The sequence below is a fragment of the Nuphar pumila genome, chromosome 13 (genome assembly GCF_984573655.1).
Source record: "Nuphar pumila chromosome 13, dmNupPumi1.hap1.1, whole genome shotgun sequence".
NCBI classification, from domain to species: domain Eukaryota; kingdom Viridiplantae; phylum Streptophyta; class Magnoliopsida; order Nymphaeales; family Nymphaeaceae; genus Nuphar; species Nuphar pumila.
This window is the reverse complement of record NC_143261.1, coordinates 81,327,609-81,471,787: the sequence shown is the minus strand read 5'-3', so window position 1 is coordinate 81,471,787 and position 144,179 is coordinate 81,327,609. Positions and strand designations below refer to the sequence as shown.

Here is a 144,179-nt window from a genome sequence, read left to right as displayed (position 1 = left end):
GTTGGTTCCCTTTTGTTCAGAAATGCCTGCAAAGAGTTGGCAATGTGCACCGTGGCACCAGAATCAATCCACCAACTATGCAATGGAACATGAATTAAATTGCACTCATGAGAAACGAATGACTTATTACCTTTATTTTCGAGCCACTTCTTGAACTTCAAACAGTCCACCTTCTTATGCCCTTTCTTTTTGCAGAAGAAACACTTTATAGAAGGGCCACCAAACTGGGATTTGGCTTTCGCCTGAGAGTTTGAACTCTCCCCAGTGGCTCTCTTCTGATTCTTCTTTTTGAAGGAGCTTTTCTTTGGCCTCGACCTCTGTTTATCCTTATGAGAGGCCATATGTGCACTTGGCACCCTCTCACCCTTCAACCTCTCCTCTTCCTCAACACACTTACTCAAGAGATCATTAAAAGACCACTCATCATTATGTGTGTTGTAGGAGATTTTAAAGGGTCCATACTCAGTAGGTAACGAGGTTAAGATCAAATGGACTAAAAATGAGTCAGAGATGACGAACTTCATGTCATTCAGTTGAGTTGCAATATTCTTCATTTCCAAAATGTGCTGTCGGATGTGACTATCACCAGCATATTTCATAGATACTAATTTGGACATGAGGGTACTGGCCCTTGCCTTATTAGAAGTGACAAACTGAGCCTCAATGGCTCCCAGAAATTCCTTCACAGTCCTACATTGAGGAATTGCGCCTCGAATGTTCTTAGCCACCCGAGATTGCAAAAGCAACAGGCTAAGTCTGTTCGAGCGCTCCCACTTCTCAGAGGCAGCCTTCTGATCAGTTGTACTTTGCTCTGTAAGAGTGGGAGGTTCGTCAATTCTAAGGGCCAGATCTAAATCCATATAGCCCAAAGTGAATAACACAATTTCTTTCCAATCAGAAAAATTCGATCCGTCTAAGATAGGGATACTACTAGAACCGTCGATATGGAAGGAACCTGATAAAAGGAACGAAAAAACGGAAAGATGTTACTATTATTGCTCAAACGAGACTCGTGTTGAAAAGGTAAAAGTGAGACCCTTTATTTTTACCTTTTTCTGAGACAAGCATAGTTGAGCCATTATCGTTTCACTTTGGTGAAAATGATAATACTCATAATTGCTCCGTCTCTTCAATTCTCAAGAAATTGACTTCAGTTGGTGAAACTAGTAGATCATGAATCCAGAGGCAATTCAGCACTGTACCTTTGGGTACGAACATGCTTCATGGGCTGGAATTCATATCTACTATCACACCCTGTGTAAATTTGGAACACAACGACCTACCTTTGGGTAGAATCGATGTTTCATAAATTCACACACAATCATAATTACGAATACAGTTCAAAGAATCCTCAATTAACACGACTCAAATCACTTTGGTGATTGATGAATCGGTTAATCAAAATCTTTTACCGAAAAATTTATTCGTATTATGGAGCACACCCATGCACACATTGTAATGCATGTATATTCATGACCTAATATCAGTTTATACTACAACAAAAATGCATAAACTAATTGTCATAAATTTAGTCATAATTCATGCTTAAAATCATCATGCATAACTTAACCAACGCTAAATACATGAATTAACATGCATAAGTCATGCATTATTCAAAATAAATACTTTATAAAGCATGAAAAATAACAAAAGCATGCTCATATGGGTAAAACCCAGGGTCCTCATGTAGGAACCGGTCTTAAAACACTCTGAACCGGTCTAAAACCGCCCCGAACCGGTCATCTAAGGGTCCGAACCGGTTCTGAATCTTATAAACCGATACATAATATGAACAAAAGTTCATAAAACCCTATAACCGTATGCCAAAATCCCTGTATTTCTTTATATTTATGAAAACAGGGTCTCAGCATCTCGGAACCGGTGAAAAACTGGAAAGAACCGGTCAAAATGGCTCTGAACCGGTTCCGGAAGGGGTCGGATCAGGTTCCTGATCCGATTCAGTCTCAATAGTGTTTGGATCCTGTTTTTATGGATCCAACCCAGTTTCAAATGGGATCCGGGTCTGACCCGACCCATACTTAATACGGGTCGGACTCGGCCCGAACCAAAACCCAGTTAGACCCGGTCTGAAACAGGCCCGGGTCGGACCCGGTCCAAAACATATACCGGGTTCGACCCGGTCCAAAATGGATACCGGATTCGACCCGGTCCAACATGAACCCGGGTACGACCCGGTTCAGACCGGATACCGGGTTCGACCCGGTCCAACATGGACCCGGGTACGACCCGGTTCAAACCGAATACCGGGTTCGACCCGGTCCAACATGGACCCGGGTATGACCCGGTCCAACATGGACCCGGGTATGACCCGGTCCTAACCGGACCCCGGGTACGACCCGGTCCCTTATGGACCCGGGGTCGACCCGGTTCTTAATGGGTCCGGATCGGACCCGATCCAAAATGGGTCCGGATTGGACCCGATCCTTTCCGGATCAGACCCAGACCCGGTACCTTTATGGGTCCGGGTCAGATCCAAAAGAAAAGAGCAGACCCCGATCCACCCAAAAGGGTTTGGATCGGGTCTGTCATCGGGTTTCCTCGCCGGACCCGATCCGGTCCAATTTTAAAACCTAAACAGAAACCCGATGGTTTGTGTTTCAGTTTTTAGGGAAACCGAAAAGGGGGTTTTCGGTTTCCCCCTTTTTCGGTTTCACGGCGACCCACGTCGCCGTCACGGCGACCGACGCAGCTGCCGGCGACCTGCGTCACCCCACGGTGACGCCGGTCCGGCGACAGCCCCATGCCCCGGCTCCAAAAGTTCCAGACGGCGGCAGCCATATCCGGATGCCCTAAAATCCGCCGGCGTCATCCCAGCGGCGCCAGCAAGTTCACCGGCGACTGACGGCGCCATACGGCGACGTCCTACTGCCGGCACCGGCTGGAATCGCCGGCAGACGCCCCGGCGACTGCATTTCCATGGCGGCCTGAAGGAACTCTGAGCAAAAAAAAAGGGGGGGGGGGGGGGGGTTCAAACCCCAAACGTCGGTCATCCGACGTTTAACTCCGGCAACACCTCCACCGTATGCCGACCACCCTGCAACCCGACGGTGCAGGGGATTTCTGGTGACGGCTCCGGCGATACTCCCGGTGACGGCAAAACTGGCCACAGGTATAAAAACTTACATTTTTTTTATGATTTTTGCCTGAAACCGTGAATACGGGAAAGTAATGTCGCCCTTTATGGTGACAATTTGCCGGTGAAGACTGTCGCCCCATGGCGACAGTCTGATGCTAATCGGTGATTGTCACCCCACGGCGACTCCACCGACGCCAAAACACCGAAATGGCCTACACGACCACGCGCAGCGGAAATGCGTGGTCGTGGGCCCATAACCCAATGTTGGCGATCACCCTGTGTAAAAAACAAATAGACAGGGAGCGTACCTGGATTCACCATTGTCAGTGTAGGCAGTTCGGCGTTCTCCTCAGCCGGTCGACGCCCACAATGAGCCCAGGCCTTATGTCGACGGTGAGCAGGACCCTTTCCGCAGCGTCCGAATGCGGCCCAGAATTTGGGCAGGGAAACAGCTACAAGTCACTCATCATCCCAGTAGCCCCTAACCCCTTATTTGTAATGGGAGATTAGGCAGTTACGTGAATGTGGTCTCTCCACATTCACGTAACTCCCACCCACTATCTCCATTACTTGGCCAGTTACGTGACCCACTAATGGCTGTGTCAAACTGGGTCACACTGTGGGTTGGACCCTTAAACCCAAAATGTCCAACAGGACCATGATAATCAAGACTGGGTTTAGCTACAGTATGTGATCCACATACTTATCAACTTCTATAGCCAGGTAGTCCATATCCGACCATACCTCATATGGACAACATTAGGCTCCAAAACCTTGAAAATGGATATAGTTCAGTCAGGTATTTGATCCATGTTCTGCCTATTCCCTTTCCTGTTTGACTAGAAACCTTGCATATAGACCAGGTACCAGATATCGGGGGCTTTTTTAGAGGAAGTATTTGCTACAATCGTGGGTAAGGAGCCCCAAATTGAAACTCTTTTGACCAAATCTAAACTCATGGATGTGTTTAGCATGGGCAAAAAAAGCAAGAATTGACCCCTTTTTTTCGGTTGAAAATTTGGTAAGCCGTTGATTTTTCAACCACAAAAATCTTACATTAGCATTGAAATAGCATGATCCCAGCACTCCCAAACATGTAGATTACATCTGAAGGGACAGATGTAAAAAAAATATTACATTTTTTTACTAAAGAGTTCCTTACCACCACGAAAGTAGTAAACAGTAACCTTTTGTTTCATATCATTTCCTATCAATGAGGTCATCTTTCTTATGAAAACGGGTATCTTTCTCGAGGGGAGAAACACATATTTGCATGAGAAATATGTTATGGGACCAACATAATAAATGCAAAAAAGCATCTTTCATATGAGAATGGGTTCACCTGGACGCACTGCCTTTCTTGGGTATCCCTTTGAAGGGAAAATGGCTTTCCTTGGGTGGAGGTACAACAGCCTTCTTATTGTCAACTTAATTAAAAAAGAACTGATAAAGAATGCCTGAAACAGATCCAATGGCATGGTCAGTGTCGATCCTGAAGATCCAGATCCAATAAGCTCATCGGACCAAACTAAGTGTGACGGCCCAGTCCCATTAGGTTTATATCCAACCTTTTGATGACTTAAGGGTCTACGATAATTAACTCAAACATTAATCAGTTGTTACTTTCACTACCAATCCGGCTAAGCAGATATGATTATGGTCGGATATCCAACCCCAATCCAAATGGTCGACATCCCTAGTGAGATTCAACGGTTGATTTTTGTTTGTCAAATATCGGCAATATAATGTTTAAGGGTGCAAGTGGGTCTGATCTTCATCTGAATCAGACCGGATTCGATGTAATTTGATCAGCTATAGTCCATAAAAGTAAATATTAGTTTTATAAACGAGCTTGATTTAAAATAAATAATGTTAGGTTTAGTTGGTATGGGTTGGAATCAGACAAAAAAGATGAAAAATGATCATATTGTATGTAAAAAAAATGGCACGTTTTTCAAAATGTCTTACATTTTTTGAAAAACCGCCCAATGTCCAAATTTTACAAATCTTTAACTTTAAAAGGACTATTTTAACCTAAATATGAGTGAATTTTCTAAAGTTCACGCGATATATTGGTACACTCTCTGTCTATCGCAAACTCTCACTAAAATGTAGATACACACAAATTTTTGTGTGAACCTCAAGAAGTTCGCATAACCATTTCTGAGAACTTCTTGCAATTGAAACCTAGAAACTTTATAAATATTTCAGTAAATTTGCATATATACTACGAAGTTCACGAATATAACTTGGTAACCTCCTTTAGTTAAATAGAATGCATATACAGTACGACCTTCGCAATTACGATAAATATAACCTGTGAACCTCTCTTAAGTAAATACTCCTCGAGGAGATCCACAAATGTATGCTTACATTCGTAAATATATGTATATGCAAAACTTTTGCTTTATTTTTAGACTTTTCAAATATTCACACATCAGACATGAGATTCACAAATTTGTTGAAGACTTAGATGTGAACCTCCTCATTTTTTTTAATAGAACTAAAAAACTGATAGAGAAAATGAGGATAGAGAGGTGTGTAAAGAATTAAATGATATGTTGGATCATTGACATAGCATCTATTATCAATTGGTTTTAAAGTGTTATGAGAGTATTCCGAATCAATACATAGAATATCCAAGTCAATAATTTCATGAAATATGTTAACCCCGGTGGCTTGGACAAGGTTGGCACCAAGCTCATAGAATTGGTGTCCAACAGTGCAATGCAATTTCACACTATGCACCATCCATCATCCAAATTATTTCAAGAAATTGAATTTTTGCATGACTATTGCGTTAGGAAACGCTCAAGCAAGAAAACGAAGAAACAAGAACAATCAAATCACAAAGAAGAGGGACACAGATTTACGTGAAAAAATCTCCCCTCAAACTAGAGAGAGAGTAAAAAACCACAACCGCCTAGAGAGAAATCTTATTGCTCTTTTCCGACTATTATTACAAGAAAGAAAGAAAAGAAAGTATTTAAATAAGGCAAGGGCGACAACCCTAAACCTAAACAAAACGGGTCTGATTCATAAGAAACCGGGTCTCAAACATAAGCCCCCAAAAAAAATTTCTTCTGGGAGGCACTGTCCCCCACGACCCCCTGCCAGGGGTGGCCCCCCGCCCGCTGACCGCACGGCGGGACCCACGCCGGGGGAGCCCCCGGATCCCCCTTCCTTTAAGGGCAAAAACTTTGAATCATGCTCCACAACTCATCATATTGGAGCACTAAAACATGTTTTTACTTTCAAATATTGCATGAAAAAAATCATTCACTGCATCAATTTTCTGTGCTCTTCCTACCGTTGGTGTTATTTGAATTTTTATTTTTGTTATCTTCAGGTTACTAAACAGGACATGGATGATACATATCAGCCTCCATTCAAAAGTTGTGTGATTGACGGGCAAGTTGCCAGTGTAATGTGCTCTTATAATAAAGTCAATGGGATTCCAACCTGTGTTGATCCAGACCTTCTAGCTGGAATTGTGAGAGGAAAATGGAAATTTAACGGGTCTCTCCATTCAACAAATTACACTTTTCTCTTGCATCTTTTGGCAGACTAATCATTTTCATACAACTGATTCAAAACTTTCTGGTTCTCTTTGTGATTGTAGATACATTGTTTCTGATTGTGATTTAGTTGATGTGTTATATAATTCTCAACACTACACCAAAAGTCCAGAAGAAACCGCTGCCAAAAGCATAATCGCAGGTTAGCTCTGCTAAAGATGGTCATGTGACATAACAAACTTTTATTCTGGTTATTTATCTTACAATAACCACAGGATCTTCTGTGAAAGACAGTTGCAACACAGCTACCATCAATTTCAAACTTTGAGTTTCACATTTTTCACTATGTAGCATATCCAATGTAAGATTTCAACGTCTTTGATGGAGCTATATAATATGGAATGTCACTGGTTTCATGGAAATCATTAAGATGGTGTATACAGACCATACAATGGAACATCAGTTTTCACATTGCCTCTTCCCATAAATATAGACTTATTGAAGTGAAATGAACTCCATATTTCACTAGTCCACAAACATGTAAGAAAAATAAACATGAAAAATAGAAGAGGATAATGCACAACCTAAGGTTTTGGGGGTATGTGCACAAATCTTTACCTTTATCAAGAAAACATGAGCATCATTCTCATCATTTGTTTTTATCACATAAAATAGAAGGATACAAATAGTAAATGAGAAGAATGACAAACAAGCAACATGACTTAAATAAAAGAACCACGATAATCCCAGGAAACTAGGAGAAAAAAGAACCTCTGAATCATGAGAAGAAGGACAAACAAGCAACATGACTTAAATAGAAGAACCATGATAATCCCAGGGAACTAATAGAAAAAGACCCTCTGAATTTATAATTGGCTGAAGCAAGGAAAGTAGTAATATTAATAGCAAATGCTTTATAACAATTGTTTCATAATCTTGGGCATATCATCCAATAAGTGCAGAAAAGAAATCTCACACATGTTTATGAAGAAGAAACATGTGCCAAAGTACCAACAGGATACTGTTATTTTCTAGAAAACAATGTGAAAAACAGATTAGAGAACCTTTTCAAGATACCTGAGCATTGAATGTGTTGAGCCAAATCACGTTTTGTGCCCACATATATTTTTTATTTTTCTTTGAAACCAGACTTATGTAGTTTAAGAAAACGCGGACCATTCGCCTAGTACTAAACCCATTTTTTTTCTGGAATCAACAAAAAAAAAATGTCTAAACGATATAAACATAACCTTTTTTTCTTCCTTTCACATTCACATAGATGTGGGTGACTCATAACAACATCTTTTCGGCCAGACAGACTATGCTGCCGCCCAAATCTGATTAAGTGCATCTTTCATCCATTACAAATCAATTTAACAATCTTACTAAAGAAGCATTTTGAATCCTAATCATAACACGTTCAGACCATACATACAAATCATACTTAACAGAGATCAATGATATCAACTTATAGGGCTGATCAAACTTGATTATCAGAATCTCATAATAAAAAGAAAAATTGATTAACACAAATCATATTTTGATGTCAAATAATACTGTAGCTAAAATGAACATTTTCATAAATCAAAAATATGGAAAATTGAATCATGCAGCCATACTTTTACACTCATATACTTGAATCAAAGTACCTACCTTAAATGAGAAGCTTCAAATCGACATAACGTTGGTTGGACACTAGCGGTTGGCTACGAACCCGGCTAACAATCTTCACAACTGCCACAATCTAGCTATAGCACAAGAGAGAGAGACACATATGAAAAAACATGTAGGCTCTCTTAGCATTTTATAGGGAGGAAAAATAGTAGTTACAAAATTAATTAGTGGGGGTTTCAATTCTCAAAGGTCACCTTAGGGCATGTTTGATGGCTTGTCCAGGTTTGGACAAAATGAACAAAAAGAACAGAACATAACATTGGTTATGTTCGTTCTGTAACAATTGTTCTAAGTCCAATGTTTGTTTGGATCGTACACAAATGTTATGTTCTAAATGTCCATTGTTTGATGACAATGTGCGGACAACTTGGACAATCATGGATAATGGGTCAAATTACTTCATTTTGAATCATATGACCCGATCCGTTCACCATTTTACATATTTTAAAGAGTTTATTATGGTTTTTTGCCCGAATATGGATCCAATTACGCAATTATATCTAAAATCATTAATTTTTATCTTGAATATGGATTTAGAATTGAATTTTTGCCCAAAATATGGATATTTAATGAAATTTTTGCCCTGAATATGGATTTTTGCTCTGAATATGGATCTCAAATTAAATTTTTGCCCCAAATATAGATCTCGAATGAGATTTTTGTTCCGAATATGGATTTTTGTTTTGGATATGAATCTCAAATATGGATCTTGAATTGGATTTTTGCCCCGAATATGGATTTTGAATTTGATATTTGCCGCAAATATAGATATCTAATTGGATTTTGCCCCAAATATAGATTTTTTACCAGAATATGGATTATCAACCAATATATTCAAGTCAAAGTGGATCATGGTTATGGTTGGCAGAGTGCATGCTACACAAGTTCTAAGAGTGGTTTATCATATGGTTTCAAAAGATGGACTTAAGATTCCCGTCACTCTACCTGGATTGGGGGTTTCAAAAAACATATAGATTTCATTGTTAGTTATGCTTTCATTATCAAAATATGTGTTAGTCAACTCCTTTTCCAACCAGACCATTTTAAATGTTTTAACAAGTTTATTATGGATTTTTGCCTTGAATATCAAATTGGATCCAAATACATAACATAAAAAAAAGTTTAAAATCTCGGATTGGATCTAAAAACTAAAGAATGTTTCATTCATGACAGATAACAACAAAAACATTATTTTAGTTTATTATGCATTATTTGGGACTACAAGTCGCAACTTTGATGCAGAATCCACATCATCACCATCTTTGACATGTAACTGAATAACATAAATTTATCAAGAAAAATGTACAAATTTCATATTGAATTCACATTTGTTGTGCAACCATGCCAGCAATAATAATAATAAAAAAACTTGTATTAGAATGGTACCCTCACTCTGCAGTTTTAAAAGTATAATTTTTATTTCACTAAGTATCTCACTAACACTTCCAATTATCATAATGATTCTATCTGTTCTTGAAAAATATTCAATGTTACGGGACAACTGAACACGAGTTCCAGATTGTAAAGCCAACTGAAAGATTGTTAAACCACCTTTGCCAATGACAAATCCAGTTGTTGTATTTGACACAAACGATGTAATTTCACGGGCATCCATAAACCTACCATTTTTGTGTTTTACAGCCTTGCAGTAAGTTGAATGATGTGCTCCTCTCAAGCAATATCCCATCATGCAGTCCATCGACTAGAATGGCACCCACATCACTTCCAACACCAATGATTAGATCATCTCTGCAGAAACAAAAATTTAGTCAAAGAGGATAAAACATTTTGAACACCTGAAATGGATAAACTCCATGGGATTCAGAGGCCACCAACCTGTAAATTCCTGCTGGGAATTGTAGATGGTGAATTACAGGGAATTGCATTATAATGTTAAATTCTTCATTAGTTTGACATATCAATGAACATTCATCTCAATTATGCAAAAACATCATTATTCACAAAATACTTCTACAAAGACACTGAATCATTAAAATTCGCACCCCTAACTCGATTAGTTTCCTCAGTGAGTTTCCCTGAAAGCTCGAACAACAGCTTTTGCTGCATTTCAAAAAACTAACCAGTATGATGTATAATAAGATGATGTTCATATCATTAATCAATACAAGATGCCTTCAGCAAAAAACCTGAATTTATATTAAATTCACAATCCGACAATACCTTTTGTTTGGCCTCTAAAGCCTCCTCAGCATCCTTCATGTTAGTTACTGAATCATGATCACCATCCTTGCTAAACTAAGCAACATGTGTCAACATCAGAAAAATTACAATAAGTGGATGCTTTGTCTAGAGAATATAGTGTTGGTGTATGGAATATTATCCACCTTATAGTGGGAACAAAAAGGGTATTTGTAACACCAACTTATTTCGACAATATGAAAAATAATAGATATTTTTATATTGAAATTAATGAAAAATAAGGTAGATAAGAGCATTTTTGAAATTCGAATAGTAGCATTGACAAGGATATTTGTAGTCCAAAAGATTTTTTAGAGGTCAAAAGTAAATAAAGTTATTGTTGATATGATGATGGCAATGTTGCAATATTGTGATTGAAGTATTTTTCATTAATTTTTTATTAGCAACACTCTTTCCAGTTTTTTTTCTTTCATAACTATAAGTAATCATCAGGCTCTAAATGAGAAAGCTGCATGGCTAACACACCAAGGGGGCACAGATTCAGGGCTTATCAGGCTATCCCTACCTCAGCTATCAGGAAAAGAAAACAAGTGCATCCATAAGAGTTGGCTTCACATTTTTTTCCTTTCTATATAAACAAATGCAAAATCGTAAATCATGGTCAGAACCTACACAATTATTTGCAAGTAATAGCAACAATTCAAACAAAATCACAAAATAGGAAATGGCAGCGCCTCACCTTGTTGGTGCCGAACCTTTAGCAATTGACACCTAAATGGAAAAACCAAAAGGACAATAATTAGATCTTGCAATGTATACATAATATTACAAATAGCAAGTAGAAAACATTATAAAGGCATAACTTAAAAGTGGTTTCTCAACAAATTTGTGATTTTGCTTTCAAATTTAAATTGGAATCAGGATTCCAAATCAAAATTCTAAATAAAAGCCTTCACAAAAAATGCCTCATATGAAGAGAAACAACTTCAGACAAAAGGGAGAAAATAAACACGAAAGAGTGTGATGGGCTGGATATCACCAGACACCTCATCACGAAAGAGATGCAGTAAATATTCTATGCTCACCTAGCCTTAGAATCAATCCTTTAATTAAATCTCCCTGCAACATAATTCATGGAAACACCCTTGCTTTTTTCAGGCATTGTTACATATACTCTCACTAAAGAAGTCACCCGTCGCTCCAGTGGAGCCCTTGCATAGAGAGAGAGAGACGCATCAACGGACTTGTCAGGAAAATTCTAACTAAGGCTTCTCAGGTTTGAACACGAATAGAGACATCTCCCTACTCGCTTGTCAGGAAAATTCTAAAACACATGGTAGTTGTTGCCATTTACACTAAATATGTTTATGTAGTTGACTTTTTGAATCCCTTTAGTATGGCACCTTCATTAAACATGGATCAATTGCATTTTCTGTAAGGGCCACCAATGACACTTGCAGTCCTTATACCAAAACCTCATTCAATAACATGTTTGGTAAAAAATGCTCCCTTCAGAAACCAATCAAGCAGGTAATCCATTTAAGAGAGGACCATGTTAAGCAGGTAAAACAATCAATCAAGCAGGTAATATTGTGCATAGTGTACCAATCTCAGCAGCTTCTCATCCTTTGAATCAGGTAGAGCACTATGGCCAAAGATTTGATATGATGAATGTAGTGTACACCCACCAATTGCAGCCTCCTTAGGAACATCAGGGACCTTCAAAGTCAATTCTACAACCTCATTTATCTTGGTAGAGAGTGACAAAGAAAGATTAGTATTTGTCAGAGGAGAAGCCAATGGACCATTCAAGTTATTTTGGAGGAATCCTCCATTGGCAGACACTCCAGAACTTGCAAAAAAGTTCAAATTTTCTGTGCTAAGGCTTGATTGTGATGTACCAAAACCAACCAAGTGTATGCCTGCGGAGGACCTTTTATAGTTGTGAAATTGGAACTATATTTAGGATTCCATTTTCTATCCAAGATTGCACCACCAGATTTACTGCTCCTGCCTAATTTTGAAGAAGCCTTAGCAACATTGCCTCGATGGCTATTTTCAGCTTGATCAAACTTCAGTCTAAAATGTACTCTTTTGAAATTATTTAAATGGTGTTTTCTATGGGAATCTGGCCTAAATGCTTTTGATGAATATTTTGTCTGTGGTATACTTACAACTTGTTCCTTGCTAATAGCTAACGACTCCTTGGGAAGACAAAAAAAAAGAAATTCTGGAATCCTTAATGGCATCTTCATCTTTTGACCTTACAGAAATAGGACGGCAAGGGAAACTCATTGCCTCATTTGAACTCACTATCTCATTTGGCAACTGTTCTAAAGAATGCAAATTTTCAGTGTTTTGAATAGTGGAAGATGCATTGCAGGTGGTAAATTGGGGAATCTACTCACAACAGGCCCAGAGAGAGGAGTTTTATGGGATTGGATTCTATTCCACACAATTCCTTGAATGCAAACACCTCAGAGAGAGAGAGAGAGAGAGAGAGAGATGGTTTTCACCATCTTTCTTTTACGTCATTGGAATTCGATTCCACCCAATTCGATGAATCCAAATACACCCAAGTGGCGTCAAGTGGTTACCTCGCCGAACTCTCCAATTTCTCTCCCTCCTGGGAGACTTTGAACTACTGAACCATAACCCAAGCCATTTTCCTCCCACAACAGAGACTATATATATATATAGAGAGAGAGAGAGAGAGAGAGAGAGCAAAGCCATGCCCCCACTGAATCTATGGCGCTACCACCTCCACTCCCTCCCCACCAAATGCTTCTTCCTCGCACCCCCTCCCTCTCTCATCCACACCCCCTCCGTCGATCAAATCAACCGCGTACCTGTATGAATCAGACGATCAAGGAGGAGGGGATCGAGAACTAGGGCTCCTAAATGCAGGAATCAGACGACGAAGAGGATTAGACGGAGAGTCCGAGAAAACTAGGGCTTGCAGTCGAGAGAGGGAAAACACTCTCAGACCTCCTGCGAAACTCCGGAGGAGAAGAATGGGAGAGGGTGTGTGTTCTCCCGAAACACAAATTCTCGTGTAACTGTGTGTTCGGAAGAATATCGTGGGACCCGCGATAATTCATATGCCAATGTTGTCTGCTATGACTTTATAATAAAATAACATATAAAAAAGGTAGATATGTTTTTTAATGAAAATGTTCTTCTGTAAGATATATATGCGTTGAACGAAAATGTTCTCCTACTCCCTGTAAATAGATTTGCACGTTTCACTTTTATTTTTACAGTATGTTACAACACATGTCTGCGTTCTCGTTCTTGCCTTATGAGTTGTGGAGCCTGATTCAAAGTTTTTGCCCTTTAGGAAGGAGGTTCGGGGGCTCACACTTGTGCAGTCAGCAAGAGGGGTTGGGGGGCGCCTTTGGCGGGGGGTCGTAGGGGGGTACCCCTGGCAGGAGGTCGTGGGGGGTAGCGCCCCTCGAAAGAACTTTTTTGGGGCTTATGTTTGAGACTCGGTTTCTTATGGATCAGACCCAACTTGTTTAGGTTTAGAGTTGTCGCCCTTGTCTTGTAAAAAAAAAAAATCTCTCTTGTAACTGTTGAAAAGAGCAATAAGATTTCTCGCTGAGCGGTCATAGTTTTTTTTATTCTCTCTCTGTTGAAAAGAACGATTTACAGTAGAAATCAGATAAGAGGGTAGCAATTTACAGTAAAAATCAAATCTGAGAGTAGCGATTTACAATAGAAATCAAATCAGAGAATAATATTGACAGTAGAAATCAGATCATAGAGTAGCGATTTACAATAGAAATCAAATCAGAGAGTAGCGATTTACAGTACAAATTAGATTTCTATTGTAAATCGCTACTCTCTGATTTGATTTTTACTGTAAATCGCTACTCTATGATCTGATTTCTATTATAAATCGTTACTCTCTGATCTGATTTCTACTATAAATCGCTACTCTCTAATCTGATTTCTATTATAAATCGCTACTCTTTAATTTGATTTCTATTGTAAATCGCTACACTCTGATTTGATTTCTATTATAAATCGCAACTTTCTGATCTGATTTTTACTATAAATCGCTACTTTCCGATCTAATTGTTACTATAAATCGCTACTTTCTGATCTGATTGCTATTGTAAATCGCTACTCTCTTATTTGATTTTTATTGTAAATCACTACTCTCTGATTTGATTTCTACTGTAAATCACTAGTCTCTTATCTGATTTCTACTATAAATCACTACTCTCTGATTTGATTTCTACTATAAATCACTACTCTCTGGTCTGATTTCTACTATAAAACGTTACTCTCTGATTTGATTTCTACTGTAAATCGCTACTCTATTATCTAATTTCTACTGTAAATCGTTATTCTCCGATTAGATTTTCACTGTAAATCAGTACTCTTTGATCTGATTTTTACTATAAATCGCTACTCTCTGGTTTGATTTCTACTGTAAATCGCTACTCTCTTATCTGATTTCTATTATAAAACGTCACTCTACTCAGTTTGACGTTGCCATCATTATCTCTACTGTAAATTATTGTTCTCTGTCTACTAAGTTCGACGTTTGCACCCTCGTATCATGATGAACAATATACAAAATGCTGATTTTTTGGGTAGTTCAACTATTTCTCATGAACAAACGACGACAAAGTGTGCTTCGGCGATAATAGACGACATCGATGTCAAAGGGTTTTCTTGCGGCAACAGACAATGGCAAAGGGTGCTATGACTACAACAGACGACAATAAAGGGTGCTTCGGCGATAATAGACGACGATAAAGGGTGCGTCATCAATCGGAGCTCCTGTTACAGCAGATGGTGCAACGCAAATGGTGATCCAGAATGTTTAGGGTGACATATTGTGAGGAGCTCCTGTTAAAGCAAAGGAGTTTACTCCTTTGAGCAAAAATGATGATGATTTTAACCCTTTTTGGTGAGAGAATATTTTTGTCGTTTACTAAAAACATCATTTTATGGCGCTAATGACGGGAAATGGTACTTAAGTCTTTGCAAACGCACCAAACTCTGATACTAAGTGATGCTGACACACACGGGGAAATGAGCCCCATGTGCTTACATACGTGGCACTTATTCAGACCCGAGAACACACACCTGCATGTTCTGGGGGGGAAACATATAACCTGCTTCGGAAGAATAGGGCTCAACGAGGGCTTTCGTTTCAGTGCAAACGATGGCACGCCCATCGATGCATGATTTTTTTTTATCGATTCCCTTCGTTCCTGTTCTTTTTGTAACAGAGGAAAGTGGATCGACAATTACACTGTATATTGGAGGCGGCGGGCGCGCAGAACGTCGTATAATGTTTGTTAAAAAAGATGTTCTAAACATCTAATTCATCTTGTGCGACCTTGTAACGCCCCAAACTATTAACTTGAAAATTTTGGAATAAATTTTTTTTTCTAAACACCAACGAAAAAGCTTTATTAAATCCTTAGTCAAATTATTTGAGCAGGTTACAAGTAATTGCATAGACTCAAGGCATTAAGTATAATAAACTCTTGCATTGATATACTACAAGTTTTAAATTACAACTTGATGATTTATCACAAGTCATATTCCTCAGGACATCCGAAGAAGATATGGTCACATGGCACTGTTCGCAACGACGACCGCAATTGCTCGCCATACTGTTTTCCTGAAAATATTAATTCAGAAGAAGTCAGACTACCACGTCTGAGTAAGAAGCATAATATCCATATGAATGTGCACAGTGTCATGTGTACAAGTATATGTTCAACATGTTTATATAGAACTAATAACCATTTAATAAATGATAAATGTATAGTTCACTAAAGTCAAGTATTTCATGATTAATTTTCATCAACATCAAAGCAAGATACATCATATGCATGAACCATATTCATATAAGTAATAACAACTTTGGAACTTATGTGAATGTACACCTGACTTAAGTAAAGCATTCTATGTAAAGTTTGCATAAAGCACAAACCAATGTTCAACACATCATTTATAAGTTATCACATTTTTCTTGTAAAAGAAAACTGATTTGAGTTATGCAACACAGGAATCACGGCTTACTCTAACAATTACAGCATCAAGCAATATGCAACTTCTTGAAGATTTTTCTTAATGCACTAACTTTATGTTTCATCTTGTTAATTACCCCGTGAGTATGCACAGACATTCGACATCATAGCGGACCGAGACCACACTGGGGTCTATTATTTTATAACCTATATGACTAGCGGTACGGATATCCAAATAAGACGGTTCATGACCGAGAGAGTACTCTCCAATGGCTGAAACTAGAATTAGGATGCACCATATACTTCTGCAGAAGACTTGGATCTACCACCTAGGACGTATTGGTAGTTCTGGCCCCCTAACTTCGAGGGCTGGGGACCGGGTGAGACACCTAGCTTTCACAAAAAACTAGAATGTCCCACGGAGTTTGTATCATCTACCCTCTCCAAGGTAGACAATGGGTCCAGTAACATACACCATCTTTCAGGTGTACCCAAAGCCCTCGGAAACCAAAAATATATATCATTGTCAGATATACCCAGTATCCCGAGAAACCGGTAACATATACCATCTTTCAGGTATACCCAGAATCCCTTATTTATATATATATATATATATATATATATATATATATTTTTCATTCATGTTTGTTTAGGTCTAGTAACATACACCATCTTTCAGGTATACCTAGAGCCCTGGAAAACCAGTAACATATACGGTTGTCAGGTATACCCAGTATCCCAATAGAAACTGGTAACATATGCCGTCTTTGAGGTATACCCAAAATCTAAAATTTTCATTTATGTGATCATGTATTAATTTAGCTTTTGTTTTTTGTGTTGGGGTATACATATCATATCCCACTGGTTATGCTACCATATGACATATCCCAAACTTTAACATTTCATAAGTGCTTATATGGCACTATCAACATTATGTGAAGCTATAAGTTCAGTTTTTAACATTCACTTGCTCCTGGCAGGTCACCTTTTATCAAATGCCTTTTATTTAACTAGTTTTTATAAAACATGCATACATCAACAGGCACTATACATGTATTGAACCCGCACCATGACATTCATTTGTCAACCATTTACGAGCTCAGGTGTAGCATGGATATATCATTAATATCTCATTCATTTACCATATTGATCAATAACATAACATTCTCTTCATAAGCAGATAATCAAAATTCTATTATGCTATTAAATGTATACATTACAGTGTACTCTGCTATACCCAATGTATGTTCCCATTTATGAGTTTTCAACCAATTCAGGGTATGTGTACTATAGTGAATTGCCAATGCACTACATGTGTATGCACATAATGAATTTTCCAGAAATAACTACTATGGCAAATGTGCGTACACAGGTGTAGGACAATCACAATTGAACTAACGGTTTATAATCATAACATGTTAGTATTTGTCATTGCATGACACTTATTAATGTGATAATTGGTTTATAATCCCAATAGATTTGCATATGTTGGGGTATGACATTTACGAATGAAATTTATGAAATTCCAAGAGTACTGGAGTTGTATATGGGCAAAATGATTGGCCGAGGTTGTAACTCTTTGGTAGAATCGGTAGACCCAACTTGCTATACCTCCACGGTTACAACAAAGGCTGCCATGATTAAATACCACAGTCAGACACTATAGTATTCAGCAGAATAGCAAAACCATGTTGCACATTAGGTATGACATCCAACAACAGCCTCCACAGGGTGGTACGTTAAGGTCAAACTGACCCTCTTCCCGTCGTGTCTTACATGGTGGCACAGTTTGCAGGTCGCCATATAGACCATACGCATGTTGAAGCTGTAGTGTCAAACATATAGCGAGGTACTGATTCACCATAAGGAGGGTGCATTTGTACACCCGAACTAAATAGTATGGGGTTGAACCGAGCCCGACTTGTGGTGTCCCTACACTAGTTGACTCATGCCGAGTCAGCAAAACCCTGATTGGGTGTAATTGTTGCTATGTTTGTCAAGGCAGAACTAGTCTGCTCTTACCAATCAGGCATGACAAAGGAGTGTGAGCCATTATTGGCAGCCGGCTGGGCATTGGCAGACCCAGTCGGTCTACTAAATATATATATATATATATTATATTATATTATATATATATATTTTACCTAATGTTAGGCAAACCCTTACTAGAGTGTCATTGGGTTTTGAAACTCCAACGTCCCAACACAAGCTAATTTGTACTAACAGCTCCTACAAACTGTGTGAAACCCCAGTTGATTTAGGTAGGTTGCAGCCATGCCAACAGGGTGTGGAGCACTCTGCTGCATCAACTGCACCCAAACCGGGTTTAGTAGACCTTAGTCAAGCCACACCAAGATGACTGGATTGTTGTGGTCTGTCCACCAAGGCAAAGGAAAATATGACACCATTTCACCAGGACAAAAAAAGATATTGTAACCACAGTTTTACGAGACCATACAAAGCTACTAAGCCACAAATCTGACTTTCAACATGGAACAAAAAATTTAGAACAAAGGTTAACGCAACTCGGTATATTTGAATATGGTTACATTCACAAGCAGGATTTTTTTTTCTTTCTCACAGGTTCACTGATGTGTGTATAGGTCGTTTGATCTGATCAGAAAAATCCCCAGATCTACCGTCTAACACATCTTGTAAGCAAGTTATTCACGTGCTGGAACTTATATTTTTTTTCTAACCGATTTAATGTTGTGTGTGCAAGTCGTGTGGTATAATCTACACATGATCAGACTGTGATTTCATTACTCTAGGAACACATTTATGTCTGCACTGTATGTATAAATATATAGATCTCCAAAACCTTTGGATCTATAATTTTATACATACCATGGTGCTCGTGAAGCCATATTAATTTTTTTATATATATGGTTCTTGCATTTCGTGGACATAACTATAGAAATCTAGAGAGATTTCTGCGCCAACCATGTCTAAGGTTGCTAATCGAATCATGGTGTATGTAAATCAACACATATATATACCGCATAACACAATGCACACGCATAAGGAGATGATGCCCTTACCTCGTTGAAGATACGAAGTCCGAAGGTGAACTCGTTTTGCTTTCTCACGTGAGTCGAATGGTTTCTTGCGTCGTGCAGCCCAGAGATATGCGGAAATGCTTGGCTCACGTCTATAATGGAGGAGGAATGGCTAGAGGGAGAAAATGGTGGAGAAGGACTGCAATAATGAAAAACATGTAGAGAGGAAGAGGCTCTACTCAAAAAGCTCGATTTTTTGTAAAGCCTCATCCCTTTCCATTTTTTTCTTTCTTGAAAACCGCCCTCCTCATTCAAGTTTCTTGTAACTCCTCCATCATTTTCGAAATTCAAGAGGCCCTTCCCATTTATTGTATTATAACCCCCCCCTTTCCTAATTTTGAAATTCTTGGGAAAGAGAATCTTTCCAATTTGGATGGTTGGGTTTCCAACCAAGACCCATCCGTTCCACCTTCTTTCCCAAAAAAACGAGTTCCCCTTTTGAAGGTCTTCTTAATGGAGGAGTTATTACACACTTTAAATTTCAAAAATTTCTTTACAAAGGTATTCTTAGCAAAATATCCTGGTGCACAGGGGTATTTGAACTGGGGTTCTCTTCCCTAAGGGCTAACGAGCCCCACCAGTGCGCAATTGCATGTTTTGTTGCAATTTCTTGCAACGTAAATTCATTTAACCTCTTGTAGCCGTTTGGCGGCTTTTCCAAAAATAACATCTATATTTTTTTTCTTGGAACTACCATTCTCATTTAAGACTCCTTCTCCAAATTCTAAAATCGGGGGCATGGTGGTCTTCCCAAATATATATATATATATATATACCTATTGATGAGCGAGGTCTGAAATTGCGTATGTAAGATTTACGAAGTGGCATGAGTACTACTTATGAGGAATCAATTCCCAATAATCATAAGTCAAATTCATAATATATAAGACTAGTAAATCCCCGAATTTGGGACTCAAACGAGGAAAAAACTTTGTTATTTCATGTGAATTACTGGAAAGCGTATATCGATAGGATATGGGTCATAACGAGGGCGATTTTTGCAAGAGATGAAAATTTAAAGATGTGCTTTGAGAATTTAGTTAGAATTGAAAATTGAAAATTAGATTTTAATTAGGTTTCGAATCCATCAAAGATCTGAATCCATACATCGTATCCGAATCCAATACTGGGTCCATTTGATCCAGTTTGGATACAAAATCCATTTGGATCGACTCTGAATCACTTTACCGTATCTATTTCCAAGAATGATAATATTTATTTATTTTGATAATTATCAAAATTTTGCGGGTTTTACTGATGCACGGGACGAGCCATCAAACATACCGTTAGGGTTCACTTATGGCTTAATGAGAGAATGAGGTGGGTGGGAGTTTCAAGAAACTCCAAAAGCCTTATATATATATATTTTTTCTTTTCCACATGTTTTGTAACTCCCCCCATTCACGTGAATGGGGTTGTTGTACATCCCACCCTTGTTGGCTGCTGTAATTCTTTCACTACCCCAACCCACCATCTTAACAAAAAAAAATGGCTTGATTGAGTTTATTATTTTTTTTTCTTATCTTTTTTTCTAACTTATTTTGAAGTAAACAATGTAACTCCCTCGTTCATGTGACCCACCATTTTACTTAAGTAAAACTTCTAATCATAAAGAGAAAAACATGTTTTCTACAAACTTCTCTCGCTTAGGTATTGAATATTTAGTATTGTATTTTTTTTTGTTCAAGTGGGGTCCACTAGAGAGGACGCCCCTCTCTTTAATATATTAACTCTTCTTCATATTCTATTAGTTAATATATATGTATGTGTCCCTAAGTATATACTATGTACATATTTCATACATTATGAAATCCATCTTATCTATTAATTGTATTTCTAACATTAATTTCACCTTATGTTACATCATCAAATGCTGGATCAAAATTGGATCCAGTTCTATGTACATCAATCCACACTTATATCTAAAAACCATTTTGGATTTTGGATTTTAGATCTTGGGATCCATATCTAATTTGGATCCTTTCAAGATCAAATCCAATTACCAAAATTTGACCCATACACTTCTAATATATATATATATATATATATATATATATATATATATATATATATATATATATATATATATATATATTCTACTTTCAAATCTCGAATTTACCTATGCATTAGATCCAAGTACTCGATTCATTTCTCATAAATAGTGGATTGCAGATATTTTTGGTATTGGATCAAGATCCAAATCCTAGTAGTTTTGAATCCTCAAAATCAAAATTTAAAATTCTTTATAAACCTTTAGTTTATATTAACTTTTCATAAATTATTTTCAAAATACTTAAAAATTTTCTCAAAACTTTGTGGATCTTATAACAAGATCTGCTTGAATTTAAGAACTTCAATATTTTGAGTCTACAAGAGCTTTTACAAACTCAAGCAGTATTGCTCTCTAGCAAGGATCTCATTATCTCTAGCAAGGATAGGGAGTTTGATGAGCTTAGAGCACGAGAGAAGTAGTTGCAGCTTCTACAACATTGTGCTCGTATTTTGTTTTTGTTGTACAAATATAATTGGTATAGATTTATGCTTTTTTTGTATATATTGTTTGTAACAAGAATGCATATAATTTGATTTTGTGTAACATGAATGTACATATTGTGAATATATAAACAAGTTCATTTTTTAATAAATGGAATTAACATATTAGATGAGCAAATTCATTTTTGAATGAATGCAATGTATGAGAAGGTTTATTTTTAAATGAATACAATATATGAGCAGGTTCAATTTTGAATGGATGTAATGTATGAGCAAGTTTGTATTTTATGAATGACTAAATGTGAAGTTGTGAGCATATTAAGTTTTTTTGAATGAATGAATGCATGTATGAGTAGGTTCATTTTTTAATGAATGTAATGTATGAGAAGGTTATTATTTTTTATGAATGATTTAATGCAATCTATGAGCAAACCCATTTTTATAGATGTTTGTAAACTTTCTATAATTGCAACTTGTTGTAACTTCGCAAATATTTCTCTAATTTTGCATATAAAGTACAACGATCACAAAATTGAATATGCAAACTTCTTGTAACTGAAACCTAGAAACATCACAAATATTGTACTAAATTCACATATATAACAAAGTTGACAATTGAATATTCAAACTTCCTATAACTGAAACTTGTCGAAACGTTGCAAACATGCCACTAAATTCACATATATATTACAAAGTTTATATAGAATTGTGTGGATCTTCATTAAGTAATTGATCCACAAATGTATGCTTATATTCACAAATTATAATTATCTGTATATGCATATCTTGTGCTTCATTTGTAGATTTTTGCACATTGAACATGAGATTCACAAATTTGCTAAAGACTTAAATGTGAACTTTTTCTTGTTTATGTATGTTTATATTGTATTTGCGAAGGTTGTATTATGTTTGTGAAGGAGTTATCAGAGTGTGAATCTCAGGGACATTTGCAACTGATATTTTGCAAATGTCGGTAACATTTGCAGACTTTCCTCGAGGCGTATTTACTTTAAAAGAGATTCACATGTTATAATCGTGATGGTCATATTATATTTTTGAAGTTTATACTCAGTTGCAAATGACATGAGTTTTGCACAATCTAATGGGAAAATGTCATCCAATTGAACCTTATCATATATATATTCATACATTTTTCATTATATATATAGATAAATGAACCTACACATACATTGTATTCATTTTATTCATTAAAAAATAGACTTGCTCATACATGTATTCATTTTATTCATTAAAAAATAAATCTGCTCATATATTACATTCATTTCATTCATTAAAAAAATGAACCTACTCATACATATATTCATTTCATTCATTCATAAATGAACCTATAACAGTAACGACTCAGAAAAAATCTCACATTTTCTTCATGTCAACTTCCTCATCAAGGTCCTCTGTCACCTCCTCCTTTTGATTATTTTGTTTGGCCTCTGGACCTTTTGAGTTAGTATGTTTCACTTTCCTCCCTTATGGATGATGTTTTTTGTTGTCCATTTTGCTTCATTGCCTCCCTTGATGTCTTCTTTTGGGCAGACTCTTTTTTATTTTCTTTCTCAATTTCTTGTGGTAATCAATTATACACAGTTTGTTGTATCAACTTGAAAAAAAGTTATTAGTTTGTTTGTAGACCCTTTCTTCTCTGGAGCAAATGATTGAGATGAAACCGCCTCCTCTACAATCTGACTCTTGAGCTTGCAAATCCTGTTAATCTTGCAATCTGACTCAAATCATGCACTTGCTCCTCTAAGGACTTATCTTTCACCTCCCTCAGCATTCTCCTGCGCATTGTCCACAAATGGAAACTTTTCCTTCATTTGGGAGATCATCAACATCATTCACTACCTCAGTATATCAACCTCCTATCTTCTCCAAAATCTTCTCTACCTCAACGATGGCATCCTCCCCTTGCTATTTTAGCCATTAACGATATTCTTACCAAAATATCTTGCCATCGATAAAGTTTCATCGAGAAATACTCACTGAAAAATAGTTACTAGAAATAGTCACAGAAAAAGGTCAAAAAAAATTGCTAGGGGAAACACGACAGGGCAACAAGGGTTTGAGACTATAAACAAATCCTTAAAATGCAAAAACAAACCCTAAAATGTGAACCATTGCTTTTTAAATAAATATCGAAGTGTCACATTTAATGCTAATTAACAATAATTGTTAATGACGTGTTAATGCAATTAACTTTCTTTTGTGTGATTCTCGACAATGCTATGCATTCATCATTAATCTACCATTATTTTAAATAAATGCGACAAAGTTTTCACTCACTGACATAACCGGCCTATGATCGTTCCTATATGCAGTAAGGTTGAATAGGGAATCCACCATTTGGACCTTCGGGTTTTGTGTTCCCTTGTTGTGATGTCCTTCATCATCGCATCACTATTCACAAAAAAAAAATGCTAGAAAAATTTGCCAAGAGAAACACAGTGGGGCAAAAGGGGTTGGAGACGACAAATAAAGTGCTAAAATGCAAAAACAACCCCTAAAATGTGAATTGTTACTTTTTAAATAAATATTGAAGTATCACATTTAATGTTAGTACAAACATTCAAAAAAAAATGAGGAGGTTTACATTTAAGCCTTCAAAAAAATTTGTAAATCTCATGTCCAATGTGTGAATATTCGAAAAGTCTACAAATGAGGCACATATTATGCATATATGCGAAATTAGTGAAATATTTGCAGAGTTATCACATATGTAGTTACAGAAAGTTTACAGATTTTTTATGCGAACTTCGTACTATATATGTAAATTTAATAGAATTTTTAAAAAGTTTCGACATATTTCAGTTACAAAAAATCTACAGATATGATCATGTGAATTCCGTACTATATATGAGAATTTAATGAAATATTTGTGAAGTTTTGACATGTTTCAGTTATATGAAGTTCGTAGATACGACTATGCGAACTTCGTACTATATATAAAAAATTAGTGGAATATTTGCAAAGTTTTTAGGTTTTAGTTACACGAAGTTTGCAGCTATAGTTATGTGAACTTCTTGAGGTCTGCAAAAAAAAGCGTTTGTATCTACATTTTAATGAGAGTTTGTGATACCAATATATCACATGAACTTCAATAAGTTCGCTCATGCGAAGGTTAAACGGTCCTTTTAAAGATGGACATTTGTGAATTTGGACATCAGACATATTTTGAAAATTATAGAGCCTTTTGAGAAACATTTCATTTTTACTGTACAATACGGTTATTTTTTGAAAAATTAAAGTTCGGACGAGGTCCAGCACCAGGTCTGAACCGACCCGTTTTATAGGAAAACATGTACAACTGACTCTTTCTGCAAATCCAATGTCAATAGGGAGTCTCTAATTGGATTTGAAAATGGAGCACCTAGGGCTGTCAGTGGGTCAGGTTCATATCGGGTACCCAACACGACCTAACCTGAACCTGAAAATTTGGGTATGGGCATAAAACTGGACCAAGTGCATTGGGACCAGGACACCATTTGAGTACTTGCATCTAGAACTGAATCAAACAAATTTGCACATGAGGTCAGATTGAGTCAAGCCCTGTTGAACATGCACTTGACTATGCCCGTGAATGCCTTCAAACTGGACCAGACCCACCTAAGGCCGTGCTTTGACTATCACGCCAAAAAACATACAATGAAGACTTGAAGAGTTTTGCGGGTAGGGCTGTCAACGTTCTGCGTTTGTGTCGGAACCCGAACTGTTGACTGCCAGCGGTGATCAAATGAAGAAATTTAAAAAATGCACAAATAAATTTGAAGTCATCGACATTGCAACGACGTTGAGATGGCCGAGTTGGTCTAAGGCGCCAGATTAAGGTTCTGGTCCGAAAGGGCGTGGGTTCAAATCCCACTCTCAACAAGTTTTTGGTTTTATTTTTTCTGGATTATAAATTTTTTAACGAGTCAACTATTTTTTTTTTTTTTACTTTTTCTCCAAGGGCTGGAACGTAGGAGCTTCTTCTATTCAGATTTGGTGATGGTTCATGTGTACAAGCATTTTAATTTTTATTATACAGCCAAAAATTTCTGAAAAGGCGAAAAAACCACATAGTGACGAAAACAAAATTGCATGATGTTACTATTAAAATGGTTAACCTTTTGCATCCCAATTAATCAGATTCAATTCAAATTTCTTCGACGGATCCAATCACAGGGCAGCGGTTGTATCGGTTTTGGATCTCATTATCATGTAATTTAAATGTAAGGTAGTGAGATTTGTGGATCATAGTTCGACCCGTCTTATATTCACCCTAATTATATTGAAAGGTTTTACACTGAAGTAGGTTCCTGGTATGTCTAGCATGTCTGGTCAGATCCTTATAAAAAAGGGTCAGATTCTCAGACAAGGTGGATCAAGATTGACCCCCAATTTGATGATTTCAAATTTTCAATTGGACCCGGATTAAAAAGATTCAGCTCATTTTTTGTCTAGAAAACTGAAATGGAAGGCTCCTATTGACCTTTATGGATATGGATCCAACAAATTGGACTGGTTTGTATGCTTCTGGTTTAGGATATGCTATCTTGGTTTGATTCATTTATGGCCATGAAGGGATCCCCTACACTAAATGGAACATCAGAAGTACTAATCATGCTGGACCCAAGTTGGTGAAAGGATCACTATTGGATTGGTTTGAAGTTGTAGCAGATGCAACCGAATCCAGCTCCATTACCAATACAAACAACAAATTTTTATTTTCATTATTTGTTTTCTTCAAAGCGTTGGCCGCAGTTTAGGCCAAAATGCAACATCTGGAGCGGAGAATTGGACTATCCTAGCCAATGGGTCTTGGGTCCAAATCCATTAGCTTGCCTAGCAACGGAAGGAAAGAGTTTTGCAGCTCAGTAAATCCATAACAAGGTCGAGGGAGTATCAATTCAAACAGGCCACTAAGTTCATGAGCCGAGCCTCAATCATGTTCTGGGACAGTTAGGGATGGACATTGCGCCGGGTGGGGCCCTTTAGACCCGACGACTAAACAAACTGAGTCGGGCCCAACTCTTATTGGGCTGGGATCCATGTGGGTCTGTCCCTTTGAACCTGACTACTAAACGGGCCGGGCTAGAGTCCATTGAGCTTTCACTCTGCCCCAACCTGGAATACGGAGTCGGGTCTGACACTTATTGGGCTTGGGCTGCGTTGTGCAGCCGCAGCCGCAGCCCTTCTCATCTCCAGTCAGGTACCCCACTATCCACCAAATATCAGACCCGATGTCCACCCCTAGGGACATATATGGGATCATGCCATTTTGGGTGCATGTCCCTAGTGACACAAGCAGACACGCTGACACAGACTCACATATAGCTACTATTTTAATAGTTTTTAATATTATTTTTATATTATCTTGATAAAAATATAGTATTTACTATTAAAACATCATAAAACTATGTTTTTTGTTGATTAAAAGTTAAAAAATATTCTGTCCTTGTGTCCCGTTCTCCTAAAAAATTTCAAACTTGTGAGTCGAAACTTGCATTGCGTGTCCTCGAAACTCTGTGACATAGCTAGGGACAATTACCACAATGAGTAGGGAAGCAAATGGATCAAAACCAGCTGGTAAGACCTACTTCGGTAACATGCAAGACTGATAGAGTCAAGGTTGAAAACCTACTGTTCGTGGGGGTATACACATCTCCAATGAAAGCTTAGGGCATAAACTAACATGGGTTGGGTCCCTGTGAGCCCAACCCAAGTCACTAATCAAGTATGCTAAGGGCATGTTTATTTTGATCACAGGTAATTGTAGCTATAAAAGTTTTGTCCCTGTGAAAGTGACTCACGTGTTCTCAAGCATTTACTTTCTCATGTTTACTTTTAGGTGGGTGAATTTGACTTGTATGAAAATCTATCATGTAAATATGTGTCATGTCATGTCATTACTTTAACACATTCACAACTAGGGGTGTCAAAGGATAGGGTATGACCTGATACCGACCCATACCGGATCCTATAGGGTTAGCGTTTGGTTACAAAGAACGGGATCCGATTAACTATCCAGGTTAGACTCATGAGGTATGATTATTAAATAGGTCGGGTATGGTTTATGAAATTTCATACCAAACTCAGGTTCAACCCGAGTTTTGATTAAGATCCACAAATTTTTAATGTAAAAAACTAAAAAACTTATTATTTTATCAGGTATGAACCATGTCTGGTTCATGTAATTCTTATTGGATCCGAGTATAGTTTTTCTTATGAAAAATCCAGTCATATCTGAATCTGATAACTGTATCACTTAGTCAGATTTGAATTTGGACCCACCCATTTTATTAGGGGTCCGACCCGTTGACACCCTTATTCGCAGCTAAGCATCAATGCTTATGAAGTTTCATACACCATGGGACTTGTGTAAAACTTTCACAAGTTTTGAGACTTCAACATTCACATATGAGAATCACGTTCATGGGTTGCATATTTGCAGTTTGTAATGCTCCTCTCAAAGTTTTAAAATGTGATTCAAAATCACAAGACACTTGTGAAAGTTACAAACTTACAAAGTCATTGGCATTGCAAACATGCCCTTTGTTACAAACCTTTTTTCTTGATAATGACATGAAAGACCTATCGAGGCTTTGAAGAAAATGAAATCAAGAAGGGCAGTTGGCCCAGATGATATACCTATCGAGGCTTGTAAATGCTTGGGTGAGAAAGGCTTAGAATGGTTGACAAATCTTTTTAACAAGATTTGACGCACAAATAAGATGCCTAATGAGTGAAGAAAGAGTACTTTGGTGCCTCTATATAAGAATAAAAGTGATATACAAGATTGCAAAACTATCGTGGTATAAAACTCATGAGTCATACTATGAAACTTTGGGAGGGGGTGATTGAGTATAGGTTGAGGAAGGTCGTCATGATATCGGAGAATCAATTTGGTTTTATGCCTGAAAGATCAACTATGAAAGCTATACATCTTCTTAAACAACTTATTGAGAGATATAGAGAGAGGAACAAAGATTTGCATGTTTTTATTAATTTAGAGAAGGCATACGATAGAGTACCTAGGGATGTTCTCTGGTGGACAATGATGAAGAAATATGTTTCTCTCAAGTACATTAATATAATTAAAGATATGTACGAAGGAGTAGTAACCAATGTCCGCACTTGTGGAGGGGTGACAACCAGTTTTCCTATAACGGTTGGGTTACATCAAGAATCTGCATTAAGCCATTTATTATTTGCTATAGTGATGGATGAGCTTACGAGATCAATTAAAAAAAATGTGTCATGGTGTATGTTGTTTGTTGATGATATTGTTTTGATTGATGAGCCTAGAGTTGACGTTAATGCCAAGTTAGAATTATAAAGAGAGACATTGGAAGCAAGAGGTTTTAAGTTGAGTAAGAGTAAGACTGAATATATGAAATGATGGTTCAATAAACAACGAAGTAGTGATGGGAGTGTAGTGAAGCTTAGTGAGCAAGAAATACCGGTAAATGACTGTTTCAAATATTTGAGATCTATCATTCAAAAGTATGAAGAAATTGATGGAGATGTAAATCATAGGATAAAGTATGGGTGGATGAAATGAAAAAGTGCAACTGGAGTGATGTGTGATCGTAGAATGCCATTGCAGTTGAAGGAGAAGTTTTATAGGACGGCATTTAGGCCTGCTTTACTATATGGTACAGAATGTTGGGCTGCCAAGAGACATCATATTCAAAAAATGAGTGTAGCTGAGATGTGTATGCTTAGATGGATGTGCGAAAATACAATAAAAGATAGGATTCGAAACAAGGAGATACGTAAGAAGGTAGGTGTTGCATCCATTGAAAATAAGATGAGAGAGAATCGTTTACGGTGGTTTGGACATATTCGACAAAGACCTAATGATGCTTCATTTAAAATGGAGAAATGAGAAAATATATTAGTTAAAAGAGGTCAGGGTAGGCCTAAGAAGACTTGGATGGAGATGATAGGAAAATATATGAATGCTTTGAACCTTACCGAGGACATGGCATTGGATAGAAATGATTGGAGAAGAAGGATTCATGTGGAAGACCCAGAATGATTTTCTTTTTTGGTTCATATCGCTGACCCCAATTGTTTTGGGATGAAGGCATAGTTGTTGTTGTTGTTGTGAATGACATGAATGACCACAATTGTGGTTTAGATATGTCCATGTTCATAGTGTAAAAGTGATCATGAGAGTACTGTCCCCCAAAAAAGGTTAACACTGACCACAATTCAAAGGGGTTGACAGCAAAAACATTGAAAGAATGAGATATTTTTGGTTTTTGAAAATATAGAATGGTTTCTATTTTAAAAATAAATTTCTAGGACAATAGTTAGGTTTAGGATGGTTTACTCCCTCTTCAAGTGTTTTGGATTACTCCATCAATCTCTGAGATGTCCTCGGGACCTAATATCTATTTATCTACAAAGGGATATAAAGTTGGGCCATGGGTAGGCTTTTCTAAGGGTTTGATTGGTTCCTGCATGAAAACATGTTAGAAGATGCAAAATGCATGAAATAATGCATTAGAGAATGCCTAAAATGTTTTTAAAAGTGCATAGAAGATGCATTAGAAAATGCATCAAATGTGTGAAATGCATAAAATACATGTGAAAGTGAAAATGCATTAGATGCATGAGAAAAGCTCATGAACTACATGAAATGACCATTGAGGAGACCTACTAAGTGGAGAAAATCTTTTTTGAGGAATCAGTTGCTCTCGTAATGACAATCTGATACTAATGATGACAAATTTTTGAATTTGGAATGTTTTTTTTCTCGTTGACAACAAAAAATGTGTCATTATCTAGGATTTTATTCTTGTTAATGACAATTCGTTAAGGGACTTTCCTTTATGCTAATGACACATCATCTTTTTTTGAGTTATGCTTTAAAAACTTGTCATCTTTGAACTAGGAAGGAATTTTGTAAGGTATGAATGAATTTTAGTTCATTCTTTTTAAATCAAAAAAGAATTTCGTAAGGTGCGTGTGAAATTCTCAACTTTGCATATTAAAAAATCTGCATAGTCATCCACATTCATAGTTAAAAATTTGCATAGTCATCTACAAAAATTTAAAATTTTATGTGTAATTTTTCACATAGTCAATACATAATACCTTGTCCACATTCATAATCTAAAATCAGCATAGTCATACACATAAAATTTAGTCAATATATCACATTTATAATCAATATGAATTTCATAAAATTTCTTCATTGTTTATTCTATCAAAATTTAAAAGTTATTCTATACACAACCATCAACAAACAATACTCATGAGTGCCCAGAGCTTCTTTAAACTCTTATTGTCATCCAACACCTCATTGTTCAATGTCGTCTCTACATTCACAAACTAAAGCAAGGTTGTTAAAAGCGTCAAAGCGATGCGAAACATTATAGTGTCGATGAAGCGAGGTGTAAGTATCAAGGCATTAAAGGGCAAGTATCACAACAATGAATAGCGCAATATAAAAAAAATATGTAATTATATAATAAACTAAAAAATAAGTAATATAATACATTATACTCAAAAAATAAGAATCAAACAACTTCATTCCCTATTATATAAACAATGCATTATTCTCAAAAAAATAAGAATCAAACATCTTCATTCCTTGTTATATATACAATTCATTCTCTTCAAAATACAAGTATCAAACAACTTCATTCCATGATATATGCACAATTCATTTATAAACAACTTTATCACCTCACATACATTCATTCATTAATTTATACACAAAATAATAAAGTTTAATTAATAAAAATAACAAAATTCAATAATATACAAAGTTCAATTAATATATATAACAAAATTCAATAATATATAAAGTTTAATGATGCACAAAAAAAATTATTTGCCAAGCTACAAATCACTAATCATATCACTTTAGGTGAAAATCTGAAATTTTTAGCAGCAGATTTGTTGAAAGTGTATACAACTGCTTGGATGCGTGCAAATTTTTACGTTGTAGATCATTGTTGCTGTATTTTTGGTAGACAAGATCTGACAACCAGATTTTTTGTGTTGGAGCAAGATCCCTCTCTATCAGAGTGGATCATCAAAATACAGAAGTCCAACTTTAAGCTCAGGTTCAATGTTATTTTTCTTCTTTGTGATGACATGTGTAAATTATGCTTTTTCTCTTTCTTGGTGTCATCTCATAATAAAAAATTTAATTCAGTAAAATAGACAAGTAAAATATCCAAAATCTAGGAAGGTAACTGACAACACATACCATAGACAACGCAATAAAGGGATTTTTGCATTAAAATAGACAATGCAACACAAACAACAATAACACAATAAAACAGACAACACAGCAAAAACACAAAAACAAAGAATGACATACAAGCAATGTTTCCAAGTATAAACAAAACTGAGAAAACTTGCATGCAATGTTTTACGTACCGCCACCAACTAAATCTCACATGCAAATGTCCAAAAAACTGAAAAAAGCTCGAATAAACTGGATAATATACATGCAAAAGCAAGCCAGTTGAGGGACATAACTGATAGACTAGGTAGGGTATTTTAGTTTTTTCAAATGTCCAAACCTGGTTTTCCGGTGAATAGTTTTCTATTGTTGTTTTTTCAGTAAAGAATGTATATACATGCAAAAACCAGGTTTTCAGATGAAAGCTTGTAAAACTAACCAACTAGGTGGTATCCCATGTGTCAAGCTGAAGGCCCAGGATCGAATCCCTCTGCCATAGGGGGCTGTAATCCAGTGGCGAAGCCAAGAGTTTTTCGTTGGGTGGGCAGACTTCGGGTCTCGGGGACAATGCTATGGTCTTGAAGGACGATCCATTTATTCGGATCAATGGTGGAGCCAAAAAAAATTCGTTGGAGGCACAGTCGTGAAGAGATAAAACTTAAATAAGCCTTTGAATTATATTGAAATCGATTGGTTATCAATGTAAAAAAAATCAGCAATATTTATCACAACAAATCATTTGAGATCAGTCTTGCATACATTCAGCTCAAATAAACAGCCAGAACATTACGTTGCTTTCCAAAAGCAGTTTCTAAAACTTAAAACACACAATCCAGAACCCAGTTGAATGCAGATTCTCGGGGAGTGACAGACGCTGGTCCAGCTTAGGTGGAAGCTTAGGGTGTATGTGATACCTCTGCCACGGGAAGACATAAACGTGTCAGCACCACTTGCTGATCGCTGTACTGGGCGAGTGCTCGCCACCTAAAACAAACTGTCTAAATGACAACACACCACAGACGATAATATCCAGAACAGGTCAGGTCCAACAGTAACAATTTTTCAATTCCAAGCATGCGTTATTGATCCTCGAACAAATTGCTGGATTAAAAGTAAACATATAAAACACACATAGCGGTAGGCATTAGCATACAAGAGTTAAAATAAGATTCTTTGTTTCTTTACGAAATATCGCTGGAGGCACAATATTTTTTTTTTCGGTTTCAAATTCTGGGGTGGGCGACTGCCCACCCATGCCCACCCCTGGCTCCGCCACTGCTGTAATCCCTCTGCCATAGGGGGGCTGTTGTTGGGGTTGGGGTCCGCCTAACCCCAACTTGCTTATAAAATAAAAAAACTTGTGAAACTAGCTATTGTGGCACCCGCCGAACTTGGAAAGAAGAAACTGCAGACTGTTTTCCCCAGGATTCTAAATACGTAACTGGTGTCATTGCTAAACTTGATTATTTATCAATAAACTATTGCTAAGGGTTGCCCTAACCCTAGATTTCCTATAATTTTTTTTCTAGGATAATAGAAAAGAATTTTTTTTATTTTTTATTTATAGGAAGCAAGGTTATTAAAACCGTGAGATGTAATGAACTAATGATGTAGCTTTCAAAAATATGAATGGGGCGTAAGTCTCAATATTTTTGAGGATGAATATTAAAAAATATAAAGATAGCAACTACTAAAGATTAAGTACTTCATTAAGTCTATAATATAAATAGATAATAACCATTACAAATAATCATCAAAAAAGATATATTGCAGGGTTATGACTAATTGAAATGCACAGATCTTGAGTTGGACCCTCGATTATTCCCTTAGCAAGGATTTCATGCACAACGAATCTGAACTTGCACACGTTAGCTGGATTAATGTTATGTAAAACACAGTCTTCATGTATATCAAGTATTGGTTCGTGACTATAATAAACCGTCACACCAAAATCAGTAATCTTTTTCTCATTCAGCAGATTTAGTATCATAAAAACGCATATGTTAGGCACCTATCTTACAAATACCAGTCATGCTTTGAAAAAATTGTGGTATCAACATGGTATTTTCAAAGGTCGATATGTTGTTGAAAAAATGTGATAATTTAAAAATATCTCTTAATTTAAAAATAATGCCTTATCGAGATATTAGCATGTTAGAAGTACTTTTAACAAATTTATATTATTAAATTTTTACATATCTATATATGCCTAAAATTTTATTAAAATACTGTATTTTCATCATGTCCAGTTTGTTTTGGTCACAACTGTGATTATTATCTTTTGATTGTTGGTCACAAGTTCACAACCAGCTTTCACATGTTAAAAAAGTCTCAACTTTTTTATAATTGCTATTTCAAAATCACAGACTATATATTTTCATGTTTGTGATTGTGGTCAAGAATCACACGGCAAAGCTGTCTCTGAATTTCCCGCGTCCAGATTTTCTCGAGAATGACATGGCGACCATTCTCGGGTCCTGGGAAGGTCCGGGTCGGACCCGGATGCAGAAAACACGCACCACATGCACTCCGAAACCGGTGGAAGGTTCAAGAGAAGTGGGACCCGGTTTCTCTGCTATAAAGCCGCACGGAACCAAACACCAAAACCGTTGAATCTCCCCATTCGTTACTTTTTTCCCGGCGATCGCTCTCAGGTGCGCCGAAATTCCTCCCTCTCTCTCTCCTCGCAATTCGATCCTCTCATTGATTCTTCGCCACCATGGTTGTTCCTCCCTTGTCTTTAATGGGAATTCTTCTTCTTCTTCTTTGTTTTTTAGCTTTTGATTGAATCTGTGTGATTGTTTTTTCCTTTTTGTGGAAAGATTAAACGCCAATGTTGCGGATTCTCCAACACCGAAAACCCTGATTCGTCAAGCAATTCGTGCCTTTGAATTATCTTCTTCTTCTCTTTGATTTTGTTCGTTTATGTCTGATTTTGGGGTGCCTGGCAATAAAAACTAGTGAGGAACTCAAGGAAATCCTATTATTGAAATTGGTGTTGGGGATTTTGTATGGATTCGTCACTTTCTCTGAAGTCGCTGGAGCTAACTGATGAATGCGTCTGTTTCATCGTGCTATACTGTATGTATGTTTCAGTTGTTGAGAAGGATTGCCTCCTTGAGAAAGAAACTGCTTATTTCCTCGCGAGGAATTTGTCTTGCCATGTTTCTGGAGTTTGTGGTTTCTGTTGGATTTTGGGATGTTTATGGTTTTAAGAATGCTGGGATCAAGTTTTATGATTGTATTAGAGTGGGACGGAAATTGAATCACCGTCGATGGTGAAGTGGCAACCCTTTTTTTGATTCTCCTTGATAGAAAGGATAGATATTAAGAGTCTTGCCGACCATCCGTGCTAACCCAACCTTCTAGGTGCCTGACTGCCTGTAGGATCAGCAATTGTGTGTGCGTGTGCGAGCACGATGTCTGAGTACGCTCCTGACAAAGGAATATATCTCCTTATGGTGGTCATCCAGGTGATAAATATAGACCTATCAAAATCATTGAACCTGAATTTGTTTAGTTTAACTGACAATCTTTGTGGTTCTCAAACACTTCACTGGTATTGCTTGTGAAATAAAAATTGCCCTTCAAAGTGGGCAAAACTGACAGAACAAGTTTCAGAGGTTTAATGTTGCACAGCAAAAATGTCCAAGATTTCCCCTCTCTTGATCGGTCCATTGTTCTGGCTGTTGACCTTATGACCAAAGCACCAAAGTATGTACAAGGAATCAAGTAAGGGGTAAAAGAGGCATAAGAATGACAACTAGATAGGTCTCTGTAGAACGACAACTAGATAGGTCTCTGTAAATCGGTATACTGGTTATGATGATGCGCCTATTGACAAGGAACAAGTTGATGAGGCTTACCCTTTTCCAGAAAGACATACTAGCATCTTAAGCCTGCAATGATATATTGACATCAGGACTGAAACGCCTCAATGAAGACATCAGATATCATATAGTACATAAATACAATTATGTTAATAAATGTTTTAATATGCAATATGCACATAAATGTTGTTCCTTTGTTAATTAAATGTACAACTTCGAGGATCAGTAATACAAGTGAACAGCTATTCTTTTCTAATACAAGTTTCTGATAGGAGGAAGATACAAATAGTCATGATCTCTCTCTCTCTCTCTCTCACACACACACACACACACACACACACACACACACACACACACACACACACACACACACACACACACACAAACACAGAAAAACACACATTTATTGATTTTTCTTACTGTACTTTTATGTTAAATTGGCAGATGGATATTTCTAGGTTACTGATGGAGACTGACGATGTATACTTTGACTTTCAAACTCTAAACCTTCCAACTAAGAGTGCAATTTATGTTTGGGGTTACAACCAATCTGGGCAGACAGGCAGGAAGGGTAAAGAATGCCACCTAAGGATTCCCAAGAAACTCTCTCCTAAACTATTCAAATGCAAAGGAGGGGTAACAACTCGATGGCTAGATGTTGCCTGTGGCCGTGAACATACTGCAGCTGTTGCTTCAGATGGGTCGTTGTTCACTTGGGGTTAGTCATTTGTTTTCTTAATCCTTTATTTAGTTTGTTGTTAACACCTTGTATACTAGCCATTCTCTATAAAGAATAGAACAGGTATATTTTCCTAGATATGTGGCTCTCTCTTCACCCCCATTTCTTTGTATTGCTTCTATTCTTCTCATATCATATATGAATATTTATGAGCTTCTGAGAAATTGTATTTATGGATCTAGTTTTCTATATTATATTTGCCCAGACTGCCTAGACAAGGGCAGTTCATGCTGCTGCACTTCCATTTGTTGTTCAGATCAACTCCATTTTCATTAGCTCATTAAACTGTATTTCCAAGTATCCACAATTGTAAAGGTTTTGTAGGTTGGTTAATGAGACAAATATGATTGTAGTACATTTTTTTTCCTTCTTTATCTTCTTTATTTTATTTGTCACGTATGCATAATTTCCTCCTTGTTGCTTTGTGACCTTTTAAACCATGTATCTTGTTGTAGATATGTCTGCTTTTCTTTTATGCATTAAGCCAAAGCCATTGGAAAATTGGCGAAACTTGTTAAGAAAGCTACTTAGAAAACCAAGGAGATCTGATTTAAGGTTATCTGCTGACTGAGAAATGGAAGATGTGGAAAATTGAAATTCTGGAAGAGATGGATATTCTTTATGTAAGTCATATTAGAAGGTGTTAGTGTAGATGCCCTAAATTCAGTGGACTATTTCCCCCCTTAAATTTGTAAGGTGCGATCCTGATTGAGTTTCACTGTGTGCATAATACATCACTTGTTTGTCTATTTATGTGTGTTCCATCTCTTGGTTCTGGTAAACAGAAATCATAGCTTGGTATTTATAGATTGTTCACATATGCTTGACATTTATCGAGATTTATTACCTTTTTTAAATTATAAATATGAAGTGGCTTATTGGTTTTGTACTTCCTAGAAATTATTGCATCAACCACAGGTTAAGAATCCAAACTATGTAACTGTTTTTCTGTCATCATCCTTGTACATGGATGCACTTAGTGACAAAAAGAACAAGACAAATTGATGCAGTTGCAATTTTATGAGATGTAATCTTTAGACTACATGAGTTCCTTATGTACATGTTATGACATGGTAACAGTAATGTGGCCATACAGTGATGTCTGTCTTTCTGGATGTTCATATATTTGTCATTCTTCTGAACTTAATTTTTCCTTTCTCTCATCCCCTGTTTCCATCAATATGAAATATTTTATTGTTCCAAGGTCTTAAAATTTGTGTAATATCATATTAACTTTGTTGTATATCTAACTATTTTAGGTTCAAATGACTTTGGTCAGCTTGGAGATGGAACTGAGGAGAGAAGTAATCATCCAAAAAGGGTGAAGATCTTGCAAACAGAATATGTGAAGTCTGTCTCATGTGGGGCCCACTGTACAGCTGCAATTGCTGAACCTCGTAAAAATGATGGGACACAGCCTTCAAGGAGGCTATGGGTTTGGGGACAAAATCAGGTCACATATCATTTCTGATTAGTTTCTTTGCATCCGTTAACTTGTCTTTACTCGTAATTGTGAACCATTTTTCTTTCACAGGGTTCAAATTATCCACGTATATATTTGGGTGCTTTTACTCCAAATACGGTATGCCAACTTTCCTTTGGCTAACTTTGCGCTCATCTCATTGTTGACTATATTATGAAACAAAAGCTCAAGGTTAACCTTTTAGGGTGTAGATCCAAGGCTTGTTTTATTTACTTTGCTTGTATACATTCTATATTTTTTATGGAAACTATATTTAGCTTAAAGATGTTTATTGGATGATTATTTGTCCGTGTTTAACTGAATATTTTATAATTGTATTCATGATATACGTTTCACATCAGAAGTAGCCAAAAGTATCTTTTTCTTCACCTAGACTTCCGTGTTGCTATGTCAATACAACTTAAAACAAACTAATTGAAAGTTCAATGTATTATTTAGTATCATTTAGGAATTATGTCTTATATGTATCTTCTTTTGTGTAATTTCTGATTCTTTTTCTTGTGCTATAACTCTTCATTTTTTATTTTTATGTAGCTTAATTCTTTATTCTTTGCTTTTGTGTTGTGATTCTTATTAGTAGGGAATTATCTACCCACTACCTTAAATCCAGAAAACTATTGTATGTCCATCCCTATTGGCCAATGTGTGGTTTGCCCAATTTAGCCATCTCCACTCTTCCCATCTTCTGTTATGTCATTCCTCTTTTATTCTGTTACTTGTTTGGTACTATATCTGGCAATAAGCAATGAAAGTATGCTCACTGAATCATGATTTTCTTTTGTTTTTCTCCAACTTGTTCCCTTCTTTCCCATCCTTTGGATGTTGGTTCTTCTTTCTCTATTTCGTCTTCTTTATATTTATGTCATCTGTGTAAATCTTCATTTCTATCTCTTTGTCACTTCTTTCTTTCTTCATCATTTCTTTATCTTTAAACCCTCAACTGGCCTTCTTTATGTCTGACTTGGTTGTTATTCAAGAAAGAGGGAAACAGTCAACATATACAAATATATGTTCTGCTAATTGTTAAATATCTGCTTTTTCAACTTCTGAGTCTCATTGGTAGTTCTTTTCCAAGATCTTAAAATTTTCAAACACTACTCCTAATCTTAAATTTGATTTTTTTTTCTTCCTCTTTTAATATGCTGATAAAGTGATGGCCTTGACCTAATTCATGAACCCTTTGACAACTTATTTCCAATTTTGATAGGTTGAAGAAAAAAATGGTGTCTTTAATATCAAGTCCAAATTTAATGGGATATTGTCATGGTTCTGATATTTTGCTCTTAGATTTAACAAATAATGATAAATGAAAAATTTGTAACTTTAAAAATACGAACTTTGTATATGGGCGAAACATATCTGTCAGCGGATATCAGATCTATTATCATGCAGGTCTGGCTCAGGATGCTATTCGGTACAGCTTTGATTGGTTCATCTGCAACATTGAAACATAATATTTCTACGATCCAATTGTTGAGTTGAATAAAATGAAAATTTCAATCCATCTGTGACATTGCAGCATCTTATTTTTCTGCTCTAAAAGTTGAAATGAGTAGAATGAAAGTTTGGAGACTCCTCAGGGAACTTCTGCAGTTTTGGTCCTTTTGGCATATGTGAACTAAATTACCTGCAATCATCGAACAAGTTGCTGCAATAGGAAGTTCAATTTTTAAGAAGTCACTTTGATTCATATTTTCATCATACTAAGCATCTGGATGACAGATGCAAAACCTGGTTTTCTGCAAACTAAGTTTGCTGAAAACCAGATCTCTAAACTGTTTGGATGACCCAAAATCTAGGTTATTGGTCATCAAAAACTAAAAAAAAAATAGAAATAAAAATGGGGCCGACTATTTTCTGGCCAGCCACCAGCCGGAAAATGGCTGGCCAATAAAAAATAAAAAACATTAAAAAAAGACAGATTCAGCTGGCTATTTTCCAGCCAGCGACCAGCCGGGAAATGGCTGGGAAGCTTTAAAAAAAACCCATAAAAAGGGACTGTTTTCCGGCCAGTTACCGAATGGAAAATGGCTGGACTAGAAGAGGCCATAGTGGGTGGATGAAGTTTGAGGAATAGGCCACCCCCGATAAACCTAGTTTAAAAAACAGCCCCCCCCCCCCCCCAAGCTACTGATATGAAATAAGCAAAACTATAATAGATGGCCACTAAGGGCTACAAGAAATCACAAACACAAAGTGGGCATTGATGGACCAAGTACAATCCCACAAAAGAGATACACAATAACACTTCACAAGAGAGCCAAAAGTAAAAAAATATGATTGTATTGATTCACAAAATGTTTAGACAAGCATTAACATTACAAGGAAAGGATGTGCCTTTAAATAGGCACAATACAATGCACATGGGCTAGTGGGCTGTTGGACCAGCCCCAACGGCTATTTGGGCTGTCCCAACAGCTACATTTGATAAAAAACAAAAAAAATAAAAAATAAGAGAAATAAAAATGAACATTTACATAACAGCCCCTAATAGGCTGACCCTATTACAAGAGTGAAAAGACTAAAATACCCCTATATATACTATATTTTATTTTTAACACCCCCCTTAAACTTACGGTGAGATTACTGAAAGTTTGCCAAAGAGAAAAAGAAATCGTGGTAGCGGAAAAGCTCTAGTGAAAAAATCTACGATTTGATATTTAGACGGTACATACGGCAGAGTAATAGTCCCCTTCAAGTGCTTTGTTCATTCGTGAAAAGTATGATTGTTGGCAATGTATATGACACTTTTGTCATCACAACATAACTTTGAAGGTTATGAGACATCAACTCCCATATTAAATATTGTGCAAGTTATTGCATCAACCACAGGTTGACCACATCAAATAATTGTTCTCGTTAAGCTTGAAGGAGATGACAAAAAACTCTCTTTCACTCATGTTCATGAACAAGGAGATAATTCTTCTAGGAGGAAGAGGATGATCACCACCAAGAAAGAGGCTTAATAAAAAATTTTCAAATTACAAGAGCCCAAGGCTCTGATACCATGAAATGAAATAAGCCAAACTACAATATATGGCCACTAAGGGCTACAAGAAATCACAAACACAAAGTGGTCACTAATGGACCAAGTACAATCCCACAAAGGAGATACACAATAACACTTCACAAGATAGCCAAAAGTAAAAAAAATATGATCGTATTAGACAAGCATTAATTTTACAAGGGGAGGATGTGGCTTTAAATATGCACAATACAATGCACTTGCACATGAGCTGGTCCAACTAGCTGTTGGACCAGCCCCAATGGCTAGTTGGGCGATCCCAACAGATACATTTGATAAAAAAGAAAAAAAAAACAAGAGAAATAAAAATGAACATTTACATAACAGCCCCTAATAGGCTGACCATATTACAAGAGTGAAAAGACTAAAATACCCCTATGTATAATATATATATCTATATCTATAGCTATATATATTGTTATATATATTTATACAATAACAACTAAACTATATTTTAACAACTAAGGTTACCATAACCTGGTTTAACACCCAAAACCAGGTTTGGGTGTCATCCAAACATGGCCTAAGATGTGAGAGACACATTGTGGAAGTTGCTTATTTATCAACACTATATATGAGAGTAATTTAGGATCCTAGGCAACTACATAATCAAAATGCATATGAGAGAAGGTAAAGGTGAAAGTTTCACTGCATCAAGAATATTATGCATGTTAGTAGTAAGAAGGATTTGTAATGAAATGATAAGAGCTCTCACACCTCACAGAAGGAACATAATACAACTAAAAAATGGGTTCAATCACACAAAGCCACTAAGGGCCAAGAGCACATAAAAAATAAATTAAATTGAGTGAGGAATGCACAAAACATGCATAGCCTCAAGAGGGACAAGTCCCTATTTATACACATCAAGAGAGGGCATTAAGGGCCCATAGAGCCGTTGGGAGGGCCCCAACCAGTGTTTTAAAACCCGGTGACTCCTCACTTGGCTCGTCCTTGAGTGACTCAGCCAGGTCATGTTAACTTTATTTTATATAAAATATATAACTATATGTATATATTATCTATATTTTATAGTATTTTACCAATATATTATATATAATATACATTATATGATATTTTTTATAATATATTTAATGTAGAAATGTATTAATACATGTATAATTATATTTATATATAATATACATAATATTTATATTATATTTTATATAATATATGTAATTATATATGTATATATATGCATGACTAGCCCATGACTCGGCCGAGTTTTGTTAAAGCCAGGTCACACTTGGTTTTTGACCTGGTGACTGGGTGATCCAGGCTGAGTCAACCGAGTCACCGGGTCAACCCGACGAGTTTTCAAACCATGGCCCCAACGGCTCTATTGTCACAAAGACCATAATTCCCTTTGCAAAAAGCAAACAAGAAAAATACAAAAATATAAAAGGAAAAGGACTGTTCTGCCCTTAATGGCCAGACCCTATCACACAAGTGAAATTACCAAAACGCCCCTAGATGATATTTCTTATTACAATGAAGAAAAGTATATATATATATATATATATATATATATATATATATATATATATATATATATATATATATATATATATACAAGTTACAAATATACATGAACATATTCTAACAGGTATGGTCCATAAGATTGCACCCATTCCATGTATGTGTGCATATATACAAAGAAGGTATGATGAAAGTGAGTCAAATGTCTAACCCAGACCCATCCTGTATGATGAGGCATGGGGGTCCATTTTCATTTTTAGTTTACTTCTATGTCACACGGATTCGGCTAGGGAGGTGCCGCACCCGAGTCGACACGCCCCGACACGGGTGCGGCCTCGGACACGGCCTGGACTCGGTCAACGCCGAGTCGGACTCGGTCAACGAGTCCAGGCCGAGTCCGTCTTAATTTTGGACTCGGTCAATGTTGACCGAGTCCAAAAATGTCCATTTTTAGTACAAAAAATAAAAAAAAAGATCTTTTTATATATTTTTTAAAAATATATATATATAGCATGAGTCTTAAACATTAGGCCCAGAAAAAAAAATTATTCTTAAATATTATCATTTAATTCTCTCTCTCAATCTTAAAAGCTAAAAAATATTCATCCACGAGTACCAACACTTTTCATCCACCAAGTTCTCTCTCTTATAAAAGCTAATAAATTCTCATCCACGAGTAGCAACACTTTCTCATCCACCGAGATCTCTCTCTCTCTCTCTCTTTTTCAAATCTAGCTTTGAAAAATTAAAAGCTTTTAATGCTTTTAATTAATGTTATGAATTTTAGCAAAAGATATTTAATGCATTTACCAGAACATGCTTTTAGTTAATGCTTTTAATTAATACCTTGATGATGTTTTATTCCCATGGTAGCTAAGACTCGGCTGAGTCAATGATAAACTCAGCCTAGTTTGGTTCTAACCCAGTTATACTACTATTTTAACTCAGTTAGTTGAGGATCTGAGACAACTTGGAAGAGTCACGAGCCGAGTCCAAAATTTATATAGACATATGCACACATTGGATATATATATATATATTTTAAAAAAAAAAAAAAAAATATATATATATATATATATATATATATATATATATATATATATATAGCCGAGTCCCCGTGTCCAAAATTTTTAAAATTGCGCCGCACCCGTGTCGCACCCGCACCCGCACCCGCACCCGCACCCATGTGACATAGGTTTACTTGGTTGAGGGAAATTATCATGTCTAGATTTGGTTCTGGCTTCAGATTCAGCCCCTTCAGGTGACTCCAACATGGTTTTGAATCCAACCTGTTAGAAGCTTCCCTATGTAAAAGCCTGGATCTTATCCATTGTAAAGGTTGTTTTTGCCAATTAAGAACCAAACTAGATGAGTATAGACCTCATTCTGATCCAAATCAATCACATTTTGCCTGCCCGCAGATGTGAAACTACCATCATCTAACACCTTGCTCTTTTATCCCTATAACTTCTGCTTCTACTTCTATTTGCAGTTCTGTCTAAACATCTGATTGCTACTGCATTTCCTGTTAACAATTCGATGAGTCCTAGGAGGGCTTTTTTGTCATAATGATCTATGTTTGTCTGAGATTGCTGATGTTGCTTCCTAAATTTTCCTTCCAATAGGCAAGTATTTGTGTCTTGAGCACATTGTCACATCCAAAACACTGTGGTTTGATTTGCTAATAGAAAAAAGTCTCTTTATAAGCAATGGCTAGAACTTACATATTCATTTACAGCTTATACGCCAAGTTTCTTGTGGAGCAGTTCACGTGGTGGCTCTATCTGAAGATGGCTTGCTGCAGTCATGGGGTAACCATCAAGAACCCTCAAAGCACCCTATCATTTTAGTTATTCAGTAATTATATACTATGTTTCATGCTGCTAAACTTTACAGTCTGGTTATCTTTCTGCTTTTATTATCTCCTATTTTAGATGGAAATTCCTCTGAGTTCACCCAAAGAAATGCACACTTCTAACTGTTCAAGTAAAATCTTAGTATGTACTTCATGTATTGTTTTCGCGTTGTTTAACATCACTTTTTTAATAGTTTCTTGTACATTGTTTAATCAGAATGTGTTATGTTCTGATACACCAGGCTACAATGAATGTGGACAGCTTGGCAGAGGTTTTACATGTGAAGGATTGCAAGGGGCTCGAGTTCTAAATGCTTTCTTAAGGTTTCTTGATGAAGCCCCTGAATTTGTGAAGATTATACGTGTGTCATGTGGGGAGTATCATACAGCTGCTATATCGGAGGATGGTGAGGTGTAAGTGATCTGAGAGGATGTTGATAATTGGAGATGAAATTCTTTCGCTAAAACCAAATGTTTATAGGATGACTGGTTCTTTCCACAAGACAAAAAGACTGACTTGGTTCTCCTAGTGTAAAAGTTTTTCCATGTAAATAGTTTTGTTAGTAAGGGAGATCATAGGTCACAAATGCAATGAGAGCACATTATCACCACTTGCATTATTTCTTTCCTGAATTAATTCCACAACTAAAATAGTAACTAAGCCTGTATAGCAAAATATATGCCACTGCATCTTAGAATAGAATAATTATCCACCACTGTTGAAGGATGCTGCTTCTGTTACTTTCCAGTCTATGTCAGGGCATATAAGCTGTTTCTTATATTCTACTTTATGCCATATTGAACATGTTAGATTCCTCTCTGTTTCCATTCTTTATGCTGATGATTACTTCATTTGTTGCATATTGACTGAGTGTTTGCTTTTGGGTGGCCATGATCTTCTCGCTTTTCTCTGATACCAAGTTTTTACCTTCTTCCTCTTTTATCTTGTATATCTGTATGAGGCACAACTGTAGTACATCACACATGTTGAATTTATTAGACTTGAAATGTGAAGAAAATTAGAATAAACTGTATTTCTTTTTACACTAGCTACTTTAAGGGTTAGATGGTATGTGGATCTTGTTTTAGTGAATGCAAATCATTTTCATTCCCATATGAATGATTTTTTTAAATTATAATTTGCATTTTGTGCTTTCAGTTATTGGACTTACAGTTCATTGTGCTATTCTGGACTTGTCATCTCTAATCTATTTTCCATATATTACAGATATACATGGGGTCTTGGTAACATGGGACAGCTTGGACACTGTTCTTTGCAGTATGGGGATAAAGAGCTGTTGCCTCGGAGAGTGGTTTCCCTTGAAGGGGTTGTTGTGAAGGATGTCACGTGTGGGGGTGTACATACATGTGCTTTGACAGACAAGGGTGCATTATATGCCTGGGGTGGTGGGCGGGAAGGCCAACTAGGATTGGGTCCTCAAAATGGATTCTTTTCTTGTCTTCCAAATGAGACAGAAGCCTATTTGCTAAATATTCCAGCTCTGGTGGTGCCATCAGGTGTTCAACTTGTTACATGTGGGCATTCACACACACTGATTGCTATGAGAGATGGGAGTATTCATGGATGGGGCTATAATAGCTATGGTCAAGCAGCAAATGAAAATTCTACATATGCTTGGTACCCATCTCCTGTAGATTGGTGAGCCGGCCGTCTTGACTTATGTTTGAAAATGGTATATACTGTTCCCATTCTTTTTGCATTCTGCTCTGTAAATTTTACTTCTCTGTGTACTTGATAGGTGTGTTGGAGTAGTGCGGAGATTGGCAGCTGGGGGTGGCCATTCAGCTGTGTTAACTGATGCATATTCTTTGAAAGATCTGTGTGAATTCAATCTTGCTGATAGTGTTACTTTGTCAAATGCAAATGAGATTGAGGATATTGCATCTAGAACTGGATCAGATGCCTTAGCACGCCTTTGTGAAAGGTTGAGGTAGTGCTTCTTTTTAAGCTCCAGCTTTGGCCTTTTTTTATGATGGTTGTAAACATTTTCAATCTGATTACATTTCATGTTTCAAGGAACTCTATCGTTTGGTTTGTCTTCAAATTTATTCATTGCTAATTCAAAGATTGGTGGTGGGGCTTTTTACTAAAATTCAACATGGTGACCTGATGGTGCGATTCTCTTGAATCAGTTTATTGCTCCACTGGCATTTTGATGTTTGATCGACAGTGGCACTTGGGCGTAGACATGGGCCAGGATCGAATCAGGTCCATGTTCGAGGAAAGCATATTTCTCTTTCAGGCTTGGCTAAGGCATGGGCTTACGACCAGATAATCCTATACAGAATGCTTGACGAATGCCGGGCTGGATTTATTTAACAGAATCTGTTCCTAAGCAAGCATGACACTGGAATTCTGACGTTTGATCGACAGTGGCACTTGGACATGGACATGGGCCAGGATTGGATCAGGTCCATGTTTGAGGAAAGCATATTTCTCTTTCAGGCTTGGCTAAGGCAAGAGCTTACGACCTGATAGTCTTACACATAATGCTCGATGAATGCCGGGCTGGATTTATTTAAGGAACCAAATCTGTGCCTAAACAAGCATGGGTACTTCTACTAGGCTCCTGTACCCATGTGGTGCCTGTACCAGTATTGGGTACTCATTGCCTTCGTTAACTGGGCTTCAAACTTAGCAAGACCCATTTAATCCATCTTATGATCCAATCAATTTCTAGTGGATGCTCGTCATGGGAAGTGCCTGTTGTTAATTGTATGTTTGTTGATCATTATTTGTTATTAACTATATACCTTTGCTTATCCCAAAAACTATGCATAATTGAGTCTATAACTTTGTATCATCCTGCAAAATGTAGCATAATTATGCATTTTTGCATGTGGGTTTTTATATACTTATATATGTATTTATTTATGTACATATATATGTATATCCATAGTTATTGTTGAGAAGTGTAATATGGACTTTACTATTCAGTGTGCTACCCCTTCTAATGTACATGTCATTATAGGGGTACTATTGTATTTTTTCCTCAGTTGTGGGGCTGTAGAGTCAACCATTTTTGTCCTGTAGTGCCATAGAGGGATAGACCCTCATATATTTTGTAACCATTCATTTTGTATCTTAATGAAGTTGTAATGAAAACAAAGTGTGCACAAAAGCAATGCCATTTAAGGGCTACAAGAGAACAATGGGTGCACAATCTCAAAAGCCACTAATGGGCAAAATACAAAAAGCCACAAAGGCATACACAAATCACTCTCAAAGAGAGAGGGCACAAATAAAATAATAAAAATAATTTATAAAATGCTTAAGGAAAGTATGAAATGGAATAGGGACAAGAGGTCCCTTTGTACAACAAATAGAGCTGAGGGAGCTCCCAATAGAGTCGAGCTCCCAACGACTGTAATTGTAGCTGTTGGGATGCTCCCAACGACTCTATGGTCTAATGACCATAGAGTCCCTAGTCTTTAGTAAAAAGACAAAGAACTAAAAAAATAAAAGAAAAAGTCAAAACTGTTCCTAGAGGACAGGACCTATTACAAGAGTGAAAAGGACCAAAATGCCCATCTATAGCAAAAAAAGTATAGTATACATACATATAAATGTATATGTACTCATATACATAATCTCTCTCTCTCTCTCTCTATCTATCTATCTATCTATATATATATATAGGGTAAATATTGGCTACTAATGAAGGTAGGAAACTAATGAGTAGAAATCACTCTTTTCTCCAAAAATTCCAATTTTTTATAGATCAAGAATTACAGTTGCGATCTACATGTTTTTTTAGTAGGAAACTTATTTTGAATCGTGTGATTATGACAAGTAATTAGGTTTTTAAAGGAGTCCAAAAATCAATAGCGCACAATGTGCCAAAATTTCATAACTCAAAAGATCACATTTTTACACCAGAAAAGTATGATCCAAGGCTTGATCCTTAGCAAACAAACCATGTTGAACACATCTATGTGGTTAGATTGAGTCGATGCAACTTGCAACTATGATTTCTACCTCATTAGTTTCTTGCCTTCGTTAATAGCAAATATTTTTCCACACACACACACACACACATATATATATATATATATATATACACACACACCGAAAGTTTGCCTAGAAGTAAAAAAAAAGCAAGGTGATGATAGGACTTTGATAAAAAAATCCACAAATTGATATTGTAAAGTGACATAAGGGAGTTCAATAGTGCCCTTCAGAAATTCTTCTCAAACATAATGACAATCCATCTCTATGTGCTTTGTTCATTCATGGAAGGTGTGGTTGCTAGCAATATAAATTGCGCTCTTGTTGTTGCATCACATCTTCGATGGAGTGGAGATGATGATACCTATATCTTTGAGCAGACTTCTTAGCCAAACAATTTCAGTAGTAGTATTCAGCTTCAGTGGAAGACAATGCCATTTTCTGTTGCTTCTTGCATCTTCATGATATAAGCAAATCACCATGAAATACACAATATCGTGTAGTAGAAATACGATCATTGGGGTTGCCACCTCAATCAGAGTCATTATAAGCAATTAAACTAAAAGATAAAGAAGAGGATAAGAAAAACCCTTTTGTTATTGTCCCTTTTAAGTATCTAATAATTTGTATGACTGCCGCCATATGCACTTGTTGATGAAAATTTTGAGGTTGGGAAAATTGACTTACCCAGATTCGCAAAATCCTTTTTAGAAATGTGGGGACGCCATATATGAGTCTTGACCATCCTTTGCCCAAAGGAAAGATAAAGTCCGAACAAGTTTTTCGATCTTCGTAGCTTGAATCACACTGTCTCGTATTTAAGTATGCAAATAAAAATCAAATATGTATAAGCACTAATTAAAAGATTAAATAAAATCAAAATAAACAGATTAAGGATCTGAAAAATACCTTTTTCGAACTCAAGGGTCCGTTTAGCACCTCCGCATAGCTACGAGGGTTCTTCAATGACCTCAGGACAGAATGCGTGCTAGGCTTGAGTAGGCTTCTTCTGCAGGGCCTACATGTAGGTATGTGATTTTCAGATGATCAAACTGTATGGGTGAGCCCCTATTTATAAAATTTCGAACAAGATATAGATTACCGGATTTTCTGGATTTTTCAAATTTGATCTGAGTCTATCCCAAATGGGGATAAGACTTATCCAAAAAAGTCCTCTCTAAAAAACACGCAGAAAGGGGAGGATAGGGACAGATGGGGATAAGCCAAATGGCTTATCCGCTTATTCGAGTCATGGGACGACAGTGTTTAGCCATCCCAACCTGGACGGCTAAAGGGTTTAGCCGTCCTATATCCTGGACAACACAGGTTGTGTCGTCTACAATTCTGGATGGGCCCCAAGGATGGTCATCCCAATCTGGACGGCCCAGTTGTGTGGTCGTCCCATCCTCGATGCAGGCACGAGTTTGCATAGGGGGAAAGAATAGGCAGGGCGACACAACTCTAGTGTCGTCTAGGACAGGATGACACCACTTGCAGTGTCGTCCCAACCTGGCCTTAGACGGGACCATGTGGGACGAAACCACTGCAGTGCCGTCCCAACCTGGCCTCAAACGGGAACAGGCGGGACAAGTTGGATGACAGGGTCTATCTTGCCATCCAGGACAGATGGGAGAAGATGGATGGGATGGACGACAGGGTCTGTCTTACTGTCCAGGACGGATGGGAGAAGCTGGATGACATATCTATTTTGCGATCCATGATAGATGGGATATGGGACGATAGAATTGGTTCTGCCATCTAGGACAGGAGAGACAGTGATGGCACAATCCATGCCGTCCCATACTCGGAATAGGCCAAGGACGCCTTGTCCTAAGGCATGATAGCCTGACTGATGGGCAGAAGGCTTGTCCTGGGGGACGAAGGTCTGGACAGAGGGACGATACACAATGTGCCATCCCAGGATAAATGAACTTTCTGGGGTTTTGGGCATTCTGAAAATTTGGGTGTCTACAGATGCCTCTCTTTGTCATTAATCGAATGTGATTCGATTTATGATAAAGAAATAGACATCCCTAAATTTTAAAACATCGAGTTGAGATCATGCTTATTTTCATCGAACAAAGTCGGGGCAATGTTGGAGACCATTGGGTTGTGGGGACCATTTGGGTCCCGCCGAACGAGGTCGGGGCAATGTTTTTGGAGGAAAACTAGGTTGCCAAAGACCATGATTGGTCTCACTGAACGAGGTCGGGCCAGTTTGAAAATCACTGGGTTGTGGGAACCGTTTGGATCTCGCCGAACGAGGTCGGACCAATATTTTTTGAGGAAAACTGGGTTGCCGATACCATGCTTAGTCTCGCCGAACGAGGTCGGGCCAGTTTTTAAAAACTATTGGGTTATGGGGACCGTTTAGATCCCGTCGAACTGTAATGAAATATGCGAAAATACAAAATGAAGGCCTCTAAGGGCTTACAAGATCATAAACACAAAGTAAACATGCACATATATAAGTTCAACTAAGGGACAATGCAAGAGCACAAAGGCACAACACAAGCACTAAGTGCATTCAAGACATTAAAGAACTAAAGAGAAGATCACAAAACATAAAAAATATTCATCTTATTGAGCATGAATGCTTAAGAGAAGCATTAGGAAATGAAAGGGGATAAAATGCCCTATTTATACCCATATAAGAGAGAGGGAGACCTCAGTAGAGCTGTTGGACTGTTCCAACAACTATAAATATAGTTGTTGGACTGTTTCAACAGCTACAAATATAGTTGTTGGATTGTTACAGTAGCTCTATTGACTAGTCAACTCTATGTTGACTAGTCAAAAAAGAACCCAACAACTCTATTTGGTATTTGGCCAAATAGTCCTTATAAATATAGAAAATAACAAAAAAATAAATAAAGTAAAAGTACTAATGTGCTCTTGATGGGCACAACTTATTACAAAGATTGAAATGACTAAAATACCACTTATGGGTATTTACCTATTACATCATTATAAATAAAATCCAAATTATGGGACATGATTTTTCAAAATTTCCCAATAAAAGAGAAGTGCTTTTCCTAAAAGAGAGATAAAATACGGAGAACAAATAATAGATTAAACAAGGTCTCAATTAAATCCTAACTTGTTGGAGGTTGTATTTCCCTAATTTCTATGTGACATGAATTTTCTCTAGTAAGAGTTTCTAAAAAGTGATAGAAATCAAAACCTAATATGTATGCATACACCTAATGCAAAAAAGATCTATATTCGAGAAAAAAAAAACATAAAAAAAAGACTAAAAGAAAACCCCTAAAACATAATAAAATCTATTGGAAGAGTAGATAGGGCAGCAATGACTAGGGACAATGGAGCTCTTGACGACAGAGCTCTAGACTGAAAAATCCTAACAGATGGCTGTGCTTGGGATGACACAGGCGCGAGCGACACTGTCTGGACGACACTTCCTGGGATGTCTAAGCCCAAGGACGGCAAAGCCTATAGTGGGCACGAGGACTGGACGACAAACCCTATAGAAGGCAGGGAGATAGCCAACAGTCCCTGCAGAAGGCAGGGAGCTGGACGGCGGACCCTGACGACAATCCCTGCAGAAGGCAGGGAACTGGGCGACGAACCCTGACGACAGTCCCTGCAAAAGGCAGGGAGCTGGACGACGAATCCTGAGGGACCCGGATGACAGTCCCTGCAGAAGGCAGGGAACTGGACGACAGACCCCGAGGGACTTAGATGGTAGTTCCTGCAGAAGGCAGGAAACTGGACAACGGACCCTGAGGGACCCGGATGGCAGTCCCTGCAGAAGGTAGGCAAACAGTCCTTGCAGAAGGCAAGAGCTGGATGGTAATCCCTGCAGAAGGCAGGGAGCTCGGTGGGGGTCCCTAAAGATGGCAGGGACCTGGACGACAGACCCTGAGGGACCCAAACGATAGTCCCTGTAGAAGGCAGGGAGCTGGACGACAGACCCTGAGGGACCCGAACGACAGTCCCTGTAGAAGGCAGGGAACTTGACGATGGACCCTGAGGGACCCGAACGACAGTCCCTGTAGAAGGCAGGGAACTGGGCAGGGGTCCTTGCAGAAGGCAGTGAACTGGACAGTGGACCCTGAGGGACCCAGACGACACACCCTAATGGGTTATAGGGACTGGACAACAGTCCTTGTAGTCGAAACTGATCAGACGACAAAGCTGAGACGACAAACTCTGCAGACAACACCGATTGAACAACCGAGCAGTTTTACAGTTCAAACAAAAAATAGATCCAAAATCAGGGTTTTTTGGATTCGTTAGGACCCAAAATCCCTCGGCAATACAGTTATAACTACGAAAAATCGAAAAGAATACAGAGTCCCATCGTGATTGTAAAAAACTGTTGATGAAAATTTTGAGGTTGGGAAGATTGACTTACCCGGATTTGCAAAATCCTTTTTAGAAATGTGGGGACGCTTAATACGAGTCTTGACTGTCCTTTGTCCAAAGAAAAGCTAAAGTTCAAACAAGTTTTTCGATCTCCGTAGCTCGAATCGCACCGTCGCGTATTCAAGTATACAACAACAACAACAACAACAACTACGCCTTCATCCCAAAACAATTGGGGTCAGCGATATGAACCAAAAAAGAAATTCATTTTGGGTCTTCCACATGAATCCTTTTCCTCCAATCATTTCTATCCAACGCCATGTCCTCGGTGAGGTTCAAAGCATTCATATCCTTTCCTATCATCTCCATCCAAGTCTTCCTAGGCCTACCCCAACCTCTTTTAACTAATATATTTTCCCATTTCTCCAACCTTCTAACTGGAGCATCATTAGGCCTTCGCCGAATATGTCCAAACCACCGTAAACGATTCTCTCGCATCTTATTTTCAATGGGTGCAACACCTACCTTCTTACGTATCTCTTCGTTCCGAATCTTATCTTTTATTGTATTTCCACACATCCATCTAAGCATCCGCATCTCAGCTACACTCATTTTTTGAATATGATGTCTCTTGGCAGCCCAACATTCCGTACCATATAGTAAAGCGGGTCTAATAGTCGTCCTATAAAACTTTCCCTTCAACCGCAATGGCATTCTACGATCGCACAGCACTCCAGTAGCACTTTTCCATTTCATCCACCCAACCTTTATCCTATGATTTACATCTCCATCAATTTCTCCATACTTTTGAATGATGGATCCCAAATATTTGAAATAATCATTCACCGGTATATCTTGCTCACCAAGCTTCACTACACTCCCATCACTACTTCGTTGCTTACTAAACCGACATTCCATATATTCAGTCTTACTCTTACTCAACTTAAAACCTCTAGCTTCCAATGTCTGTCTCCATAATTCTAACTTAGCATTAACCCCAGCTCTAGACTCATCAATCAAAACAATATCATCAGCAAACAACATACACCACGGTACATTTTCTTGAATTGATCTCGTAAGCTCATCCATCACTATCGCAAATAGGAAAGGGCTTAAAGCAGATCCTTGATGTAACCCAACCGTTATCGGAAAATTGGTTGTCACCCCTCCACAAGTGCGGACATTGGTTACTACTCCTTCATACATATCTTTAATTATACTAATGTACTTGAGAGAAACACCTTTCTTCATCATTGTCCACCAGAGAACGTCCCTAGGTACTCTATCGTATGCCTTCTCTAAATCAATAAAAACCATATGCAAATCTTTGTTCCTCTCTCTATATCTTTCAATAAGTTGTCTAAGAAGATGTATAGCTTCCATAGTTGATCTTCCAGGCATAAAACCAAATTGATTCTCCGATATCATGACAACCTTCCTCAACCTAGACTCAATCACCCTCTCCCAAAGTTTCATAGTATGACTCATGAGTTTTATACCACGATAGTTTGTGCAATCTTGTATATCACCCTTATTCTTATATAAAGGCACCAAAGTACTCTTCCTCCACTCATTAGGCATCTTATTTGTTCGCCAAATCAAGTTAAAAAGATTTGTCAACCATTCTAAACCTTTCTCTCCCAAGCATTTCCAAGCCTCGATAGGTATACCATCTGGGCCAACTGCCCTTCTTGATTTCATTTTCTTCAAAGCCTCTGCAATTTCTTTCTTTTGAATCTTGCGCATGAAGTCACGATTTATCTCATGAAAAGGAATGGAGAAGTCTCCAAGATCTTGAGCATGACTATCATTAAATAGCTTATCAAAATAATCTTTCCATCTCTCCTTAATCTCCTTATCTTTGACTAAAACCCTTTGCGTTTCATCTTTGATACATCTAACCATACCCAAATCCTTCGATTTCCTATCTCTCATCTTTGCAAGCCTATAAATATCCTTTTCGCCTTCTTTGGTATCCAACTTGTCATAAACCTCCTTATATACCTTAGCCCTCGCGTTTCGAACAACTTTTTTAGCTTCCTTCTTTGCTATCATATACTTCTTCAAATTCTCATTATCACGACTCTTACTTAGATTTCTATAACACTCTCTTTTAACCTTAATAGCTAATTTGACATCCTCGTTCCACCATGATGTATCCTTACCTAGTGGTGCACCACCTTTAGACTCACCCAATACCTCCTTAGCTACTTTTCTCATACCACCCGCTATCTTATTCCACATTGATTCTGAATCCTCCTCGAGACACCAATCAACTTCCTTAACTACCTGCTCTACAAACATTCCTTGTTTAGCTCCTTTCAGTGCCCACCACTTAATTCTAGGATCTATCCTATGTCTATCCCTTTTGCGGCATTGTCTAATTCTAAGATCTAAAATTAAGACTCTATGTTGTGTAGCTACACTTTCTCCTGGTATAACCTTACAATCGATGCAACAACCCTTATCTCTCTTTCTAAGTAGGAAAAAATCTATCTGACTCGTATTAACCCCACTTTTAAATGTTACTAGGTGAGACTCCCTCTTCCTAAACCAAGTGTTTGCTAAGATCATATCATAGGACAAACAAAAATCTAAAATCCTTTCTCCACTTTCATTTCTTTCTCCTATACCATAGCCTCCATGGATATTCTCAAATCCATCCCTACTAATGCCTACATGTCCATTAAGGTCACCGCCGATGAAAAGCTTTTCTCCATAAGATGTCTCTTGTACTACTCCATCTAAATCTTCCCAAAATTGATGCTTAATGGAATCATCTAAACCTACTTGAGGTGCATAAACACTAATAATATTAATAATATCCGTACCTAATACTAATTTAATAAGTAAAATTCTATCACCCTTCCTACGGACCTCAACTACATTATCTATAAACTGACGACTCATAGCAATCCCTACTCCATTCCTATTCCTATTTATTCCTGTATACCAAATCTTATATCCCCAAGGTTCTATCACTTTAGCTTTCTCACCTACCCATTTGGTCTCTTGAAGACATAAAATATCAATCTTTCTCCTACACATAACATCTACTATACCAACTTACCAGTTAAAGACCCTATGTTCCAAGTGGCTAACCTAATTTTATGGTCTTGGACTAACTTCTTTACCCCCACCCGTCCAACAAAGTGAGGGAACCCTTGCCTATTTGACACCACACCCGGGCGCCGGTGTGACGCGTCGCTTCTGGGCGACGACCTAGCAACCCTTGCACATTTATCACTGCCTCCGGGCATAGAGAGTACAGCGCGTCGCTCAGTAGGGAACGCCCCAACGAAATTCTCATATTGGTTCATTTTCATAGGATATGACAAAGTTTTTATGCTGGCTGTCACAGGCCTACCGCAACCCTCCTCCTTTATCCGGGCTTGGGACCGGCAGTGTATAACTACACAGGCGGATTGAATAAATTCAAGTATGCAAATAAAAATTAAATGTATATAAGCACCAATTAGAAGATTGAATAAAATCAAAATAAACAGATTAAGGATCTGGTAAATACCTTTTTCGGACTCGAGGGTCCGTTTAGCAACTCCGCGTAGGTACGAGAGTTCTTCAATGGTGTCGGGACAGAGTGCAGACTAGGCTTGAGTAGGCTTCTTCTGCAAGGCCAACAAATAGGTATATGATTTCTAGATGATCAGACTGTAGGGGGTGAGCCCCTATTTATAGAATTTTGAATGAGATACAAATCACTAGATTTTTATATTTTTCAAATTTGGATCCAATCTAAATGGATCCGAGTTTATCCCAAATGGGGATAAGACTCACCCAAAAGAGTCCCCTCTGAAAAACGCACAGAAAATAGAGGATAGGGATAAGTCAAATGCTTATTTGCTTATTCGAGTCATGGAATGACAAAGTGTTTGGCTGTCCTAACCTGAACGACTAAAGGATTTAGTCATCCCATATCCTGGACGACATAGATTGTGCCGTCCCCAATCCTGGACGGCCCCCATGGATGGCCGTCCCAATCTGGATGACCCAGCTAGGTGGTCATCCCATCCTGGACGCAGGCACAAGTTTGCACAGGGGGAAGGAATAAGCAGGACTACACCACTGCAGTTCCATCCAGGACAGGGCGACACCATTTGCAGTGCTGTCACAACCTGGCCTCGAACGGGAATAGGTGGGACAAGGGGGGATGACACCATTGCAGTGCCGTCCAGGACAGGAAGACACCTCTTGCAGTGCTGTCCTAACTTGCCCTCGGACGGGAATAAGTGGGACAAGCTGGACAGGGTGGACGACAAGGTCTGTCTTGCCGTCCAGGATAGATGGGAGAAGTTGGATGGGGTGGACGACAGGGTCTGTCTTATCGTCCATGACAAATGGGAGAAGCTGGACGGTAGATCTTTTCTGTCATCCAGGATAGATCGGATATGGGACGACAAAACTGGTTCTGCCATCTAGGACAGGAGATGTTAGATTTCCATCTGTACCTGCATTAAGAGAGAGAAAACAGAAAAAAGAGGAGAGAGAGAGAGAGAGAGACGAGAAGAGGGATGCAAAAATCGACTGCGGCTGTCATGATTTTCACTTGAGAAATCGTGACCTAATGTTTGAATTAATATACTTAAGTATACACAGTGGGTCGGGTCGGGTTTGGTGTAATATCCGAACCCGGATACAAATATAAAACAAGCTTATACACTTACACAGGAATGAACTCGAGTATGGGCAGGTGAATAGTGAATTCGGGTCTGGTACAAGATCCAGACCCGAAACACTATTCACCTTTTTCACCCCTCCTCAAGTTGATCATGGTTATGGACCATGCACAACTTGCCTTTAAGCATCCAAAAACGATCCTTTGTTAACCCTTTCGTAAATAGGTCCGCAACTTGTCTTTCAGTATTGACGAACTCAGGCTCAATCTCTTTTTCTTCGACTTTATGTCTCACAAAGTGTTGGTCAATCTCAATGTGCTTAGCACGACTGTGATGTACTGGATTGAATGACATGTTTATAGCACTTTGATTGTCACATAGCAAGATAGTGTGAGAGATCTTTTCTCCTACTTCAGTCAGTAGATGTCTGATCCATGTGACTTCGGCAGTAGCAACAACCATAGATCTATACTCAGCCTCAGTACTTGATCTAGCGATAGCCTTTTGTTTTCTACTGCTCCAAGAGACTAAATTTCTTCCAATGAAGACGCAATATCCTGATGTAGATCTTCGTTCATCAGGATCTCCTGCTCAGTCTGCATCACAATATACAGTGAGTCTATGCTCATCTTCGCCATATGGCTGTGGTGAGTATGTCAGTCCATCCCCAATAGTCCCTTTCAGATATCTAAGGATCCTCTTGACAATTTCCATATGTCCAGTATGTGGCGCATACATAAATTGAGACACTTGATTGACTGAATAAACAATATCAGGTCTAGTGAATGTGAGGTACTGTAACATTCCTATTATGCTTCGATACCTGGTGGGGTCATCACATAGATCTTCATCATGGATGCTAAGTTTTTGATGAAGCACACTCGGAGTTCCCAGAGGTTTGCAGTCTTTCATGCTTGCCTTGCGGAGAACATCCACAGTGTACTTGTGCTGAGTGAGTGTCAAGCCATGAGTCTGATTATCAACTTCTACACCAAGAAAATAGCGTAGAGCTCCAAGATCTTTCATTTTGAACCTCTGACCTAGTAAGTCTTTTACTTCTTGGATGTGGACCGCAGAGTTTCCTGTGATAACAATATCAGCGACATAAATTAATAACAGAGTGGTCACTGTCTGACTTCTGAAAATGAACAATGAGTGGTCTAACATGGAACGGGAAAATCCATGTTTCTGAATCTCTAGTGAGAAGCTATCAAACCAAGACTGAGATGCTTGCTTCAGACCATAGATGGCTCTCTTTAACCTGCACACATGGGTTTTACAATTTTGTTCTTGATATCCAAGGGGTTGCTCCATATACACTTCCTCCTTAAGTCCCCATGCAAGAAAACATTCTTTACATCAAGCTGACTTAACTTCCACCCATATTTAGCAGCCAGAGAGATAATAATCCGAATTGTTCCCATTCTTACAACCGGACTAAAAGTCTCATCATAGTCTTGCCCTGCTTCTTGAGTAAATCCTTTTGCCACGAGCCTTGCCTTGTATCGTTCAATGGTTCCATCTGGCCTGTACTTTATCTTGTAGACCCATTTACATCCGACAACATTTTTGTCAGGCGGTCTGGGAACAACTTCCCAAGTTCCACATTCATGCAAAGCTTGCATTTCATCATTCATGGCTTCTACCCACTTGGTAGAAGTGGCTGCCTGGTAGTACATAGTGGGCTCATCTTCCTTATTGAGAGCAGTTAAGAACAATTGAAGATCCAAGGAGAAGTTGTTATAGCTAACCCACCTGTCAATGGGATGTCGTATGCGGCTCAATTTTCTGACCTCAAGAGTGTGAGAAGGAGTCAGATTGCTGACTGAGACATGATCTGAATGGCATGATGTTATCGGTCGCTGTCTAGAATAGACAATGCCTTTGTATCTGCCCGGTATTTTTTCTGAATTCTGTGGCCCCGACGTCTCAGTGTTTTCAGACATCTCTTCTTCTTGCTGCACGCAATCTGATGAACATGCTTCATTGGAGCTAGCAAAAAGTTCTGAACTCAACCAAGGATAGTAAACTTCAGTTGGTATATTCGTTGCATCAGCTTTGTCATCAAAATTTTGTTCATCAAAGACAACATTTCTTGAGATTCTGATACGTTTGTTGGTGGGATCATAACACCTATATCCTTTGTAGTCATCTGCGTATCCCACAAACCTACACTTCTGGGCCTTGTCTTGAAACTTGTTTCTCAGGGACCGATCAATATGCACATAGCAAACACATTCGAAAACACGCAAATCATGATAACTAGGATGAGCTCCAAAGAGGCAGTGATAATGAGACTTATTTTCCAGAACGACCATCGGCAATCTATTTATCACATGCACGGCAGAATGAAAAGCTTCTGTCCATAAGTTGATGGGAAGATTGCTGTCATGAAGTATACTAATGGCACTTTCAACGATATGTCTATGTTTTCGTTCAGCAATCCCATTTTGTTGAGGAGTGTGAGGACATGACACCCTTCTTCCTATTCCGTTATTTCAAAGAAAAGAAATAAAATCACGGGATGAAAATTCCCCACCTCCATCACATTGGAAAAACTGAATGGACTCAGAAAATTGGTTTTTGACCAAAGAAAGAAAACTTTGAAATAAAGAGAAGACTTCTGACTTATTTTTTATGAAATATATCCAAGTGTATCGAGAATAACTATCAACAAAGATTAGATAATATCTGCTTCCGGACCCAGAGACAATTGGGGCGGGTCCCCACACATCAGAACAAATAATCTCAAAAGGTTTTGAAGCTCTCTTATTAATGGAATGGAAAGGCAATACATGACTCTTGCATAAAAGACAACTGGAACATTTATGACTGCTCTCATCCCCATTAAGGCTTTCTTTTGGAATGAGATTATTAGAAACAAGTTTCTCAATAAAATGACTCCCACAATGTCCTAACCTACTATTCCATAAGAATGACTTATTACATTCAGAGATACTAAAAACACTAGCAGAAGAGGATGAACACGACTCTGATGAAAGCTTCGAAATTAGGTGAGAAGAGTGAACATCATGACATGGAGCTTCTTCAAAGACATACATGTTGCCTCGTCTCTTTCCTTCAGCAAATGTTTCCCTCGTGCATAGGTCCTTGACCTGCACAGAGAAGGGAGTGAATTCAACTGAAGCATTACTATCATCAATAAGTTTGGAGACGGAGACAATATTTTTCTTAATGTCAAGAGCATGAAGAACGTCAGAAAGAGTAAGGGTGGAATGTGACATGGGAATGACAGTCTTTCCAACATGTGAAACAGAATGGTGGGATCCATCTCCAGTGACAATCTTACTTTTTCCAAAATAAGGGATAGGATTAGAAATTTTACCTGCATCGCCTGTCACATGAGTCGCTGCCCCGGAATTGACAAACCAAGTGCCTTCATCACTTTGCTTCAACTTTAACTCTGACAAGGCAGATATCAACAAATCTTTAATCTCTCCACTGTCATTGGTATTTGTGAACTTTCTTTTGGTTTCTATCTGTGGACTCTTTCCTTTATTCTCTGGATTATGCCAACAATTCGCCTTGATGTGCCCCTTTTTGTTACAAAGAAAGCAAGTAGGGATGAATCTTGTTCCCTGCGCATGAGTAAACATGTTCGGAGTAGAAAGTAAACCACGCCCTCCGTGTTCACTTCGCCCTTGTCCTCCTCGTCCCCGTCCTCTACCATAAGTCACTCCTGTAGCAAAAACTTCTTGTGAATTTGGATGGTTATGAGTTTCTTCAGAGAATCCCCTCAGAGTCATTTCATACTGGATCAATTTGGCTCGTAGCTCATCAAAGGTAGGAAGAATAGGGAGGCATAATAGTGAAGTGACTATCATATTGTAGTTAGATCCCAATCCACTCAGGGTTTGTTGCACCATATCATTGTCACTAACGGCACACCCTATAACTGCAAGCTGATCTGTGATGACCTTTATCTTGTTCAAATATTCCATGATGGTCATGGAATATTTTCTTAACAATTGAAATTCTCTTTTTAGAAAAACTACTCTTGCTTGAGAAACCTGCGAATACGTCTGAACCAGTCGTTCCCAGAGTTGTACAATTGTCAGGAATGGCAAGAAGGATCTCTTGAGACAAGGTTGATGTGATGTATGCAACAACTGATTGGTCTTTTCTTTCCCAATTGAGAAATTCAACATTCTTGATATACACGATTGAACTCGCCCCTTTATCATCTTTTTTTTCTTTCGGAATAAATTCTGGTGGAACTGGAGTGGTTCCATCCAGGTGGCCTAAGAGACCTTGACTCCTTATGAAAGGAATAATTTGCCTCTTCCAGATCAAGAAATTTGAGGTATTCAACTTCTCAGAAACAAGCTGGTTGAGAAAACTTGAAGAAAGATTTGATTGAGAGTGATAGGGATCCATAGAGAATAAGAATCAATAGAAATGTTCAACCCTCGTCCAACACCCTTTTTTTTTCGCTTTTCGCGACTGTCAGAGGATCACAGACTGTTAAATTCAGAGAATGAAGGAACTTGAACTTTTAGAAGAAGACTTACGCAAAAAAAAATCACACGTTAAGTATCCATTTTTCCTTTTTTTTTTGCTGGTACAGTAAAGAATGATCAATGATTATAATGCACAACAAACACAAGGAATCAAGAGAAACCCTATAGCATCCGAATATACAGAGATAAACTTTGGAGAAGGTAGAATAAAATGGAATCAAATAATTAATAGGGATAAATTTAATGTCTCACGTGAATCAATTCACGAGTTTAATGGCTGGGAGAGATTTGATGCTTCACGTGAACCAGTTCACGTGAAATGCTGCTATCAATCCACGATCTGGATTCATGTGAATAGGGTTCACGTGAATCACAGATTCACAAAGGGAGAACTCACGTGAGGTGTGAGTACACAGGAGGTTTCAGAAAGAGGAACAGACAGAAAAAGAGGAGACGAAGGAGAACAAAAAGAGGGAGAGAAGCGGAAACCTTAAATTCCTGATCTTTGTCACGAGCCAGAACCTTTTTTTTGCCTCTAGATGGATCTACGCTCTGATACCATGTTAGATTTTCATCTATACCTGCATTAAGAGAGATAAAACAGAAAAAAGAGGAGAGAGAGAGAGACGAGAAGAGGGATGCAAAAATCGACTGCGGCTGTCACGATTTTCACTTGAGAAATCGTGACCTAATGTTTGAATTAATATATTTAAGTATACACAGTGGGTCGGGTCGGGTTTGGTGTAATATTCGAACCCGGATACAAATATAAAACAAGCTTATACACTTACACAGGAATGAACTCGAGTATGGGCAGGTGAATAGTGAATTCGGGTCTGGTAAATGATCCAGACCCGAAACACTATTCACCTTTTTCAAGACGGGGATGACATAACCCGTGCCATCCGATACCCGAAATAGGCCAAGGATGCCTTGTCCCAGGGCATGATAGCCCGACCGAGGGGCAAAAGGCTTGTCCTTGGGGACGAAGGTCCAGACAGATGGACGATACACAATGTGCCATCCCATGATTAATGAACTTTCTCGGGTTTTGGACATTTTGGAAATTTGGGTTCTATAACACTAAAGTAGGAACATGATGGAATTGATTTTCACTGTGAACCATATGTGCTATATCAAACCTAGTGATAGATAAATATGTAAGAGATATAATCAACTAACGATAGGGAGTAGGATCTTCTGATGGAGTCCCATCGTTGACACTCATCTTTGTAATGATCACTTCTGGAGTATCCACTTCCTTTTCATCAGTCAGGCCATATCTAACAATTATATCTGATGCAAGTTTCATCTGAGAAAACACATATCCCTTGGGTGAATAGGCGACATTGATACCTACAAAATACTTTAGAAAACCAAGGTCAAACATATCAATTCTTTTTTTAAGAATATTTTTAATTTCTTTAATACCCTTTTTATCACTTCTAGTGATAATCATATCATTAACATATAACAATAAAACAATTACTGTTCCCGACATTTCTAACAAAAAGTCCACTGCCAGTGTGACATGAAACAAAGTCACTATTAATAATAACTCTACTAAATTGGTTATACTAGACCTTTGGAGCCTGTTTAAGACCATAAAGGGCTTTTTTAAGTTCGAGAACTTTACCCTTTTCAATGTTAAACCTAAACGGGGGATCTATATAAATTTCTTTACAAAGGTCACTATTAAGAAACACATTTTTGACATTTAACTGATAAATAGGGTCAATAAACCGATGTTTGATAGATACTAAGGCAATTAAGGTCCTAACACTATTTATCCTAGCAAAAGCGACAAAAGTTTCTTCATAATCAATACCATATTCCTGTGAATATCCGTTAGCAACTAATCTAGCGTTATACCTTTCCAGAGAGCCATCATTTTTTTTATTTAAAAAACCCATCTATAACCAACAACCTTTTTTGTTATGGGTAGATTTACAACTTTCTAAGTGTTGGCTTTACGGAGAGCTCCTAACTCTAATTTCATGGCATCTATCTAATGAGAGTATTGTTTAGCCTAGTTGAAGTTGGAAGGTTCATGGTACGCATGAATAGTCATTAAGCAAACCCTATGTCTTGGGGAAAAGGATTCATAGGAGACAAACTTATTAGGGGGCTTAGAGATCCTTTGAGACTTTCTAGGTAATGATTTTACTATAAACACTTCTAGTGGTTGACCTTGTGAGTATTTGTTAAGAGCACATTGTTGACTTTTACCCTTGCATCGAGTATAAACCATAGTCACAGATATCGCCGATATTTTAAAAATATCATGATATTAACGTTAGAAATTTAACAAACGATATTAACGAAAAAATATCGTGATATTTTCAAAATATCGGCAAATTAAATATATAGCTATATTATCGCGATAATATCATGATATTATCGTTGCTGCATCCCAGCCAGAACCTTATCAGGGAAAGAAATAAGAGGAAGGAAGGAAAGAAGGAAAGAAGAAAGAGGAGGGAAGGAAGAAAAGAAGGAAAGAAAGAAGAAAGGAAGAAAGGAATAAAAGAAGGAAACAAAGAGAAAAGAAAGGAAGAAAAGAAGGAAACAAAGAGGAAATGAAGGAAGAAAAAGGAACAGAAGGAAGAAAAGAAAGAGGAACGGAAGGAAGAAAAAAAAGAAAGAAAGAAAAGGGAAGGAAGAAAAAAAAAGAGGAAGGAAGGAATGAAGGAAAGAAAGAAGAAAGAGGAGGGAAGGAAGGAAAGAAAGAGGAAAGGAAGGAAGAAAAGAAGGAAAGAAAGAGGAAAGGAAAAAAGGAAAGGAAGAAAAAGGAAGGGAATCAAGAAAAGAAAGAGGAAGGGAAGGAAGAAAAAAAAGAGGATGGAAGCGGGAAGGGAATTTTACATTTAATTTTTCTTATTTTTTTTATTTTTCATTTTATTTTTTAAATTCTGAGATTTTATCGAGATTTATTAGAAATCCGATAATATCTCGATATTATACCTCATCGAGATATAGCCGATACCGATATTTGTGACTGGTATTGATGCAACGAAGGTGCCAGGTTTCTTGAGTGCTTGGAGTCAGTTTTGAGGATCCACGATCTCAGCGTGTGCGATAAACAGGAAACGAACAGAGAACAGGCCACCAAACTCGGTGGTGTAAACTGATTGCTTTATTTTTCTTTTATTTCAATAGGAATCAATCTAACATAGGACTCGACTTAATGAAATGTAAAACAATCAATTAATCCTTAACCTAACAAGGAAAAACCAATGAAATGAATAACAGGGAAAGAAATAAGAAACAAGAAAAGAAAAGCTGCGACTGTCTTCAATCTCTGCCTTGCACGAAACCCTAGGCATGGGTTTTTAAAGGCATCTGATGGATCCGGGTCTCGGGTCCAACTATGGACCCGAGACACGACCCAAATCTATATCCTGCAAGACTTGAGGTGATCGAATTTGCGCTCGTCTGGAATATGTACGCCTCACCTCCTTACATCGAGTCACCTTACCTGCGGTCGGATCCAGTTCCTGGGTCCGATCGTCCATTCTCTGAAGTGGATCGGGTTCCGGGGCCAAATCAAGGTCACGTGGTACAAACCCAGTCGGGGCCTGCCCTGCATCAGGTATAAACACGCATTTCATTAGAGTTCTCATTAAGGGAATTATCTCTATCAATATCAAGAGAAATTTCTTGATCAACATGTTCAATACTATTACAATCATTTGATACTTTGTTATTCTTCCTAGGTAATGGATCAAAAAGAAAAGAGTAGTCAACTTCCTCCTTAGGATTACTTTGTTCAAATTTATTTTCATATTTTAAAAAAGTCATATTTCTTGAAATATATAATTTGTTATTTTCGAAATCATAATACCTATATATTTTTTTCTTTTCACCATAACCAATGAAAGCACACTCCACGGTCTTTGGTGAAAGTTTATCATTTTCTTGAAAAAGAACAAAACGTTTGCAACAAAAAACTCTTAATCTTTTCAACTTGGGAGATGTTTTGAACAATTTTTCAAAAGGTAAAACATTTTTAAGAGAAGATGAAGGCATTCTATTAATAAGATATATGGCGGTAAGCGCGACTTTGACTCAATTTTTTTTTAGAACATTCTTAGAAACTAATAAAGTTCTAGTTGTTTCAATAATATGTCTATGCTTCCTCTCTGTAAGAACATTTTGTTGTGGAGTTTTTGGACAAGACCTTTGGTGTATAATATCATTTTGTTTAAAATAACTTTGAAATTCATTTGACATATATTCACCACCCGAATCCGATCGACAGATAAAAATATTGGTTTGAAAATTGAAATTGATTTTTGATCAACATGTGAAATTCTTTAAAAAAAGAGAAAACATTCAATTTAAACCTAAGGTAGTATACCCGAGCATATCTAGTATAATCATCAACAAAAATGACATAGTATGACTATCCTCCTTTTGACATGATCGGCATAGGTCCCCAAACATCAGAATGCACCAACTCAAAAAGCATTTTAAAAACAAAGTTACTATTAGGTAAATGAGAATGCATTTTTCTAAGAATGCAATCATTGCAAATAAATTTCTTTTTATTACAATTTTTTTTTCAAAAATGAAAAGAGATACAATTTTGAGGCACTGGGATGACTATTTTTTTGTGCTAAGTGATAACATCCTTTGATTGAACATGATTACAAAAAGATTTAAATGGTAGTAACAAAAAATCTATATAGTAGAGATCTCCTCTCTTATGACCTTGCCCAATCAATTTCTTAGACTGAGGATCTTGCACACAGCAATCTGTAGGCGAAAAAGAGATTGTGACTGATCAAAAATTTGGAAAACCAAAAATAAGTTTATCTTTAATTTTAGAATTACTCTATTTTTTGAAACATAAAATTCTTTTAATTTGTTTAAAACTTTATTTAAATTTTCAACTCCCTTGCCTTTTAAAGATGTACCATCAACGGTGGAAACAAAGGTTTTAAGTGAGTTGGTGCATTGATCAGATAGAAGAGATGCATTGGGAGTCATGTGAAAAGAAGCACCTGAGTCATGAATTTAAGAAGACATACCGGGAGGTGATGAGACTGCAGTTCCGCATGTTGATGTGGTAGAGAAGTTAGACTTCAAAAAGTGTTAGAGAACTTTCATCAATTGAACAATAAATTCTTAGTATCTCTTTCTTTCTTTGTCTCTTCACTTGTTGACTCAGGTGCTTCTTTTCACATGACTCCCAATGCATACCGGGAGGTGATGAGACTGCAGTTCCGCATGTTGATGTGGTAGAGAAGTTAGACTTCAAAAAGTGTTAGAGAACTTTCATCAATTGAACAATAAATTCTTAGTATCTCTTTCTTTCTTTGGCTCTTCACTTGTTTTTGTTGACTTTTTTTCAAAGGAGGGCACCTTATGAGCTTGGGACAATCGGGTTTGATATGTTCTGGCCTATTACAAAAGTGAAATATTTTTTCTTCTCTCTATTGTTAGACCTCCCAACATGAGGAAACTTATATGTCTTCAAGTTGTTGCCCAGTCTTGAAATGACATGTACTTCATCAACCTCCTTGGTCATGCCCGGACTTGCTCGAATTAGGGCGAAAACCATGAAAGAATTGAAAAAAGTGTTCATTCTCAATTTGGCCTGGTCTTAAATTGCTAGCCACTCCTTATTGAGGCTCAAGGAGGGCAAGTTCATCCTGTTAAAATATATATGTTCTCACATTATATATATATATATATATAATGTGAAATACCTGATAGGGGTATTTTTTGTCATTTTACATAGTTGTTTTTAGAAACAACTATTTTATGTAAATAATTATTTTTAGTTTTTTATTTTTTCCTTTTTTTTTTGAATAAGGGATCCACGCATAAGGGGCCCCACATAGAGTCGTTGGGGCCCCAACGTCTCTATGGGGAGCTCCCAATGGCTTCCCTTTTTCAGCCCTCTTTCTTGTATAAATAGGAGTCTCTACCCCCATGTATTTCTGTGGCCTTTTAGGCCCTCATTCAATGAAGTATGTGCTGTTAGAAAGTGACTTTGAATATTTTAGGTTCGATAATGAACCCATACACATGCACATTAAGTGCGAAAATACCCACTTAAGGGAACAACACAAGCACATCAAGTGCTAATACATAAACCCATAAAAGGGATAAATATGACTTAAAGTCATAAGTTGAATATTATTGAAGAAATAGGAAGAAGAAGGTAAAAACCCTATACAATGGAGCATAAGCTCCTCCAAGAAATAAAGGAATTACAAGGGGGAGACCCCTATTTATAACACAAGAGAGGAGCCACATAGGGGGCTCCCAAAGGAGTCGTTGGGAGCCCCCAACGGTCACATTTGTGACCGTTGGGGGCTCCCCAACGACTCTTTGGGGAGCCTCCCTAGGTGGCGCAAACCACAAAAAAGAGAAAAATAAAAATAAAAATAAAAGGTAAAATTACAAAACATATTCCAAATGGAATATGCGTAAAACTATGAAATGTCTAAACTACCCCTATGCCTATAAATAGAGAAATATATATTTTATATATATAATTAGGATAATATATATGCATATATACCATATATGAATATGTATTATCCTTTATATATATAAAATATATATAATATTACAAAGGTTGAATGATACATTTTAACACCCCCCTCAAACTTTGCGTGGGGGAACGAAAAGATTGAAGAAAGCAGGAGGAAGACTCTCAAGGCTTCAAGAGCCTTCCGTACGAATGCCATTGCAAATGTCTTCCTCCAACGTCTTTAACGATGAACACCTTCGATGATCTATCCAAGGTACTTCTTTTCCTCTTATCTTCAAGATCCTGAGGAACAACAACAAAGAACAAGTAAAAAATATCTTTGCACTTTATTCAAATGGAACATTCGTAACAAGGTGCAAAAATTTATGCATAATAGGATAATTACTTTAGCATGAAAAAAAAAATTTAGAAAACCAAAGTTTCAAAAATCAAATATCATGTTAAAGAGTGAGCGAAAACGAATTGCAAGAATGCATAATGCATTCATAAGGTCCAATATTGGACAAACACAACCCCATAATGGGAAATAACAAAATGGTCCACTAAGGGACACCACAATAAGCCTACGAAGAGGCATAAGCTACATATGCTTTATTGAATGAGGGCCTAAAAGGCCATAATGAGCATATGCATATACTATCATGAAATGAATTAATACTTAAATAAAATCATTAATGAACATACTCCAAACATACTTTAGTCAAAATGAACACGGATGCAAATGTTCAAAAGCATGATGAATATGAACTTCAAGGGACTTTATAATTTTAACACGCATAGATCAACAATAGAGTTTTTCACATCTTTAGGGAGAAGATCTATGTCAAACAAATGTCATATATAAGAAGCATGATTTGACTAAATATATTAAAGCATCCACCCAAGATTCAAAAATGAATATCATTTGAGACAAGACTCATTTTGCATATCAAATACAAAAGATGCCGAAAAACTGTAAGTACTTCATATATAGATTAAATGCTAAAATATCAATTTGATAAAAAACATATCATGAATATGATTCACTTGTATCTAAAAACACAAGTTATGAATGAAATTTTGCAATTTTCAATAATAGTTCATCCACTACAAGCAACTACCTCATTAGTCCTCCAAAACCCATAAATCAAGTGTATAAGCTACTAGATCAAGAATATAAATAAAATGCCATTAAAGGCCAAATGACACATACTAAGGTGTGTAAAAATACCTCTTGTCTACATATAATAATACTTGAAATGAGTGCATCAACGACAAGAACAAGAGAATACATGTCAACATAGACAAAAAGCATCTCTTGTCTACGTAAAAATACACTCAAGATCAAGTATGTTCAGTTACTAGAACAAGAGTATTAAGCCAACCATGGGCTAAAAACACAATAAATCTCTTGTCTACATAAAATGACACTTGAATTGAGTGAAAGAAGCCAACCATGGGCATACAACTCAGCGACTAGAACAAGGACACAAATGCCAACATGGACTAAAGATCACACACCATGGTATGAATCAATGTGCCTTGTCTACATATGATAACACTCAAGACAAGTGTGTTTAGCTAATAGAACAAGAGAAACAAAGCCAACAAAGGGCTACCAACACACAAATGTGTAATAAAATCGTTGTCTACATATGATGACACTTAGATAAGGGTTATAAAAGAAGAAGACTATTGAGGCAATAAAACTTGTAATGACAAACATATAAATAAAACCTTGAATCAAAAGAACGATATCCTTCAAAAAGAATACCCATAACAACAATATTTTGAAATAAATGTGTGAATATACACACACTAAGAACACTTGTGCACAAAAGCACAAAACACAAATGTGCAAATGCACTCATAAGATCCATAAACAATAAAAGGTTAGGCAATAATCTCAAAAACCTTGATTTTAATATACCTTAAGACATTTTAAGGTTTCAAACATCATATATCCATCACATTTATATATAAATAAGAGCATCCATAAGATCAATGGCCAACAATAAACTAGTGACACACTCATATACCAAATCATTCTAGAGTCCCAAGGTGCCCATAACTCACCTCAACCACCATCTATAATATGGCAAGTGGACAATCTAAAATGACATAACAAAGAGTGACACACTCATAATTAAAGATCATATACCAAATCATTCTAGAGTCCCAAGGTGCCCATAACTCACCTCAACCACCATCTATAATATGGCAAGTGGACAATCTAAAATGTCATAACACAAGGTGCCCATAACTCACCTTAACAACCATCTCTAATATAACAATAAGGCCATAAAAAAAGAATTTGATGCATCATATAACATGTGATGGATAGAAGATAAAATGTCATAAAAAGGCATTGAATTCTTAGGGAAAACATTTTCCAAATATGTGATTTTTACAAAGAGGGCCGATTCAAAGGTCCAACATAATTAATCACAACAATATGACATATAACAATAATGATGCATATATACAAAATTATGTTCAATCATGATCATTATACAAAAAAAAAACTTTAATAAACACAACATGAAATATTTAAGCTATGTCATGTGTGAGAAAGGATTTGGAATAATCCAAGAAACAAATCAAGCCTTTATAATTTGCAATTATATGTATACCAAGATGCAAAATGACAATAATCTTAAACGTGCAAATTTAGGACAACATGTACTAAGATATTACGGAAGCATTTTAAAAGAAACAATCTTACAAGTCCATTAAGGGATAAAAACAAACACAAGCCCTAAAGAAGGCAATAAGAACATTTCTTTATTGAAAAGAGAGTACTATGTGAAAATGTCTATGAATAGACAATACGCATACAAGCATAAATATTTTATAAAAGAAGTGTACGAAGACACTCTCACAATACTTGAACAAAATACGAAAAAAAACGTAATAATATCAAACATGCAATAATGCATGTATTTCATAAAAGATGCAAATGCTTGAGACTCTCAAGCTTTAATGCAATTTAAGACAAAAAAGACTATATTATGGCCAATGTAGGCATCCTTAGAGATACAATCAAGAGGTTTTTGAAACCTTATGTGAAAAATACAAACAAATACGTTTGCATCATTAGAAGAAAATCAAAAAATAAATGAAATCTTTTATACCAAAGGATGCAATAAATACACTATGCATTCTATATAGTGTGGGAAATTCTTTTAAAAGATCTTTTACAATGGTTCGAACAACCTATTTATCACAAACAATTTTTCAAAAATCCTTTAAATAAACCAAAAACATTGAAACATCTTTAGGAGTTCTCATAAATAGTTATCATTTACAAGAACTACTTATGATTCATAACAAAGATAAAGATGTGAGAGATTCTTATATAAGAATTATATAAAGATTTTTCAAAAAAACATGCACTAAAATCCATAAATAAGAGAGGAACTCAAAACAAATTAGACTTTATATGAGAGAAAAGAGTTTTAAACAACGATCATTAATCAAGACATCATATATAATTTTTAAAAGGTAATTTATAGGTCAATCATGAAATACTTATGTAAACATCATAAATCCCACATAATTGAAGACAATTTTAACAACATAAATTACTATTATATGTGATGAGGAATCGATAGCCAAGAATTATATATTTGAACAATAAACAAGTTCACCAAATTTAAAAATAGATATTTTAAAATATACGAACACACGAAATGTGAAAGGAAATGATTCAACTATCAAAAAACACTAAATGTGCAAGAAAAATAGTTTCATAATGCATAATATGTTAAGAAAAGAGATACATACCGAAAACTTCTAAAAAAGAGAAGGAACAATGAATACTTCACCATTTCTTGAGCACCATGTTAACATATATGTAATACATATATATATATATCTATATATATATATATAAATATATTTAACAGTCACTACCTGATAAGGGGTAGTTTTGTAATCTCGCCCAATAGGGGCATTTTAGTCTTTTTCATTTTCTTCATTTTTCCTTTTTCCTTTTTCTATTTTTTTCTTATTTCCTTTTTTTCTTTTTTTTTGTTCTTTTTGTGCATTTAATGCACAACCATTGGGGCCCCCAACAAAGAGTCGTTGGGCCCCCAACAGTCACAATTGTGACCGTTGGGAGCCCAACGACTCCTTGTTGGGACTCCCAATGGTCCCTATCTCTTGCTTTTTTCTAACTCTCCCTCACTCCTCTCTTGCCTATAAATAAATGGGGTCTCCCCCTTTGTAATGTGTGGCTTCTTCAAGCCCTTTAGTGCATTTATAAGATTTTATGCTTTCTAGCCATTATTGGCTTTTGTGTATGTCCTCTTTTGGACTTGTTCTTTGATTTCTATGTGTGAATGTCCATTGTAGGACATATATTTCTTTTCCGCATATTTCATTACATGGTATCAGAGCCTTGGTTGTGCTCTTGATTCATATAGCTAGTTGTCTTGTTTTCTCTCTCTCTTTGTTTGTCCTCCATTCTTATATATATAATGGAAGGAGAACAAAAGATTGATCTCTCCTTCAAGCTTAATGGTACTAACTACATGATGTGGGCCGCCGTCATGGAGAACAACCTCAAAGGTAAAAAGCTTTGGGGATATGTTATGGGCACCATTAGGGAACCTCAACTTCAACTTACAAAAATTGATGGTGATCAAGAAAAGCTCTAGAAGGAAATGCTCACATGAAGGCTATTGAAGATCACCAATCCAAGGTAGAAGATTGGGAAAGTAAGCATGCAAAAATTCTTGCATGGTTCATGAACAACGTGAAGCTAAAGATTTGCGCCAACATTGCTAAATTCCGCCTAGCAAATGAAGCATGGTTCTTTATGAAAGGTATGTATACCCAAAAAGACCTTGCTCGTCAATTTTTTATCCAAGAAAAAATCCGTACCATTAAGCAAGGTGAAATGAGTGTAAGAGATTACTATAACACTCTTGGACCTTTATGGGATGAGCTATCCCTTCTTGAACCCAAATGAGTATCAAGTGAAGATGTGGAAATGAGAAGAGAACAAATGGAGAAAGAACACTTTTTCCAATTTTTACATGGGCTTAGGCCCGAATATGAACAAGTTAGGTCCTCCCTTCTTCATAGATCAAAACCGCTTCCATTGGAAGATGCCATAGCCGAAATATGCCAAGAAGAAACGCGTCTTGGCATGATTAAAGGAGGAGATGAAGTTCTTGCCGTGTCTAAACCCGGCAATCATATGAAAGCTTATAAGCCTCCACACTTTGGGAGGCAAAATAACTATAATGGCAATTATAGGAAAGCCATTTGCCATCATTGTCAAGAACCGGGTCATATAAGACCTAATTGTCCAAAGATAAATGAACCTCCAAAAGGTAAAGTTGCTATTATTGAAGAAATCCCACAAATGAAAGAGGAGCCAATGAAAGGGAAAGAGTTCTTTTCCCTTGCTCAACTATCCGAAGCACTTCAAATTCTACTCAAATCGCCGTCAACTTCGGGAGCCGCCATTGCCTCTTCTTTTCCTCCATGTACGCCTTCTTGGATTCTTGATTCTGGCGCATCTTTTCATATGACCCCTATTGAAAATGGACTATCCAATGTATGTAGCAACTCCAAAAATTCTTTTGTTTCCACCGCCGATGGTACCTCTTTACAAGTTAAAAGTTTTGGAACCTTAGACTTTTCAAAAGATTTTTTTTGTGCCAAATGTAATAGTACCTTAACTTAATTTAAATCTTTTATCTGTCTCTCAAATATGTGATCATGGATGTGAAATCTTCTTCTCAACTAAGGATTGCTCTATACAGGATCTCCAGTCCGGGAAGCGGATTGGGCAAGGCCATAGAAGGGGAGATCTCTACTACATGAACAATTTGAAACTTCCCACTAAATCATTTTGTAATCATGTCCAAGATAAACATATAGAAACTTGGCATCAAAGACTTGGACATCCCAACTTCTCAAAAATGTACTCCTTTCCTTTTGGAAAGAAATTTTGTAATGAGAAACATTTTGTTTGCAAGAGTTGTATTTTTGGAAAAATGAAATCCACCCCCTTTCCAAAGAGAACATTTGTGTCCAAAAGACCCTTTGAATTAGTTCATTCGGATGTTTGGGGTCCTTCTCCGGTCATATCAAAATGAGGATACTCATATTATGTTACTTTCATTGATGATTTCACTCGATATGTGTGGATCTATTTTCTCAATCTAAAATCCGAAGTTTTTAATTTCTTTAAAAAATTTCATATGATTGTCAAGAATCAATTTTCAACTAATATCTCTATTCTTCGATCCGATTCCGGTGGAGAATATATGTCAAATGAATTTCAAGAATATTTGGAAACCAATGGAATTTGTCATCAAAGGTCATGTCCTAGGACTTCCCAACAAAACGGTCTAGCCGAGAGAAAGCATAGACACATCTTGGAAACCACTAGGACTCTTCTCATCTCCAAAGAAATTCCAAAATGTTATTGGGCCGAAGCCGCCTTAACCTCCACTTATTTGATAAATAGAATGATATCCTCATCCCTATAAAGTATATCTCCATATGAAAAACTTTTTGAAAGAACACCCGACTTTAATAGATTAAGAATTTTTGGGTGTAAGTGTTTTGTCCTTACACATAAAAGAGATAAGTTATCTCCCAAAGCTATCGAATGTGTGTTCTTAGGATACGGAGAAAATCAAAAAGGTTTTAGGTGCTTCGATCCCAAAAGTAACAAACTATATGTATCCAAAGATGTTACCTTTTTAGAAAATGAGAACGGCTTTGAGAAAAATAAAGATATTGATGAAAGCGAATATGCTTTCTTATTTGATCTTCTTTCTCAAGAAGATGTGACTCCTCACGTAGAGGATGCTCCTAATGATTTAGAGGATACTCCTCTTAGTAATGTTGAAAATGAAATTAATGATTTTGAAAATAGGTCAATTCAAACCTATACAAGGCGTGGTCAAGAAACTCCCATAAGCGCTTTAGAAAAATATTCTCAAAGTTCCAACATAGAAGAAACCTCTTTAAGGAGATCTAGCCGAATCTCCAATCCTCCTAATAGGTTTGTTTCCTATGAGTCCCTAACACCTAAATATAGGGTATGCCTAATTGCATTACACTCTTATCATGAACCATCACACTATAATGAAGCCAAAAACATTCCTCAATGGGTTGAAGCCATGAAACTAGAACTTAGTGCCCTTGAAAAGGCTAAAACTTGGGAAATAACTTCATTACCCACGGGAAAGAAGTCTATTGGATGTAGATGGGTATTCAAAATTAAAACTAAAAGTGATGGGTCATTAGAACGTTATAAAGCTAGGTTGGTAGCCAAAGGATATGCTCAAGAGTACGGAATAGACTATGAAGAAACCTTCGCTCCCGTAGCTAGAATGACTAGCGTTAGGACTCTTATTGCGGTTGCATCCGTTAAAAAATGGCCTATCTATCAATTGGATGTTAAGAACGCATTTCTTAATGGTGAACTAAGTGAAGAGGTCTACATGGATCCTCCACCAAGAGTATCTATTGGGGAAAACAAAATTCTTAAACTAAAAAAGGCACTTTATGGGTTAAAACAAGCTCCAAAGGCTTGGCATGATAGATTTAGCAATGTAATGACTAGCCTAAATTTTCTTTCATGTTATACTGACACTGCGTTATTTGTGAAAAGTGCAGGGTCCTCTGTAGTTATTCTACTACTATATGTTGATGATATGATCATCACTGGAAGTGATGAGCAAGGAATCCATGATATTAAGAAAATTTTAAAAGAACATTTTGACATGTCTGACCTTGGTTTCTTAAGATATTTTTTAGGTATTGAAGTTGCATATTCACCCCGAGGGTATATTCTATCTCAAATGAAACTTGTTGCTAACATTTGTTCCAAGTCTGGAATTTCGGATGATAAGAAGACAGAAACCCTTGAGGTTATCAATGCAAAGCTAAGGCTGGAAGATGGGACACTTCTTGAGAATCCTACTCCCTACCGTCAACTCGTTGGGTCTTTGACATACTTATCCATCACTCGGCCAGACATAGCTCATGCAGTTCATTCCGTCAGTCAGTTTCAACATGCACCTACAACTGTGCACATGAGTGTAGTCTTAAGGATTGTCAGATACATTAAAAACACCATAACTAAGGGAGTTTTTCTTTCCTCCTCATCATCCCTTGATTTAATTGCTTATACAGATGCTGATGGGGGAGGAAATCCCAATGATAGAGTCTCAACCACTGGTTTTTGTGTTTTCTTAGGTGACTCTATGATTTCTTGGAGATGCAAGAAGCAACATAAAGTATCATTGCCCTCAACTGAAGCGGAATATCGTGCAATGGCCACTACAACCATGGAGCTTGTGTGGCTTAAAAGTCTCCTCTGTGATATGGGCATCGTCATCTCAATTCCTTCGAAGATGTGTTGCGATAACAAGAGTGCTATCTATATTGCAAGCAACCACACCTTCCATGAGCGTACTAAACACATTGAGATGGATTGCCACTATGTTCGAGATGAATACCTAAAAGGAACCATAGCACTGCCCTACGTCACATCCGAGTACCAGTTGGCGGACTTCTTCACCAAAGCTCTTGCTGCTCCTCGTTTCATGTTTCTTCTCAACAAGCTTTCCGTTGTATCCCCGTAAAGCTTGAGTGAGGGTGTTAAAATATATGTAATACATATATTTATATATATATATATCTATATATATAAATATATTTAACCGTCACTACCCGATAAGGGGTAGTTTTGTAATCTCGCCCAATAGGGGCATTTTAGTCTTTTTCCTTTTCTTCATTTTTCCTTTTTCCTTTTTCTATTTTTTTCTTATTTCCTTTTTTTCTTTTTTTTTGTTTCTTTTTGTGCATTTAATGCACAGCCATTGGGGGCCCCAACAAAGAGTCGTTGGGCCCCCAACGGTCACAATTGTGACCGTTGGGAGCCCAACGACTCCTTGTTGGGACTCCCAATGGTCCCTCTCTCTTGCTTTTTTCTAACTCTCCCTCACTCCTCTCTTGCTTATAAATAAGTGGGGTCTCCCTCTTTGTAATGTGTGGCTTCTTCAAGCCATTTAGTGCATTTATAAGATTTTATGTTTTCTAGCCATTATTGGCTTTTGTGTATGTCCTCTTTTGGACTTGTTCTTTGATTTCTATGTGTGAATGTCCATTGTAGGACATACATTTCTTTTCCGCATATTTCATTACACACCACGCTTTCCGTTGCGCCAAGAGACAACCCCATCGTAACCGGGCTCTAATACCATGTTAGAAAGTGACTTTGAATATTTTAGGTTCGATAATGAACCCATACACATGCACATTAAGTGCGAAAATACCCACTTAAGGGAACAACACAAGCACATCAAGTGCTAATACATAAACCCATAAAAGGGATAAATATGACTTAAAGTCATAAGTTGAGTATTATTGAAGAAATAGGAAGAAGAGGGTAAAAACCCTATACAATGGAGCATAAGCTCCTCCAAGGAATAAAGGAATTACAAGGGGGAGACCCCTATTTATAACACAAGAGAGGAGCCACATAGGGGGCTCCCAAAGGAGTCGTTGGGAGCCCCCAACGGTCACATTTGTGACCGTTGGGGGCTCCCCAACGACTCTTTGGGGAGCCTCCCTAGGTGGCGCAAACCACAAAAAAAAGAAAAATAAAAAGAAAAATAAAAGGTAAAATTACAAAACATATTCCAAATGGAATATGCGTAAAACTGTGAAATGTCTAAACTACCCCTATGCCTATAAATAGAGAAATATATATTTTATATATATAATTAGGATAATACATATGCATATATACCATATATGAATATGTATTATCCTTTATATATATAAAATATATATAATATTACAAAGGTTGAATGATAAATTTTAACATGTGCAACTTATGCCTCTTCGTAGGCTTCTTGTTGTGTCCCTTAGTGGACCATTTTGCTATTCTCCATTATGGGGTTGTGTTTGTCCAATATTGGACCTTATGAATGCATTCTTGTAATTCATTTCCGCATACTTTCTAACATGATATCAAAGCTCGGTTGTGATCGAGTTGTTCTTTGGTGCATCGAGAATCATGTTATTCAAGAAATTTTAAAGAAAAATGGTGAAGTTTTCATTTCTCTTTCTCTTTTCTTTCTTAAAGTTATTTGGTATGCATTCTATTTCTTTAAGTGTCGAGCATTATGAAGAATTAGATATGTTTTTCATATGTGTTCTCTTTGTCATTATGTCTTTTTATAAGAGTTTGTGTTACATGATACTCCATTGAACCTTTTTCATATATTATACTTTTTCGTATGTTTTTTTTTAAAAATTTTTAAATGATAATTTCTAAAAACCGGTGAACTTGTTTTCTTTTTCAAATAGATATATGATTGCTCAAAACGTGCTTTAATGGGTCGGTAAAAATTTATGACCATTGGAGTTTTTGAATTTATATTTAACTTTGTTTGTAAGAATACCTTTTATATGAATGATAAGTCTTTAAAGAAAGTTTGTTAAGATTAAAATGTTTGTGAGATATATACTATTGATCACATACTCTTCTACACTCTCATCATATTTGTTGTTTCGTATTGAAGGTATGTGTTTATCCACTAAAAAGTCATGTTATTCAAGAAATTTTAAAGAAAAATGGTGAAGTTTTCATTTCTCTTTCTCTTTTCTTTCTTAAAGTTATTTGGTATGCATTCTATTTCTTTAAGTGTCGAGCATTATGAAGAAGTAGATATGTTTTTCATATGTGTTCTCTTTGTCATTATGTCTTTTTATAAGAGTTTGTGTTACTTGATACTCCATTGAACCTTTTTCATATATTATACTTTTTCGTATGTTTTTTTTTGAAAATTTTTAAATGATAATTTCTAAAAACCGGTGAACTTGTTTTCTTTTTCAATTAGATATATGATTGCTCAAAACGTGCTTTAATGGGTCGGTAAAAATTTATGACCATTGGAGTTTTTGAATTTATATTTAACTTTGTTTGTAAGAATACCTTTTATATGAATGATAAGTCTTTAAAGAAAGTTTGTTAAGATTAAAATGTTTGTGAGATATATACTATTAATCACATACTCTTCTACACTCTCATCATATTTGTTGTTTCGTATTGAAGGTATGTGTTTATCCACTAAAAAGTCTTATATGTGGCTTCTTATAATATCGTGTGTTTTTTGGAAAAATGATTGACATATATCATCTATGAAAAATTCCGTATTAAGTTTTGATTCCCTTACCTAATCTGTCCTTTTCATATGAACAATATTTGATTAAGAAAGCGTCTTATAATACCGGTTGAATTAAGTTTTAAAATGGTATTATGAAATATGGTTATTCTCTTTACATCTTTATACTCTTAAAGATTCTTTAAATTTGATTTCAAGAGTTTGTGTCATTGTAAAATTTATGGTCTTCATTAATGCTTATTGCATACTTATTGCATTAGGAGTTGGTTATAACCTATTATGTCATATGTTCTTGATAAACTTATGAGTTTTGAATTTTTTTCAATAAATATTTGATTTTATAGATTTATGCCATAGTGCAATCTTATTTTGTTGTAAGGTTTTTTAATAAACCTATTATTCTTCTTTGTTGGGATTTCTCCCACTTTAATGAAGTTTTTCCTCTCCTTCTTTTCGTGTGTACCCTCATTTGGGGATTTTGCGTGTTTTTTGTGTTTGAACTCTCTTTGAGGAGCCTTTCGGTCCTTGTAATCTTTTTATGAGTATATACTCTTTATGAAGATTTCATGGTTATTGTGAGAAGATTGTTTGTGAGTATCTTTCTCTTGCATAATATCCTTCAAAGATTCATTAATAATTGTAAACCTTTGTGGATCTTTTGAGATTTGATGTGAGCATCTTTTTTAAGTTACAATAGTGGTTTTCATGAGATTTTCAAACTTCATAATCTTACCATCTTTATGAATGCCTATGTTGTCCTAAATTTGTTATTTGCTCATTCAAGATTATTGTCATTCGACATCTTGTATTGCATAAAAGTGCATGCTTGCTCACTTTTTTTTTGTATTTTACATATTTGTGCAAGTGTGGTGTAAGTGCATTTGTGCACATTTGTTTATCAAGTATTTATGCTTGTATACTTATAGCCTTTGTGCACATGACGTTGCTTAATATTTCATGTTGTGTTTGTTGCATAATAAACCTTTTTAACTTCTTTGAAGAATTGATCATAATTAAGCATAATTCGTGTTTATGCAAAATCGTTGTTATGAAGCATATTGTTGTGATTTATTATATTGGACATTTGATTTGATTTTTTCAAATCGGTCCTCTTTGTAAAATCACCTGTTTGGAAAATGATTTCTCTAAGTGTTCATTGCCTTTTTATGACATTTATATTTATCCATCACAAGTTGTTATATGATGCATCAATCCTTTTTGGCCTTATTATTGTTATATTAGAGATGTTTGTTGAGGTGAGTTATGGGCACCTTGTGTTATGTCATTTTAGGTTGTCAACTTGTAGTTTGACTCTAAAATGACTTGTTATGTGATATCTAATTATGAGTGTGTCACTCATTTATTTTTGACCATTGTTTTTAAGGATGCTCTTAATTATGTGTACCTGTGATGGATGTATGAAGTTTGAAACCTTAAATGTTTTAAGGTATATTGAAATTACTGTTTTATTTGTTAAATGTTTGTCATTACAAGTCTTATTGCCTCAAAAGTCTTCTCCTTTTTATACCTCTTATCTAAGTGTCATCATACGTAGACAAGACATATTATTACACCTTTGTGTGTTGGTAGCCCTTTAGTGGCATATTCTTATGCTCTTTGTCTTGTAGCTGAACACATTTGTCTTGAGTGTAATTATATGTAGACAAGGTACGTTGATTTACACCATTGTGTGTGATTTTAGTCCATGTTGGTATTTGTGTCATTGTTCTCGTCGCTGAGATGTATGTCCATGGTTGACTTCTTTCACTCATTTCAAGTGTCATTTTATGTAGACAAGAGATGTTTTGTCACACCTTTGTGTGTGTTTTTGCCCATGGTTGGCTTGGTACTCTTGTTCTAGTAGCTGAACATACTTGATTTTGAGTGTATTTTTACGTAGACAAGAGATGCTTTTGGTCCATGTTGACCTGTATTCTCTTGTTCTTGTCGTTGATGCACTCATTTCAAGTATTATTACATGTAGACAAGAAGTATTTTTACACACTTTTGTGTGTGTCTTTGGCCTTTAATGACATTATATTTATGTTCTTGATCTAATAGCTTATACACTTGATTTATGGGTTTTGGAGGACTAATGAGGTAGTTGCTTGTAATGTATGAACTATTGTTGAAATTTGCAAAATTTCATTTATAACTTGTGTTTTAAGATATTCTAGTGGATCATATCATTGATATGCATATTTGGAAACCCATTTAATATTTTGGCATTTAACCTATATATTAAGTGTTTTTTGATTTTTCGGCCACCTAATGAGTTTTTGTATTTGCAAATATTTGAGTAAGAATTTCCTCAATGTGTAAGGCTTTTTACTCAAATATCTTTCACTCTTGACTCTTGGGTGGACATTTTTTGACATTTGTTTATAATTTCTTCCCTCTAAGATGTGAAAGAAATCATTAGATCATCTTGTGTTAAAATGTCTCCTTATTATTGATTTGTGTGTCAAATATGCTTTCGTTCGTATGTTCTTTTTAGGGAGCCATTAGTTGTTATGTGAACATTGTGTTCTTAAAAATATTTGTAATACATGAAACCTTTTTAATCTTAATACAAATTTCATAATTTTGTGTATCTTTGTGCACTTGTGAGTGTTCTCCGTGCACACACTTCTTACTACCAAATATTAATAAAACCCTTTGTGAGAAATATCTTTGTCATCGGTTCTAAATATATAAATTGTGCATTTGTGGGTGTCCTCTCTTGTACCTTTTATATACATTTATTTAAGTATTCTTAGTATGGCCTTTGTGCACATATCCTTCTTCAAGAACATAGTGTGTTTTATCAATAAAATATTTAAGTTTAAGTCATTTTTGCATAATACTTAATTAAAATGCATGAAATATCTTTTAAATAGTTGTTTTGATGAAATCATATGGTCAATCTTATTTATCTTTTATTTGATTAAGATACAAAGATATTTTTTACTTGGAGTTCTTTTGGCTTGTTCTACAGGATCGTCAAGATGAGACGAAAGAAGCATCTATGATACATCATGGAAGAAGCTTGAAGATGATCATTAAAGACAGTTAAAGGCTGACATTTGCAAAGTTCTTTCATGTATTCTAAAGATGATGACTTCCATTGAAGATTCTTTGAAGACCTGGAACCCTCCTTTTTGTATCTTCAAACTTTTCGTTATCCCCAAGTAAAGTTTGAGGGGGGGTGTTAAAATATATATGTTCACACACACACACACACATATATATATATATATAATGTGAAATACCCGATAAGGGTATTTTTGTCATTTTACATAGTTGTTTTTAGAAACAACTATTTTATGTAAATAATTATTTTTAGTTTTTAGTTTTTTATTTTTTCCTTCTTTTTTGAATAAGGGATCCACGCATAAGGGGCCCCACATAGAGTCGTTGGGGCCCCAACAATCACAAATGTGACCGTTGGGGCTCCCAACGTCTCTATGGGGAGCTCCCAATGGCTTTTCCTTTTTCAGCCCTCTTTCTTGTATAAATAGGGGTCTCTACCCCATGTATTTCTATGGCCTTTTAGGCCCTCATTCAATGAAGTATGTGCAACTTATGCCTCTTCGTAGGCTTCTTGTTGTGTTCCTTAGTGGACCATTTTGTTATTTTCCATTATGGGGTTGTGTTTGTCCAATATTGGACCTTATGAATGCATTATGCATTCTTGTAATTCATTTCCGCATACTTTCTAACACATCCCACAAGGGAGATAACGTGCTATAGCAATCATGTACATTCACATCTCTTTGTTTGGTTGATCTCACCTTTTCTAGCAAAAAAATATTAACACAAATCTTCTAAATTTAGCAAGGTTGACACAAATCTTGAGCTCAACATTTCTCATGAATCATGCTAATATTTTGATATGCTCTCTTTCCCAATCTTTCACCTTCTTTTGATATTCTTGGATGACCCGTTCTCTTTCTTCTTCATTAAAGGCCTTCTCTTGATATTCTTCCTTCTTGGTGAGTTTAAGTTGTGGATCGGGAAGAGTGCTACAAAGGGTCAAAACATAAGACATTTTATGTGCATTTCAACAATGAAATAGACTTGGACGTCTCGACTATTTTCTCAAAAAGTTTCATCATGTCATTTTTGAGAAGACGGAATTGTTCAGGAACATGGACAAAATGGTTCCCTCTTTGGAATTTCCCTCCAATTTTTATGAAATCCTCATTAATTTGGATTCCTACCTACATTCTATTTGCCCTCAACCCTATCATTTCCTTATTCTTCAGGTAAGAAAAGTAGGAATGCGAGTTTAAGATTCCGTATGCAGCTTATGAAGAGTTTGAGATTCCTTCCTTTGTATCTTTCTGTTTGGAGATAATCATTTAAGATTCACATTTTTTTGACTTATTTTTCTCTACCTGGTGTGGCTCAGAATCTGCTCTTGGTACTATCAAAGAAGCATGATACTTGGAGTGCAATTTTTGTTTTTGGTTTATAAGAACACCAATATACAATTTTTGTTTTTGGTTAAGAACAATATCTCTGTTCCCTTGTGTGTTTTTTGCTTTTAGGGAATAGTTTGTTTCCTTTCATGTTATGAGAACACTGATTAAGTAGGTAGATTCTGTAAATGTAGCTTGCGCTTTTTTTTTTTTAGATTAAGTTGATATTTCCCTTACAATCGCTGTTAGTAGTGCATTCAGCTTATTGTTTAGTAATGTTGGATGGCTTTCTTAAGTTATGAATTTGTATATTGCATGAATTAGTGATCTCTCATTCTTCGTCATGATGAGCTTGTAGATTTTTTAAAAGTATCTTCCCTAAGTTGGCAAACAAAAAATTTCCTCATTTTTGTGGTAAACCTTATACTGATCTACCATAATTTAAATGCTGTCATGACATTAATCCCTCTGTCACATCATCTAAGCAGAATAAGCATGACATTGTGCATCTCCTGTCGGCCATTCAAGTGCCAACTGCTCTCATGAAAGTTTATCAACTGTTCTCTGGCCATGTTAATGGAATACCAACTGTTACAAATCTGTGACAAATCTGAAGTTGATATATTCCTATCTATTGCTTTTTCTCAACTATTAAGCTGACAAGACCATTCATATTCTCCACCACTTGATGCGTTGTTCACAGAAACATGCCACTCCTTACCAAACTGATAACAGAAATATACTCATCGCCTCTTTCTGAACAGAGGCATATTCGAAGAATGTATATAAGCATGATGTTGCATGCTTTACTACCTTCACCATACATTGTTGACAGCATAGTTGGCAAACACGACTCAGAGTGGGATTTCCTGACCCTTGTCTCGTGAGTCAGTGGGTTGGCTCAGTAACTCGTGGGATAGGACTCCATCCTTTTAGTGTTACTGCACAAATAAGATATAGAACTAATCAAAATCTAAGCTGCATAATCACTAAATTTAGCACATGACATCAATAACTAAGCTATACAAGTACATAACTATGCATGATTGTTGACATTTATATATAACTATATTTAATTCTTTATAACAAGTACTTTTCTGTGACTATTGTGCATTTAAACCACAAAATGCATGACAAAAAAGATATAAGAGGCATCAGGTCAGTGATTCTGAATCGGCAGCCCATTTGGGGTCCGATCTGGGTTGACTCAGGCGATTCCTGAGTCAACTTGCCTGATTTGTCAACCATGGATATCCGACATTTTAACCACATCTTTATTCCTTTGTTTCCTGTGTCACCTGTTCTACCTTGATATCCAAAGTTTTTCAAATTAAAACCTTGTTTTGAGATTCTGATGTCAGCTTTACAAATAAACTTTCCATTCTCCCCCTTAGTAGCAGCACTTGCCTCAACTGGGTATTTCTGTACTTCAGAGTAACTTCCATGTGAAGATGCGTCAGTTTTCACCCCTTTTTTTTGATAGGCAAGCTGGGGTTAGGCAACTGGTTTCAAGTTCATGCTTTGTTCTTTTCTCGCTGCCACCAGTAGAAGACACTTCTATTCAAATCTTTACACACCAATCAAATTTGAGGATGACTATATTGCAATTTTCATGGTTTGCCTTCTACTTTTCTATGGACTTTGCATGCTGACTCTGGTAAGGAGTCTTGCTATTGCCTCTTATTTTTTAGTGTGTTTTGGTAGTTCTCATATAGTAGCTTATAACCATAAGCTGTAGATAGATCTACTACCTTTTTGACAAGTGGATTTTGTTGTTAACTATTACGTCATGCACTGTGCAGGGAACATTTACTTGGCAACAAATCATGTAATTGTGAAGAGGAAGAGGAAGATGCTGGCTAAGGCTTGCAGAAGCCTTCAGTTATTTGTTTTTGATATTGTTTGATTGCAAATCTGTTTGTTTTAAACATCTTCCTTTATAAAGCCGTAAACTTTTATTTGACACTCTGATATAACTGTCAATTTGGTCATTTAGTGTAAACAATGTGATTCTCGTGGGAGTCCCTCAAGGATTGCTTCAAAATAAAGAAAAAAGTTGTTGGATATTAGATTACAATGTTGTCGAGGTGGTAACTTTAGGATCAGGGCTGTAATATAATGTACTTATGCAGATTTTTATATATATACCACTTTATGTAGTGATCCATTACATGAAAGCTCTGGCTGTCTCAGGATTTAGTTTTTTTCTTGTTTGCTTATTTTTCTTATTTCTTTTCTTATTTCTTAAGTTGTTCTGACCATGATTTGCATCTTAAGAAAACAAGAAATAATCTTGACAGCTAATCTAGTCCTGCTTCAAGGTAGAGGCTCGGAAAGGATGTGAATTAGATTCAAGCATGGTAACAGTATTAGGCAATTGGTGTTTAACCTGTATATTTCCTAAAATATCGCTTAAAAGATAGGTATCGTGATATATCATGATATGTTTGAGCTAATACCTCTGTATTTGACATTTTTATTCCGTTTCTTTTTCAGATTTCAACTTTTAGATGATGTGGATTAAGCAAGAGGCCTATTTTTGAGGGATTCAGTTAGGGAAGTCCAATCCTCAAATTGCTTGGCATTTTCTGCCTCATATTTATAAACACGTTTTTTTTCTCCAATTTTCTTTTGTCATCTTGCTTTTTTCCTAGTTTTATCTTTCAGTTTGTGGGCTGGTCGTGCTTGACTACTTGGAGAAGCTCATGTTGTTCAGCCTTCAACTTCTCACCAAAAGTCACCGAAGATCTCAATCTCCCAACAGCTGCCAAGCAATTTGACAATCTAGATCCATGAAGGGATTAACATCAACACATGCAACTTTTCTCTTTTATTTTTCTTTGGTAGGTTTTTCCTTAAAACAATATTAAATAGGTTTGTTGTGTTAACTGGTAAGGGTGGTCTTCATCTATATATCATATTTAGATTATCCTAATTTTCACTTAGATATTTTTTAAGATTTAAAATGATTTAATTACTTAATTTTTTATTAATTTTTAATATTTTTAAATAGTAGTAGGTTGCAGATAAATTAATGATATATAAGCTCTATATAGGTGATCCACGGTATGGGTGGCAAAGGATAAGTTGCCAATATATTAACTTGTGAGCATGGATTTAAGACAACTTTTGAGTAGGCCAAACGTGTGTGTACTGTCCTTATAAAATAGTGCGATTTTGAAAATGCCTCGCATAACTGAACCTGTTGATATTCACACGAAAGATCTTTACATCATTTGCAGGTCGCAACATCTCAATAAAAAAGAGATTCACACGAACATTTCACAAACTTAATGAGATTCATATAAAGTATTTGCAAACATGGCTAACTTGAATATAATACACATCATTTATATATGAAATGCATGGATCTTTTGAGATTCACAAGTCCGATTAAAACCTTTTAGAATTTAAAGGTTTAAGCTCAACATGTTTACTTCATCCATTTGCGGCAGTCTTTACATTCACATAGACGTCATGTAAACCATCTTTAACTAAAAACTTGCTTAAAGTCAGGATGTACGTCCACAAATGTATGTTTGGCCTTTGCAAATGTGTTGTGAATGTCCTTAATTTTGCATGTTTTCTGATTCAAGCTCGACAGGTTTGCATCACACATTTTTTGACGTCACGACTTTCGCACAGATATCATGCAAACCTCCTTTAACTAAAAACTTTCATAAAGTCTAGACGTATGCCCAAAATGTATAAAATGAATCTCCTGTTAGCGAAAGTTTGACATTCACATGCATTGTATGTGAAACTCTTATTAATGCAAAGTGAATCTATTTAATATGCAAATATCTTAAGGTTATTTTGCAAATGTTTATACCTTTGCATGTTTTCTTGTTTTAGTTCGTCATGTTTGCACAATACATTTGCGGTCATCATCTTGACATTTGCATACGACTCACAAACCTCTTCATATATGCAAAACTTCTGACCTTAGTTTCTTACAACATTCACATATTCATCATGTGAAGTTGTCAGGTTTACAAATATTCTCATGACCTTTGTATGCATCTCTTGACTCTTGCACATCAGTTTTGTCATTTTTTAGTATTTTTGGATATTTGCATTTCTAATGTTGGAATGCATGTCCTTCAATATAGTGTTATAATTTTATTTACATTTATGGGTTCCTTGTAATGTCTGGACATGTCATGATTTGTTTTTGCATGTTTGGCTGATCATGCAGTCATGAGTGGATATTGAGATATAGAAAAAAATGGGGCTCATTCTTCTATTTAAGTTGTCAATGTGTAATACAACTTGAATTCTATGGTTCAAAATATAATGACTTGTTTTTGCATGTTTGGATGGTCATGAAGAGTCATGACTGGATATTGAGATAAATAAAATATTTGGCTGTTTTTTCCGTTTGAGTTCTCAACCTGTGATAAAGCATGAATTCTATTGTTTAAAAATAATTTTATAAATTCATCTCCAAATTATGCTTTGAACGGTGGTTGCAAGGTCCTTGGTAGACTTTAATGTACCAGTACCACTCACTAGTTGTACTTTTTACAAAAGCCAGTGTCAATGCTCAAATATAAAAAATCATGAGGAATTTGGAGAAATATGATGGCAGAAAAAAGAAAAACCAATAGTCCTCAACATTATTCTTTTAAAAGAGGAAGAGTATTTAGTGAAAATCTTCAAAGTAGTTGCAAACCTTCGTATATGCATTCGTATGTATAAAAGCTCTATTTTGCATTTGAGGACCCTTTTCCCCTAACATTAGGGTTTTTTAGTGAGGCTTTTGGGGTCCTCAACCTGTTTTTTGTGACAAGTTTTTTAGATGAGGTGCTATTGTTCTTGCCCGATCTCTATCGTATGATGACAAATCGTTAATGAGTTTTTTAGCGATCAACACATCATCGACGATGAGATTTTTCAGTAAGCACAAGTTTCACTTATTGTAACAGTTTAATTAGTTATTTTGAAAAATAATGACGTGAATAAGTTATTTTGTAAAACAATGACATGATTCTCAAGTTTTTTTGCATATTTAATAGCCTATTTCATATTGCATATTCAATAGCCTATTTCATATTTTTATTTAATTCAATTTCATGTGTCTCTTTTGCTCGCTTTTTGTTCTTAATTTGATATGCTTCTATCATCAAACTTGATTGTTTATCTTTTATTTATCTTGTATTATAATGATACTAAAGGAATAATGACATGATTCTTAAGTTATTTTTTGCATTTTCAGTAACATATAAGTTTTTTTTGTAATTCAATTTCATGTGAGTCTTTTTTACTCGCTTGTTTAGCTCTATCCTCGAATTTGATTGAATAAAAAATTATTTATCTTATATTATAAAGATAATGAGTGAAGAAAGTATCATGGAAGTACCAATATCTACTAGTTGATTAAGGAAACATGTTGGATATATACATGATATAAATAGGCTGATTGAAGTTGCTCTCTCTACCATAAACATTGTGTAATACACTGGAATTGCTCTCTCTTGAATGCTATTAAAAAAAAATGTAGTGGTTGATGGTTCATATATTATTGTATGAAAGAAGATTGATATATGGATAGATAGAGAAACTGCTCTATGGCCAAGAGCATGGGTTTTTGATGTAATTCATAAAAAATACAACATTAATAGTATGAAGTTGAGATTGTTGCAATTAAATAAGCAACAAAAAACACTGAAACTTGAGGCTTCTGTAAAAAAAAATCATTACAGAAAAAATTTAATGAGTTTGTGTTTAGTATCATGTCTCCCATCTATAAAATATCTAAAGAGGGGGATGTTAGTGAGTATAAGGAACCCATAACTTTTGATTCTATGATTATTGCTAACCTTCAAACCTAACTAGAGGAAGCACGAGACATAGCCACTTACAGTGACAATAATGAGATAGAGATGAAGAGGGTAGAGAGAGCGAAGGACGAACCACAACAAAGAGAGAAGGTTATAGTTGAGGTGGAGGAGAGAGTGGAGAAGCTAAAAGATCTACCACAAGAAAATAAAGAGGCCAATGTTGTGGGTGGTTAGAGGGCAGATGAGGAACCTCAACAAAGGGAGAAGGCCAATGTTGTGGTGAATAGTGAGAGCGTAAAGGAGGATCCTTAGCAAAGAGAGGAGGCTGAGGTGTAGGGAGAGAGGATGATCCAATTAAAATGGAGGATAATAGTGATATGAGGGTGGAGAAGTGGGAGGGGGAAGATTATCTGACAGAATAGGAAGTGCAACTCCCATGAAGAGGCCATAGTGGATTATAAGGTCTAGTGCAGGTGGACAAGTATTTTCTAAATTTGTTGATGTTTATGCAATAGTTGATCAATTATTTGTTGATATATGTAGTTGTAACTAGTATACTATAATGAATCAATTTTAATATTATATTTAATAATTAAATTGTGATATGTGAGTATGTATGAAACATGTTTGTAAGCAAAACAATTATATATTGCAATTCATAGCCATGTATTAAATGATTGTTGTGTATGCAATAATGAATAAATTATTAATTAATCAATTTTAATGTTATATTTAATGATTAAATTGTGATATATATGTATAAAATATGTTTGTAAGAGAACTAGTTATATATTACAATTCATGATCATGTATTTAATGATTGATGTGTATGCAATACTAGATTAATTATTTATTGATATGTGTAGTTGTAACTAGTATACTATAATATTAAATTCTAATATTATATTTAGTGATTAAATTGTGATATATGAGTATGTATGAAGCATGTTTGTAAGATAACTAGTTATATACTACAATTAATGATTGTATTCAATGATTGATGTGTGTGCAATAGTAGATCAATTACTTATTAATATATACTTATTAATAGTGATTAAATATTGTATATTAATAGTTAATATATACCAATCCATATGTAGCGCAAGGTTCGAGCCACAAGAGGTAATACGAGAGATTAGGTATTCACTAATTCAACATCTACCAGGACCGGTCGCTCAATGGAAAGAGTACTTGAAGGAGGTGTTGGACAGATTGTGGTCCTCATTCATGATATACAATTGTTTTTCATAGTTAATGTGTTTCATATTTAAATTTTTTTTATAGTCATGTCTACTAACCTTTTGAAATTATTTGTAGGCTTCGAATCGCTTCGCGACTACAATGAAGGAGCATGACGCAAGGAAGGTGTGACAGAAGGTGGCTGCCAGTCGATTTGCAGACATGTTGCACAATATGAAGACTGCGACAAAAAAAGCATCTGGCGGGATAGATGATCCACTGCAGTGGAAGAGCCATGACCCTCCTACTATCATGTCAGATGTTTGGGATACAATGTGCGATAAGTGGGCATGACATGAATTTTGAAACCGCTTAGCGAAGGCTGCATAAAATCGAGCAAAGATGCCTGATGCCCATCTACACACAGGTGGATCTAGGATTTTTGAGAGCCACCTGAAAAAATGGTAACCCATCAATATATATTGTCAATTTTATAAGTATTGTTGCATACCTCTTAAATAAATTTTTTTATCATTTAACTTCGCAGAAAGTAGAAAAAAGAGACATTATGCCATACAAGGATGTGTTTATTGAAACACATAAACGTAAGACCATGGGAAAGTTTGTATCAGAGAAGGCGAGAACGACAATGGTATGCATTTATTGTATTAATAAACATTGTAATATATAAGTTATCATAAACATTTTAATTCTTAATTATTAATCCACATTGTAATCATTACTTTGTAGGAGTCATACAAGCAACATATGGTAGAGCGATATGGCGATGACTCCACTCAGCATCCGCCTTTTGATTCTGCTGCATGGGTGACTGCAACAGGTGAACCCAAAAAGGGTCGTGTGTTCGGGTTTGAGAGTAATATGAGCACCTCACCAGTCATTGCCTCCTCCAGTCACGACTCTCAGACTTCTCCCGTCAGCATGAACTCTAAGCATTCGACTGACCTGCCTAATTCTAGGGATGATGTCCGTCAGCTTGTTAAGGACACAATACGTGACTATTTACATGAAACAATTTTTAACATTGTCCGTAATGAGTTATGCAGCTATTTTTAGGACAGGAGAACTTCGTCTGCAAGTGCCTCTCAGGTATGAAAGTTTCATGTCGTTAGATTTCAAGCTAGTATATGCATGATTAGAACACATATTTGCATGATTGAATCATTATGAATTTTTTATGTCAGCCTTAAAACATATCTGAATTCTATTAGTATCCTTCACTTTATTTCTAGCTAGATTATGTGTAATTCACTCATGTTACTTTGATTGCCTTAACTTAGATGCATTGCATATAATTTATTTCATCATATTTTGTTTATCAATACTAACCTTTCTTTTCTCTTGTAGGATGCTGGAGATAATCAGTGTAGAGGAGCTGAAGGGGCAGATCGAGACAATGAAGAAGATGACACACAAAATATTGGCGATGATTAGATTCATGTGTTGAATTCGTTGTACCTTCTTATGGTTTCAAAAGAAAATATTTGTAAATGGTCACTTATAAATAATTAGAACTTGGCGAGGATTATAGTGGATCGATAAATTGTTTTAGTTGCTTTTTATATGTATTTTTTATGTGTACTTTGTTTTTTATACGTAGAAAATATAAATTGTATAGGAAATATAAATTGTATCACGAGAATTTTTTCTCGATATTTATGTTTTAAACATTTTGTTTTTATTTTTTTATTGTTTACGATGGATATTATCCGTCGCTATTTAGTATCAACGTCTAATTTAGCGACAAATTAGGGACGAATATTTATCCATCACAAAAGTGAATCGACCAATGTTTTTGTGATGAATTTTAATCCATCACCAAACTAAATCTTCGTATATTAATGATGGCCTTACGATGAATCATGGCATTCGCTAATTCATTGCAAATTAGCAGCAAAACTTACGACATATAGTTTCTATCGCTAATTAGCGACTAAAATTTTGCGATAAAAGTTATCCATCACTAATCCATCGCTAAACTGTTTAGCGATGGACTGACGACAAATTAGCAACGGATTGAGGTCATCACTAATCTACAAATTTCTTGTAGTGTGGGTCGAATTCCTCTTCTAAAGGCTAAATCAAATTCTAAGCATGTATTCCTTAATTTTTTATTTATTTATTTATCATGCTCATGCTTATTTTATTTATTCAAGCATCAAATCCAAATTCGTGATGTTATTTACAAGTTTTTTATTATTATTTTCCATGCTTAGATTAGGGTTTTTCATGTTTTATCGATAATATGTGATTCTCGATCCCGGGCACGCGGAAACCATATTATTTTATGTTCATTTTTCTATAAAAAAATATAATTTTTTTCGAGTAGAACCATGCATGTGTCAATGATTTTCTATAAAAAAATTGAATTATTTTAGGTTCTGGAACTCTGTCAAAAAATAGAAAACCGAACCCTGCTTTTTGAACCGTGAAAATGTTATGTGGATTCATGAATAATTTGCCGAGGCAATATCTCCCTCATCAGAGATCTGATTGATGATCCGTAAGTTGTATTGTGTTGATTATTTTGTGTAGTAATTCTATGTAAATTTTTCAGATTTTTATATATCTATTTTCTATTTTTTCTCTATCAAAAATCAGAATTGGTTTTACAGAGCCCGTTATGGATTGTCTAAACCCTAGATAAACTTGTGTGGATCGTATCTCCCTCATTGAAGATCTGATTGATGATTTGTAAAAAGGAGTTTCTTCACATGTGTATCTACTGTTTTCTGCTAAAATTGTATAATTTTTGAACATAGTTTGATATATTTCCCTATACCCGAAACCGGGTGTATTTATTTTAACTCGTTACGTATAAGCCAGAATCAAACATATATTGCTGGAATGATATCTCCCAAACCAGAGATGATTTTTCCAATCTGTAAAAAAGATTTTTTTTGTTTATCTGTCTAGTATATATCTATGAATTGTTGGTGGTTTGATACCTGATTCGAGTCTTACACTGTGACGGGTATGTGCTTGTGGGAAAAAATTATGTATTTTTAGGGTTTTATTCAATTTGCATATTAAAATAATGTCAAAAACATATTTTTTTAATTACAGTTTAATTTTAGGGTTATCATAAGTGTCTATTTTGACTTTTGTTAATTTTTGAATTCATTTGATATATTATTTGATTAAATCATGAAAGAAGGATGCCCACGAAGTCCCGATTCGAGTAAAACACTGTCAAAAATTGTTATTTTTATGATATTTTGATATCTTTATAATTTTTTTATATTTTTATTGTTTGATCATGTTTATAATCATATTAGGGTGCTTCATACCTGATTTGGTGTTGATTTGAATCTATTTGATCCTTAAATCAAAAGTTTTACAAAAAACTTTTCTGAAAACCCTGATTTCAAGGCCATAGTATTGTTTTCAGGGGTATTTTTATCATTTTTCTCAAAATTAAAAATTTTAAAGTTATTTTTTTTTTATTTTTTAAATTTTATATCATATTTTATTATGTTTATCTCAGAGAAACATGGAAAAAGGCTTATATCCAGATAAATCTAGTAATTTCCAAATATTGTTGGATAAATCCTGAAAAGCTGACATATTTTTACTAACAAGTTTTCTAGTTTTGCAGGGATATTCAAGATTATATTTTCTTTTATTTTTCTTTATTTCAATTCAATTAGTGATGTAAATTAGTTATAAATTTGGAATAAGAATTTAATTTCCTGCTTAGAATAGAGTTGCATTGCATATAATTTATTTCTTTCAATAATGTCAATGTGTGATGAATGATGATTCATGCATATTTCAAATTTACCATGGTCTACTCGAATGACACGTGCACTAGCTTCTAAGGAGTTGATAAACTTGGTGGGTTTCGTATTTGTGGCCATAGTCTGAATACGAACAAAACCCAGATTTATCATCTTTTTCTAAGCCACAAATGACCTACACTCTTAGGCATTTTCAGAAATTATAGCGTATTTTCTAAACTTTTCTAAGTATTTTCTCTTTTTAGAATCAAATGAAATATATTCAATACGTATTCGTGGCCATAGTCAGGGATATGTAAAGAATTTATTTCATCTAAATTCTATGAGGCACAAAAATATTTTTTTCAAAGATTTTCCTCAAATTCTTCAAAAAATATTTTTGCAAATTGCATTCATTCATTCATCTAGGTTTAGATTGCATCATAAAAGGATTTCACAGGGCCACACGCCCATCCCTTTTGACCTGTTTCATAAATTCAATCCAGAAAAATCAATTTTCTCAAAGTCATTCTGGTTTTTCCTCAAAATCGATTTTATCAAAATTTACTAAGGATTTCTTCAAAAATCAATTTTCCTTTTCTTCAAAAAGCATTTTTCAATGTGATTCACGATTTTTCAATCATCTTCTTTTCCAAGTATTTTCCAATTATTCCAAGCATACATCATGTTTTTAATATGCATTTTCTGAAATTCATAGCACATGCCTGATTCTTTGTGCATTTAGGAAGTAGAACATCGATTTAGACAAGTTGAGCAAAGCAAAGCAAAACAAAACACATGATTGATCCTTGGTTCGATTACCCCTGATTATGGTGCTAGGAATGGTTGAACCTCGTACCGAAAGGCGAGTCCCATTCTTCAGAATTATTCTACATTTTAAAATAGAGGCGAGTTATTTTCAAAATCTTTTTCAAAGGCCAGTTTGACTTGCAAAAGTAAAATTTTGCAATGATAACAGGTTTGGCGACCGTGATGGGATCTGTCCTTTTCTGATCAATCTTATACCTTGCTCTATTCAACTTGTCAAAATCGTGTTCTACAATGTCAGCTCTATTTCATGTAAACCTAGGAGCCTAGAATCAAACCCAGCTGACATGGATTGCATGTAGACTTAGGCATAGTTTGGTAGGACCGATTGAGGAGGCATTATTCATGCTCACTTAGACTTAGGTCAAATACAATCCTCCTCAATCTAGGATTTGATTGAAAACAATGTTTGCTTCTCATAATTTTTTTAAAAATATACTTTTTTAAGTCATTAGAGCCTTCTTTTTTCTTGCATGTTGATCATATTTCAAAAACAACCCCACCTACTATTACCTGGACACCACGTTGCTAGGCTTTCTTACAGAACTATAGTTTGGGACAAAGCCTCACAACTGGGCCACCTATTTGGGTTGATCCCGCCCTGCCACGTACCGAGGGCCATAGTCCAAAGTATATCGCCAGACGCTCAAGGATGTTGAAAAACATGAGCCTAAAACTAGATAAATTCTTTTTATGCCACGTACATTGAGCTTTGGCTTGAGTATATCGGCATAGCATGATTGGACACAGATGATCTGAGCTTTAGAGTTAGGGCTATTTTAAAATTTGTGCATCTAGAGTTAGCCTTTAGGGAATGTTGTATGTGCATACTTGTTTGTACAAGATGTGATTGAATGTACTTTGGTTATTTTTTTTTATTCTCTTTATTTTCTCATATTTTCCATATTTTTTCTAAAAATACTAGACGATTTTTAAAATACCCTATTTTTCATTTATTTTTATACATTCTCTTTTATTTTCTCAAACCCTGAATGATTTTTTCAAAACCTCTATTTTCTTCAAAACTCCAGACGATTTCCTATCCTTTTGTTCCTCTAGATCTTGAATTTCCAGCTTTGTTTTTATCCTGTCTGCAACTTTTTCAAAAATCGTGTATACTTTTCAAGTCTTGTCCTTGCTTCTTCTTTATTTCCCAGCCTATCCTAATGGCATCCAGTCAACTTGATTAAGTCTTTTCTGAGGGCCATATCTCTTATGAGGTACGGCAAGGTCTCTCTGATCATTAGACTCTGAATATTGGATCTTTCATTTCCCGGTGGTACTATTCATGGTTCAAGAATTTCTCCCGTATGTTCTTGGACTATCTGAGTGACTGCGGATTAGAACCGACATCATCAATGGGAGAGAAGATCATCAACAATGATTTGATTCAAACACTGGCAGAGCGGTAGAATCCGTACACCTATACCTTCTGGTTCCTATGGGGAGAGATGACTCTATTACTGGACGAATTTTCAGAGATCATGGGTCTGCACGAGCTAGCTGGTCAGCCTGAAGATCCATTAGAATAACAATTCTTAATCAATGTCAAGGGACGTGATCTTCGAGATGCTTTGGCCCGTATGACTAGACGCAGATCCTGACCGTTGATAGAGGTCTATGAGACTCAGTGTGTCGACTTGTTTGAGATATATCGATAGTATGAAACTTTTGAAGAAGCTGATTCCTTATCCCGAACAGCATGAGAGAGGATTCAACATGTAATGGTCTTGTGCACAGTAGGATTAACTTTCTTCCAGGACAGACAAAAATACATTGATATTAGAATAGTACAGTTTTTGCGAAGATGGAGAAGTCGGCAGACCAACCGTCTCTCAATCTCCATGGCCGCACTTGCTTTCTTATACCGTGGATTGACCCATTTCACACTCAAAGATTCGATCTTAATAGAAGGGTGTATCTACGCACTACAATCTTGGTTCTTTCGGCATGTGCCAACTCGAGCCAGCTCATTCAGATATAATAGCAATAAGCCACTACCTACTTCTCGGTACAGATTCCTGATCTCTACCTCCCCATCGCGATCATTCATTGAATTAACAGAATTTAGCAGAACGACTTGAAATAGGGATGAAGAATGGTGTGTATGAAAGTCTCATGCTCTCAAAGAGCTGTCAAGACACCAAGAAAAAGGCACCTCTCACCATGAATACTGCTAGAAGCGACAAGGAAAGCAAAAAAAGTGATATCTTTAAGCAGAACGACGGGCTTCCCCAGCCAAGCTCTTATCAGTAATAAAAAACTCAAGAAAACTCGAAGCACGACAATTAGAGTTTTAACCATAACTTTACTCCCCTGGATCAGCCACGTGAAGAAATCCTTAAGTACATGCTGGCCAAGGAGATAATCAAACTTCCAAAAGTCAATGATCCTCCTATCATTAGAGGAAGGTTTAAAGATCAATTCTGAAAGTTTCATCGAGCAATGGGGCATGATAACGAGTATTGCTTCATTCTCAGGAATATTATTCAAGACTATATTGATAAAAATCTTCTTGTGGAAGGCAAAGAAGAGGACAAAGCGGCTAACTCATCAACACCCTAAGAGCAACATGACCAATACCCTCTTATTCTTGCATTTTGCTTTCGTCATTTTGTAGGGACAACGTTGTCCCATTTCTTTCATCAATAAAAGTATCAATCTTCCTAATAGCTTGGCGCCATCTTCTTTATTTTTACTCCTTTGCAAAATATCAATTTATGAGGAGTGATCTCTTTCAGAGTGCCTCTTGAATCAATCAAGAAGTATGTTGCCTTGTTACCTTCAAAGAGTGCTCTTCAAATATCGATTATTTATCCTTTTTCCAATATCTTACTCCCTAGTTATACTGGGGCATTTTTGAAAATTTGTCTTTACTTCAAAACGTCCCACATGCAGGCAGGATCAAACAAAATCTCTCACCATCTATTTGCATTTGTCTACATTCATTGGCATTCATTTGCATTTTGCATTCACGTGCATCCATTTGCTTCAAAATCATTACCCATTCAGGATAAAGGATAAATCCTGAGACCTCGGCAAGTTGTCCAAGTCATCATGAGGGTGAAGATTGAAAATCTCCTATCACAATCAGCAAGTATTTTTCAAAACACCAATCTTTTTCAAATTTGACCTTCGAGTCAAATCTTTTATCAAAACCATTTTTGCTGGTCTTGCAAAAATCAACCTTCGGGTTGAGCCTTTCTCTAAATCTAGTTCTTACTAGTCGAACTCTCCAAATCTAGTTCTTACTAGTCGAACCCACCTAAATATGGTTTTCACTGGTCGAACTCTCTAAATCCAGTTCTTACTGGCCGAACCCACCTTAATCCAATTTTCACTGGTCGAACTTCCTAAATCCGGTTTTTACTGGCCGAACTTCTTAAATCTGGTTTTTACTGGTCGAACTCTCGAAATCCAATTTTTACTGATCGAACCCATGTAAATCCGGTTTTCAGTGGTCGAACTTCCTAAATCCGGTTTTTACTGGTCAAACTCTCCAAATCCAGTTTTACTGGTCGAACTTCCTAAATCTGGTTTTCACTGGTCAAACTTCCTAAATCTGGTTTTTACTGATTAAACTCTCTAAATCCAGTTCTTACAGGTCGAACCCATCTAAATCCGATTTTCACTGGTCGAACTTCCTAAATCCGGTTTTTACTGGTCGAACACCCTAAATCCAGTTTTTACTGGTCGAACTCTCTAAATCTGGTTTAGGCCTACCCCCTCCATGAACAAGTATCAATTATAGGAAATTATGCCTATATTTTCCTGAAGCAGATAAGATCCAAACGGATTATGTAATATGGCCATGATTCTACCTTTTTCAATTAGCCACTTATGGTATATTTGAAACATCATTTCAGGTAGCGTAATAGACATAAATGGAATGGATAGGCCAGATCACTAACTGAACATTTTCTTTAAAGGACTCCTTACTGCCCGAAAAGTAAAATTGCATCCCATCATCTCAATCATCAGAATGTGCTATTGCACAACCTCAATCAGAAGGGTGTACATCCATTGCAGCAGTGGCTCCTGGGAATCTTTTTGTCCCAAGATAACTAGACCCCAAGTCCAGACTATATTTGTAATGACATAAAATGTGACACTTACGGTGGCTATAGAAGTTCTTGCACCATAAAATTGCATCAGTTATCGAGGAAAATAAAAGGGGGACACAAGGTAAAATGCGCTGAAATCTGAAAATCCGCATAGTATGATCAGAATATTTATTTTCCCGCTAGATAGGCTGCTTGGCAATGCCATCACTACATTGACCTCAAAATCAAGAATAAGAGGCATATCATGACCAAGATTTACTCTATACAACAGATATCAAAACCTGACATAAACTAAAGATTGAACGATCTAAGGTTCCAATCTCTTACCCTTGCAGGCATCTGTTAAAAGAAAAACACATAGAACTGCCTTCTATTGTGGATCTTATTCAATTGTTTAACATATCCCTATCTTTTAACCATTCCCAAGTAAAGACGAAATAAAGCATGACCAACTTCACTTTATGATCAAATTCAACCATAAGTTCATATTGCCAACCTTTACCTCAAAGAATTCAGACTACCCAACAAAATTAACACAAAATACAATACACCCAGATGGAGAGAAAAACTCCAAGAATGCTGAAATGAAGAAAATTAAGAATGCCAACCAACTCGTTTCACAAATACTTTAGCTATAACAGACAAAGGAAATCAAGAACACCAACAAACCCCTTTTTCCTTAACCTCATTCTGCGTTCAAGAAACAATCCTATGAATCTAAAACAAGAAACCCCCAAATCCAAGAAATTGGGTTCTTAGTTTAGGTTATCAGTGGCCTTCATCATTCAAATATTTTTATTTTTTTCCTTGACCAACCTAAGCACACCCAGACCCAGTCAATAACCCACAAGAAAAGTTACTGATCCTACCTTTCTCCGATGATCGGAGGTTGTTGCGGTGCAATGGACGCTCAGACAAATCCTGCCAGTGCTGCCATGACTATCGAGATTGGGAGGGGCAGGGATGTTGCAGAGGTCTGCCGAGATGCAGCAGAGAAAGAGATGGCTGATGCTGCTGTGAGAAGGAGGTCATCAGCGATATTGGTTGTTGGCGACGACGGCAATAGGTGGTCGGAGTCGTCGACCGGGAAGAGAGTGAGAGATGAGGCAGTGGTAGGAAAAGGGAGATGAGAGATGGTGGGTGTGAAGCAGAGAGGGAGGCGAGAGCAGAAGGAAGAGAGGCGAGGTCCTCTCCCCCTTTTAACAAGAGGCGACCCCCGCCGACTGCGCTCCGACCCACCCCCTTCCAAGCGATATCAGTTAGGGCTCACACTGAACCCTAACTTTCCTTAAACATTTGAAAAACAACAAATTTTTCATAAATCAAGTAGAGATACATGTACCATGAATAGTCATCAATAAATGTGACAAAATATTTTTCACCTGTGTAACATGGTGTAAAAGGTCCACATACATCCGTATGAACTATCTCCAATATCTTACTACTACGTTTGACACCCTTTTTATATGTATTTGTATACTTAGTCTTTATGCAATCAACACATGGGTCATTATCGGTAAAATCTAGAGATTTCAAGATCTCTTCATTTACAAGTCTTTTTATTCTCTTTTCAGAGATATGACCCAACCTTCAATGCCAAAGTATGTAGGATTTATTATTAATCATGCTATGTTTATTCTCAACCAATGCATATTCAGAAGTCAAAGACTCCTGAGTTTGAATCTTCACGTTTAATTTATACAAACCATCATAAACTAATGCAGAACCAATTTAAATAAAATTTCTGTAAATGAATAACTTGAAATTTTCAAATTTAAAGCAATATCTAAATTTATCCAATCTTGAAATTGAAATTAAGTTTCTATTATATGATAAAACATAAAAGACATCATGAAGATCCAAATTTACGCCTGTATCTAAAGTGATCCTGCAGGTCCCAACACCCTTAACATGCGAACACATTTTGTTCTTCGAATAGATGCTCTTCTCATACATTGTTGGTTTTCTTCTGTTCAAGAACGACTGTAGATAGTTGGAAATATGAACAGTAGCACCAGAATCAATCCACCAACTATTTTCAGAAATTTGTAATAAATTATATTAATGAGAAACAAATGACAAATTACCTTTCTTTTCTAACCATTTCTTATATTTTATACAATCTGCCTTCCCGTGTCCCTTCTTCTTGCAAAAGAAACACTTTATGAGAGCAGAATCAGGTTGCTTGCTTTGAGATATCTTATCTTCTACTGATTTCTTCCTAGCAGTTTTCTTAAATGTATTCTTCTTTGGTCCTACCTTGGAGCCATGAGAAGCCATATGTGCACTTTGCACATTCTCTCCTTTCAATCTCTCTTCCTCTTCAACACACTTGGACATAAGTTTATTAAATGTCTATTCATTATTATATGTGTTGTAAGAGATTTTAAAAGGTCCATACTCCAAAGGTAAGGACGCCAGAATCAAATGCACTAGAAATGAGTCAGAAATGGTCAGTTTCATGTCATTCAGCTGAGACGCTATGTCCCTTATTTCTAAAATATGCTGGCGAATATTACCTCATCTAGAATATTTCATAGTTATAAGTTTTAACATTAGGGTACTGACCCTGGACTTATTGAAACTAACAAACTGTGCCTCAATGACACTCAGGAATTCCTTCACTGTTCTGCATTGTGGGATAGCACTGCGAATATTCTTAGCCACCTTAGATTGCAAAAGCAACATGCTAAGTCTATTCGAGCGGTCCCACTTCTCAAAAGCACTCTTTTGTTCAGCAGTGCTTTGATCTATCAAGGCAACAAGCTCATCCATTCTTAAAGCCAAATCCAGATCCATATACCCTAATGTAAAAATGACAGTTTCTTTCTAATCACTAAAATTTGATCCATCAAGAAAAGAAATAGAACTTGAGCCATCTAGAATCACAGAACTAGAAACTGCATAACAAAAGACGTGTATAAAAAAAAAAACATATACGAGACAAATCTGATGAAAAAATAATAAATAAAAGGCCCTCAATATGCTTATTTCTGGGCGAGTGTAGGGGGTCATTGAAGTCTTACTTTGGTAAGAACTCCAACACGCGTAATTACTTTGCCTACCTGCCACAATTGGTAAAACTAAGACTCATATGAAGCTAGATCATCAACACATGGTACCTTCAGATACTTATGCATGATGTATCTCAACACACTTGCCTTATTCTACCCTACTTAGAATTCCAAACATGATAAAACTACCTTTGGGTCATTTATCGTTTCATAAATTTAAGTATAATAATAATAATATTGGCTAAAGCTATATGATAGAACAAAAAAATTGACAACATACGTGTATTCAGTCACTTTGGTGACATGAATTCACTAAGTCATCTAACTATCCTTGATTCCAATATTATACATTCATTTATGCATGCATAATTACAAATAAAATGTAAGAACAATAACAAAAGCCAAGCTTAAATGGGTAAAACCCAGGATCCATAAGCAGGAATCGGTCTGAAAATATCCTGAACCGGTCTGAAACAGCCCTGAACCGGTCATCTAAGGGTCTGAACAAGTTCTAAACCTTATGAGTCAGAGTCAAGTATGAACAAAAGTTCATAAAACCCCTATAATTGTATGCTAAAATCCTTGTATCTTCTTATTTTCATGAAAACAGGGTCTTAGCATCTCGAAACCAGTGAAAAACTGGAAAGAATCAGCCAAAACGGTTCTGAACTGGTCCCGAAAAGGGCCGAATCAGTCACAAATTCAGTTTAGTTTCAAATAGTGCCAGGATCCTAATCTGGTTCATATTAGATTTGGGTCTGACCCGATATAAGCTAGATCCAGGTCTAACTTGATCTTTACTAGATCCGAGTCTGACCCGGTACAAACCAGATCTGGGTCTGACCTGGTACAAATTGAATTCAGGTATGACCCGGTACATACTGGATTCAGTTCTAACTAGAGTCGGGTCTGACTCGGTACATACTTGATCCAGGTTTGACCCGATTCTAACTAGATCCAGGTCTGACCCGGTGCAACCGAATCGAGGTCTGACCTAGTACAAAACCGGATCTGAGTCTTACCCGGTATAAATTAGATCTGGGTTGGACCCAGTTCTAATTGGATCTGGGTCTGACCCGGTACAACCGAATCCAGGTCTGACCCAGTACAAAACCGAATCTGGGTCTGACCCGGTACAAACCGGATTAGGGTCGGACCCAATCCAATCATAACTCAGGTCAGACCCGATCATTCCGGATTAGACCCATACCCAAAACCATTATGGGTCTAGGTCCGATCCAAGGATGACGGCAGACCCGATCCACCCTTAATGGGTTTGGATTGGGCCTGTCACCAGGGTAAAAAATAGCAGACCCGATCAGGTTCCAACATTAAAACAACAACCCGAGTTTTGTTTACAGATCCTGAGAAACTGAAAGGGTTTCTCTTAGGATTCACGACGACCCATGTTGCCTTAGCGATGACCCACATTGCCTGAGCGACAACCCATGCTGTCTGTCGGTGACCCACACCGGAGCCCCACCGGCGACGATCCTCCCACCTCACCCGATGGTAGAGGGGAAGCCAGAAAAAGAAAAAAGAAGGCTTCGTCGCCCTGGATGCCGCGTGACGCCGAACATACCACGACGCTGATGAAGTGGCCGACGAAGACCGCCTCTTCCCGACGATGCACCCACGACGTCTTGCAGACATCGGCGAGAAAGCCCCACTGCCCGATGATAGATGGAACATAGAATGGGAAGGGGGGGGGGGGGGGGGGTTAAAACCCTTGTTGCTGTACGTCGCCGGACGGATGTTGGCGATCTAGCAAAAACAACTCCCCCCTCGATGTCGGTCAGCCTCCCTGCAACCCAACAACGCAGGTAAAACCCCAACTCTAATTTTTTTTTTGTGTCCGGTTGTCGCCGCATGCGACCAACGTCGTTGCACGACGACTCCACTCCGTCGATGGTCGAATACCGATGAACTACATCGCCTTACGGCGATGGGCTGCCAGAAAACACTGTCGCCCCATGGCGACAATCACTGAAAAAATGCCAACAGGCCCACGCAGCGAAAAAGAGTGGCGTGGGCCCATAACCCAATGTTGGGATCCTCTGCGCTTAAGAAGTTCGAAGGTGTACCTGAAGAAGCCATTCCAATCCGGCAATGACAGATGGTGTTTTGCAGAGCAGAAGAAACGAGGAAGATTCGCTCCTCAGTCGGATTGCAGCCCTCCAATGAGCGTAGGCACCTTCAACAACCGGTGAGCAGGATCCCTTTCCCTCTTTTATGAAAAATTTAGAAAATGTAATTTCTTCCTTAGCCCTTTTCTGTGTTTTTCTCTTGATACGGGTTTCTCATTGACACCCGTTTATATAATGTAAATCTTTATTAGGGAACAGTTACAATAATTTTTTCCTTCTAAAAGCGTGAAGTTTATCTGATAGGGACACCTTCATGGGAGTCCTTTAGTCCGGGTAATGCCCACATCTCTTTCACAATTCTGTTCTATTGAGCCTGACTTTCTTTCATCTAACTCCTTTCAGGTGATTTGGATACTGTACACTGTGGAGGAGCAACATCTGGATGAGGCCCACTTATTGGACAATGCTCCCTACACGCTACTGTTGTTTGACTTGATTGGGGGATCATATTATCCAGAGCGGGTGCTGCGACAGTTCGGGCTCAGGCATGGGGTTCTTGCAGCACCTGTGAAGCAACAACTCTATATCTATCACTCAACAAAAGGTAGCACAAAGAAGATGTAGGAGGCATGCACCGTTAGGATGCAACAAGGGCTACTGGTGATTCATGCAGGCCCTTGGGAGTTTGGGTGTACCTGGATCCTCTCCGATGCAGACTTGCTGATGCTAGAGTAGCAGACGTAGTGATGCAACAGAGAGTAGAGGTTTCAAAGCAGGATATCAACATCTGACCTCCCTAAGTATAGGTGCACCCTGTTTTCCATACTTCGCGCCTCAAGTCATACCATGGAGAGGCCCCAACCCATGTTGTACCACCAACAGACCTTGGGGAGCTACAACCCACATTGGTCTAAGTTCTTGGCAAGAGAAGAAAGTGGGTGAATACGCAGTTGGAGACCGAACTCCTTATACAATGCAGTGACTCCAGACAAGAGGGAACGAGAAGAGGACATCGTGACCAGATTTACAAATCACTTGCCTTGAGGACAAGGCAAACTTAAAGGAGGGTGGAATGATACATGCAAGCCTCACTAGCCGGCTAGCCTAGGAGGAGGCTACTAGGGGGAAGCATGGCATGTTTGTAATTCTAAGCTATTCGTTGAATCTTTTTGTACTCAGCTGGGATTAGGGTGGCATGAATGTAATAAAACAATGTACCAGGGGTAGTTAGGGAATTCATGGACTATATAAGGCTCGGCCTAAGTCGTTTGGTTCATTCTATGCTTTGGATCTTAAGTTTGCTCAATACATTGGAGAGAAGTTCTTTTAAGAATTCTCTATTGGAGGTTGCCCTTCCTCCAAAAGGGTTATGCTCAGGTAATTAGAATTCTAACCACTTGAGATTCCATCTAACAAACCACAAATCATCTCTCAACTCCCTAGCCTCACCCAACCAACCAAAACCAACCCATTCTCTCTCTCTCTAGCCCAATTCCCTCTAGCTGACCAGCCCATTCTTATATCTAGGTTCTCATCTTTCTTAAACCTCTTCCCCTTCTTCATCCCACTCGAATCTCCCATAACTAGGCATTCTAAAAGTGAATGCAACAGCATGTGGGTTATAATTAGCTGCATCCCTAATCAGGTTAAGATTATGATCACCTGAATGATGTAGGTGCAATCCAACTTAGGAAACAGTTAACTAGATATAGATCTGGTAAAGACTTTTTCCTTTAAAATCTGATTAGGCCACACCCAACCATGTGGAATGTAGTAATGCGGGTATGGGACCCAAACACAACTCACTACGTCATAGAAAACTCAAAATTTGGCGTGGTTAGCATCAGATAGGTGGAGTGATACCAATCATGCAGATGAGTTCAATCCCCTACCAGTGCCAGAATGGTGCTAGAAACAACTAGAATATTTGGGAGCAGCAACATCAATGGGTATGCTATGACCTAATCCCAACCCATACTGGATCAGGGAGGATATGAATGAATTTAGTAATAAAGGAGGTCCGATTAACTATTCGGGTCAGACCAGTAAGTCCGATTAACATATTGGAGTTGAGTATGGTTTATGGAATTTCATACTAGACCCGACTTTGATCCATCTTCGAATTAAGATAAGCAACTTTTTAATGTAAAAGCATAAAAAGTTTATTATTTTTTGGTTTTGATATGGCCTGGTTTATATTATCCTTATAAGACCCAAATATGGTTTTGCCTATTGTAGGTCTGTGGACCTAGACTCAAACCTGGTACTAGCACATCAGAGTTAGAGCTGAGACCAAACTCACAGGTCTAGTGAAGGTCTGACCCATTGACACCTCTATTTGAAAGTATCGCATCATACTTGGGGATGTTTTTGAAAGTGCCGCACTTATCTAGAAAAACATATTATCTAGAAAAACATATACTGTGGTAAGGTATTATATCTTCCTAGATAAGTTGGCGTGTCTAAACACCTTCTCACTAATATTGCATCAATTTTTACATCTTCTAAAACAAGTGATATGTAAGGGGGGAGTCAGTTTGGATGCATCCTAGAGTAGGATAAGTTGCATTATGGAGTGCAATGCAATTTTCAAAATAACAGTTTGTTAGAGTTGCATTTAGACATCCATTGCATTTACAATCAAGCCCATAGGCTTATTGCCTTGAATGACGTTGCAACATCACTTCCTGAGATGTATGGTGACCCAGAGAATACAATCAGGTTCCATGCAGCTCATGTTGAAGATGAAGAAAATTCGAGGGCAATATTGAAATTAACAAAAAAAACGTAAAACCTTTTGGGAAAAAGCTTTCATTACATTGCACCGGGCAGTAGTCAGCTGTCAAGGCTTATTTTCTTAAATCTTTATCCTCATCGAGATATTATCACAGCTCTCCAGATGTTTTTTGTTGTTTCCCATAATACCCACAGGGCGTTCAATGTTTGTTCATATGGACTTAGCACAAACATGCCATAAACTCAGGCCGAATGACATAGCTGGATGGTTGGGTGACACTATCATAACTGTGAGGCTTCTTAGGTCTCAGGTTTGAACCCTATAGGGTTATCCTTAGCTTGCCCATATCCCCCCAAACAAAAAAAAAAATTGACTCCCAACTTTGTATGAGAGGTTACTATGGCCGCTCCAAATGTTTGTCTTAGATCCGACTTATGTCACATGGATACTACTGTAGACAAGCAGATCCAACCATTTTTATAGAGTTTCTTGTTATTACTAGTATATAAGGGGATATGGTATGACAATAAAGATGGAATATCCATGTGATAGAGTCCAACTTTGGCTTTCCTTCACCTGACCGAGATCTGAGACGCCAAACTGGCCCCAAAATGGGAATATGGATCAAGGTTCAGGCCTGGATTTGAGACATCAATGACCCTGGTACAATTTAGATTGATTTGCGCCCACAGGATCAATTCTCCAAACTCGGAGAACAGTAACAATTCAAAGGGGTCTACAATTGCAACGGTTTCAGGTGCATATCCAACCAACCGAAAACTGTTCAACAAATTTTAGGAAGCACATCTGAACCATCTGATTCTGTTGATTGAGTGGGGACACAGTCCACCCATTCATGAGCCCAGGCTGACCATATAATTTTAATATCAACATGGTGAGTATTTATAGCTCAACTATAATATATAGCAGTATGTGTGTGTGTGGTGTCAAATAGGCAAGGGTTCCCTCACTTTGTTGGACGGGTGGGGGTAAAGAAGTTAGTCCAAGACCATAAAATTAGGTTAGCCACTTGGAACATAGGGTCTTTAACTGGTAAGTTGGTAGAGTTAGTAGATGTTATGTGTAGGAGAAAGATTGATATTTTATGTCTTCAAGAGACCAAATGGGTAGGTGAGAAAGCTAAAGTGATAGAACCTTGGGGATATAAGATTTGATATACAGGAATAAATAGGAATAGGAATGGAGTAGGGATTGTTATGAGTCGTCAGTTTATAGATAATGTAGTTGAGGTCCGTAGGAAGGGTGATAGAATTTTACTTATTAAATTAGTATTAGGTACGGATATTATTAATATTATTAGTGTTTATGCACCTCCAGTAGGTTTAGATGATTCCATTAAGCATCAATTTTGGGAAGATTTAGATGGAGTAGTACAAGAGACATCTTATGGAGAAAAGCTTTTCATCGGCGGTGACCTTAATGGACATGTAGGCATTAGTAGGGATGGATTTGAGAATATCCATGGAGGCTATGGTATAGGAGAAAGAAATGAAAGTGGAGAAAGGATTTTAGATTTTTGTTTGTCCTATGATATGATCTTAGCAAACACTTGGTTTAGGAAGAGGGAGTCTCACCTAGTAACATTTAAAAGTGGGGTTAATACGAGTCAAATAGATTTTTTCCTACTTAGAAAGAGAGATAGGGGTTGTTGCATCGATTGTAAGGTTATACCAGGAGAAAGTGTAGCTACACAACATAGAGTCTTAATTTTAGATCTTAGAATTAGACAATGCCGCAAAAGGGATAGACATAGGATAGATCCTAGAATTAAGTGGTGGGCACTGAAAGGAGCTAAACAAGGAATGTTTGTAGAGCAGGTAGTTAAGGAAGTTGATTGGTGTCTCAAGGAGGATTCAGAATCAATGTGGAATAAGATAGCGGGTGGTATGAGAAAAGTAGCTAAGGAGGTATTGGGTGAGTCTAAAGGCGGTGCACCACTAGGTAAGGATACATCATGGTGGAACGAGGATGTCAAATTAGCTATTAAGGTTAAAAGAGAGTGTTATAGAAATCTAAGTAAGAGTCGTGATAATGAGAATTTGGAGAAGTATATGATAGCAAAGAAGGAAGCTAAAAAAGTTGTTCGAAACGCGAGGGCTAAGGTATATAAGGAGGTTTATGACAAGTTGGATACCAAAGAAGGCGAGAAGGATATTTATAGGCTTGCAAAGATGAGAGATAGGAAATCGAAGGATTTGGGTATGGTTAGATGTATCAAAGATGAAACGCAAAGGGTTTTAGTCAAAGATGAGGAGATTAAGGAAAGATGGAAAGATTATTTTGATAAGCTATTTAATGATAGTCATGCTCAAGATCTTGGAGACTTCTCCATTCCTTTTCATGAGATAAATCGTGACTTCATGCGCAAGATTCAAAAGAAAGAAATTGCAGAGGCTTTGAAGAAAATGAAATCAAGAAGGGCAGTTGGCCCAGATGGTATACCTATCGAGGCTTGGAAATGCTTGGGAGAGAAAGGTTTAGAATGGTTGACAAATCTTTTTAACTTGATTTGGCGAACAAATAAGATGCCTAATGAGTGGAGGAAGAGTACTTTGGTGCCTTTATATAAGAATAAGGGTGATATACAAGATTGCACAAACTATCGTGGTATAAAACTCATGAGTCATACTATGAAACTTTGGGAGAGGGTGATTGAGTCTAGGTTGAGGAAGGTTGTCATGATATCGGAGAATCAATTTGGTTTTATGCCTGGAAGATCAACTATGAAAGCTATACATCTTCTTAGACAACTTATTGAAAGATATAGAAAGAGGAACAAAGATTTGCATATGGTTTTTATTGATTTAGAGAAGGCATACGATAGAGTACCTAGGGACGTTCTCTGGTGGACAATGATGAAGAAAGGTGTTTCTCTCAAGTACATTAGTATAATTAAAGATATGTATGAAGGAGTAGTAACCAATGTCCGCACTTGTGGAGGGGTGACAACCAATTTTCCGATAACGGTTGGGTTACATCAAGGATCTGCTTTAAGCCCTTTCCTATTTGCGATAGTGATGGATGAGCTTACGAGATCAATCCAAGAAAATGTACCGTGGTGTATGTTGTTTGCTGATGATATTGTTTTGATTGATGAGTCTAGAACTGGGGTTAATGCTAAGTTAGAATTATGGAGACAGACATTGGAAGCTAGATGTTTTAAGTTGAGTAAGAGTAAGACTGAATATATGGAATGTCGGTTTAGTAAGCAACGAAGTAGTGATGGGAGTGTAGTGAAGCTTGGTGAGCAAGATATACCGGTGAATGATTATTTCAAATATTTGGGATCCATCATTCAAAAGTATGGAGAAATTGATGGAGATGTAAATCATAGGATAAAGGTTGGGTGGATGAAATGGAAAAGTGCTACTGGAGTGCTGTGCGATCGTAGAATGCCATTGCGGTTGAAGGGAAAGTTTTATAGGACGACTATTAGACCCGCTTTACTATATGGTACGGAATGTTGGGCTGCCAAGAGACATCATATTCAAAAAATGAGTGTAGCTGAGATGCGGATGCTTAGATGGATGTGTGGAAATACAATAAAAGATAAGATTCGGAACGAAGAGATACGTAAGAAGGTAGGTGTTGCACCAATTGAAAATAAGATGCGAGAGAATCGTTTACGGTGGTTTGGACATATTCGGCGAAGGCCTAATGATGCTCCAGTTAGAAGGTTGGAGAAATGGGAAAATATATTAGTTAAAAGAGGTCGGGGTAGGCCTAGGAAGACTTGGATGGAGATGATAGGAAAGGATATGAATGCTTTGAACCTCACCGAGGACATGGCGTTGGATAGAAATGATTGGAGGAAAAGGATTCATGTGGAAGACCCAAAATGAATTTCTTTTTTGGTTCATATCGCTGACCCCAATTGTTTTGGGATGAAGGCGTAGTTGTTGTATGTGTGTGTGTGTGTGTGTGTGTGTGTGTGTGTGTGTGTCACAGTTGGTGACTACGCTGCAAGTTACCAATATGTTGATTATATCAAGTCATCGTTTTTGAGAAGGTCAAGCTGGGCAACCACAGATGAATGTTCCAATCACCTTCACATTTTAGTTTTATTCAAGAAAACCTACTAAAAAATAACGAGTATAAAAAAGCATTAGCTAATCGGGACATCAATAGAAAACCAATAGATCGAACCAGCATCCAAGTGATTAATTTCCAGTGGCACCTTGTAGCGATTATCAAAAAGCCAATGTTATTATGAACATATCTCACAAATATCAAGCCTTCTGAGAACAACTGGGGCAAGACAGATGGCCTTTGGCTAGACAAGCTGGACACAGTTTCGATCCTGTGGCTGGACCTGTACTTATAAGCGGTCCCAATATATCATTAGCTATGCTTAAGGGCCCTGTCTGAACCGAGCCCAACCCTCTACATGTTGAACATGCAATCACTTTAAGATCACCACATCTCTTGCATATTCGCAAAGAGCTGCACATAACATGAAGCAAACATTATCTAATTGAACTGTTACTACTTTCCCTCATTGCAACACAAACTGAAGTTAAAACATGAATACATGGATGGTCCATCAGTGTTTAACTACCAGGCAGTGGCTAAACATAACAGAAAAAAGAGAATGTGTGCAACATGTATGGCCTTGTATGAAGGTTAAGAAGGTTATAATCAAAAGAATACTGTACTGGAACCCATAGACCAAAGAGAAGAGGGAAGCAGTGGTTTGCAAAGAACCAGACTTGAAAGAAGGATAGTCCATTGATCTTTGTCAGTCTTTATTGCCTTTGACTTAACCTCCACAGCTCTCCTAAAAACAAAGACAACTGTTGGGAATACCCCTCTTGTAACATGTTGTACCCTACTATATGCTATATGTATGGCCTATAAACATCCTCCTTGCATGACCGACACACAGGGATGAAAGAATTGTGGTTCACTGAAGCAAAGAGGACCTTCCCAACACTCTTTTGCAGTTCAGGTCCAAAAGGATTCAATGATGGGATTAAAAATGAAGGAAGTTCGCTTGCTTTTGGCACTCACAAGGGCTTTGCTTGTTAGTGTGACTTTCTTTTTATTGTATGACTCTGTTTCTTCTTCATCCTAAAAGTCAGACCAATACATTTTTGGTGTGCATGCACCAAAGTCATCAAAATAAGCACACACTAAATTTTTTTGACTCCAGAGGCATATCCATTTCTTTGCAGAGACAATCATCCTAATATGAGTAGCAAACTTTTCAAATGTATGTATGCTCGTGTGGTTGCAATGGGCAAAGTAAAATCTTTTCTGGTTTTATAACCAATAGCCACTCGGTGTGCAGAGTCATCCCAATATGAGCATTAGGCAATTCGACTCTCTCTCTCTCTCTCTCAAACTTGTCAACCATGGCAGGTTACATCCAAACGATCTAAAATGGACTCTACCTAAGCATTTACCAAATCTGAGACAGCTTCCGAGCAGCAAACAAGGATCCATGAAATCATTCTATAACTAGATGAAATACTGTGAGCTGCTAAATGTTGTCTCCCAATATGGGCATTAGCACTTGGTTCATGCTATCCTACAATAAAACCTTGTCCCTTGTCTGAGTTCTTTATATAGACCAGTCATTGAACAAATGCCCTTTGACCATCTAGGACCATCATTGATTCAAGAACATGAAAAATATAACTTCCATTATTGGAAAGTTCTAGGACCATCTCCTGACAAGAAAATGAGCATGATCCACTGTTTGGGCACTTCACCCTTAGACATCCTCCTTGCATGACGGACACACAATGCATATTGCTTATGTTGTGAACGTGATACAATGTAACACTAAGCAGGATTCCAAGCAACTCATTTGATCTTTAATTGTGAAGCTGAGGTGACTTGATAGTTGCAGTGAGTTTGATGGCGAAAGCTGAGGTGACTCGTTCCAGTCAATTAAGTCATAGAGTCATGCTGCTAGAATTTGAAAGAGCTGTTACAATTTCCGACAACACCACTCCCAAGTTATATTAGATTCAATAAGTTATCCCTTCTAAGTGCACCTGGATTGCTGTCATAGCTCACATAGAAAATGACCACACTATTGCCTATTTATACTTGAAAAAAGAGAAGCCAGTGCATTGGTGCATTTTCCAAGTGTAAAGGTATATGATACTTTTCCCAACATCTATTTTGAACTCTATTCTCACAGATGACATAGTTTATGTATACGTCGCAACACCACATTGACAGCTTGACTACTACATTCAATCACAGATCACCCTATGCCCCTATCAGTACTTCTCATGAGAAAGAGCAGCATAATCTAAAAAGCATACTTAAGGGTACATCATAGCTCTTCCGGAGTGGTCAAAGTAAATAATCCTGTGGATATCATAATAATCCTGCTTTTTTTTTGTGACAAACAGTATCTTCTTTCTTTCCAAAATAGCATAATGCATATCCTCACTGAATGATGTGAAATTTGACTACTAATGGTAAAAAAACCCAACATAGATCCAAAAATCAATTTGTCAAACTCAACAAAGCAATAGTAACATTAATCAGTCAGAACTCACGTGTAAGCAACAGTAAGACAGAGAAAAGATATAATAAAGAACTCTGTTCTAAAGACCAAAAGAAAGCTTACACAAAGTGTAAACAACAGTAAGACAGAGAAAAGCATGAAAAAAATAATTCCAATATAGCTCTTGAGGGTTGAATGTTGCATCTGCCATTACAAAAGTGGAACGGTCTTGGGCAAGAGACCTCAGGTTTGAATCCCACAGACGGTTATTACCACAAAAGGAAAAAGAAAAAGAAAAAGAAAAAGTTGACAATGTAAATTCATTAAGTAGGGAAAGCATACAAATTCATACAGCTTGACTGCTCCAATATGTGAATATAACAACCAATTTTAAGAGTATATTCATTCATCATCATTATCATCGGCTGATGTCCCATAAAAATGTCATCTTTAAGAGCCTCCTTTGGTCCTTATTTTAAACTTTAACACTAAAAAGTGAGCAATGCCAGTGTTTCATGTTTCTACTTACCACTGACAGTTTTTGTTAGTTTTATTACTTTGTTCTTACATCATGGTCATAGTATCTCAAAACAATGCTTAATTTTCTTATCAATTAGCACTACACTTAAACATTTCTAATGTACTCATTCCTTGACTTTCCATGTCACTCCAAGGTCTAGATATCTACCTTAAGATGCCAATTATCTTCTTGTGCTTTTTTGTTGTACAACATTAACCAGATATGATAGGGAAAGTCCTATTACAACCTTACAAAAACATTCTTTCAACTGAATCAGTACACCCTCGTTTCATGCAAGATGTCACTATGATCTCCACTTTATCCATCAAGCATTAAACGAACTATTAACATTTTCATCATAAGATAAAATCTTGCTATATGACAAATTCCATTATTATATCCTAAGGCATAGTATATGAAATTGCCTTATCCACCAATAGGCAAAGTATATGGCAACCATTGAAGCAGCAAAGCAGCTTGTCTAAAGGGCATACTTCATGAACTTGGTATTTCACAAAGAAAGGTATGACAATAAGAGCATAAATGGCCAAACACAGATCTAATATGTTGTCTAAGGCCCAAGCACATAGATATCAAGAATTTTAAGAAAATGAGAGTTCATTGAAGAACAGTGATTTCAATTAGAAAAGCTTCTAGCAAAGAGAAACTTGCAGATATGTCCACAAATCCAAGCCAAATTACTACTGAAAAAATAGACATTGCATAATCTTGATTAATGTGAGTTAGAATCATTAGCCAAAAGGAAAGAGAGAATAAATATGCAGGATGTTAAGATATAGTTTATATATATATAAACCGAAATACCCCTTAGGGGTATTCTGGTCATTTCACCAAATAGGCGTCAGCCCCTAATGAGCTGATATTTTATCTTTTTGCTTTTGTACTTTTATCTTTTTGCTTTTTTGTTTTTTAGCTTTTGTCTTTTTCTTTTTTCTTTTGTATCTTTTTTGTTTTTTGCTTTAGTCTTTTTCTATGCAAAAGGGGCAGCTCATATGACTGTTGGAGCTGCCCCAACAGTCACATGTTCAGCCCCTTATTCTCATTGTATTATAAATAGCCCCTTGGGCCATGTATATTTTTCAACTCTTTGGATTGCCTTTTTATGCAATAACAATTTGTTAAGACCCTTGTGTGGGTGGTTTCGTTGATTCAATCAAGTATTCTACTTGATTGAAAGTGTGTTCTTGCATGTGTATCGGATTCAATCCACTTCATTACACGGTATCAAAGCTTTGGTGATTCAAAGGCATTTTTTTAAAGGAAAGATCGTGAGAATATCAAGAGGATCGTGGGCTTAGCGGATACAACAAATCAAGGATTGCTGCATCGAGAAGCGTGCCACTTCTCAAATAAGTCTTGTATCTCTATCTTTCTCCATTCTTCCCACTATCTCTTTCTCCTCGCATTGTAAAGAAATGGAGAATGAGAGAGAAGTTACAATCTCCATTCCCGTACGCCTAAACGATACAAACTATGTGATGTGAGCATCCATAGTAAAACACAAGATATGGGAAAAGGGGTTATGGGGTTTGGTGGATGGTACCAAAAAAGAGCCCAAGCTCATTCTTACAAAAATTGAGAATGGAAAAAAGGTTGCTCTTCAAGGTGAAGAAATGGGTAAAGCCGTTTCCGATTATGATAAAAAATGAAAAGAGTGGAGGATGAGTCATTCCAAAATAATTGGATGGCTCAACAATAGTGTAGATATTCATAAATGCTCTAACGTAGCAAAATTTGATTTTGCTAGCGATGCTTGGAAATATCTTAAGGACATGTATAGTCTTAAAGATATTGCCCACATATGCAATGTCCAAAATAAAGTAAGAACCATGACTTAAGGAGAGATGGATATTAGAGAATATTACAATGCTCTCTCTTTCTTATGGGATGAATTGGCGCTTTTTAAGCCAAAATGACATTGCCCTCAAGATGTAGAACTCCATGAAAACCAAATTAAAACGGAACATTTCTACCAATTTATGAATGAGCTTAGGCCCGAATTTGAGGGAACAAAATCATCTCTCCTTCGTAGAGGAGGTGTGCCATCCATAATCGAAACTCTTGAATAATTGACTATAGAAGAGAATAGATTAAAGAAGCCATCCACTTCAAAAGATGAAGAAACTGTACTTGCTATGTCCAAGCCCGGTAACCACACTAAGAGTTACAAGCCTCCTTACTTTGTGAAGAATGAGAATGGAAGAAATCCCAACAACTATGAAAGAAGCGATAAAAGAGGAGATCATGAATACAAAAAAGGTGGCAAAATCATATGCTATCATTGCTATGAACCGGAGCACATCAAGCCTTTTTGTCCCAAAAGAAAGAAAGAAGACCACTGTGATGATAAGAGAGTTGCTTTCGTAGAAAAAAATGATGTAGACGGCTTTAAATGCATTGGCTCACTGTCTTTAGCTCAATTAATAGAGGCGCTACAACCAATGTTCAAAGGTCAAACTTCTTCCTTCTCGAGGGCCACCGTATCCACAAGTGGTGACCCTTGTAAGACTTCTTGAATCTTAGATTCCAATGCCTCGTTTCATATGACTCCAAATGAGTCAATATTATCCGAATGTCATTCTAACCCAAATAATTCTTATGTTTCAACCGCCGACGGAACATCTTTAAAATCAAAAGTTTTGGAATTTTTCAAAAACCACCAAACTTCCACATACCAAGTATTAGAGTTGTGCCAAAACTAAATTTGAACCTTTTATCAGTTTTACAAATTACGGATTATGGTTGCAAAGTTTTATTTTCTTCTAATGATTGTTTAATACAAGATCTCCAGTCCGGGAAGCCGATAGAGCAAGGCCATAGAAGATGAGATCTTTACGTAATGGATAGTCTTGAGTTATCAAAACAATATTTTTGTAATTTTGTGGAAAAGAAAGATATAAAAAAATGACACAAAAGACCAGGACATCCTAGTGTGACCAAATTACATTTGTTTTCATTTCTTACTAGTTATAAAGAAAATAATTTAGTTTGTGAAGATTGCATTATTGGCAAAATGAAAGCTTTGCCCTTTGAACAAAGACATTTTATACCAAAAAATCCTTTTGAGTTAATATATTCAGATGTGTGGAGACCGGCTCATGTTATATCCAAAGGTGGGGTATCATACTATGTTGCGTTGGTAGATGACTATAGTAGACATTCTTGGATCTTTTTTCTTAAACAAAAATCAGAAGTATTTGAATGCTTTAAAACATGTTATTTATATATAAAGACTCAATTCAAAAGCAACATTCAAATTTTTAGATCTGATTCCGGGGGGGGGGGGGGAATTTGTATCAAAAGAATTCAAAAAATTTCTTGACCTAAATGAGATTACTCATAAAAAATCTTGCCCATACACTCCTCAACAAAATGGTCTAGCCGAAAGCAAGCATAGACATATTGTTGAAACCACTAGAACACTTCTTATATCAAAAAATGTTTTGGGCTGAAGCCGCTCTTACGACAGTTTATTTGATAAATAAACTGCCTTCAAAAACTATTGAAAATATATCTCCCATTGAAAAATTGTTTAAAATCTCCCCCGATTACAAAAGGTTGAGAGTTTTTGGATGTAAATGTTTTATTCTTACCCATAGGAATGACAAACTTTCCCCAAAAACAATCCCTTGTGTTTTTCTAGGCTATACTGAAAATCAAAACGGATATTGATGCTATGACATGAAAAGAAACAAATTATATGTTTCACGAAATGTTACATTTCTAGAAAATGAAGATGGTTTTAGCAAAGAAAAAATCCAAGAGAACTATGATTATTTGTTTCTTTTTTATCTTATCAATGAACATGATAGGTGTGAAAACATTCATAATGAGCATAAGAGTGAAAATGAAAACACTCATGATGTAAGTAAAAATGTTGACAATGGTCTTGATAATATTGACCCACTTAATACTACCATACAAGCATACACTCGACGGACCGAAGATCACCCACCATGTGCCTTAGAAAGATACTCACAAAATCAAGATGTAGACTCTGCTAGTATTAGAAAACCAATAAGAATTTTCAAGCCCCCTAGTAGATTTGTATCTTATGATTCCTTTGAACAAAGATACCGAGCATGTTTAATGACTATACACTCATATACTGAACCATCATCTTATTATGAAGCCAAAAACCATCAAGAATGAATTAAAGCGATGAATGATGAATTAAAAGCTTTAGAAAAAGCAAAAACTTGGGAAATTCAAAACATTACCCAAAGGACGAAAAACTATAAGGTGTAGATGGGTTTACAAAATTAAAACTAAATGGGATGCGACATTGGAAATATATAAAGCTCGATTAATAACTAAGGGATATAGTCAAAGAATTGACTATGATGAAACCTTTGCCCCAGTTGCTCGAATGACGGCTGTCAGAACCCTTATATCTATAACATCAATTCAAAAATTACCTATCTTTCAAATAGATGTAAAAAATACCTTTTTGAATGATAATTTAGATGAAGAGGTCTACATGGATCATTCACCAGGTTTTAATTTAGCACTTGGAAAAACTCTTAGGTTACGAAAAGCCTTGTATGGATTAAAATAAGCTCCCAAAGCTTGGTATGATAGATTTAGTAATCTAATGACTCAACTTCATTTTAAATCTTGTTTTACTGACACTGCATTGTTTGTTAAATCTTTCAATGCAGGGATGGTCATACTGCTACTCTACGTGGATGATATGATAATCACAGGAGGTGATAAACAAAGAGTAAATCATATCAAAGATGTGCTTAAAGACAACTTTGATATGGCAAATCTTGTTTTCTAAGATATTTTCTTGGTATTGAAGTGGTTTACTCACTTCGTGGTTATTTTTTGTCACAGACCAAGTATGCAACAAAGATTATTGAGAGATCAGGACTCTCAGATGAGAAACGGGTTGACACTCCAGAGGTCATAAATACAAAAATGAAAAAGGATGATAGAGAACCTCTGCAAGATCCAACCCCATACAAACAATTGATTGGAGCTTTGTCTTACCTTTCTATTACTCGTCCTGATATTTCTCATGCTATTCATTCAATCAATCAATTTCAGCATGCTCCCACTACAGTCCATATGAGTGCTGTAATGAGAATTATTAGATATATTAAGAACTCTATAAATTATGGATTGTTTTTGTCATCCTCGTCCTCATTAGAAGTCATTGAGTACTCAAACTCTGACTGGGGAGGGAATGTGAATAATAAAAACTCAACTACTGGTTTATGTGTTTTTGTAGGTGACTCTCTGATCTCATGGTGATGCAAGAAGCAACAAAAGGTGTCTCTCTCCTCAACTGAAGTTGAATATCGTGTCATGGCAACGACCACGTCAGAGTTAGTGTGGCTCCAACAATTACTGGAGGACTTGGGAATCCACATCAAAGAACCCTCCAAATTGTGCTGTGATAACAAGAGCGCTGTGTATATTGCAAGAAACCATACGTTCCATGAGAGGACAAAACACATTGAAATGGATTGTCACTATATCCGTGAAGAATTTCTGCGAAAGACTATCACATTGCCCTATGTTCCATCAGAGTATCAACTAGCGGATCTTCACCAAAGCGCTTCCGTCACCCAGATTTCACTTCCTACTCGGCAAACTCTTGGTTGTTCCACCATGAGTTTGAGGGGAGGTGTTAAGATATAGTTAATATATATATATATATATATATATATATATATATATATATATATATATAAACCGAAATACCCCTTAGGGGTATTCCAATCTTTTCACCAAATAGGCGTCAAAACCTAATGAGCTGATATTTTATCTTTTTGCTGTTGTACTTTTATCTTTTTGCTTTTTTGTTTTTTATCTTTTGTCTTTTTCTTTTTGCTTTTGTATCTTTTTTGTTTTTTGCTTTTGTCTTTTTCTATGCAAAAGGGGCAGCTCATATGACTGTTGGAGCTGCCCCAACGGTTACAAATGTGACTGTTGGGTGCATCCCCAACAGTCACATGTTCAACCCCTTATTCTCATTGTATTATAAATAGCCCCTTGGGCCATGTATATTTTTGAACTCTTTGGAGTGCCTTTTTATAAAATAACAATTTGTTAAGGCCCTTGTGTGGGTGGTTTCGTTGATTCAATCAAGTATTCTACTTGATTGAAAGTGTGTTCTTGCATGTGTATCGGATTCAATCCACTTCATTACACGGGAGATGAATGCTGAATAATTTGTTCAACCCAAGGTGGGGATTATCATAATATGTGGCTTGAACAGGTCCCAATGAATGGGACCCACTTGCCATATTAAAAAATCATAGTGGGACTTGAGGTTTAGGAAATGCATTGTAACTGGGTTCAATAAGCACTACAGTACAAGTTATGTTAGGGATGAGAGAGAAAGAGAGGGAGGCCTCTCATACATGTGAGAGAAAGAATCAGGGGGAAAAGGGGAATGAAGAAAGCCTAATGGGTTATTGCAAGGTTATTCAAGAGAAAGCGAGCTGATCCAGGGGAGCTACTTACATCGAGATCCTATTCATTGGTGACCAAGGGAAAGATTGTGAGAGCACAAATGTGTAAACACGTGATGCAACAAAAGCAAACGAAGCATAAAGAACACAAGATAGCAAATTTATGTGACTTGATGAGAACAATGTCCAATGAGATAACATGAGAGATTTCATTAATGCTGACAATGTGATTATAATGATCTTGAATACAAGAAGAAATATTAAAAAATATGCATCCAACAATGGTTACCCCAACCCTCATAAATCAGCAAACTAAGACCCCTTCAAGTGTAATCAAACTTGGGACACCTTCCTTCTTTCCTTGTTCAAATCCCTAACAAGAAAGAGCATAAACTCACTTTTGTTCATAGAGACAACCTAGCCTTAGACCCTTTTTCTTTTTCTTGTTTTTTCTGAACAAGATAAACACTAACCAACTATGTCACATAGGTGCGGATGCTGGTGCTGGTGCGGGTGCGGATGCGGAGATGCAGCACTTTAAAAAAACTTGGGTGTGGGGAGGATATATATATATATATATATATAATTTTTAACAGTTTTTAGTTAACACTACGTGTATTTGTGTGCATTTATGTATTTATATATATAATATAGATAAAAATGGACTTAATTAGGGTTAACAGAATCTACTTTTGGATAGAAATGGACCTCGGTGTGGTTGACTTCACCTAACACAAAGGAAGCAGTGTCCAAGTGTCACACCTGCCTGGGTGCGGGTGCGACGTGGGTGCGGTGCCCTGTTAGAAGAGTCCGTGTGACATAACTAACCAAGAGTCTATCTCCCTCTCTCTTCTTTGTTTTTTCTCTATTAAGAAAGCAATCAACCCAAGCACCCTTTGTATGGGTTTCCAAATACCCACCAATGGTGCATTTCTTAAAGCACAAGGAGAAGTTTTCATACATGGTTTCTTTGGATTTAGTTTTTCACCTATTATAAAACATCTCAGATTCTCCTTATAGATGTAGACATCTTTGTAGAACCACATAAATCTCTCTTGTGCATTTGTATTTCTTTATCTTATTCTTTTTGTGCTTGTGAATGTTCCCAATTGAAGCCAAGAAAGATCTAGACTTAGGAAGATCTAGGCTAGAGCTAGAAAAATCACAACAATATCTAGTAGGTGCACTGGTAGATGATTGATCATTCTGCTCTATGCACCTCATCTCAGCTAGGTCACATACATGACAAGCAATGCAAACATTGGCTCAGTCGGAAATTCAAAACAAGACAAATTAATTAAATAACTTGTGAGATCAAATGACAAGAAAGAACTATCATCTTAAATGATATGAAATTTCAAAAAGTACTAAGGGCAATAACCAAGGTTTTGATTATTATCCTTCTTAGAAACAAATCATAGGCAACTCCACGTAGTTAAAACTTAAAAAGTTCACCTAGGTCATTGCCTACGCAACCTAGCACCGACCCAATGCCTAGCCAATGCACAAGTGAAGAGCACCAAGCAAGCGGCTAGGCATGTGTGTGCACACATGCGTGTCTGCATGTATGTTGCAGAATGTCCAAAATTATCATCGAGTAAATTTCAAATTTTAACTTCAACAATATTTAAAATTAATTTTATTTGGTTTTCTAGAGAGTTCCAACACATAGTTACCACCTAACCCTGTTGACTAAATAGCTATATCCCATATAAAAGTTAGCAATTTTATACTTTTTTTTCTAGGGCTCCAACTTTTAGTATGAATATGGTTCATGGACCAAACGAGAATGCATAGAGAAGGGCTCTTGCTTTTGTTACATGAAGATTTACTACAAGTTTCATTTGATGACAGACTTTATCACTATCAACCACTTACATATGTGAAAATTTCAATTTTCTATCAAAAAATGTTAAGAAAATAATAAAATTAGAAACACAAGATGATATACTGAAGCCACAAAAAAGTAATAAAAAAAAATTAAGATGATGAACAAAAAATAGTTGGAAGTCCAGTAGAGACAAGAACGTGCAAATACATATGCATGTGTGCATGGAAACACACACACACACACACATAAGCAAGCACAAAAACACACACACACACACAAGCAAGCACAAAAACACATTATCACACACACACACACACACACAGAGAGAGAGAGAGAGAGAGAGAGAGAGAGAGAGAGAGAGAGAGAGAGAGAGAGAGAGAGAGAGAGAGAGAGAGAGAGAGAGAGAGAGAGAGAGAGAGAGAGAGAGAGAGACCCATATCAACCATCAAATGCTCATTTCTATATATTTTAGTGATACATGATTCGAGTAGCTGCCCAAGATATACTGAACTTACTAAAAGGCTAATCAAATCAAAAGCATATGACAGAAATATTAAGAAAAAAAAGTCATAAGCTAGAGTTCATTTAACCAATGTAGCATAAACGTGACAATAGATATCAGGGCCTGCCAGGTATTGTCATTGTGATACTATAGAGGAAGTATTGCATGTAGTCCTTTTTCATAGAGAGCCAAGTACTGTAGCTTTCAAGTAGAACCAAATTATCAACTCAACCCACTCCAATTTCTTCAATTACTACCCCACTCTCTTCTGACACCTTTAATGAAGCAACTTAAAGCCAAAATGAGTGTGGAGTTTAGAAAAAAGGACAGGAAAGTAGGAAAACTGAAATCTTGTCCAAAGATCAAATTAAGAGGCAGGTTCAGTGCTAAACATATCACAAGCCCAACAAATCAAGATGGCCTAACTAATTACCAAAGATGGAGCTTATGGCTACTAACAAATTGTATGTAACTAAAAGATCCCAGTTGTTTGTTCTAGCACACCTTTAAGTTATTCCACAGCAACATGTCGTATACATAAACCTCCATGCAGTCATGTAGAATATCATGGAAAGATGTCCGTCATGGCTTTGTTATATGTGGCTCCAGCATTTTGAAGTCCGAATAGCATGACAACATAGCAGTATGTTTCCCTGGGTGTAGTCAATGATGTCTTCTATTGGTCTTCTTTAGCAAGCTTAATCTGGTTATATCCGCAGAAAGTGTTCACTAATGATAACATCTCATAGCCAGCTATCCACGAAGATACAGAAATCAATGTGCGGCAGTGGAAAGTCATCTTTTGGGCAAGCCCTGTTAAGGTCTCGTATTGGGATTGAAAGCAAACAAAAACTTGTCCATTCTTCGTTCTTGACCAGTGATGCAGATATGGATTTGAAATTAACTTAATCTAATGGATTGTATTTCATCCAAAGTTCATATGCATCTTAAGTCAGATGTGGCTCAGACTTTTCTATTGCATTTCATGGTTCCTAACAAGTGAAAGGTGATGTTCCAAATTGACATATGAAGATCAAATAGAGAAATGAAAAGTAAAATGGGAAATATAATCAAGTGTTTCTCCCAATTTTTCATAGCTATTGTAGAACCTAGAACTTTACGACCTTTATCCTCAACTTGAACAGAAGAACTTCTAGCAAATTCATGACAGATAAAAGCAACTAGGGCTGGCCACCACAGAGATATCACTAAATGTCTTCCATGACAGGAAGCATTAGTACAACCTTGTTGAGAATAAGCACTCAAAATTGACAAAGAAGCAAAAAGCAATAATGCACATGAAGTAGAATATTAGAAAAGCAGTTTGTCTTGTACCTCACCGGCACAAAAATGCCAACAATATGGAACTTAGGAAAAGGGGAAGTAATCAAGCAGCCTTTCTTTATTCAAGGTACAAAATGGTTCACGACAAAGGGGTATAATAAAAGCGACATTACAAAGGAGTAAGAAGAGGAACACATACAGTAGGAAACTGACACGATCTGCCAAGCTTGTGCTCTTGATAAAAAATTTAGTGACCGTTATGTCACCATTTCCTTCCTATATGGAGCTAGTAAATCTACCATACAAGCGACAATGCTTAATCGAAAGCTACTAGACAAGCGCCCAATGGAATTAGACCGCCATCGATCAACATAAAGCAGTAAGAATATGCTTGCCATCTCTAATTCAAACAAGTGCAGGTTTGAGCCTAATTTCAATAAGGCGAGATTATTTGTTTGAACCATTCAAAATAAGAGGAAACAGGTGATGCTCAACATTGAATCACACAAAATAAGAGAAAATAGGTGATGCTCAAGATAACCATCAAGTAGTAGCAGCAACCAAATGTAGATTATGACCATTTACAATTCCACTTACAAGCAGACATAATATCTGAGAAAAACAATAAAACCCCGCCAGATAAACCAAGAGCACCGAACATGCCCAACACACCAAACACAAACTTATGGCAAAACCAACAGCCAAGTGCAGATTATAACACCAGAACCTAAAAAAAGAACTTCTCAAAGCTTGATTCCCAGCAAAGGAAATAAAGAACAAGCATATGTTAGAAGAGAAAGAGAAGCAGAAGGATTCAGAAATATAACCTCCTCTGAGAGGCTGCAATGAAGGCATCAACCTTGGGAGCAGCCATGGTGGCTAGAAACAGCAGGGCTCCAACAGCCAAGCCAGCTGCCTCACTTGCGGTCGTGCCCTCCATAAGTATCTTCCCTCCCCACCCAATCTTTATCCACGTCTCGATATACAAGCGAGGTAACCTCCTACCAATTATATATTGATATTTCTTTTTGTACGAAGATCATATATACTGAACCGGAAAAATGTGAGCCGGACATTAATCGAGATTTTCGCTAGTTTTTTTTCCCTTAAATGATACTGTACACTTGACGTATATCCAACGATACAAGCAGGGCGACCTTCCCACGTGAAAAGATCAGGTGCAATATGATTGCCCAAATATTTGTGCATTAAGAACCTGATCACCCTCCATCTTGCGGACAGGGCATGTCGGTTGTGGGTCCCAAGACTTGATGGAGGGTGATAGATGCTTAATGCATAAATTTTGTACAATCTCATCGTGTAATTTGATTTAAGTAAAACATTTTTATTTGTTTTTAAATTTATTCTTACTAAATCATTGAAAACATCAAAAACAAATAAAGTATAATGCGAAAACATACCCAAATTCATTATTGCACCGATAAATCTTCTACATTGGTGTCATTTTCTTCTTTTATAAACCTAATGAGAGAAGAACAATTTTCTTGATAGAGAGGAAAAAAAGAACAACCAATATATATGGTTTTGTGGACCATAACCTAATTGTAACCACCCTATATTTTTTTTTTCAATTTAACCTATCATAAAATAAAAAATTAACATACGAGAACACATAAGATATCTAAACATTATTATAACCACACTTTATAAAATTTCATATGGCCCAACCATAGTGATTAATTACATATGTAGGCCCACATAAAATATCTAACAATCTTTCACTTGAGCTACATATGTCACCATACAATCACACATTATATAATAACCTTATAAGCTCAAAAACATTGTCTTACCAAATGACATCTCTAACAATCTGGTTCATTGATCATGTCAACATAGAACCAAAGTAATCTTCATTACATTCATTGTAAATAGACTCATCAATGATCACATATATTGACGAATGACATAGATCAAGTATAGATGTAAAACATAAAAAATATATGTAATGTGATCCAAACATGCATATTTTAAACTGATCCTGCCTTATTCTTTAATGTGATCACCATAAATGAGTACATAATGAAACTGTAACCTAAGCCTTATACTGCAACAATAAAATGAAATTTTATTTTACTTTAGAACATCTGAATATAAACTCCCACTAAACCAACATATCATTAAATGATATAACACCCATTAGAGTAGTATGCTTGTGAAAGACCTTGGGTGGTAAACCGTTGGTAAGCAGATCTGCAATCATGAAGTTTGTGACAATATGTTTTATAGATATTTGACAATTCTGCACTCTTTCTTTAACAACAAGAAACTTAATGTCTATATGTTTTAACTTTGACAAGCTCCTATTGTTATTGGAATATAGTACTATCGAATTATTGTCATAAACAAGTTTAATGGTCTTTCAATGTTATCTAAAATTCACAGCCCAGTGACAAAATTATGTAACCATATTTCATGATTGGATGCCTTATAATAGGCTACAAACTCTACCGCCATAGTGAAAGATGCAATGAGTGTGCACTCCTCCAAGAAATAGCTCCTCCGACCAACAAATAAATATAACCCAACATGGATCTACGACTGTCTTAACACTCGGCAAAGTCAGAATCAAAATACCCAATGATCTCTAACTGATTTGACTTCATGTATGTGAGCATATAATCTTTTATTCTTTGCAAGTACCGCATAACCCGTTTGATTGCTTTCCAATGATTCATTTCTAGGTTACTCAGATATCTGCCTAACATCCCAACAATATATGATATATCTGGATGTGTATACACTTGAGCATACATAAAACTCCCTATAACAGATGTATAGAAAATCTTTTTCATATCCTTAACTTCAAACTGGTGTTTGAGGCACTGAGCGAAACTAAACTTGTCTCTCTTAGCAATAGAGGTGTCACTTGGTTTGCAATCTTTCATGCCAAATCTGTCAAGAATTCTTTCGATATAGCTCTTTTACGATAATTGAAGAATACCTCAAAAATGATTTCGATGTATTTAAATTTCTAATACAAAAGAGGTGACACCAAGATCTTTCATTTCAATTTTCTTTGTCCGAAATCTCTTTGTTTCATGCAACAAGCCTATGTCAGGACTGACAAGTAGTATGTCATCGATATAGAAACTAAGAAAATGTATTTATCTCCACTTAATTTATGGTATATGCATTCATCAACCATATTCATCTCAAAACCAAATGAGAGGACAACTTGATGAAATTTATGATACCATTGACGGGAAGCCTGTTTAAGTCCATAGATAGATTTCTTTAATTTGCAAACTATTTTTTTTACATCGCCTGAGACAAAATATTCTAATTGCACCATATATATTATCTCATCAATGTTACCATTAAGTAATGCAGTCTTTACATCCATATGATGTAGTTTCAAATCAAAATGAGCCACAAGTGACATCATTATTCTAAAAGAGTCTTTCGTAAAAACTGGAGAGAAAGTCTCTATATAGTCAATGCCTATCCTTTTATAACAAGACGTGCCTTATATCTTTTCACATCACCCTTTGAATCCATCTTAGTTTTAAATATCCATTTACAACCAATGGGTTTCACACCTTCAGGTAATGGGACAAGATCCCATACATCATTGTCTTTCATGGATTTAAACTCTTCATGATAACATTGATCTACTTTTGAGAGTTAGAACTATGTATAGCTTGATGAAAGTTGATTGAATCATCTCCCTTTGAGCCAGTGTCACTCTCATGTTCTTGGAGAAAAATAATATAATAATCTACAATTGCCCTTCTCCTCTCTCTAGTAGTTTTCCTCAATGACACTTGTTTTTGAGTTACTTGAGGTATTTCTTGAGGTTCTTGAGTTTGTATTCCAAGAATAAATTCTTAATTTTGGATAGAGAGATCTTGAACATTGCTTTGTTCGGGATTTATTTGAATAATGTCAGAAATTGAAATCTGATCATTGTTAACAATAACGGTAGGAAGAGAAACAAATTCTTTTTCAAAAGCAATGTCTTTTACCTTATCACCTTTCTCAAACTTAGTATCCTCAAAGAAACAAGCATTTCCTATATCAAAAAAGGATTTATTCACATGATCATAAAATTTATACCCCTTAGATCTTTTAGAATATCGAACAAAATAACAGCTAACCATTCTTGAGTCCACTTTCTTTTCTTGTGGCCTATATGGCCTTGCCTCAACTGGACATCCCCAAATATAAAAATGCTTCATACCAGGCTTTTTGCCTGTCCATATTTCATATGGGGTTTTAGTTACTGCTTTAGTTGGTACTGTATTCAATACATATGTAACGCTCCAGAATCCCAGCTTGGAAAATCCTTTAGTTTTTCAGGGTAATTTATTTATTTTTGATAACATTGTGCAAAGCGAAAAAACATAAAGAAAAAATGAGTGGAAATTCTGGGCGGGTTACAGAGGCAACAACAAGAAGAAACATCTTATTATCACAATTTTATAAGATGATACAACATTTCATTTTTTTTACAAAACAACTGCCAAGATCTTCAACGTTCTAGAAGTGTGAGTTCAATCCTACGCCGCACATTGAGCTCAATCGCACCACGAGAAGTAAAACACCAGTATCCCCATAAAACCAGGTCATTACTCTTGCGAGCTGGTGAGAAATCAACCACGACAATCCATTTGTGCACATCATAGCATTAATAACATAATTAATCCAAGCAACGACATAAGCAAACTTATCATGTCAGAACAAGTAAGATATCGCAAGCAGTGCATATATACAAGTGAACATATATGTGCATCATGGTGAGATAATTAACATATTTGAAATGATTAAACAAGTGTAACTGCACCGAGTAAAGAGAAATGCTAGTCATAAGCAGTAATGTCAAGCACTAACATACATAAGCAAGTACATCAATCATTTAAGCAAATGAGCAAGAATATACAACTCTTGCTCTATTCAACAACAAGCAGTGAGATCATGATCAAACGAATAACATGACTAACCTTAGCATCCAACAATGAATACAATTGAATAGATTCAGAAGTGAGCTCAACTCACAAGGTGGGTCCATAGCCCACACTAACTTGCCACAGAGTTTTTAGCATTCCACAAAGTCTCACTGACAAATACACCCTTACAAGGTGCCTCTAATTCCCCTTATACTTACGGGACAAATCAAGTGCCAAAGGTGAATCATGTGATCAATGCAATGTACACGAAATACAGTCGAATATTTATTAAATGCTAGGACACTTGAATTATTAACATGATTCATACAATTACTCTAAGTTTGGTGACATGATGTGCAAGTAAAAATACTCATTCACGTTATAACATTTATGTCACATTGTTCTCATGTAGTGTGTAAACGTACATAAATCAAAGCAATACGATCATGATATCGCATGTTAGCTAATCTCAATTTGACCATATTAGATGATAAACAAACTTAATTAGGCCATTTGAGTTCAGTGACTTGGTATCTTAGTTGGGTTGCACCCAACTCGGCCCTAAAAGGAGAGAGATTTAAAAGAAGTTTAAAAAAAAATCATGACTTCCTATAACAGCATAAAGATTGATATTTTTGAGATATTTAGACAAAGATTCAGCCCTGACCTTAAACACAAAAGTTGTAGAGTTATCTCTTAGCTTTCCACAGAATCAAATCAATCAAATTTTTATTGAGAGAGTCAGGCAAAATCCCAAAAATATGAGACGTTGTCCATGGCATTCTAGACAGAGCAGGAACTAACAAAAATTTGAATGTTTTATATTTTGACAGAGGATTTGGAGGACCTTGAGAACCAAATCAGGAAAAGTCCTCAACTATTAAGTTTGTGGAATCTGTCTTGGCTTTCCAAAATGTCTAAGAACACTGAAATCCAACCTCTATTCAAGGTGATACAGTCGGTTTATCAGAGGTGTCTCTAACAACTCTGGATTCGAGAAAGAATCAATATATGCAAAAACCATATTTTTGACAGAGATTTTAGAAGATCCTATGAACCGAATCAGGATAAATCTTTAACTACAAAGTTAGAAGTCTGAGTCTGAGATTTCGTTAATGTCTAAGAACACCAAAATTGGACTTGTATCTAGAGCGATACAGTCGATTTATCAGAGGTATCTCTGACAACTCTGGATTCGGGAAAGATCCAATGCATGCAAAAACTATATTTTTGATGGAGATTTTAGAGGACTATGCAGACCGAATCAGGCTAAACCTTTAACTACAAAGTTAGAGGTCTGAGTCTAAACTCTCCATAATATCTAATAACACCAAAATCGGTCTTGTATTCAGAGTGATACAGTCAATTTATCAAAGGTCCTTGACAACTCTGGATTCGGGAAAGATCAAATGTATGCAAAAATAATATTTTTGACAGAGATTTTAGAGAACCATGCAGACCGATTCAGGATAAACTTTTAAATATAAAGTTAGAGGTCCGAGTCTGAGCTTTCAATAATGTTTAAGAACACTAAAATCGAACTTGTATCTAGAGCGATACAATTGATTTATCATAGGTGTCTCTAAGAACTCTGGATTCGAGAAAGAATCGCTGTATGCAAAAACTATATTTTTGACAGAGATTTTAGAGAACTTTGCATTCCGAATATGGAAAATTCCTCAACTACAAATTTGAAGGACTAGGTCTGGGCTTTCCAAAATGTCTAAAAACATAAAAATCCGACCAGTATCTAGAAAGATACGATCAAATCTTCAAAGATGTCTTTGACAACTGTAGATTCAGGAAACTCGTTTTGACAAAATACATATTTTTTTTTGAAACATAAGTGTGTGTGTGTTCACGTGATGCATCTCACATAAGTGCTATGAACTGAATGTAAGGAATAACACATAATTCTAATCCACTGAATCCACATGCAACTCAACACACATGCATTATGAAACTCAGTTTCATGTTTACACAAGGAATGAAGAATACATTACAAAAATGAAAATACAAATGAACAATGAAAGAAATTTCACTTTCAATGTCTTTCAAAATGATGAAGATCCTCTCTTGCTTAGGGCGTGTAGGGTGGAGTCCCATGTGGTACCCAACCCTACACACTAACAAGATGAAGAGAGATGAAAGAGGGTGTACGGATGACTAGAGGGAGAGCCCCACAATTTTGGGAGAGAGGGAGAGAGAGAAAGAAGAGGATAAAATGACTTTCTCTCTCTTCTCAAAGGTTAAATATGCTAGGGTTTTAAGTGAGTGGCTGAGATTAAAAGTTAGAAATGAATGGCTAGGATGTATGCCACACCCTTCTAGGCGGTGGCATACTTGTAATATTTTAGTTCTACTTTTTCTGCACCAATAGGCTTATTTCGTTTGAATTTCTCTGAAAACCTTTCAAAAATGCCACTGCCCATCTGGTCAACCCTTGACTAGCTGGTTCACCAAGGCCCCACATGTCCGAAAAGGTGGTCGACCAAGGGCTTGGGTCGCCCCCTCCCTAGTCGGACCTACGACCAACCTAAATAATAAATATCATTAAAATTTATTTACACACTCAATTTAAACCAAATTTTTAAGACAAATTCTTGTTTAAATTTCCAATTGCAACTAAATTCTCAAAGCATATTTTTATATTTTTATCACTTGCGAAAATTTCTCCCGTTAAGACTCATATTCTATCGATATACACTTTCCAATAATTTACATGAAATAACGAGTTTTTTTCCGTGTTTTGGTTCTCAAATTCAAGGATTGACTAATCATATATATATTATGAATTTAATTTAAGGTTCTCAAAAATTAATGTATTATAGATTGCCTTCAATCATGCCATACATCTTACTTACGCGATTTAGGGTCTCGTATATCCATACTTCTATACATATACATATGTATAATGCATAACTATATGTGAAAACCTCATAATTAACACAAGCCATTTACCATCACTGAATCACATCATACATTGCATTTTCTCAGAAAAATCTCGGGTCTTACAACATAAGCTGTCGTCTTAAGAGCATCTTTTCAGAGGGATTCTGGTAAAGTAGAATGACAAATCATACTCCTTACCATATCCTTTAAGGTTCTGTTTTGTCTTTCAGCAACATCATTTATGCTAAAACTGTATAGCATGGAGTACTGTGGAACGATACCGCATTCCTCTAAAAATTTAGCAAATGACCCTGAACGTTATTCACCTTATCCATTATATCTACCATAGTATTCACCGCCATGGTTAGATCTGACGACTTTAATTCTTTTGCCAAGTTGAGTTTCAACTTCAACCTTAAATAATTTGAACACATCCAGTGATTGAGACTTTTCATGAATCAAATATAGGTAGCCATAACATGAATAATCATCTATGAACATAATAAAATATTGTTGACTATTCCATGATGCTGTAGGAAATGACCCACAAATATCCATAAGAATAAGTTTTAAGACGTCTGTTCTTTTGTCGGCACCTATTTTTCATTATGTTTGTTCATTTTCTTTTATTAACTCAACACAAACTGGAAAGTCAGTGAAATCAAAAGAATAAGAATTTCACTTGTCACACGCCTTTTTATTCTTTGTTTAGAAATGTGACCTAAGCGTTTGTGCCATAAGATACCAGAATTCTTATTGGCTAATTTTTGTTTTGTACCATGTGAACTCGTATGCAAGGTTTCATGATATGAGACAACAATATTAAGTAGATATAGGTTATCGACCACATATAAAGAACCAGTTCTAAAAAGATTTAAATTAAGAAATAACTTAAATTGATTATTTTTAAATAAATAAAACTAACCAAATTTGTCTAATATAGAAATAGAAATCAAATTTTGTCTAAATAACGGTACAATGTAAGTTTCTTTTAAATCAAAATAACAACCAATCTTTAATAATAACCTAAAAGTCCCTATTGCCTTAATTTGAACTGATTTATCATCGCCCACATAGATGAATCTTTCAGCATCAATTGACGTTCGACAACTTAGGCAACCCTACATAGACACACTTATGTGAGTGGTAACACCAAAATCCACCCACCAAGTGTGCTTGGGTACAAAAGTTAAATTTACCTCAGAACAAACCAAAGTGACGAGGATACCTTTCTTTTCACGCTAAATATGATATTTGGTACAATCCTTCTTCATGTGATCCTCGCTCTTGCAAAAGAAGCAACTGAACTTTGCATCCTAATGTTTCTTCTATGATAAAGGGCCCACTGCATCTTCCTTATCATTTTTCCCTTTCTTATATTTATCTTTAGATGTAACTGCCAAGTGAGCACTTTCTTTCTTTTCTTGTTTCATTCTTTTCTCTTCTTGCACACAATGGGAAATAAGCTCATTTGGAATCAATTTATCCTTTTGACAGTTATAACTGACCTTAAATTGACTGTATTATATAGGGAGAGATATCAAAACTAAATGCCCGAGTAAGTACCCAGACAACTCTAATTTTAGTGCCTTTAGTTTTGAAGCAAGATGAGACATTTTCATAATATACTCTCTTATGTTTTCTTTACCTTTATACATCATTGAAATAAGACTCGAAAGGAGAGTGCTTGTCTCAACCTTTTCATTTTTAGCAAAATATTTTTCAATTTCTTTAAGGAACTTCTTGTCATTAAACTCTTCAGACATAGCGCCCTTGAAGGTTTCCGAAATTGCACATTTCATGATCATAAAACTCATGCGATTAGATCGATCACATCTCTTATGGTTTCTTTTATCCTCAGTGGAACTCCTATTTGTGAGAGCAGTGGGTTGATCCTCTCGAAGTGCAAGATCCAAATTCATGTATCTTAGAACAATCATAACGTTCTCTTTCCAGTTTTTGAAGTTTGTGCCATTGAAAATAAAGATTGAATTGATATTTATAGATATTGTAGAAGCAGAAAAATTTACTGAATTAAGAACAAAACAAACTACAACAAGCTCATAATTAATATACATATTGACATGCATTAACATTAATTGACATATTTAAACTGTTGTGAACCCCATCACAAGATACTCAAGACAACATTGACATTTAGTCTTTGGAAAAAATATCAACTTGTAAGTGATACTCTTATTACAGTAATCAAACATGGACAATTAGTCCTGTCAAACAACAAACCTTTTTTTGGACCGACTCATTGTTCACATGAAAAACTTGATAATCATCCTATATTTACTAATGAAAGTATATTTGAGCTTGGCTAAATAGTAATCTTCCTTTGGGCCAATAACTATTTGCATGAATCTCAAACAAGTCAATTTTCACAAGAGAGGTTACTTTGATAACATGTTTTAATCAACTAATTTTAGAACATCAGACTTTCATCCGAAAGAAGAATGCCAAAGTTCAAATATAATATGTAATAACATGCATATGAATAAAAAAAATAAAGCCATAATACAAATTGGGTCAAAAATATCAAAAGTCAACCGACTAAAGAGATCAAAAAGACATACCTGATGGCCCAAACCCAACAATTAAAAACAATTTTATTTTCTTTTATGAGTTTCGAGGCACATGCGATTAGGGTTTGGCCCATCGGGCCAGGTCGGACCAGACCCAGGTCAGATCTAATCCGTGGGTTAGACCTCACCCGACCCAGGTCGGTCCCCATAAATCTGATGGGAACCGAACCAAGCCCACCGTTGGACCTTGGTCACCCGACGGTAGCTAGAGCGAACAAACGGCCCCAGACCACCATCATTGGACTTCGACATTATGTTCGACAAGGGTGACCAGGCAAGGGCCAGCTGACACCACCCGACTGTGGAATCCAAAGGGAAAGGCCAGATCAACCCTTCCTATGTCCGGATGTCGCCACATGGCACGGGGAGTTCCGAACGGCCCTCCTCCTCTATGGCGTAGCCGTACGGTGAGGGGAGGGCCGATCGGATCTTAATAGACCCGACTTGGTTCCTAAAGATTTGAACCAGGTCTGACCCACCAGATCAGATCTTAATAGATCTGACTGGGTTCCTAAAGGTCTGCTTCCAGAGTCAGATTGATCTGTAAAATGACTTTGATTGTATGGAATGAAGCTTTGATGACTAATCGGGTTGCGTTCGAGATAGTTGATTGTACACAAAGGGATTTGACTTTGATTGATGCAAGCTTTAGTGGGAAGGTAGTTGTGTTTGGTAGTGACTTTAGACAAATATTATCCGTGATTCCAAAGGAGTCAAGAGCTTCTATAGTGGATTCATGCTTATCCATGTCGAAGCTATGGGAAAGCATGAATGTATTGCGACTGAAAGTAAATATGAATGCGTTGAAGGATGCATCCTACAGTGATTTCATGCTCAAAGTTGGAGATGGTATAGAGTAGGTATACAGTGATGATTGGATCGAGGTGCTAAAAAGCTTGCAAGTTGCTGCTATGACTAAACTGGTTGGGATAAGAGGTTTGATAGACCATATACATGATGATATGCCCTCATAAGTGTTGACATCGTCTGTCACATCATTGGCAGTATTGACACCCAAAAAATGAGCACATTGATAAGATTAATGACATTATGCTTACCAATTATGACGGTGAGGAGTGAACACACTATAGTTTTGATAGTGTCAAAGATGATTGCTTGCAGTTATACACACATAAATTCTTGAATGCTTTGCAGTCGACGGGCTTCCCATTGCATGCACTTTGACTAAAAAAGGGTTCACCTTTGATATTGCTGCAAATTTGAACCCTTCGACCGGTTTGTGCAATGGAACACAACTGGTTTGTAAGGAGTTCAAACAAAACTTGTTGCAGGTCGAGATTTGTGGTGGCCAACATAACAGGAGGATTACATTCATACATCGAAAAAATTTCATACCAAAAGCAGATGCAACAGTTCCTTTCAAGTTTATATGCAAGCAATTCTTAGTGAAGCTATGTTTCACAATGATGATCAATAAGACCTAGGACCAGACAATACCACGAATAAAAGTCTACCTTTCAGAGCTAGTGTTCTCACATGGTCAACTATATGTGGCATTATCACGAAACAAATCGAAAGAGAACACATATTTTTGTGCCATGGAGATCACAACAAAGAAACCCATAATAGAAGGTTCATGAAAAACAGTGTACAATGAAGTCTTTAAAAAAACTTTGCGATTGGCTGTAACGTTGCTCCTACCAAGTACCTATGCAATTGTTTCTACATCTGAATAATCTTTCTTTTGTGCAATGGTTGATGTTCTGAGATATGGAGTTGTACATGCTTTTATTCACTTGCTGCAATTCATTTTTTTCCCATGCCAAAGTTGCACGACTTTCCTACCATTCAACTATTATTCTATTGATTTTTTGGTGGATACAGATACTTGGACCACATACAAATAGACCAAAATAAGTGTTAGTTCTCCGCTTTCTTAAGTTTTATGTTAATACCTCTCTTGTGTCTCTCACGTGTATTATTTTGTGGAAATGGTGACACAAGCATAGTTTATATGCGTGTCTATTTTGCACTTTGTTAAAACCGTTGTGTATTCTTATAACCACTTTGCCTTATCTTTTGTAGTGTTTCATATCTTTTGTGATAGAAGAGTGGGGTTGTAATGCCTAAGATTTTAAACCTGAAAAATACATAAATTCTTTTTCATCAGCGAAAACCTTTTTAACTTTGGTCTAAAACCTTAGACGGGTTATAGATCATACAATAACGATAAGACTGAGAGAGATCCAAACACCTCCAATCTGATATATCAGAATTTAATTTTATTTCAGTTGAAGAAATCTCACTACCACCTCGTGGCATCAGTAGTAGCTATCCCCTATCTTCGTGGCTGAAGAAGCAACCCTCACTGCAAGAAATCTGTGGATTAGCGATGATCGCAATTCATCGCTAATCTGTCACCAATCCGTCGATGTTCAGTTTAGCGATGAGTTAGCGACAGATAACTTTCATCACAATTTTCTAGTCGCTAATTAGCGACAAAAACTTTATGTTGCTAGTTTCATCGCTAATTTATGATGAATTAGTGAATGTCATGATTCATCGCAAGGCCGTCGTTAATCTGCAGAGATTTGGTTTTATGATAGATACGAATCCGTCGTTGATCTGTCGCTATTGTAGCGACATAATTGCAACGAATTAAAATCCGTCGTAAAACATCAACCAATTCACTTTTGTGATGGATAAATATCTGTCCCTAATCCATCACGAAATTAGAGGATGATACTAATTAGCGACAGATAATATCCATCGCTAATTTGTCATAAATAATAATAATTTTTTTTAAAACATTATTTAAAATATAAATATCAAGAAAAATTTTCTCGTGATACAATTTATATATCTTTTGTATAAAAAACAAAGTACACATAAAAAATATATATACAAAGCAACTGCAACAATCTATCGATCCACTATAATCCTCACCAAGTTCTAATTATTTACAAGTGAACATTTACAAAGAGTTTCTTTTGAAACAACAAGAAGGTACAATAAATTCAACACATGAATCTAATCATCGCCAAGATTCTATGCATCATCTTCTTCATTGTCTCCATCTGTCCCTTCACCCGTGCCTCCATCAGCTCCTCTACGCTGATTATCTCCAGCATCCTACAAGAAAAAAAAAAGTTAGTATTGATAAACAAAATATAATGAAATAAATTATATACAATGCACCTAATCTAAGGCAATCAAAGTAACATGAGTGAATTACACATAGACTAGCTAGCAATAAAGTGAAGGATATTAACAAAATCCAGATATGTGTTCTAAGGCTGACAAAAAAAATTCATAGTAATTCAATCATGCAAATATGTGTTCTAAGGCTGTCAAAAAACTCTCATAGTGATTCAATCATGCATATATGTGTTTTAAGGTAGTGAAAAAACTATCATAGTGATGGAATCATGCTTATATGTGTTCTAATGTAGTTCAAAAACTTTAATAGTGATGAAATCATGCATATATGTGTTATAAGGCAGTAAAAAACTTTCATAGTGATGAAATCATGCTCATATATGATGAAATAATGCATATACTAGCTTAAAATCTAACAACATAAAACAAATGGCATGAACCTTTCATACCTGACAGGAACCTGCAGACGAAGTTCCACTATCTCCAAAAAAATTACACAACTCATTACGGACAACGTCAGAAATTGCTTCATGTAAATAGTCACGCATTGTGTCCTTAACAAGCTAGTGGACACCATCCTAAGAATTAAGCGGGTCAGTCGGATGCTTGGAGTTGATGCTGACGGAAGAACTCTGAGAGTCGTGGCTGGAGAAGGCAACGACTCGTGAGATGTTCATATTACTCCCAAACCCGAACACACGACCCTTTTTGGGTTCACCAGTTGCAGTCACCCATGCTGCAGGATCAAAAAGCGGATGCTGAGTGGAGTCATCACCATATCGCTCTACCATCTATTGCTCGTATGACTCCTACAAAGTAATGATTACAATATGGATTAATAATTAAGAATTACAATATTTATGATAACTTGTTTATTACAATCTTTATTAATACAATAAATACATACCGTTGTCGCTCTCGCCTTCTCTGATACAAACTCTCTTGTGCCCTTATGTTTATGTGTTTCAACAAACACATCCTTGTAAGGCACAATGTCTCTTTTTTCTGCTTCTTGCGAAGTTAAATGATAAAAAAAACATTTAAAAGGTATGCAACAATACTTATAAATTTGAAAATATATATTGATGAGTTACCATTTTCTTCAGGTGGATCCCAAAAGTCCTAGATCCACCTGTGTGTAGATGAACATCAGGCATCTTCGTTCGGTTTTGTGCAGCCTTCGCTGAGCAGTTTCAAAATTCATGCCCCGCCCACTTGTCGCATATTTTATCCCAAAAATCTGACCTGATAGTAGGAGGGCCATGGCCCTTCCACTGCAGTGGATCATCTATCCCACCAGATGCTTTTCTTGTTGCAGTCTTCATATTATGCAGCATATCTACAAATCGACTGACAGCCACCTTCTGCCACACCAGCCTCATGTCCTAGTCATACATCGCAGTCGCGAAGCGATTCGAAGCCTACAAATAATTTCAAAAAGTTAGTAGACATGATTATAACAAAAAATTAAATATGAAATACATTAGCTATGAGAAACGATTGTATACCATGAATGATGACTACAATCTATCAAACACCTTCTTTGGGTACTCTTTTCATTGAGCGATTGTCCTGGTAGATATTGAACTAGTAACTGCCTAATCTCTCGTATTACTTCTTGTGGCTCGAACCTTACGCTGCACATGAATTGGTACACATTAACTATTGATATACACTATTTATAAGATAAGTATTGGATAAGTGAAAATAAAATACTTACGGTCGATTATCGATATACACTATTTGAATGAGTCATCGTGTGTCAGACTGAGAAGACATTGCATCCGACATTGTCTCGTGACTTGTATGAACAACAAGTGTAGGTGGGTCATGTGCAAACGAAACATTATCTATAGAAAAATGAGTTAGAAATTCACACAATGCATATTTAAAGTAATCAAGTATACAATTAGTTAAATAATATACCTATCGAAGCAACCCGTGAAGATAAAGGCTGAGACTGACTACCACTGGGTTCTCTACCACTGTGACCTCCATAAACCATATTATAACAAATAAAAATTTTATTTGGATCAATTACACAACTCTATATCTTCATGGATACATAATCAAATAAAAAATAACTTCATGCAATATATTCAAACATTACAATACATTCAAATCATTGTAATACATTTAAATCATTCACATCAAACATTGCAATACATTAAAACGTAAGATATGACATCACTTGCTAATCATGGATAACTTATCCTTAACTTGCAATACAATTGGATCAGTTACACTACTCTATATCTTCATGGATACATACTCAAATAAAAAATAACTTCATGAAATATATTCAAACATTGCAATACATTCAAATCATTCACATCAAACATTGCAATACATTAAAACATAAGATATGACATTACTTGCTAATCATGTATAACTTATCCTTAACTTGCAATACAGTTGGATCAGTTACACAACTCTATATCTTCATGGATACATACTCAAATAAAAAATAACTTCATGCAATACATTCAAACGTTGCAATATATTCAAATCATTCAAATCATTGCAATACATTTCAATACATTCAAATCATTCACATCAAACATTGCAATACATTTAAACATAAGATATGACATCACTTGCTAATCATGGATAACTTATCCTTAACTTGCAATACAATTGGATTAGTTGCATAACTCTATATCTTCATGGATACATACTCAAATAAAAAATAACCTCATGCAATACATTCAAACATTGCAATATATTCAAATCATTCACATCAAACATTTTAATACATTAAAACATAAGATTTGACATCACTTGCTAATCATGGATAACTTGTCTGTAACTTGCAATATAATTGGATCAATTACACAACACTATATCTTTATGGATACACACTCAAATAAAAAATAACTTCATGCAATACATTCAAACATTACAATACAATCAAATCATTGCAACACATTTCAATACATTCAAATCATTCACATCAAACATTGCAATACATTAAAACATAAGGTATGTATTACAAGATGTATTTTATTAGCTCGAGTATGCTTTCTCATCACTTGTTTGACTTTCATATTCTTGTTCTTCCTCTTCCTCCTCTTCTTCTTCTTCATTGGGCACCCATCCACTTGGTATATCATTTGGATAACATTTTTTTATATGTGTGCCATCGAACAATGGAGATATGACACGCATACCATGTGCGACATCGTGACCATAAAAGAAGTCATACATATCATTTGATTGATAGTAATCATCTTCTTCAACAATCTTGTCTTCATATAACTGATCATACTCGGGGTATAGTTTAGACTTCACCTTGCAAACTGCCCACCATTCATTTCTATCTGACTTGTATTCAAATATGAAGTATAGTAAACTTGTTGAGCTTGCAAGGCTAATATGAATGGTTCATATGTTCCAAACCTTGATTTATGATTCACCTCTGCAATGTCTAAGGCTTTGTCGACTCTTGTTATTGTGGGATCAAACCAATGACACTTAAATAAAGTTACCCTATTATTTATGCCTAAGTAAGTCAATGTGAACACCCCAAATTTTTCAAAGTTTGGTAAAAATGATCTTTTTGCCCCTGATTCCATCTTCTGAGAAAATCAAAGCCAAATTTCAATTATTCTTCAGATCTTCCGGGTTAAAATTCCATGTCGATATATCCAACTCAATTTCGGGTCTAGATCTAGTGTTTAAAATCCAAATTTGAGCCTCGTTATTCAATTTCTAAATTAAAATTACAAAAATACCAAAAAATGGTTTTGAATGGCTTGGGCAGTTCATCCGGCATCCGTTTGGATCCATTGCTCTGTATTTATCGATTCGAGGTTTAAAATTCAAACATTTTCTCAAAATCCTGGATTTAAACCTATTATCTGAAAAAAATTTCAAAAGATAAACTCGAATTCTCAGTAAAACCTTCTTTTTGTAAAAATTTTGCAAAATCTTATAAATAGTATAGAAACCCTATAGTCTTAGAATTTTGTTTGCAAAAATATCAAAAAAATATAGAAAATGAATAAAAAGAGCAAAAAAATCAAAAGGAAGAGAAAAATGCAAAAAAATCGATAGAGTAAGCCTTTTTTATAAAAATCATTTCTTATAAAAACCTCTTTTAACAAATTCTCTTAAAAAGAGCCTCATTTTTTTTGGAAATTCGTAAAGGAACCTGAGGGACCCTGTTACAAGCCTTTTTAGGGTTTCTCTTTGAGAACCCTTGAAAGGAAGAACGGATGGCCGTCTTTCTCCCTCCATTCTCTCTTCATTCTCTCTCCATTTTCGCCCATCCATCTGGGTTTTCAGCTCAAACCCTCCATCTCCGAAACCCCTTTCCTCCATCGTCGATCCCCAACGGCATGGCCCCTTCCAGAATCATCTTCCCCCTCTTTAAGAGGGACGCAATGGGGAAACATTCGAACATCCGCCTTCACCCCACCACGCTCTCGGTTCCTCTTCTCCTTCTCCTCCTACTATTTGTTGTTTCCTCCCAAGCAAGCCGAAGGAGAAGCAAAAAAAACCCCCTATAACTGCAGGTAAGTAACTACCCTTTCTCTCTCTTTCAACTTTCTGTAGGAATTCTCATTCTGTTTTGTAGTGATGCCTTGTTTCAATTTCTTTCATTATAAATGCATCAAGGGTATGATCGGCCTGCATATAGCAGGGTCGATCCACCCTGTGCAACAACAAAAATGGAATTTCCTAATTCCAACATTTATTTTTCTGCTCTTCGCTTTATTGGATTTCTTCGATTTATGTAAGGATAGATATTCGTTTATGCTGTTTTTAAGTTCAATACTTTTATCATTCATCTCATCGTTCCCTATACCTTTCATTTGGTGCTTCACATTTCAATGTGCCATTCATTGTTACAATTTTACCTGTATATGCTATTTTCTGTTCTGATTCAATTTCCTCTCTGCATCACACTTTATTTCTTAGCATCAAAGTTCTTTTAACTTCATTACGTTACTGACTGTTTGTGACTATTCCATGACTTTCTGAAATATGCATCATCGCACCATCATCGTGATCTTTGTAGCATCACATGACTATAGTTGTCTATCATGCATTCCATTTTTTTTATTTTTTTTATTTACTTTTATTTTATATGAATTGCCCTGAGTCTATGTTGTCATTTAATCCATTTGGTTGGTGTTCACTCACGAACCCATCAATAGCCCAACATGGTGTTCATCTCTATTTCTGCAGAATAGGCGTTCTCTTAGGAATTTGCAAACTGTCTGAATCATCATCAACGTTGTCATTCCTGCATTGTATTTCTCATTTTCTGCATCATTTACCCCTCTTTATATGTTCTTACCCTCATCTTTGGCATTTTTGGTTCAATATAACATACTCTAGATTTCCCCTCTTAGCATTCGTATTGATTTCAAATGCATCGATTCATTCCTTGACATTTGTTTTTTTTTTTTTAACATTTGTTTCTTTTTTTTTATTTGTATTTACTGTTTGTTCTAAATTCTGGAGTCAATATACGTTACGTTCCTAATTGCTTTATTTTGATTGGTGGAGTTTGAAAGGGTGTTGGGAGTCTTAAACAAAATGTCTCTCAATGCTTGGGTCAAGGTGTGAGTAAAAAAAAGAGTAAGAAGAAAAGAATGCGCAAATGTTTCACGATGGCTTGAAATACAGCAGGGCCATAATTACAGAGAGTGGTTAATGTGACACATTCTTTTTTTTGGGCTGGGACTCAGAAGTAATTATACCCGGATGATCAGTTGTCTGGGTTCACCAAGTTCATTAAGGTTTAAGGAGATTTTGCCCTAGGAGGACTTTGGGTTTCAAATTAAGGCTTCATATTTTCACCTGTTACCAGAGTGTTCCATGCTTCAGAGGTGCATTCCCTGCTCCAACATAGCTTTCTTGTACATTGGAGTCATACAGTCAAAAGCTTGCTTTGTCTCGTTTCTCCTCATTTCCCATGGTCATGGCATAACGTGTGAGCATCTTTCCACAATTGAGCGCCGTCTTACAGCTGCCCTTGGTTTTTTGCTGTACTTGGTTCTTATTGGCTGCAAGGTGGAGCTGCCTTATTTCATGGTGGTATTTATGGATCCCTTAGCTTATGAATCTAA

At 36.5% G+C, this 144,179-nt stretch overlaps 2 protein-coding genes, 1 long non-coding RNA gene and 1 other non-coding gene across 4 annotated transcripts; 3 read left to right on the top strand and 1 right to left on the bottom strand.

Annotated features, from left to right (window-relative positions):
- Positions 1-25,801: 25,801 nt before the first annotated feature.
- TRNAL-AAG (transfer RNA leucine (anticodon AAG)) lies at positions 25,802-25,882 on the top strand. Its single transcript has one exon. It is a non-coding gene; the product is annotated as a tRNA-Leu (tRNA).
- An 8,943-nt stretch (positions 25,883-34,825) lies between these two features.
- LOC149818877 (Regulator of chromosome condensation (RCC1) family protein) lies at positions 34,826-86,261 on the top strand. The gene is made up of 9 exons (XM_089984089.1): positions 34,826-34,855; positions 36,476-36,749; positions 38,030-38,223; positions 38,305-38,352; positions 44,496-44,568; positions 44,855-45,026; positions 45,841-46,272; positions 46,373-46,564; positions 85,887-86,261. The coding sequence occupies exons 2-9, from the start codon at positions 36,476-36,478 to the stop codon at positions 85,945-85,947; spliced, it is 1,446 nt and encodes a 481-aa protein (XP_089840215.1). The 5' UTR covers positions 34,826-34,855; the 3' UTR covers positions 85,948-86,261.
- Positions 86,262-91,913: 5,652 nt separating this feature from the next.
- On the top strand, positions 91,914-92,602 carry LOC149818876 (uncharacterized). Its single transcript, XR_016427380.1, has 2 exons — positions 91,914-92,156; positions 92,415-92,602. It is a non-coding gene; the product is annotated as an uncharacterized LOC149818876 (long non-coding RNA).
- A 19,073-nt stretch (positions 92,603-111,675) lies between these two features.
- LOC149818875 (chaperone) lies at positions 111,676-125,555 on the bottom strand. Its single transcript, XM_089984336.1, has 2 exons — positions 125,414-125,555; positions 111,676-111,980 (listed from the first exon to the last, which is right to left on the bottom strand). Exons 1-2 carry the CDS (start codon positions 125,524-125,526, stop codon positions 111,767-111,769), a joined length of 327 nt encoding a protein of 108 aa, XP_089840462.1. The 5' UTR covers positions 125,527-125,555; the 3' UTR covers positions 111,676-111,766.
- Between the last annotated feature and the right edge of the window lie 18,624 nt (positions 125,556-144,179).

Excerpts from the sequence above, each read along its gene's own strand:
- LOC149818877 (XM_089984089.1), top strand. The coding sequence starts at position 36,476 with ATGGATATTTCTAGGTTACTGATGGAGACTGACGATGTATACTTTGAC. Across the intron at positions 38,224-38,304 it reads GGGTTTGGGGACAAAATCAG|GGTTCAAATTATCCACGTAT; the intron begins GTCACATATCAT and ends TTTCTTTCACAG. Across the intron at positions 46,565-85,886 it reads CGCCTTTGTGAAAGGTTGAG|GGAACATTTACTTGGCAACA; the intron begins GTAGTGCTTCTT and ends TGCACTGTGCAG.
- LOC149818875 (XM_089984336.1), bottom strand. The coding sequence starts at position 125,526 with ATGGAGGGCACGACCGCAAGTGAGGCAGCTGGCTTGGCTGTTGGAGCC. Across the intron at positions 111,981-125,413 it reads ATTGCAGCCTCTCAGAGGAG|CTCTTTGCGAATATGCAAGA; the intron begins GTTATATTTCTG and ends TGTTATGTGCAG.